This window comes from Cricetulus griseus, chromosome 4 (assembly GCF_003668045.3).
Source record: "Cricetulus griseus strain 17A/GY chromosome 4, alternate assembly CriGri-PICRH-1.0, whole genome shotgun sequence".
Taxonomy (NCBI): domain Eukaryota; kingdom Metazoa; phylum Chordata; class Mammalia; order Rodentia; family Cricetidae; genus Cricetulus; species Cricetulus griseus.
Genome location: NC_048597.1, coordinates 36,039,448 through 36,154,133, shown reverse-complemented (window position 1 = coordinate 36,154,133; position 114,686 = coordinate 36,039,448). Strand labels below are relative to the sequence as shown.

The 114,686-nt window shown below is 41.1% G+C and overlaps 5 protein-coding genes and 1 non-coding gene across 11 annotated transcripts; 2 read left to right on the top strand and 4 right to left on the bottom strand.

The window, feature by feature from the left end:
- Positions 1 to 3,067: 3,067 nt before the first annotated feature.
- Positions 3,068 to 29,781, bottom strand: Cep97 (centrosomal protein 97). 2 transcript variants are annotated; one of them, XM_027412509.2, is made up of 11 exons: positions 29,628 to 29,781; positions 25,895 to 26,037; positions 23,027 to 23,185; positions 22,490 to 22,591; positions 19,302 to 19,415; positions 18,260 to 18,426; positions 13,815 to 13,979; positions 12,923 to 13,047; positions 9,992 to 10,769; positions 6,065 to 6,140; positions 3,068 to 4,126 (listed from the first exon to the last, which is right to left on the bottom strand). In XM_027412509.2, exons 1-11 carry the CDS (start codon positions 29,668 to 29,670, stop codon positions 3,392 to 3,394), a joined length of 2,607 nt encoding a protein of 868 aa, XP_027268310.1. In that variant the 5' UTR covers positions 29,671 to 29,781; the 3' UTR covers positions 3,068 to 3,391. The 2 variants fall into 2 exon arrangements, with proteins under 2 accessions (XP_027268310.1, XP_027268311.1); XM_027412510.2 differs by lacking the exon at positions 29,628 to 29,781 and adding an exon at positions 28,693 to 29,570.
- A 13,539-nt stretch (positions 29,782 to 43,320) lies between these two features.
- Positions 43,321 to 48,653, top strand: Rpl24 (ribosomal protein L24). The gene is made up of 6 exons (XM_027412508.2): positions 43,321 to 43,451; positions 43,559 to 43,634; positions 44,104 to 44,214; positions 46,606 to 46,742; positions 47,180 to 47,243; positions 48,530 to 48,653. Exons 1-6 carry the CDS (start codon positions 43,447 to 43,449, stop codon positions 48,608 to 48,610), a joined length of 474 nt encoding a protein of 157 aa, XP_027268309.1. The 5' UTR covers positions 43,321 to 43,446; the 3' UTR covers positions 48,611 to 48,653.
- Positions 48,654 to 51,238: 2,585 nt separating this feature from the next.
- Zbtb11 (zinc finger and BTB domain containing 11) lies at positions 51,239 to 79,936 on the top strand. Of its 3 annotated transcripts, none has more exons than XR_003484815.2 (12): positions 51,239 to 51,743; positions 57,293 to 57,528; positions 59,599 to 59,830; positions 65,738 to 66,579; positions 67,142 to 67,318; positions 70,801 to 71,046; positions 71,817 to 71,961; positions 73,253 to 73,370; positions 76,890 to 77,048; positions 77,161 to 77,336; positions 77,422 to 77,517; positions 77,791 to 77,931. XR_003484815.2 is itself a non-coding variant. In XM_027412506.2 (12 exons), exons 1-12 carry the CDS (start codon positions 51,434 to 51,436, stop codon positions 79,041 to 79,043), a joined length of 3,237 nt encoding a protein of 1,078 aa, XP_027268307.1. In that variant the 5' UTR covers positions 51,239 to 51,433; the 3' UTR covers positions 79,044 to 79,936. The 3 variants fall into 3 exon arrangements, 2 of the variants coding, with proteins under 2 accessions (XP_027268307.1, XP_027268308.1); XM_027412506.2 differs by lacking the exon at positions 77,422 to 77,517 and adding an exon at positions 78,962 to 79,936 and having other exon boundaries at positions 77,791 to 78,304; XM_027412507.2 differs by lacking the exon at positions 77,422 to 77,517 and having other exon boundaries at positions 51,240 to 51,743; positions 77,791 to 79,936.
- A 5,981-nt stretch (positions 79,937 to 85,917) lies between these two features.
- Pcnp (PEST proteolytic signal containing nuclear protein) lies at positions 85,918 to 101,617 on the bottom strand. 3 transcript variants are annotated; one of them, XM_027412505.2, is made up of 6 exons: positions 101,463 to 101,592; positions 96,434 to 96,611; positions 96,196 to 96,358; positions 93,684 to 93,758; positions 88,846 to 88,901; positions 85,918 to 87,731 (listed from the first exon to the last, which is right to left on the bottom strand). In XM_027412505.2, exons 2-6 carry the CDS (start codon positions 96,487 to 96,489, stop codon positions 87,605 to 87,607), a joined length of 477 nt encoding a protein of 158 aa, XP_027268306.1. In that variant the 5' UTR covers positions 96,490 to 96,611; positions 101,463 to 101,592; the 3' UTR covers positions 85,918 to 87,604. The 3 variants fall into 3 exon arrangements, with proteins under 3 accessions (XP_027268306.1, XP_027268305.1, XP_027268304.1); XM_027412504.2 differs by lacking the exon at positions 96,434 to 96,611 and having other exon boundaries at positions 96,196 to 96,410; positions 101,463 to 101,617; XM_027412503.2 differs by lacking the exon at positions 96,434 to 96,611 and having other exon boundaries at positions 101,463 to 101,607.
- Positions 101,618 to 105,515: 3,898 nt separating this feature from the next.
- On the bottom strand, positions 105,516 to 110,033 carry Trmt10c (tRNA methyltransferase 10C, mitochondrial RNase P subunit). The gene is made up of 2 exons (XM_027412502.2): positions 109,849 to 110,033; positions 105,516 to 106,987 (listed from the first exon to the last, which is right to left on the bottom strand). The coding sequence occupies exon 2, from the start codon at positions 106,963 to 106,965 to the stop codon at positions 105,727 to 105,729; it is 1,239 nt and encodes a 412-aa protein (XP_027268303.1). The 5' UTR covers positions 106,966 to 106,987; positions 109,849 to 110,033; the 3' UTR covers positions 105,516 to 105,726.
- On the bottom strand, positions 107,455 to 107,589 carry LOC113835448. The gene has a single exon (XR_003484991.1). It is a non-coding gene; the product is annotated as a small nucleolar RNA SNORA70 (small nucleolar RNA).
- Positions 110,034 to 114,686: the final 4,653 nt, after the last annotated feature.

Below are 114,686 nucleotides of genomic sequence, written 5' to 3'. Positions count from 1 at the left end.
TAATCAAATACTCCATAATCAAAAGAATTTATATGATGCAAAATAGCACAACTGAACAAAACCTCTCCTGTCAAAAAAAGCCCAAATTTCAGCTCCCCCAACTTTACCTGGTCTGTTGCCTCTTCAGCCAATCTAATAAAGAATGCAGTCACATAATTACTATTTCTTAATTACATAAATTACTTTTAAATTATATAAATCAATAAAAATATATTAAGTCTATGCCTTAGTTTTCCTACATTCTGATTTACAGTATTTTCATCTACATTCAAGATACTCTACAACTCAAAGTAGGCTGCATAATATTCTCTTCTAAATTCTAATATAAATAAAAGGAAAAGCAGAATATTAATAATTATATTCTGCCAAGGTTTTCATAAAAATATGTTGAATACCATTTTTCAAACTAGAAAAACAAGCAAAAGATAAATAAATTCTGCTGACAATGCTGATCAGTTCAAATGGCTATACCTGCCATTACTTAGAGAAAGAAGGTAGAAGCTAACAGGAACATACTCAGGAAAACTGAACCATGGCATTTCAGCCATCTTTCTGAAAATTAATGTGTAGTGAAACAGTCTTGGTACCAGTGAAGTAAGATGGTTTTTCTTTTATTGTGGATAGCAAATGAGGCACTTAACTGCAAAAATAGAAAAATAAGAAAATTTCCTATCTCATATTTAAAAAGGAATGAAAGATCGGGCTGAAGAATGGCTCAGTAGTAGGTGCTTACTGCTCTATCAGAGAACTGGAGTGTGGATCCCAGCACCCACATGGACAGCTCCCAAACACCTGTGACTCCCATTCAAAGGAGCTGGCACCGATTTCTGGCCTCCTGCAGCAGGTGTGCGCACACATGCACACATACACACACACATACACTCCTTTCTCTCACACACATACAAATGCACACACACTCTTTCTCACAAACACACACTCTACACATACAAACACACTCTACCACACACACACACACACACACACACACATACACACACATACATACATACACACACACTGACACACACACACTTTCTCACACTCACAAATACTCTTTCACAGATATGAACAGACACACACAAATCAAATATTTTTAAAAGAAATGCAACATTATAAAAGGTAGTTACCATTCAGAGTTAAATTTTTCAGTTTTTATCCACCATACATTCAAATGTTACACACACTATATCAGAGAAAATATTTTAAGACAGGATTGTTGCTCTGTTCATTAAACACAGAAAACACATCCTTTCCGAGGGATTCTGGATTTCTAAGGATGAAATGCAAGGCTTTTCAACCTGAGTGCTATATAAACTAGGGAAGTACAGCCACCATGATGTAGAAATGTTCCTGTCAGCAAAGAATACCATGTAGTCCTCAACTTTATTTTAGAAGGAGCAGAGCTTTTGTTTTATATACTTCTAGAAGTATTGCCAGAATTTTAAACCATTGCTTGTACACAATTAGAAAAATCAGATCCGTGCTGTGCTATTTAATGATATCAGAACATTCTAAAAGATACAATGCCAAGCTCCCAAATGTCACCTTTGATTTACAGATGTATCTTCAACATTCAAACTCAATATTGTCATTCCTGAAGACACAGATATATTCTTTTTTAGGTTTATTCCTTCTTTCTTTCTTTTCGTTGTTGATGTTTTTATTGTTTTGAGACAGGGTCTCACATGTAGCCCTGGCTGACCTGGAACTCACTATGTAGACCAGGTTGTCCTTAAACTCATAGAGGCCTGCCTGCCTCTGCCTCCCAAGTGCTGGGATCAAAGGTGTACCTCACCAGGTCCAGCCTGGTTTATTTTTTTCTTCACCACAATTAAATTGTCTTTCAAATGTGGCACTTTTCAGTGAGTAGATAAAAAATCATTTTTAAAAATGCATTCCCAATCTATCAGTAGCAGGATTTTAAATGTTCTTCACTTTGGAACAAAAGTCAAGAGTGAAGTAAGAACTAAGATGCTCAGTGACACAGTACTTAACCAGCATGTACAGAGCCCTAGTTTTGGGCGCCTCCCCACCTCAGACACACACACACACACACACACACACACTGAAAAATGAATAGTTTTGGCCCTTCTAGTGGAATACATATAGAAATAAAATCAAGAGGGGCTGGAGAGATGGCTCAGAGGTTAAGAGCACTGACTGCTCTTCCAAAGGTCCTGAGTTCAATTCCCAGCAACCACATGGTGGCTAACAGCCATCTATAATGAGATCTGGTGCCCTCTTCTGACATGCAGACTGAACAGTGTATACATAATAAATAAATCTTTTTTAAAAAAAGAAATAAAAGCAAAGAACATAATGATGAATGCATATTGATTTCTTACAGTATATTTCTTCCCAAACTATTGGCACATAAATATCATAGGCTAAAAAAGCAGCATTATTTCAAGTGAATAAATCTCAGGTCTGCTTTCTCCATATCAAAAAGAAATATCCTTGCTGGGTGTTGGTGGCTCACGCCTTTAATCCCAGCACTCGGGAGGCAGAGGCAGGTGGATCTCTGTGAGTGCGTGCCAGGATAGGCTCCAAAACCACAGAGAAACCCTGTCTCAAAAACACAAAACAAACAAACAAACAAAAATCCTAGATAGAATAGCTAAAGTTTGTCATGAGGCAATTTAATCATTCCACTTAAAAATATTATAATCTAAGGGTTAAGTTGACAGTTGAGTGTCAGAACATATGCTTAGCATTCTCAAGGCTCTGGTTTAACTACCAGCACTCGCACACGAGAACACACACTCCTATAAAGCTATTCTCCCTAAATGTTCTTATATAAGAAGGCCTTCCTTAACTCAAAGGGGGGAAAAACATATTTTAAGTCCAAGGAGACTGTCCAGCCAATTTCAGTTGTTCATAATCCTCATATAGTCATGCCTCATATATTATATTCTTTACTATGTAGTTAAGAAGAACCAAATCCTTTAATCCCAGCACTCGGGAGGCAGAGGCAGGCAGATCTCTGTGAGTTCGAGACCAGCCTGGTCTACAAGAGCTAGTTCCAGGACAGCCTCCAAAGCCACAGAGAAACCCTGTCTGGAAAAAACAAAACAAAACAAAAAGAACCAAATCCTTCTATTAAATTGCCACAACTACTTCAAGAAACTGTTTTTTGAAAGGAAATATGTGAAAGAAACATTATTGGTGTAACTGTTAAGAAATAAAGTGCACATGCCTTTTAATATCAATATTCTTAGTACATTAGTACAATCAAAATGAAGACTTAGCTCAATATCTCAAACCTGAAAAATATGGGACAAGAATACAAATTTCATATAAACAATAACACAATGGGGACAGGATTGCTCCCTTGCAAAAGAAAAGAAGCAACTGAAAACATTAAGAAAATCCAAGTGAGTTTCCGTCACTGCTACACAGTGACACCCACATGTAACACCTGAAATGTAGCATCGCTTTCCTGGGGCTGCCCTTGAACGTCTGCACTTAACTCACAATTCTCTGGTGTCTGGCTAATCCCATCCTGTAAAGTGGGAGATTCTCTATGCGCCTCGCTGTGAGATGAGGCATCCAAGCCTTCTGGAGAACAGGCAACATGGCACGTACTATCTTCTGCCACATCGTCTGGAGAACAGGCTACGTGGCACATACTGTCTCCTGCCACATCGTCAGAGTCTGTCCTCTCTTCCGCATCGTCTAGCTGCTGGACCGAAGATAAATACTGCTCGAGCAGGGTGTTATCCTGCTCACTGTTTGAGCTTTCCTTGCTACAGTCACCGTGTTCCTCAGTCATGGCCTCTAAGTTGGGGTGTCTGCCGTGCATCACTGTGTCTGTGGAATTCCCCAACATGGAGCTTTCACTGCTTTCTATGGAACTTTTTTCAAAATCCAAAGAATCCTTCAAACAGTGAACTTGATCTGTTAGAGAGGAATGAAAACCAGAGTCTGGAAATTCCGGAACAGATTTCTCTTGAGGAGCTTCATCCTCAGCAAGGAACCAATCAGAACTCTGATCAGAAGAGGGGCCCTGATGTTGTGGGAATGGAGGTTTAGGTGACACCAGAGTACTTGACACAGAAGGCATGTCAGTTTGCCAGGAAATTAGACGCTGCTCCACTGTCTGCTGCCAAGCTTGTAGAGATCTTACCTGCAAACCAGAAGGCAGTTTTATTATAAATAATATAAAAATCTTCCCCTTTTGCCTGGCATTGGTGGCGCACAGCGTTAATCCCAGCACTCAGGAGGCAGGGGCATGTGGATCTCTCTGAGTTTGAGGCCAGCCTGATCTACAAAATAAGTTCTAGGACAGCCAGAGCTATTACACAGAGAAACCCTGTCTTAAGAAACAATTGAAAGAAAAAAAAAAAAAATGCAAGCAAGGGGTGGGAGAGATGACTCAGTGGTTAAGAACATTTGCTACTACTCTTCCAGAAGACCAGGGTTCAGTTCCCAGCACCCACACAGCAGATCACAACCATCTGTAACTCCGGGTCCTAGGGTTCTACTACCCACTTCGGGCCCCAAGGGCACTTTACACACATAGGGCACATACATACATTCAAGCAAAGCACCCAGACACATAAATCTTTTTTTTAATTGCAAGCAATATAGAGTAGCCCAGTTGGTAGAGGGCTTGCCGAGCATGCATGAGGCACTGGTTCCCAGCCCCAGAAGTACACCCATCATTTGTGATGATGCACATCAGTAGCCCCACCACTTGTGAGGTGCAGGCAGGAGGATCAGGAGTTCAAGGTCACCCTCAGCTATAGTGAGTGTATGACTAGTCTGGATCACATGAGAACTTATCTCAAAAATAAAATAGAATTTAGTTTCACTGTGACTACCAGGTTCTCACTACATAGCTCTAGGTCATCAAGTACTTTCTGATAGTAATTGAAAGTGTATCTTTTCAGGACTTTTTTTTAAGATTTTATTTATTATGTATACAGTCTTCTGCCCATATGCCAGCAGAGGGCACCCAGATCTCATTCAAGGTGGTAGTGAGCCACCATGTGGTTGTCGGGAATTGAACTCAGGACCTCTGGAAGAAGAGTCAGTGCTCTTAACCTCTGAGCCATCTCTCCAGCCTAGGACTTTTTCTATATAGTCTCACATACTTATAGTTTTAATATGTATTTTTAATTTTTTAAATTATTTTTTTAATTTATGGATGAGGGCACACACATGCTTGTGGAAGTCAGAGGACAACTTGCAAGAATTGGGTTCTTGCATTTCATCATGTGGTCCTAGAGACCAAACTCAGGTTGTCAATATTGATGACATGGACCTTCACCCAGTGAACTAGTTCACTGGCCCTCAGAGAGCTTTTAACACCAAGCAGATGCTAAGCACCATCTCTTACTGTTATTACTATTATTCTGGAGATCTTTCCAGGTCAGTCTACATTACTACTTTATCCTTTTTAATTGGCCCATAGTATTCTATAGAGTGCTGTTATTTTTTATAATATATTTAACCAGTTCCCTACTAATGATAAATAAAACATCTTAAAAATTAATTATCTTGACAGGGGATGGTGGCACACATATTTAATCCTAGTAGATGGGAGGCACAGGCAGGCAGATCTATGTCAGTTTGAGGCCAGCCTGATCTACAGAGCTAGTTCCAGGATTGCTAGGGCTGTTACACAGAGAAATCCTGTCTCAAAAAGCAAAAAAAAAAAAAAAAAAATTAATTACCTTAATATATAGGTTGCATATAGTTACAATAACCTTTTTCTTATGATATTTCTAAGAAAAAAAGATATTTCTAAAAAAAAGTTTAAATATTTCTAAGAAATTATCAGGAAATTTTTTATTACAGTATATTACTGTCATATTTTAAAGTTTTTCCATACAAGTAAAACCAAAGGCTTAAAATGATTTTAGGCTGGGCAGCAATCATGCATGCCTTTATCCCAGTACTCAAGAGGCAGAGGCAGGTGGATCTCTGAGTTTGAGGCCAGTCTGATCGACAGAGTGAGTTCCAAGACAGCCAAAGCTACACAAAGAAACAAAAAGATTTTGTCCTCACTAGTAATTTTCTGTGTTCACATAAACTAGAGAAATCAGCAGTAGGGGTTTACCTCATTCCAAAGGAATCGGACAGCCTCTTCTTGTACAAAAGTTTTCACACGTTCTTCATCTCTTTCTTTTCTTAGTCTACAATGATTCAAAAGATCGTGTTGACATAAGGAAGAATGCTTTGATTTAAACTTCCTGTTTCTAACAACTACTAAGCAAATGCATTAGAAAGAGATTAATGACCTAATAACCACTGCTTCCACTGTTAGAGTATCTAAGCTCTAACCTTATTTAAAACTATGCTACAAGACAGAAGCCAGATGAGATGTATCTGAAACTGAAATTCACATATTCATTCTACAAATATTACCAAAAGGGGAATGTTTGTATGAGTCTAAGTATGTGTACATATACTTACGTATTAAATACCTCTTTATCTGCCCTTCAGTCTCCCAGTCAAACACAAGATGGTAGTGGCCTAGAAAAGGCTGGTTATTCAAAGCTTCCAAAAGTTAGCAGTCACACTTATGTACTCAGGATCACAGACTGTTTTCTCCTAAGACATTAACTAAACCCATCAGACATCAATTTCCTGCTTGACCCATTCCTGATTCTCCCTGGTATCACAGACTCTCCCATCTATCACTTGCTCTCATCCCTCAGTTTAACCTCTGAGATTACCGATGCTGTCTTGATTCTTGGGCCTATACCAAAACAGAGCCTTCCTTAGTTGTCCATTACCACCTGGAATATCACCCCTACTTTGTCCTGTTTTTTTTTATGTTTGTTTTTCATCTTTCCAGTACAGAATAGAGAATCCAGGGCCTTGTACCCGCTAGACAAAGATTCTACCCCTGAGCTACACCTCATCCCTTTTCAGAACTTCCAACACATTTATCCACTTTCTCTAGACTCTCCAAGACATTCATTCTTCTGTGCCATGCGGCACTCCTGATTTTAAGCAGCAGACTCCCTTATACCTTTCTCTGAGCTTTTCATTAGCCAAAACAGACCCATTAGTGCAAGCATTGTAGCTCTCTCAATTAGAAGCCTTTTTCTTCTTTTATACAAAGTCATCAAACTGTTTCTCACTGCTATTTTCAAGTGATTCTTTATCTAACTCCTAGTCCTGACTGTGTTCTTCTGCAACTTGACACAAACCCAGAAACAACTAGGAAGAGAAATTTCAATTGAAAAAAAAAGAAATGCCTCCATAAGATTGGCCTACAGGCAAGTCTATGGGGCATTTTCTTGATTAATGATTAATACAGAAGAGCCCAGCCCACTGCAGGTGATGCAAAGCCTGGGCAGGTGGTCCTGAGTTGTATAAGAAAGTAGACTGATGCAAGATACACTGGTGCAACAGTCACACAAATGTTGAGGAAATAATCAACCATCTCATTAGATTGAAGGCCCACTCCATGAGATAGAGGAGATGAGAGAGGGGAAACCATTATCAGAACATATTATATGAAAAAAAAAAAAAAACATATTTTCAATAAAAAGAAAGAAAGGAAGACAGAAACAAAGAAAGATGGGAACAGAAGAAAGGAGGGAGGGAGGGACGGAGGGAGGGACGGAGGAAACAACAAGTAAGCTGAGGAAGATGAGCAAACCATGAGGAGCAAGCTAGAAAGCACTGTTCCTCCATGGTTCTACTTCAGTTCCAGCCTCAGGGTTCCTGCTTTGAGTTCCTGCACTTGTTTCCCTTCAGTGATGGAGTGTGACCAGTGTTATAAGCTGTAACAAATCTTTTCCTTCCGAGTTGCTTTTGGTCGTGGTGTTTTAGCAAAGCAACAGAAACCCTAAGACATTCTGCTAAGAAGGCCTGCTATCCTGATAAATTCTCCCACTCCCCACACTATTCACTGGTGTCTCAGCACCGGTCTTTCTCTCTGCCCATTCCTGTCACTTTTGTTTAGAAAGCTCAACATTCAAGTAGGTGTACTACCTAAAAATAACATACACCACGAATCTACTGTCATAATCTCACTCTATTCCCAAGCATTTTAACTACACCACTTTTAAAACGTTTTTCAAGGATTAGTGAAATGCCTTAGAGGGAAAGGGTATCTGCTGAAAAGCCTGAAGACATGAGTTCAATTTCTGGAAGCCACACATTCCCTACCAGCAACTACCTACACTCTTTTCCTCATTAAAATAACATCCCCCAAGAGCTGGTGACACTCATTCTTTAAGTTCTTTATTTATTTATTTTATCCATTATCCAATCCACTTCAAATTGGCTTTCATTCCCACACCTCTAAACCACTCTTAGGAAACTCACTGTGCAGTGAAACTCATCAGAACTGGGATGTGGGATGTTTGTGCTTTGCATGTTCCAAATACAGGACAGGAAGGAAGGCAACCTCCAAGCCCTTGAAATATCTACCTGAGCAAACTATCTTTGTTAACTCGAGGCATTGAGTTACACTAGAGTTTATGCTAACAATGTGATTCCTAGTGAAACTCCATTTTGTTCCCCTGGGACCTTCAGACACTGTACCAGTTTACCTCTAGGGAAGGAGAAATCTAAGAAAAGTCACTCACATGTGATGGGGAATGTACTTCTTTTTATATTTATCTTATTGATTATTGAATAAAATACTGTTTGGCCAATGAGATAGCAAGTTAGACAGGACTAGGAGTCAAAGAGGATTCTGGGAAATGTAGTAGAGAAGTGGTGATCCAGGCAGGAAGTGACATAGCAAGGAGACTCATATTTAAACAAAGTAAATAGGAAGTGTTCCCTTCTTTCCCCTTCACCTCTTCCAGCGGCAGGATGTGAGCCACTGGCAAGAGAGGGCGCAAGCAAAAGGCATCCCCTATAAGATAAGTCTTATAAAATATATAGGTTTATGATAATTAAGACTGAGCTAACAGATGAGAATCCTAGTCATTGGCCAAGCAGCATTGTACCTAATACAAGTCTCTCTGTGTATTCATTTGGGCCCTAACTCAGGCGGGCGGCTGGCGTAAAGTGCACACATGGCGGTGGGGCTCGGTGGCTTTTGGCAGAAAGATTTATCATAACACACATGAGCACTGAATGCCTAAATAACTGACCCCAATAAAAACCATGGCCCAAAATGCTCGGGAGAGCTTCCCTGGTTGGTACTACTTTATATGTGTCATCACACATTCCAGCAATGGGAAGTAAGTCCTGGACCTCTATGAGTTAACTGGGAGAAGACCTCTAGAAGCCTGCAACCTGATCTACCCTATGTGATTTTTCCCTGTTTTAATCTATGTACATCTGCTATAATAAGCAGCAGCCATGGACTGAACAATTCCTGAGGTCTGTAAGTCCATTTGGCAAATCATGGAACCTGAGGACAGTCTTGAGGGTCACCAATTACAATAATGGCTAAATCTACCATCACTTTCTCTACCCTTCACTCCTCCACCCTCTCTACTTTTCTCTACCCTCACACTTCTCCTGAAACATTTTGCCCCACTGGAACTGAATATAATATACTCTCTTGGCTGTTCCTTCTCAGGTTCCTGTGCTACTTTCTCCTAAGCCACCTATAATACTAATAAACAACATTAGTTCCAATATTAATGAACTCCTATTGTCATAGGTTGGCAACCTTGGAACTGAGGAATAATTCCTACCTTAGTCCCAGAATTTTAGTCCCTTTGTATAATCCCTGATATTTTTCTCTAGCTCTTATGTCACCTAATTGGTTCTACGTAACTTTCTCTTTCTCCTTATCCAGTTTTTCTACAGTATCTACTTCTTTGTTGAGCATCATAGATGCCTATGTAGTTCACATGCCACTCAACATCTTCTGTGATATAGGTACCAATTGCTATGCTGAGAATGGAGATGCATATGGCAATTTGTACTCTCAAGATGCTTCCAATATATCACTGGAGATGACTACACCAACAGTAGCCCCCTGGTGTCATGACCACAGTAGCAGAGTTCTAAAACATCCCAAGTTGGCATCCCAAGCCAACAGACAGCACAGTTTCCAACCTACCTCCTTACTTCATCTGTCAGGCAGACAATGTGCTCCTGCATTCTGCGCAGCCGGATTTCATAACGTACCCCTTTGGCTTGTGGATTGTAGTTCCTGGTATAAAAGCCCCGCCAACAGGCCTGAAGCTTAGTGGCAGCTGCATTCAGTTTCTGAAGAGTGACTTTATCTTGTCCCAAAGCAACATGTCTCTGAGTTAAAATCTTACAGGGAGATTTCTCTGAAGCGGTAGGAGATATGGTTTCTTCACCATTTGGGTCTATGTGGGATGCACTATGTCCAACTGCCTCCGGGAAAGATGTAAGACCATGGTTATCCTCTTTCAAGATAGCATTGATGAGCACTGACTTGGTACAAGGTAACAGCCCAGAATTCTCATTTACTTCCTTTCTCATCTTACTTTTCAACATTTGAACAGAACTCTCATTCGTATCCCATAAAGGCTTTTCCTTGTCCTTATCCAAGTCCTGGCTTTCCATCCTTTTCATGGATTCATCTGCAACATCATCATCATCTTCTAGGCCCAAGTTGATGCCCTGCAGCCTCAGCTCAACAGTGGGTGATACTGGAGACAGTCCTGATGCAACTGGCATAAAAGTGGACTCTGAAGAGAGCAGACTGCAGTTTAGCTTGTCCTCATCTGTCTGTATGTCTTCCAGGTGAAGGTCATTCCGAGAATATCTTGTAGGGTGTGCAGAGGCTGGGAAGTTACTCTTAACAGCATATAACTGACCATCATTACTGCTTATCCCAACCCAAGAATTGATTTGGAGAACAGGTTCTAGAAGAACCAAGAGAGCATCATTTAAATCACCGAGTATTTGAAGAGCTTTTTATTTTCTTGGGGGGGCGGGGGCATGGTTTTAGAGACTTGTTTTTTCTGTATATCTTTGGAGCCTGTCCTGGAACTCACTCTGTAGACCTGGCTGGCCTTGAACTAACAAAGACCTGCCTGCCTCAGTCTCCCAAATGCTGGCAGTAAAGGCGTGTGTCACCACTACCCTTCTTAATTGTATACATAAAACATTTTTTACATTTATTTATGTACTGTGTGTGTGTGTGTGTGTGTGTGTGTGTGTGTGTGTGTGTGTGTGTGTGTGCAAAATGCCACAGTTTGCATGCAGAGGTCAAAGAACAACTTGTAGCAGTCAGTTTTCTCCTTCCACCATGTGGGTTTGAGGGGTTGAACTCAAGTTGGACATCAAGCAAGTTTATCCACTGAACCATCTCCCTAATTCCTTAGTTGTTTACTTTTAACAAAATTTAATCCCTAAAATATGGTAAAGTACAATAAAATGATTGCCTCCAGCAGGACTAAAATGTCAAGCCAAACATTTTTAAGAAAACACATTTCTTAATGCTCAGTGATCAAGAGTACTGGCTGCTCTTATACAGGACCTGAGTTCGATTCCCAGAACCCATATGAAGGCTCACAATGTAATTCCAGTTCCAGGGGATCTGGCTCCTTCTAGCCTCTGCAAGCACAAGAGATGCTTGTAGATACAGGCATACAAACAGACAAAACACACATACACATAAAAAAATAAAACGGATTTTTTAAGTTTAAAAAAAAAGAATTTCAGATTTTAAAAAAAAGGAAAGTGATTTATTAAAATAGGAGTGGTGGCTCATGCCTAAAATCCTAGCACTTGAGAGGCTAAAGCACAAGAATTCCCATGAAGTCAAGGCCAACATTACTAAGTCTATACAAAGATAACTGTCCACAAGTGCTTGCTTTGTTTTTTTCTTTTACTGTGCATATGTCTATGTCCATGGATCCCAGAAGAGAGCATTGGATCCCTTATAACTAAAGTCAAACTTGGGTAAGTTGCCTCATGTGGTTGCTAGGAACTGAATTCTGGTCCTCTTGAAGACCAGTAGACAACCTTAACTACTGAGCTATATCTCTAGGCCCACAAGAATCTTTTTTGAAAATTAGAAATACGGGGCTGGAAGAGTGGAGAAATGGCTCGGTAGTTGAGAGCACTTGCTGCTCTAGCAGAGGGACTAGGCTTCAGTTCCCAACAGCCATAGTTGACAACTGTCTGTGACTGCAGTTCCAGGGGATCCAATGTCCTCTTCTGACTCCACAGACTCCCGTATGCGTATAGTACACATTCAAACACTCTCACACATGTTAGGAGACCCTGGAGATCAGAGGTTGCAGTCTACCATAGCCTGGCAGCTTTCTCTAAGCTTGGCAACATGGAGGACCCCACCCCCCACCCCCAAGGAGACTTCCTACTCTCTACCTGCCTTTATTTGGAGGATGTTTCTAGGCCCAGATGCCTGAATTTTCTCAAACATGACACTTGACATAGTTCCCTGCAAACACTTGTCCCCTGTGGATCACATGGTAATTAAGTAACATGCTCTAGCTATTTTCATAGGGCCATGCTGCCACAGACCCAGCCTTGTAATAGGAGCATGCCACTTAATGCAAACTAGGATCTGTCCCCAGGTTTCCCAATCCTACATATTCCCTATACTCTGGATTAAAGGTGAGCTGATTCACTAAAGTCATCTCTTAGAGGGCTGTCTCCGTCATACCCACAGCCATCCGAACCCTGTTCCCTGCTTCTGTTCCCTCCAACCTCAAGGACCAAAGCAACCAACAATCCTGAGGAAGAAGCAGAACAACATACACACACACACACACACACACACACACACACACACACACACACGCACGCACGCACGCACGCACAAAGTAAATATTAAAAAAAAGAAAAAGAGGAAGTGAGTCAGGAGGATTTGAAGCAAGTTCAAGTCAAGCCCAGCCTGGGAGCTACATAGTGAGTTTCTGACCAGTCAGAGCTACATAGAGAGACCCTGTCTGAAACAAACTGTTTTATGACCCAGTAGGTCAAATGAGTTGAAAAAAAGTAGTGGAGCAAGTGGTTCTTAGGCACTGGGTATAAATGACTTCCTTACCGCTTTCCTGGAAATCTTGAACAGGGCTTGAGCGCTCAGGTGTAAGGGGTACCCTTGTTTCAACAGAAGCAAGAGGAGACAACTCTTCATTTTGGCTTTGGTTCATTAGCTGCCTCTGGTGAAACCTAGAAACCAATAATACCTGCTGTCATCTCCACAAACTAAGAAGGAATGCTCTCCTGCCTCCTCGGTTAATATGCTAAGACAGAAACTTAACAAGTCTGAGGGGTGTCTTTAGCCACTGGCAAACTATAGTCTCCATTGAAAGCATTGTGTAAAAATAGTTAAGATTTTTTTTTTTAATTATTAGATAAAGATAGGGACGGCAGCACATGCCTATAAAGCCAGCATTGTGGAGGTAGAGGCAACAGAACCAGCAGTTCAAAGTTACCCTCTCCACACAATAAGTTGAAAGCCAATCTAGTTTACATGAGACCCTGTCTCAATCTATATAGTTAATTGTCCACATGACCTCATACAAACACAATTTCATATGCAAAAACACTGAAAGACAGGATCTCTGATAAGAGAGGATATTACTAAACACTCTAGCCATGCTAGAGTGTTAATATTAGCACATGCTATATGAGGCACCTATATTAAAAGGCCAAAAACTTTTCAAACCTAGGGCCTAACACATGCAAGGCAAATCTAGGACTGGGTTATAACTTTGGCATTGACAAATCTCCCGTTCTTCTGTTATATAGTTTGGCTCACCCTTCAAGAACTGATTAGCAAAGCAACTGCCATGGAAGAAGCCACACACACGGTGTAGCGCAGCTTCTCTGCAGTGACGAAAGGCCTGAGTGTCCATGTGTGCCCTCCAGCCACAGGGAAGTCTGAGGTACCTTCACCTCTAAATCCCTCAGCTGCCACATATAAATGGGCTTACCTCTGTTTACTCAGAATCTTCTCTAGTTTGGCATCCTCTGCAGTTTGAAGACCCAGGGCAGAAGTAAGAGGACAGACTGTAGCCAGGTACTGCACAAGCTGGATGTGCTGGCCAGGCCGGTACGCTCGTCCCTTGCCTTGACTATAGAGCCATTCAGCTTTCAAACTAGAAAATACGTAAGAGGTGATGGCACAGGTGCAGTCAAAACACATTGTTGAGTAACAGTGATCTTGCCTTATAATACCACTACATGATTTCATTTAAAAAAAATTACTTATGGACTGGAGGGATGGCTCAGGGGTTAAGAACACTGGATGTTCTTCCAGAGGACCCAGGTTCAATTCCCAGAACCCACATGGCAGTTCACAGCTGTCTGTAGCTCCAGTTCCAGGGGATCAGACATCCTCACACAGACATATATGCAGGAAAAACACCAATGCAAATAAATAAACAAATCTTTAAAAAATTATTCGTCTGATTTGCTTGTTTTTAGTTAATTTTGATGGATAGTGGTGGTGGTGATGGTTGTGGTGGTGGTGGTTGTGTGTGTGTGTGTGTGTGTGTGTGTGTGTGTGTGTGGTCTAAGTTCCTGAGTGTGCACATGTGTGTGAAAACTCATGAGCATGTGTAGTTGAGGCCAGAGAGGAGGTTGAGTATCTTCTTCTATTGCTTTCCACTTTAATTTTTGAGAAAGGGGCTCTCTCGGAGCTCACCTTTTGGCTAGGCTGGCTAGCTAACAAGCTCCAGCAACCTGTCCATCTTTACCTCATTGGCAGTAGAATTACAAACATGTGCTACAATCCCTAGTTTTCTATCTATATTCCTAACTCACTTCCCTTGGTCTTATATTTTAATTTGTATCATAATTAGAGGAACTGTTCATACTAATGAGTCCAATTTTTATTTTATTTATTTATTTATTTATTTTGGTTTTTTGAGACTGGGTTTCTTTGTGTAGCTTTGGAACCTATCCTGGCACTCGCTCTGGAGACCAGACTGGCCTCGAACTCACAGAGATCCTCCTACCTCTGCCTCTGCCTCCTGAGTGTTGGGATTAAAGGCATGCGCCACCAACACCCGGCTGAGTCCAAATATTTTTAAATTATTTCCAAAGAAGCAATGAGCATTCTCTCCATTTACTTTGTCAAACAGAAGCAATCTATAAGCTCTTTTTTTTTTTTTTTTTTTGGTTTTTCCAGACAGGGTTTCTCTGTATTGCTTTGGAGGTTGTCCTGGAACTCGCTCTGTAGGCAATCTATAAGCTCTTACTGGCAGTTTTTAAAAATACCTAACTGGATGTTTTTTTAAACTGGTAAATATGGGAATTAAATTTTGTTGTTGTTTTGTTTTTAAGAGTTTATTTATTATGTATACAATGTTCTGCCTGCATGTATGCCTGCAGACTGGAAGAGGGCACCAGATCTTATTATAGATAGTTGTGAGCTACCATGTGGTTACTGGGAATTGAACTCAGGATCTCTGGAAGAGCAGTCTTAACCTCTGAGCCATTCTCCAGCCTGGGAATTAAATATTGTTAATTCTTTATTTCCTATACAAAATTTGTCAATAAATACTTAGTTCACATAAGTAGTATAACTAATAAAAAATGACAGACTTTCACCATTTTGTAATCTTTAATGAATTAATGGTTTCAGGCATGGATCATTCATAGCTACCAATAACGAAATAGACATCCAGACATTGAGTATGATCCAATAGTATCTACATAGTAGTCCTCTCTTTAATACCTCAAAACTAGCTGGGCACAGTGGTGCACGTCTTTAATCCCAGTGCTTGGGAGACAGAGGCAGGCAGATCTCTGTGACCAGGACAGCCTAATCTATAGTGAGTTCCAGGACAGCCTGAGCTATGTAAAAAGATCACGTCTCAAACATAAATAAATAAAACCTCAAAACTGAATCTGATCATACTGCCATGCCAAATCACCAATTTTTAGGTGATACAGGAGAGAGGAAGATGCCAAACACACAGGAAATTATCAGGTCAGCATAGTCAATCTATGGAGTATGTAACTATAATAAACTGATGGTTTTATTTTTGTTGTTGCTTCTAGAGACAAGGTCTCAAGTAGCTGGGCCTGACCTTGAACTTGCTATTGCTAAAGCTAGTCTTACTGCCTCCATCTCCCAAGTGTTGTGATTACCAACTTGATATTTTAAGATACTAAAAAATTAGAGCAGGCTGAGGGTGTGGTTTGGATGGTAGAGTATTTGCCTAGCATGCGTGAATACTTGGATTCAATCCCAGAACCATATAAAGCCAGCATGGAAGCAGGCCTGGAAGCCCAGTTCTGAGGGAGGTGAAGACAGAGGGATCAGATTATCCCCTGGCTACACAGAGACCCCAAGAACAGCCTGGCTACATAAGACACCACTGTCTCAAAACAGACAGAAATTTACAATCATAACATAAGATATGCTTCCTGGAAACAATATTTTCTTTTTTTTCTTTTTAGTTTTTTGAGACTTGGGTTCTCTGTGTAGCCCTGGCTATCCTAGAACTAGCTGTGTAAACCAGGCTGGCCTTGAACTCACAGAGATCTGCCTGCCTCTGCCTCCCAAGTGCTTCGATGAAAGGCGTGTACCACCACCACCCGGCTCATATTTTCATTTTAAAATGCATTAATAGGGTCAGCAAGATGACTAAGCAGGTAAAAGCACTTTTTACTCAGAATTTTTTTTTTTTTTTTTTTTGGTTTTTCGAGATGGGGTTTCTCTGTGTAGCTTTGGAGCCTATCCTAGCACTCGCTCTGGAGACCAGGCTGCCCTCGAACTCACAGTTTACTCAGACTTAATGACCTAAGTTCAACCCCTGAAACCTACATTAAAAGCCAGATTCAGTGGTATACACCTGTTATCCCAGTATTCTACAGCAAGAGATAGAAACAGAAGTGCCAGAAGGTAGTGGGACACCAAGCCTGGAGTATGCAGCAGGAACAAAAACAGAAACCAAAGAGGTGGGGGAAAGAGAACCATCTCCCAAATGGATTTTTGGAAGTGAAGGCTAAAAGTGTGCTGAGTCCATGAATGCCTATTTTCTGAGGGCAGAAAAGGAAAGGAGGCATGTTAAAAAGAATAATCCATCATCCCTTCTATCTCCACAGCTCCAGTTTCCTGAAGGCTCCTATGATCATGCAACCATCTCTAAAAGATGCTCCAAGATGCAGAGACCATCAGTGATCTAAGGATGGTCACAGGCATCAGAAGGTGAGAAACAGTACAGTATGTCTGCTTCAAGTTCCAAATTAAAACACCATGTGCGTTTTCCTAGAGGCATCATAAAAGGCCACTGGGTTCTAATGTGTTATTAATAAGTACTCCTTTCACACATATGATAGATAGCTAACAAGCTTTTGTGGGATTAAGCCAAGATCTTATATCACATACATAATGTGGTTTCTAGGAATGAATGTTACCATTTCCAAGCAATCAACAAAAGAACTTTCAGGACATAGATTGTTGTAAGTTTGGCATTTAGACTTACTAGTTCCAACCTCTAGAGCTGATATTCACTTTTTTCATTAATTTTTTTTTTATTTTATGTGTGTGAGCATTTTTGCCTGCATGTATATCTATGTACCACACGCATTTGGAGAACATAAGGATATAGGATCACCAAGAACTAGAATTACAGCTAGTTGTAAGCCACCGTGTGGTGTAGGGAATAGAGCCCAGGAAGACCAGCCAGTGATCATATCAGCTGAGCCATCTCTCCCTCCCCTACCTCACCCTCTTTTTTCATATATAGTTGCCCTGTAGTTAAGTATGATTTGAATTTCTGATCCTTCTACTTCTATCTCTCCAGTGCTGGAATCACGGGCATGCACCACCATGGCCAGTTTTATGAGAAAACCAAGGCTTTGAAATAGTCTCCCAGTGAAATGGAAGCTTGCTCCTTGCTGACTAGTCAGCAATCCATCCATCTCTGCCACGGCTCCCCCATGCTGGGGTTACAGGTAAGAGAAGCTATACTTGGCTTTTTATGTGAGTTCTGGGATTCAAACTCAGGTCCTCATTCTTGCAGAGTGAGGGCTTCAAATATGGTAGGCAAGCACTCTACCAACTGAGCTGTATTCCCTGGCCCTAAGATTAGGTCTTATATAGCCCAGGGTGTTGTAGAACCAACAATGTGTCCCAGGATGACAATGACCACCTAATTCTTCTACCTGTGCTTCTCAAGTGTTGGCATTACTTGCATGTGCCACCACACCGGGCTCCCAGCCCTGATGTTTACCTTCTGTCTTTTCTAAGAAAGGAGGGATAATCCCAAATCACCAGCAAATGGTCTGAGCTATGATTACACCAGCAGTTTAAACTTGTAAACACACACTTTAAAAAATTCAACAATTAATCTGTAACAAACTAGAAATGATCTTTCCTAAAAGATTCCTTGATTGATACCACAGTTAGGCAGACCATGTTCACCTTTCCTTCTGAGAAATCACATATCCATCTAGGACTCTGAGATTTAAGCACCAGCTGACGATGTATGGCCGATAGTCAAACCCTGGAATGGACGGTGTTGCCATCACACAAGGATTGTTCATGACTGATAACTGCTCCAATTCACTTAAAGAGGCCAAAAACGAGATCTAAAACAAAAGACATCTTTGTTGAACAAAATGAATGCTCAGTGTCAAGCACAGGGTTTCCGCTGATTACATAATTTTGGCAGCATTTGAGATTGTCACAATTTCCCTCTTGTTCTAAAAAGCATCAAGCTATTTTCTAATATTAGCCACCAACTTCTAAAACTCTAAAAACCTGGCCATTTGTCCTTCCTGCACAATAGGAAGTATCAGCATTATTTTCTAGTTAAGAAAACCATATTTACTTTCTTTGAGGTAGGATCTCATTAAAACCCAGACTGATCTTTAGCTTTAATCCTCCTGTCTCCACTTACTAAGTGCTGATGTTACAGACATAAAGGACTTTACCTAGTTTGAAGAAAACAATATTTGAAAACATAATAGAAGCCAGGGAAAAGCTGCCTTACTGGCGGCTAGTATAAATTTCTCTCCTACCAATCACGAGTGATGAGAATTGTAGCATTACAACTGAAATTCAGCCTGATGACCTCCAGTGTTAAGAAAAAGGAGAAAAAAAAGTACTCTAGTGACAGGTGTTTCACCAGGGCAGCAATTCTCCCAAGATGGTCACAGTCTAAAAATGAGGTCAAGATGCCTGGCGGTGGTGACACACACCTTTAATCCCTCAGGAGGCTGAGGCAGGTAAATCTCTATAAGTTTGAGGCCAACCTGGTCTACAGAGCTAGTTCCAAGATACCTAGGGCTGTTATACAGAGAAACCCTGTCTTTACACCCCCACACACCCCACCCCACACCACCACAAAATGAGCTCAAGAACCTCTCCTGTCTCTCCTGGACTTTCCCTTCCTAGATCCCACAGAGTCTGGACTTTTTCCTTTCTGGATCCCAGAAGGAAAGATCTAAGAGTCAAATTTTACCTCATTTAAGTCTCGAATTTCATTTTCTGCCAGAGACAATATAGAAAGACTTCTAGGTAGATACGAAGGTGCCATTCTAAGAGAGGTGATGATGTTTCCATGTAAAAGCAAGGTCTTGAAAGAAAAAAATACAAATCAACAAATTAAATAAATTGACTTGACAATGCCAAAATGGTGCATGCAAGAATAAAAAGACCGGGCTGGAGAGATGGCTCAGCTGTTGAAGGTTAGGCTCACAACAACAAATTTGACCTATTTTGTTATACTTCTCATCACACATAATTCAAATATTAATACTGAGAAGGCTCCTAAGAGGGCTTTAGCCCAACAAGGATTTAAGACTTATACAAGAACACATAGTTGATGTAGTATCTAGCAATGCTAGCTATGATGTACTAGCAAGCTATACAATTTAATACACAAAGCAATTTCCAACATAGTTTTTCATTTCCTTTTAAAATATCAAAATAAAGATGGGCGTGGTGGCACATGCCTTTCCCAGGTCTGGGGAGGCAGAGGCAGGCTGATCTCTGAATTTGAGGTCAGCTGGGTCTACAGAGAGAATTCCAAGACAGCCAGGGCTGCACAGAGAAATCCTGTCTCCAAAAACCAAACAACAAAACAAACAAACAAACAAACAACAAAAATCCACATCAAAATAAAGGCTGGAGAGATAGCTTAGTGGATAAGAGTGTTTGCTGTACAACCATGAGGACCTGTTATCAAATCCCAAGCACCCAAGAAAAAATCTGGCCATGCTGGCTAATATCTGAGACACCAGAACTTGGGGCAGAAATCAGTGGATTGCTGGTCTGCCAGCCAACAGCTAAGAGTGAGCTTCCAGATGAACGGCAGACTGTTTCAAAGTAATAAGGTAGAGCGGGATAGAAGACGATAGCCAGCATCATGCTCTAGCCTCACCATGTGCACACACAGGTGTGTTCAGCTGCACTTATATCCATGCACCACACCCGCATCTACTGCACATACACTCACATACATGCGAATAAAATGAAACAATCATATAGAAAGCAAATTTGGCAAAAGAGACGGATAAGCCATAATTCATACTTTACAGCTACAGTTTTTACTTAGTTGAAGACAAAGAAAGGTGGAAATTATTGTTTGCAGACATAGCTGGCCCATATTAATTCAGCAATAATAAAGAGTAAGTCCAAGGGGTGGAGGGATGTTTCAGTGGCTTGGTCTCCCTACCAGTGGCTCACAACCCCGTGACTCCAACTCCAGGTTATCCAATGCCTTCTTCTGTCTTCCTGTGCACCACATGCACTATATACCAGACACCCCCACATACACACACATAAATAAAACAAATAAACCTTTGAAACAGTGTAAGTCTAAGATACTCTAAACATTCAGGATTCTGTTTAGCTATTCATATATCCATTCAAGAAAAAAAAAAGTTATAACAAAAAGAAAAAAATGCACAAAATATTCAATCATCTTTTAGTTCGAGTTTTTTTTTTTTTTTTTTAGCATTTATTGGGACAGTTGTAAATATCAAGTTGTTTAGGATTATTGTTGCTATAAAATTATTTCTGCTCAAAATGTAGGGAAAATAGAACTTCAGATTCCACTTCTAAAGCTTGAAGAGTCTATCTGGTGCTAATAATATTTAATTAAGTAAAAATACAGGAAAAAACTACATATGTATGGAGTAGTTTTACCTACTGTATGTCTGTGCACCATGTGTGTGCCTGGTGTCTATGGAGATCAGAAGGGAAATTTAGATTCCCAGGAACTAGGATTACAAATAGCTGTGGTTCCAGTGGACCTGGGAATCAAAGCGAGATTCTCTGGAACAGCAGTTCTTAACCATTGAACTATCTCTCCACCCTCTATGTTTATTAATTGAAATTAGCTTTGTTAGTTAAATTATATCCAGTATTGAAAACAGCATCCTTAGCCGGGCGTTGGTGGCGCACGCCTTTAATTCCAGCACTAAGGAGGCAGAGGCAGGTGGATCTCTGTGAGTTCGAGACCAGCCTAGTCTACAAGAGCTAGTTCCAGGACAGCCTCCAAAGCCACAGAGAAACTCTGTCTCGAAAAACCAAAAAGAAAGAAAGAAAGAAAGAAAGAAAGAAAGAAAGAAAGAAAGAAAGAAAGAAAGAAAGAAAACAGCATCTTTGAGAATAGGAAAACACAAAACCACACACATACATCAGACAAAGCCTTAGGCAAAATGGATCACTTGAGCCCAGGAGTTCAAGACCAACCCAGACAACATAATGATAGATCTTCTCATCTAAAAAACAATATAAAACTGGGCATGGTGGCACATGCCTTTAATCCTAGCACTCAGGAGGCAGAGAGACAGGTGGATCTCTGTGAGTTCAAGACCAGCCTGGTCTATATAGCCAGTTCCAGGATAGAAAGAGAGAGCTTTATAATAGAATCTATAAAAAAAAAAAAAAAAAGAAGGAAAAAAGAAAAAAAAACCCTCAACTTTAGGATGGATTGCTTCAAACTTTACCAGAATATTAGATATTGACTAAGGCTCCTAGAGTTAGCCAGCTTAAAATGAAGGGAACTCATCACATTCAGAGGATGAGAAATAAGAAGTAACTAACAAGTTGCTTTTGGGTTTTTTTTGGTTTTTTTGAGACAGGGTTTCTCTGTGTAGCTTTGGAGCCTATCCTGGCACTCGCTCTGGAGACCAGGCTGGCCTCGAACTCACAGAGATCCGCCTGCCTCTGCCTCCCGAGTGCTGGGATTAGAGGTGTGCACCACCAACGCCCGGCTTTTTGTTTTTTGTTTTTTGTGGGACTATTTTTACATAACATGAATAAATCACTTATAGGAACTAACAATCAATTTGGGAGGCATAAGCACTCTTATTCTCAAGATTACATAAGTAGTCTTGAGCTCAGGAGTTCCAGAAATAGCCAGGGCAATACAATGAGACTTTGTCTCCAAAAAAAAAAAAAAAAAAAAAAAAACAAGTTGGTAAGTTTTTACAATTGTAATTCCTGAATTCTGGAAAGAGGGAGAAAGATCATGATGACCCTGAAAGGTTAGCCTGGGCTTTACTGGGAGGCCCCTTCAAAAGGAGACAGACAGGTTCGTAATATACAGTATATGCAGGCTGAGTTTATGCCCAAGAGAACACATTTTTAGTAATATTTTTATTTGTGATAATTTGTAAGAAGTGCAGAAGACCCACTCACCTTTAAAGACATCAGCTTTGACAGATCGCCTATCTGGGGTATGTTATTGTCTGACAGATCAAGGTGTTGCAGAGCTGTGCAGCTGTTGATTTGCTCCATGGTCTAGCACAAGAAGAGCATCACATTATTCAGTGCACTTAAAATCAAAAAACAAAATCATTCCCTAATTCTTTGTAGCTGGGTCCCCTGCCTCCTCTTGTCACTAGAAGCACAGCAGCAGAGCTGAAGCAGGTGGATCTGTGTGAGTTCAAAGCCAGCCTGGTCTACAGAGCTAGTTCTAGGACAGCCAGGACTGTTAACACAGAGAAACCCTGTCTCAAAAAACAAAATAACGAACAAAAAAGAATACTATATTATACTATATGTTCAAAATGGAGGCTTTTTAAAGTTTGTTGACACAGATTGTAGAAGTAGACATTTTTATTTTTTAATCTTCTTATTTCTATACTTGCCAAGTTTCTTCTTCACAGAGAACAGATTTACTATGAAAAATAAATCTCAAAATTTAATTAGCAAGAAAAAAAAGAAGCCATTCACCTTCAGATTATTTCCTGCTAAATTCAGCCATTCCAAATGGACTAGGTCCTTCAGCCCTTCCATGCAGCCAATACTATTATGAGGTAAATTTAATACCCGGAGTTGAGTCAGTTTGGCCACGCCCATCATCCGAACCAGCCGATTATTAGCTACTGACAACTGTGAAAAGGGAACATTATTATTCCTAGAAACAAATACACAGGTCCACGCATATTACAAACATTCCCAAACCCAATTTATATTTTTTACACATATTATTTATATGTATTACCTACAATATAACTACTGGAGTTTGTTGTTCTAATCAAATCAAATACACACACACACAAAGAGAGAGAGAGAGAGAGAGAGAGAGAGAGAGAGAGAGAGAGAGAGAGAGAGAGAGAGAGAGAGAGAGAGAGCCTGCTATGGGGTAACCAACTGACGCCTGCTCCACAGGAAGGGATTCATGTGTGTTACTGTAAACCCAGCCAAAAACCCATGGCTGGGGATGACATAAGCCCTAGTGAAGAAGCTCCTGATGTTTTTTGCTAAATGGATACAATGTACCTATCAAATTGCCTTCTAAATAACTACACACCCCACAGAACAATGCTGCGGTCATCTCTATTCAGAGCAGTGTCCTTTGCAGTGATGAGTGGTGACTGCAAAGATTCAAAGTGCAGGAAACAAATAAATAGCTCCTAAGTGCCCAGTCCTAAGTGGGACATCTGTAACATCCCCTCCAAGGCTCCAGGAGTGAGGTGGGAGAAGGGGCAGAAAGAATGTAAGAGCAGGGGAGAGGGGGGAGGCATGGAATACTGACTTCTGGGGATGGCACTTTTTTTTTTTTTTCTGGAGGTGGGGTGGAGTTTGGAAGGCTTACCTATCCCTGAGGATTACTAGACAGCTGATGGTTGGTGGAGGAGGAAAAGACATTCTCTTCAGTGGCATAGTCACTGGTAGGGTGTCCACGCTACGGTAAATAGACTCTCATTCCTGCCCCTCAAGAAATTTACTGGATCACAAAAAGTGGGGGGGGGAGAAAGAGGAGGAGAAGACAAGGAAAAGCAGGAGAGGCCACTGGAGAGAAGAAAGAGGATTAGAGGGAATAGAAAGGAAACCAGAGAGGGCAAAGGCAATGTTTGTGATAGAAATACATTATATACACACTCAGAAAAGCAAAACCCAGTAGTACAAATAATTAACATTTGCTTACACAAAGTACAGACAAAGCTGAACGAGACTTCTGTCAATTACTAAAGATACCTGTGTGTGGATGGTGTATGTTGGAGGGAGTGTGTGTGTGTGTGTGTGTGTGTGTGTGTGTGTGTGTGTGTGTGTGGCATATGTTCACATGTTGCATATATGTGAGTACATGGGTGCACATGCCCATGTGTACACATGAAAACCTAGAGCAGGACTTTGGGTATCTCCCTCTAGCACTGTCCTGATTGCTTTAAGACAGGCTCTCACTGACCTGGAAGCTCACTGTTTCGACTAAGTTGGTTGGCCAGCTAGCTCTCAGCATCTGCCCATCTCACCCCTCCAACAACTGGGTTAAATGTAAACTACATGCTTCAGTCAAAACTAGGACAATGCTAGGTACACTGAGAGGGAGCAAATAAACACTTCTTTTTGTTTGATTGTTTTGGTACAGTACTGACAAACTTAGGGCTTTGAGTATGCTAAGCATGTACTCCTAGCACTCAAGTATATCCCAAGTGTTAGTATTCAGGCATCTGTACTGGCCTTGGGGTTCTGACAGGATACATCCTCAGCTGCAGCCACTAATAGCACCACTTGTGCCTATTCACTATGTTCCCTTTTAAAAGGGCCCTGTCTACCTCCCATCCTGCTCTCTCTCTCTCTCCCTCTCTCTGTCTGTCTGATCCCCCCTCTCTTTTCTCTCTCTCTTCTTCCTCCCCTTTCCCCTTTTTATGATCCTTTTCCCTTATGAAAAAACCCCTTGGCTTGAACCCTGTCTCATGGCATCTTTCTCTCCAGTGCTGCTTTTCTTAAATTACAATACCAACCCCAACATTCTTGGATGAATAAGCTCTTTGCCCACAATATGAAGGAAAGATTAGATTAACACAATATTTCATCAACATATAATGTTCTCTTTAAATATAAATATTTACAGGAGTAGAAAGATGGCTTGGCACTTAAGAGCACTTGCTGTCCTTCCAGAGGATCAGAGTTCAGTTCCTAGCACCCAAGTAAGGTAGTCACAACCACGGATATATAACTCCAGCTTCAGGAAAATCTGATACCCTCTCTTCTGGCCTCCAATTGTACTCATATATATATGGCACATATTATACAGATATACACAAATACACATAAATAAAAAGTAAAATAAACAAGAGCACTGGTCTATAGCGCAGTTACAGGGCAGGCTCCAAAGCTACACAGAAAGACTCTGTCTGGAAAAAAAAACAACAACAAAAACAAAAACAAAAAAAATTTAAATATTTACAGAGTGAGCACGTGTGTGTGTGTGTGTGTGTGTGTGTGTGTGTGTGTGTGTGTGTGTGTGTGTTCAAGAATCACACTTGCAGACACACTTGAGCAACAGTACACATGCAAATGTCACCAGCATACTCTCAGAAGTCCGTTCTCTCCTTCTGCTTGTGGCACACACAGATCAAACTCGGGTCTCCAGGCCTCTGCCCAAGCACTCCCACCTACTGAGCCACCTTGCTGGCCCTGTTCCCACTACTTAATGATGCTTCTTTCTCTAGATCACTGGAAATGTAATACATGTATTCATCTTCAAAAACTAGCATATAAAACTTTAAGGCAACATTTACTACTCTCAAAGCATGGAGAATAACTTTTTGGTTTCATTTAGTAATAAATTAGTCTTATATAACCCATACCCACCTGTATTAACTGTTTGCATTTCTCTAGATTTTCCAGTTTAATAATCTGGTTTTTATCCAGAATCAATGTGTGAACATCAGCATCACAGGGCAGGTTGGGCCCTAGTTTCTGTAGTCCCTGCCCTGACCAGTTCACCACTGAGCCTTGAGAAGAGAAGACAACTTATTAGAAAGCAAAAATGACAGCTGAGAAAAAAATATATATATACACCAGAGCACAGTAAGCAGCAAGAGTTTAAAACTATAGCAACTCAGAGCTGGGATGATACATTTTTTTCCTCAAAATTTAGCTCAGAGGCAGAGCCCTTACCTAGCATGCAAGGCCCTGAGGTTCCCTTATTTTGTATCTAATAATAGTATTTTTAAAATTGGGCTTAAGTTTCTTTTTATGTTTGATTGTTTGTTTAGTCTTTCGAGATAGGGTTTCTCTGTGTAGCTTTGGAAACTGTCCTGGAACTCGCTCTGTAGACCAGGCTGGTTTAGAACTCACAGAGATCTGCCTACCTCTGCCTCCTGAGTGCTGGGATCAAAGGCATGCACCACCACTGCCTGGCTGGTCTTAAGTTTCTTTTTTGAGTTTTGTCTTTTTTTTTTTTTCCCATGGATATTATTTCCCTTTTGTTATCCTTCAATTTTTTTCTTTTTTTTGGATTGTTTTTCTTTTGCTGTTGTTTTATTTTGTGTTGAGACAGAGTCTGAAGCTGACCAGGCTAGCATAAACTATGCGCCTGACGCTGGATTTGAACTCCTGATATTTCCTCCATCTCCCAAGTACCGGGACTATAGCTATCACCATACAAGGCCCTAGAACTGATTTTTTATAGAGATCAAACTGTTTGTGGCCTAACTACAAGTATATCAAGTGCCTAAAGTAGTGTGTATGGTGGGGTCACATCATGCATGCCCAGGGAGGCCTGAAGAAAAAAGGCTGGGTGTCCTGCTTTGTCCCTTTTTTCATTCTCTTCACGAACACTCTCTCAATGAACCTGGAAGCCTAGAGCTAGACTGGAAGTCAGCAAGCCTCCATGGCATTACAGGCACGCATTGGGAGCTTTTTGGAGGGACAATAGGGATTTCAACTCCTGCCCTAGTGCTTTCATAGCAAGTACTATAACCCACTGAGCCATCTCTGTGGCCCTCACTTTGAGGCAGGGTCTCTTGCTGGCCTGGAACTCATCAAATAGGGTAGGCTGGTTGGCCAGCAAGCCCCAAGGATCTGCCTGTATCCATCTTTTTCTCAGCACGGACTAAGATTACAAGCTCTTGCTGCCAAAAGTTCCCTTGGGTTTGGAGGATTGAACCTGGGTCCACACACTCGCACAGCAAGGACTACACCAACTAAACTATCTCCCCAGTCACTTCTGAATATTTTGAAGATCAAAGTATAGTTAACTAAACTATAGAATAAAATGATTCTCTGATTTCTCAAGGTTGGTGTGAAGCCAAACAATTCACACACAGCCTCAGACCTGGCAGGCAATGCTCAATAAAGCACAGCAGCATGAATTCCAACTATAGCTGTGGTTAACCACTATGGACAAGTTTCCTTCTCTTTTTCTCCTTCATTTTTTCAGTTGGAAAGCTCCCCAAATTAAGGTGTTGCCAAGTTTGGTAACTGAGACCCTTTCTCCTAGAGGCTGGCTACCTCCTCACTGTGTCCTCCAATGTCTTTCCTCTATAGGTGCAAATCGCTGAGTTAACTTTCCTACTCTATGAATTGTGGATGACAATTAACCAGCCATAGTGGTGCATGCCTTTAATTCAGCACTTGGGAAGCAGAGAAACCTGGTCTATATAGTGAGTTCCAGGACAGCCAGAGAGATCCTGTCTTGAAAAAAAAAAAAAAGAAAAAAGAAAAAAGTCATACAGTGGTGGCGCAGGGCTTTAATCTCAGCACTCCAAGAGGCAGAATCATCTCTGTGAGTTCGAAGCTAGTCTAGTCTACAGATCCAGTTCCAGGATAGTCAGGGACTACACAAAGAAATCGTCTCAAACATAAAAGGGGACAGGGGATGAGGCTGAGCCACTTGTGGTAATACACATCTTTAATTTTAGCACTGGGGAGGCAAAGGCAGGAGGATTTCTGTGAGTTTTAGGCCAGTCACAACTACATAATGAGATCCTGTCTTGAGGGAAAAAAATGTGAGAATACAATATAAATATTTTCTACATGAAAACTTGAGATAATATAAGAAAAGTGCTCAAAATATCATCTGGCTTTTAAAAAGTGGCTCTGTGATGAGCACAGGGGTCCAGACCAGGCTTGTGAAACCCACAGAAACAGCTGACCTGAACATCAGGGAGCTCTTGGTCCCCAGTCTGATAGCTGGGATAGTGGGTTTCAGTGAGGAGACCTCAGAAATCTACGGGACCTCCTGTAGTAGATCAGTACTTATCCCTAGCATAAGAATGGACTTTGGGAGCCCATTCCACATAGAGGGATACTCCCTGAGCCAAGACACACGGGGATGGGCCTAGGGCCCTAACCCAAAGGATATGATAGACTCTGGTGACACCCTATGGAAGGCCTCACCCTCCCTGGGGAGCAGAAAGGATATGTGATAGGTAGGGTTTCAGTTGGGGGAGGGGTGGTAGGGGAGGAGGGGAGGGAGAGGGAACTGGGATTGACATGTAAAACAATCTTGTTTCTAATTCAAATTTTTAAAAATGCTGTAAAAAAAAATTGCTCTGTAAATACTAGAGGCTGCTCTCGTCTGTTGTCTTGGAGGGCTAGAGAGTTTTAGGAAAGGCAGCGACCATAGTGGGCGGGGCCAGAGTAACTGCCAATTTCAAATTTACCATCAGACTAGGATACCCTGGGAAATAAATTTTTCGGAACTCTCTTCTAGAAGGTTTCAAAGTTTTTTTCAGTTTTCTTAGCACGGGAGATGTCGTGAGCCGCTTCTTGAAAGATGAAAACTATGCTGTCGCAGAAAAGCGCACCCAGCGTTTGCACACAGTTCCGAAAGGTCGACACATCTTTTAGCCGAACTCCTCCCCTCAAAAATTCAGGGTCCCCAGGTTATGAGCCCCGACTCTATCCCTGTCTGCCCCAATCCAGCCAGCGGCTACCACGCCTCAGAGTGTAACCAAAACAAAAGCTCAGGTCCGGCGCCCCACGGAGGCATCTTCCAGCCACAGGCGCACCCCTCGCCTGCGCTCTGCTAAACAAAGACCAAACTCGACCCCGGGACCCGGCCTGCAGAATGACGGGGGAGCAACGGGTGTCCCGGTCACCCCCAGATTCTACCACGGGTACTGGCCACTTCCAAGGAAGAGTTCAGGCAGACTGTGATGCGGTGGTATCAGATAAGATGCTTCCTGAACGTTCTCGGAACCGATGGGGGAGGGGACAGAGGAAAGAAAGAGACTCTGCCAATTTCCCGTGGGCACTCGGAACTCAAAGTAAACGTCCCAGAAAGGTCGCCGCAGTCCGGAGCCCACTGCCCAGTCAGACTAGGGAGAGCGCGGGACGGGGGCGCCGGGCACCGCGAAGGCTCCTGGGGGCTGAAGTCCCTCATCCAGCCGCCTTCACCGCATGCTGCCAAACCGGACCTGAGAGCGGGACTACAACTCCCAGTAGGTAATGCGCCTCCGCGCTGCCTACAGCCCCGTATCAAAAGAACTGGTCCAAAACTGCACCTCGAAACCCAGGCTTCCTCTTTACACTAAGCAACTATTTAATATGATTTAGTGAAGTAAACTTTGGAGTTCAGGGATGGGAATCGTCCTACCTTCTCCCGGAGCCAGAGCCCCGTCGGCTCGCGCTACCGCCATAGTTGCTGCTTGCTAATGACACCAGCAACCGTCCTCAGCCGTTCTGTAGACTATGTAGTCAGAGGTGGGAAACTGCAAACTACAACTCCCAGGATGCACAGCACTCAGTCGGCCCAATCGGCTGCCTGATGGGAATCACAGGCTAGAAAGTGAGTGTAGTTTAGAAAAAAAAAAAAAAGAGCTTAGGAGACCTTGATAGGTGAGCAAGCTGCATTGTTAGATGAATCTTTTCACTCCAGGGCCAGGTGTTTGAGAAATCTGACACTTTTACCACCTGGCACATTATAAGGATGTTATTTAAAGTAAACAATTTGAGAGCTCTTTGCTAGAAGTCTCTATGACAGCTACCCATTTTGGCAATTCTGAGTTAAGTTTAAAAGATTTGAGATTCGCTATAGGAATGACTAAATATTTTGAGACAGTCAAAATGGACACATTGTATTTGAAATTTCACCTAACTAAATGGTTTTAAAGCTTCAGAAACAGTTGTTACACATTCAACAGAGCTTTTGACTAAGGACTATATTTGATACGTAAGTGCACAGAACTTTTTCTTGAGTGTTCAAAAGTAGTCTAAAATAGCTTCCAAAGTTAAGAATACTTACTTTGCCCAGTTAGAAGGGCACAAGCTTATCCTGTTTTGATTTAACTATGAACTCAGTATGATAGGTAGTGGAAATTACAATATTTGGGAAAGTTAAGCTAGGATTTAAAAGGTAGCTCCGTAGCTCAAAGGGAGCTCTCCCTTTTTTCACCAGCTTGTCTACACACTGACTGCCAGGCTTGCCAAAAGGGCACTGTACAAAGTCTGGGCATTTCTGTTGAGGAAAATCCAGTAACTCAGGCTTCCAGCACTTCTGGTTCATGATTCTAAAAGCATTTTCTCTTCCCTGTATTCCTTTTTCGTTGACATCATTGCCCTTAAAGAACTTTTCTGTTTCCCATTGGTTCAGTCTAAAGATAATTTAATTCTGAAGAAAGAATAAGGATTCCCCTTCTTTTTAACCAAGAGACCCTTTTCTTGGAAAACAGTCTTATTACTTTACATGTATAAATACAAAGCAAGCCAGGCATGGTAGCCCAAACCTTTCATCCCAGCACTGGCAGGCGAGGGGGAGGGCGACAGGGGCAGGCAAATCTGTGAGTTGAAGGTCAGCTTGATCTACTTGGTGAGTTTCAGGGCAGCCAGAGCTACATGACAGAGAAACTCTAGCTCAAAAATGAATTGGCATCTCAGGCAGCTGTGAGCTACCTACCATGTGGGTGCTGGGAACCCAAACCCAATCCTCTTCAAGAGCAAGTAATCTTAATCACCAAGTCATCTCTCTATCCCTACAGATTTTCTTGTTTTTTAAGTAATTTATTTTTTTATGTGCATTGTTGTTTTGCCTACAGTTTTGTCTGATCTTGGAGTTACAGACAGTTGTGAGCTGCCATGTGGGTGCTGAGAGTTGAACTCGGGTCCTCTGGAAGAACAGTCAATGCTCTTAACTGCTGAGCCATCTCTCCAGCCCCAGATTTTCTTTTAATCTCTAGCAAAATCATGTGGCAGCTCTGACAGGACTTCCCAAAATTTCCAGTAACAGAAACAAGTCATCATTTTAGGGCAGGACACCAGCAAACACACACCCCAAAGTAACATTTCCTCTCTTGACCTTGGCCAGAGCCATGATGTTTTTGTTTCCTGTCCTGGATCAACAGTAGAGAAGCCAGGCCGGGAGGTGGCTAAACTCCGATCCTTAAACCCAGCACTCTGAGAGAGAGGCAGGCAGATCTCTGTGAGTTCGAGGCTAGCCTGGACTACAAAGTGAGTCCCATGACAGGCTCCAAAACTATACAGAGAAACCCTATCTCAAAATAAATAAATCTCACACACACACACACACACAAAAAAAAAAAAAAAAAAAAAAAAGTAGAGATGTCAGAAGAAAGTCCTGGTAGCTGGACTGGTTTCTTGTTCTCTCTTCCTTTAAATAAGCATATTCCTTCCTGACAGCATCCTACACCTAACAGTATGACCAAAGCTCCAGTTCAATTTATCCCTGCTGGTGAACGAGTCTGGAGTTGGACCTCTGGATTTGCATGGTGGGAATGGATGGGATCTATTCCCCGATTTCATCTCATCTCTTAAATTATTTTAGTATTGGGGGGGGTTGTTACAGTTGTCTTAGGAGACATCGAAGATGCCAGGGCTTTGTTGAGACCCTTTGGAAGAAAAACATTTCATTTTGGCAAAAAGAATGGAATACCTCTGCTCCTGATTGGAGATCTGGCACTCTACTCCAAAGAGTAGAACATTGCATACTGTTTATAGTTGCTTCCCTTCTTTCTTTCAAATGCTAATAAAATTGTCCTCAAACTTCCAATTCTGAGTAAAGAAGACCAAAACAAAGAACCCCCCACTAATATTATCAAGGAAACTTCCCTTCATAATCAACTAGCCCAGTTTACTTTTGAAAATACATTTTATTTATTTTGGTGTGGTGTGTGTGCGTGTGTGTGTGTGTGTGTGTGTGTGTGTGTGTGTGTGTCTGTCTGTCTGTCTGTCTGTCTGTGAAGGCCAGAAGAGGACATCCAATGTGGTTGTGAGCCACCAATATAGGTTGTGAGCCAAACTCGGGTCCTCTACAAGTGTTTTATTTTTGTCATTTTAGGGATCCCCACTTTACTTCTGACAACTCTGGGCTCTGAGGATTGTGGAGACTATAGTTCTAGGAGAGAGTAAAGAAAGGGCTCTGTATCTCTCCTATGGAACAAAGTCATTATTTAGAAAGGAGCCCCGGGAATGTTAGTGGGTGAAGGTACTTCGGGAGCACAGATTTTTTTTTCCAACTTTACAATAGTAGCTGGGAGACAGTTTTGTGTGATTCATCTGCCCATAGTTCCTCAGGAAAGGGCCCAAAGGTTAGATGATCAAGTAACCCAACAATTCTTCACAGTCCTGACACAGACATGCTTTTGTGTTTCAGGCACCAATTTAACATCTAAAATCAAACCGATAACCTTTTTAACTAAATTACCTGAATATTAAGCCCTGCAATTTCTGAATGAGTTGGAGAATTCTACTAATGAGACCTGCAAGCCTCTCAGAAAAGGTAGTGTGTCTTGGCAGTCCAGACCCTACTTTCACTTCTATCAGCACTGTGTATTCGATCCTCAGCTCTGCTCCCAATTTCATCTGCCAACTGTTAATGGAATGATCCAAGCAAAACAATGCTCTCTCTCTGTCCGTCATCCCCCCCCCCAGAAACACCCACTTGAAATTCAACTTTCCAAGGCCAAACATAAGCTGGCCTCGGTCGACTTTCACCATTCATTTTCATTTGCTGCTTTTCACTGAAGGACTGACACAAAGGAACTTGTGTTTAGAAAAGTTCAACTGCTCCTATAACAAGGATGAATTGAAAGGTAGCTCAGGAAGGAGACTTGTAATAGTGCATGGGAACTTCCAACAAGGTTCCATGGGAGGATCATAAACAAAGCTCAGATAATACAGTTAAGAGACCAAGTCAACACTGGACTGTGTGTGTTTGTGTGTTTGAGTTTTGAGAGAAGGATTTACTCTGAAGCCTAGGTTGGCCTCAAACTCACTAAAATAGTCCTGCCTCAGACTTCTGAGTGCGAGGATTACTGACATTGCCACCATGCCTGGGCACATTTGTGGTTACTGCAATCTACCATACAATGAAGGTGCTTTGGTAATTAGGATTGAGTTTATCATGTCTGAAAGAAAAAAGTCTAACTATGATGTTTGCAAGTTGTTAAGTAAGTTGTTGATGTGCCCATGTAGAGGTCAAAGAACTGTGTGGGAATTGGTTCTCTCCTACCCTGTGGGTGTAGGGGATGGAACTCAGTCTTGGCAACAAGTCTCATCATTAAATAAATAAATAGAGGGGCTGGAGAGATGGGTCAGCAGTTAAGAGCACTTGCTGCGGCCAGCCTGGTCCACAGAGCAAGTTCTAGGACAGACAGAACTACATAATGAGACCCTGTCTCAAGAAAAAAGAAAGTAAAAATTCACAGTGCCTCAGAACGTGCCAGTTACAAAGTCAGTGGGATCCAGAATCTGCCAGAGGTCAATGTCACTCTCCTATTGGAGAGCATTGGGAGATGAAGTGACCAAAACTGCATTGCAGGCTTGGAGGAACACTCCATGGGTATTGTACTGAATGAGGGAACAGTATGCAATGTGAGACCCTGTGACCTAAGGTAGGGGAACATGGCCCCATTTTCTGGTCTGCAAAGTGGAGCTGGTATCTTGGGTCATGTCTGCCTTACTTGGAATTTAAAACAAGTTTTCAAAATATAAAAAAACAAACAAACAAAACAATCAAACAAAAGAGCACTTGCTGCTCTTGCAGAGAACTGGAGTTTCAGTCCTCAGCATCCACATCCAGTGGCTTGTAACTCCACTTCCGGGATCTAACTCCTTGCCTCCATATGCATGCATGTGCACACACACACACTCACACAGATAAAATATAATTTTTTTAAAGATTTTATTTATTTATTATGTATACAACATTCTGCTTCCATGTATATCTGCAAACCAGAAGAGGGCACCAGATCTCATCATGGATGGTTATGAGCCACCATGTGGTTGCTGGGAATTGAATTTAGGACCTCTGGAAGAGTAGTCAGTGCTCTTAATCTCTGAGCCATCTCTCCAGCCCCCAAAATATAATTTTTTTTTTTAAGAATCGGGTGGGGGGATTGATAGCAGGCACAAACAAGCAGGCAGAACACTGTATATATAAAATAAATCTTAAAAAAAAAAAAAACAGGTGGGATGTGGTGGCACATACCTCTAACACCAGCACTCCAAAGGCAGAGTCAGGTGGATCTTGAGGCCAGCCTGATCTACAGAGTAAGTTCCAGGACACTCGGGGCTACACAGAGAAACCCTGTCTTGGGGGAAAAAAAAACAAAAGAATTTTATTTTACATAAAATGACCTGAAATTAAAATTTGGGGGGGGGGTATAGAAATGGCTTAACAGTTAAGAATACTGGCTGATTATCCAGAGGACCTACATTTGATTCCCAGCACCCACATAGTGGTCACAACCATCTGGAACTGCTGTCTGAGGAGATCCAACACCCTTTCTGGCCTCCCTTGGGCACCAGGCACACAAGTGGTACATAGACACACATGCAGCCAAAACATTCATACACATGAAATAAGAATTGTTTAAAGGTTAAACCAGGCATTGGTGGCGCATACCTTTAATCCCAGCACTCCAGAGGCAGAGGCAGGCAGATATCTATGAGTTCAAGGCCAGCCTGGTCTACAGAGCAAGTGCCAGAATAGATTCCAAAGCTACACAGAGAAAGCCTGTCTCAGAAAAAAACAATTGTTTAAAAGTTAAAATAAATAAATAAAAAGAATAAGCTGGGCCAGGCGTTGGTGGTGTATGCCTTTAATCCCAGCACTTGGGAGGCAGAGGCAGGCAGATCTCTGTGAGTTCAAGGCCAGCCTGGTCTACAGAGCGAGTGCCAGGATAGATTCCAAAGCTACACAGAGAAAGCCTGTCTCGAAAAACAAAACAACAACAACAACAAAAAAGAATAAGTTAGGCGTTGGTGGTGCATGACTTTAATCCCAGCACTTGGGAGGCAGAGGCAGGCGGTTTGAGGCCTACAGAGAAGTTCCAGGACAGCCTCCAAAACAATACAGAGAAACCCTGTCTCAAGGGAAAAAAAAAAAAAAAAAAAAAAAAAAAAAAAAAAGAATAACTAAAGAGACTAAGGATGGCTAGCAGGAATATGGTGGTTTGAATGAAAATGACCTTCATAGGATGCACTCTTGCCCTGGACACATGGGGAAGGGCCCAGGCCCAGCCCAGGATGATGTGCTGGACTTTGCGATACCCTGCCTGGGGAGTGGAGGGTGGATGGAGTGGGGAGTAGGTCAGGGGCGGGAGAGGAGGGATGGGGGTGAGGAGGAGAGAGAAGGGATTGACGTGTGAAACAGGCTTGTTCCTAATTTGAACTAATAAAAAAATTAAAAAAAGAAAATGACCTTCATAGGCTCATACATTTGAAGGCTAGGTGCCAGTTAGTAGCACTGTTTCTGAAGAATTAGGATGTGTGTCACTGGAAGTGGGCTTTGAGGTTTCAAAAGCCCACATCAGGCCCAGGCACAGTCATCAGGATGAAAAGTTCTCAGTACCGCTCCAGTACCTGCCTGCTTCCCACTATAATGGTCATGGACAAACTTTCTAAAACTGTAAGCATGCCCCCAAAATAAATGCTTTCTTTTATGTGAGTAGCCCTGGTCATGGTGCCTCTTCACAGCAATAGAACAGAAACTATGACAAAAATCAAAAGTTCAAGGTCATCCTCAGTTACAAAGTTTGGTAAGGCTGAGTTCAAGGCTGGTCTGAGATCATAGCTACGTAGATTTTATCTCCAAAAGAAAAAAATAGTTGTCTGTCAGCCTGTGCCTGGAGGGTAGGTGCTAGGTGGTGGCACCTACATGCACAGTGTACAATGCTGCCTTGCAGATACATTTGCACCCAAAATGGAGCTAATGCTGCTTGGAATATGGAGTCACCCAGAGCTAGCCATAGCCTTAAAACCACTGTTTTTACAAGGAATTCAGTAGCAAGTATGCTAGTTAATTTTTTGTCAACTTGACACAAACTAAAGTTACCTAAGATGAGGGAACCACAATGAGAAAATGCCTCCACAAGATTGGCCTGTCGCCAAGCCTGTATCACATTTTCTTAGTGATTAATGTCAGAGGTCTTAGCCCATTGTGGGTGGTGCCACCCCTGAGCAGGTAGTCTTAGGGAGTATATGAAAGTAGGCCGAAGGCTAGAAGTTGGCTTAATGGTTAAGAGTACGTGTTGTTTTTTCAGAGAACACAGGTTCGATTGCCAGCACCCATGTGGTAGCTCACAACCTCTGTAACTCCAGAATCTGGGGATCTAATGTTTTCTTCTGTTCTCGGAGAGCACTGGGAAGTCATGTGGTATACACATACATACATTCAGGCAAAATATACACAAAAATAGTAACATAAGTTTGTGTTTGTTTGGTGTGTGTGTGTGTGTGTGTGTGTGTGTGTGTGTTGAGACAGTTTCTTTGTATAGTTCTGGTTGTCCTGGAACTTGCTCTGTAGACCAGACTAGCCTCAAACTCAGAGATCTGACATGCCAGAATTAAAGGTATGGGCCACCAAGACCAATGTAAAATAAATCTAAAGGAAGGAAGGAAGGAAGAAAGGAACGAAGGAAGGAGGGAAGGAGGGAAGGAAGGAAGAAAGGAAAGCCCTGGACAGAAAGCCAGCAGGCAGCAGTCCCCCCGTGGTGCTGGCCTAGAGGTTCCTGCTTTGAGTTCCTGCCCTGACTGCTTTCAGTGATAGACTGTGATGTGCGAGTGGAAGCAAAATAAACCCTATGCTCCCCCAGTTGCTTTTGGTCATGGTATTTTATCTCAGCAGTAGAAACATTAAGACAACAGAGCACAACTTGATGTCAGCACTCAGCCTCTTCAGTACGGGAACCACAGGTGTGCACCATTATTGCTTTCAGCAGTGTTTTACAGACCTCCATTCAAAGTGCAAAGGAAATTTCTGTATTTTAGAATAAACTTAACTCTGTAACTGAACTTTCACCTGTTTCCAGTTGCAAATGATTACCATTAGGCAAAACCAAGAGAATAATATGAATTATTTCGGTGAAACTTGATATTTATTCGTTTCTGTTTGGTTCGGTTTTTTTTTAAGATTTTATTTATTTATTATGTATACAACATTCTGCTTCCATGTATATCTGCCCACCAGAAGAGGGCACCAGATCTCATCATGGATGGTTGTGGAATTGAACTCAGGACCTCTGGAAGAGCAGTCGGTGCTCTTAACCACTGAGCCATCTCTCCTGCCCCCTCAGTTTGGTTTTTCAAGACAGGGTTTCTCTGTGTAGCTTTGAAGCCTGTCCTGGAACTCACTTTGTAGACCAGGCATACCAGGATGACCTAGAACTCACAGAGATCCACCTGCCTCTACCTCCGAGTGTTGGGATTAAAGGTGTGTGCCACCAACGCCCAGCTGAAACTTGTTATTTCAATCATTACCCACTTGTGCCTTCTCTGAAATTATTTTAAGAGACCCTTCTCTTAATGTGGATGACCCTTCTCTCACATTATTTTAAGGCAAATTCTAGATTTTATGTTATATCATCTTTAAGTACTAAAATCTAAGGCTAAGGTAAAAAGTAAGAGTTTCATTACAATACGCCAAAATGTAAACTAACTCTGAAATCTAATAGTATTCTAATGTTCTTCTCAGCTTGTTTGTTCAGACCAAATTATATGTTTCTGTTACTGACTTCTACGTAATGATTCTCCCAGGGTGACTTCATTTCCTCCTAGTTTTAGCTAGCACAGCTTCCCAGCCCGCACTAACCACATCCTGTTGAGCAGAGCATCCTCACGAAGCTGTGCCTGCAGCCATGGGAGCACCACTGTTTTTACAACATCAGAAACTGTTTCAATCAACTGAACCAAGGCATTTGAAACATCTCCACCCTGGCCTGCCTCTGGCATGTCGTGATTGTGGGGTTTGGGCTTTATAAACCCTACCCTGATTTTCTATGGGCCGAGAGTTCTTTCCAACCAAAGCCTGCTCTTGACCTCCAGCAAATAGGGGACTCTTAACCTGACCCTCATTGAGTGGCATTCTCTTGTGTCTTAAGTGGGTACAACAATTAATATGCAAACTTGCATGCTCAGATTGTTATCAGTACTGTGTGGTGTCTATCTGCACACAAAGATGCTTTTCAAAGATAAACGTTGTTTTCTTTTTTAAATTGTTTTTTTCTAGAAAGTGTTTCTCTGAAGCTTTGGAGGCTGTCTTGGAACTCCCTCAGTAGACCAAGCTGGCCTCAAACTCACAGAGATTTTGCCTGCCTCTCCCTCCCGAGCGCTGGGATTAAAGGCATGCACCATCACTGGCCCACCAAAGATAAACTTTGTAAAATCACATTCCATATCATGGCTGATAAATGAACATTAATTAATTCAGTGGCAGGCAATAAACAACTTTGTTTTTGTTTTTTGTTTGTTTGTTTGTTTCGAGACAGGGTTTCTCTGTGTAGCTTTGGAGCCTATCCTGGCACTCGCTCTGGAGACCAGACTGGCGTCGAACTCAGAGAGATCCACCTGTCTCTGCCTCCCGAGTGCTGGGATTAAAGGCATGCTCCACCAACGCCCGGCTAAAACTTTAAAACATAAAAATATCATTCTGAAAAGAGAAAAGTAAGGAATTTAATTCTCATTAGTAGGCTTTACATTTTTTTTTTTGGTTTTACATTTTTGATCACATTTGTGTGTGTGTGTGTGTGTGTGTGTGTGTGTGTGTGTGTGTGTGTGTGTGTGGTCAGAGAGGAGGTGTGCACATATACCATGTCACATGTGTGGGGTCAGAGGACAAATTGCAAAATTAGTTCTCTCCTTCCACTGTGTGGGTCTTAGGGTTCCAACACAGGCTGGCAGGACTGGCAGTCTGAGATTTATCCAATGAGCCATTTCACAGGCTAGCAGACTTGCTTTTACAAAAAGCTGTACTGGGGCTGGAGAAATGGCTCAGCAGTCAAGAGAGCTGACTACTCTTGCAGAGGACCAGGGGTCGATTCCCAGCACTCAGTTGGCAGCTCATAACTGTAACTCCAGTCCCAGGGTATCTGACCTCTTCTTGTGGCCTCTGTGATCACTTCATGCACATGGTGCACAGACATACACATACCCTTATACATAACAAAAACAAAATAAAAGTTGAAATCTTTTTAAAAAGCTATATTCACTATATTAGAAATTGTGTCAGTAAGAATGTTGTGGAGCCAGGTGGTGATGGCACACACCTTTATTCCCACGACTGGGGAGGCAGAGGCAGGGGATCTCTGTGAGTTAGAAGCCAGCCTGATCTACAGAGTGAGTTCCCGGGCAGCTACAGCTACACAGAGAAACCCTGTCTCTAAAAACAAAAAACAAAGAATGTTGTGTGAACTTGTTTTTTTCTCTGGTCATATATGTACCAATATGATATCTTCAGCTTCTCTCAATCAATAAAGCTGAAAGTATTTGCTACTTGGCCTTTTACAGAAGACATTTGCTGTTCCCTATTCTAGAGAAAGTAAAATGGAAGTAAGAATTTAGCCAGTGAAAAGGGAAAAGTCTTTCTGAACAAAAAGGACAGGATGGGCACATGAGGATGAGCCAAAAGAGTTTATTAAAAAGAAGAAACAAGCATTGCATACCAGGCTCTGCAAAACAGATCCTTCCTTTTCCCAGGTTTGCCTTTCTGAGCCAAGCTGTAATACCAGATTCTTCCAGAAGAGGACTCCCTTTATTTAGTTTGTTGAAATACTGGAAAATTTGAAAGAACTTTACAGAACACATTTATGTATTTATCACTTTGATTTCATCACTATTTAATACTAGTTTTTATCCCATATCTACTCATCTATCAATAAATCATGTTTTCAACACACCTCTCTCTCTCTCTTTTTTTTTGTGGTTTTTTCGAGACAGGGTTTCTCTGTGACTTTGGAGGCTGTTCTGGAACTCGCTCTAGGCTAGCCTCCAACTCACAGAGATCCGCTTGCCTCTGCCTCCTGAGTGCTGCGATTAAAGGCATGCACCACCAAACCCGGGCTTTCAATACACCTCTCTTAAAATAGATCAACATGGGGGCTGGAGAGATGGCTCAGAGGTTAAGAGCACTGACTGTTTTTCCAAAGGTCCTGAGTTCAATTCCCAGCAACCACATGGTGGCTCACAACTGCCTTAAATGAGATTGGGTGCCCTTTGCTGGCATGCAGGCAAAAGAATATAATATATAAATAAATAAAAAAAATAGGTCAGCATGCATTGTATTACTAGTAATCCAAATTCTCTAGTTTTCTTTTTTTCTAAATGTTAATTATTTTTATTTTTGCAGTGCTGGGGCCTTAGGCATGCTAGGCAACTCCAATACCATTAGATTGTGTTCCTAGTTCTTTTGTTACTTAGAAGATGAGATTTGAGCAATAGAGCTAGGAGAAGGGATCCCAGGAGACCAACCATCAAAGCTCTGATCTTTTTGATGCCAACTTTCATGCTAAAACAACCTAAATTTAAAAAGTGAAAAACATTACAAAATGAACCAGGCGTGGTAGTGCAAGTCTTTAATCCCAGCACTCAGGAGGCAGAAATAGGCAGATGTCTGTGAGTTCCAGGACAGCCTAGTCTTCATAGTTCCAGAGCAGCCAGGGCTAGGTAAAGAGTCCTTGTAAAAAACAAACAAACAAACACAAAAACAAAAGAAAATGTTTTACTGACAGTTATGAGATCAATAAAGGTGGGGGGGAGGAAATCTTGGTTTGGTGGCCAACGCCGTTGATCCCAGCATTTAGAAGGCTGAGGCAGGCGGATCTCTGTGAGTTCAAGACCAGCCACGTCTACAAGAGCTAGTTCCAGGACAGCCTCCAAAGCCACAGAGAAACCCTGTCTCAAAACCACCCCCCCCCCGAAAAAACAATTAGATATAAGATAACCAAGAAAATCATAGCTGCATCATATTGCTATGGTCATGGTCAAGAGATTGTTCCTGCCACATAAGATACACATGTACACTGAGGAAGGATGTGTGTGCTTAGTCAATCACTGCTGCCATTCCCATTCCCCTTTCTTTCTTTCTTTCTTTCTTTCTTTCTTTCTTTCTTTTTCTTTTTGGTTTTTCGAGACAGGGTTTCTCTGTGTAGCTTTGGAGCCTATCCTGGCACTCGCTCTAGAGACCAGGCTGGCCTCGAACTCACAGGGATCCACCTGTCTCTGCCTCCCGAGTGCTGGGATTAAAGGCGTGCACCACCAACGCTCGGCTCCCGTGGGCATTTCTAGACGAACAGGGGAAGAGAAAAACCATAAAAGGGAGGTCTGGTCCTCCATGATTTGGGAGTGGGTAAAGTGTTACCGTAGCTTATGAATATGCCAGACACCTCATAAATATTCATAAACTGTCTTTCCACCTTCCAAGGCAAAGCTGACAGCGCTGAAAACTCCCCCACAGTCCCTCGGCTCTTGTGTCCTTAGCACCAATCTGTCTTTGGAGTGCTTGCTTTGCAAGGTTAAATAAACTTCTGTTTAAACTGGATCTCCCGACCGAATTCTTAGTTCCAGAAAAGAACTAGGAGACCCCTTATAATACTTAGAAGTAAATTAATATACAGTGAAGTGAACAGATTATAATGAACATTTCCCAAGTTCAGACAAACTGCATTTAATCCAGAACCCACCCAAATATAGAATGTTAACATTAACCTACAAAGTACCCTCCTTACCAACACTGACAACTAGCAGTAACCACTGTTCTTATACTCCACAATAGGCTATTTTTTTTTTTAACACAGGAAGGAAGTTCTATTGGGGAAGGGAGTAGGGGAGCGAAGGGAGGGGGGAAAGAAAAAGGGAGGAGAGAGGAGACAGAGAGAAGAAAGGGGAGAGACACAGACAGACAGACAGACAGACAGACAGACAGACAGACAGAGGGAAGAGAATAAGAGAAGAAACAGACAGAGATCCTTCTGCCTCCTCAGAGAGACGGTGGAAAAGACAATAAGCTAATTTTGACAGGTGTAAAATATTACCCACTCCTGGCCAACCAGTTCTTCACAGATGCCTCTACCTGTAAACCTCTCAAGTTGTTTTAAGGCAAATCCTAGCCTTCATGTTTGTTTAATTTTGTGGTTTTGCCTGTTTGTGGTTTTTCGAGACAGGGTTTCTCTGTTTAACAGGCCTGACTGTTCTGGAACTCTCTTTGTAGACCGGACTGACCTCGAACTTGCAGAGCTCTGTCTGCCTCTGCCTCCTGAGTGCTGGGGTTAAAGCGTGCACCACCACTGCTCAGCTTTGTCTTTAGTATTTGATACAGGCTCAATATGTAGCCTGGGCACTCTTGCTATGCAGACCAGCCTGCCGGGGGTGGGAGTGGGGCTCCCAGAGAGCTGGGATTAAAACCTTGCGCCACCTTGCCTGGCTCAAAGCACATTACATGTAAAAAATAAAATAAATAAATAAAAATTTCCCCACTGAAATTGAAGATTTAACTCAGGGTTCCGCGTACCACTCGCGCTATCTCTGGGCCATGCTGTCTGTCAGCCACTACGATTTAATTTTGTGCCAAAGGCAAAGGTATAACGTGACCTTCAGGTTTTACCTGAGAGATATTCGTCTGCGGTCTTCGTAAGAAAAAACTCCTTGGCTTGGTGTTGGTGGCGCATGCCTTTAATCCCAGCACTCGGTAGGCAGAGGCAGGAGGATCTCTGTGAGTTCGAGGTGAGCCTGGTCTCCAGAGCGAGTGCCAGGACAGGCTCCAAAGCTACACAGAGAAACCCTGTCTCGAAAAACTGAAAAGAAAAAAAAAAAGAAAAACAAAAAGCCGCCTGGAACACCCTTGTCTTTTCTCCATGTTCCCTGCAAAAGGCTGGCTCTAGATTCTAGAACACTTGCCTGCGGGAAATGGAATGAATGCCACAGAACCAAAGTCAAGCCTGTCTTTTCGACGTCCACCTCCTGGGGTCTACAGAACCTTTGGAGAGGACAGAATCTGTCAGCAATTTTGGAAGAAAGCTGTTGCTAGGAAACCGAGCCCCGGCTCCCGGAAGTGACATCATCACAGGGCGCCGGGGTCAGGAAAGGGAATTTAGGGAGGAGATTCTCGCCACGGCCCTATAAGGTGTTTCCCATGATTCCTTCTTTCTCTTCGCCATCTTCCCTCGGGCCGGGCGGCAAGTCTCACCATGAAGTAAGCCGGCTCCCCGTATCCCATCCGCCTCCATCCTGCGGCACAGCGCCCGGGGATGGCTTCTCCTTGCAGCGCACACCCTAACGGGCTTTGCGTTTTCCTTACAGGGTCGAGCTGTGCAGTTTCAGTGGGTACAAGATCTACCCGGGGCACGGGCGGCGCTACGCCAGGACCGACGGGAAGGTAAAGGGCCGGCTGGGCTGAGGGCGCGAAGGGCTGGTCTGCTGCTGGCCCGTGAAGTCCCCGGGAACCGCCGCGTGTGGGGCGGGAAACCTGCGTGAATACAGATGGAGTGCGAGCCAGGCCGGAAATGTGTGCTCGGTGTAACTAAGCCCCGGGAGAGGACTATGACCAGGACTTGGCGACTGGCTCCTATTGCGGGGCTTTTTAAAAGTCTGACACGGCTTAAAGGCAGATTTTATTTTTCCTCAATGTAACGCCATCCGACCCTTGGCGACGAGTGTAGAATCGCCTGGTCTTGAGAAAAGATGAAATGTGGAGGGAGAGCTTGATGCTGCCCAGTTACCTGTCGTTTGTGTCACAGAGAGCTGAGACGAAAGACTAGAGTAAAAGTTGTGTAAAGATTTTTCGATCTCGGCCTCTTATACTTGGTGTAAAAGGAGTGACTAATTTGCGGATTTGTTAACCCCAGGTTTTCCAGTTTCTTAATGCAAAATGCGAGTCCGCATTCCTTTCCAAAAGGAATCCTCGGCAGATAAACTGGACTGTCCTCTACAGAAGAAAACACAAAAAAGGACAGTCGGTAAGTGGAATACAGCTTCCTAGCCCTTAAGACTGAAATCACAGAACTAGTGTCACCTGGTATAGCACAGACGCAGGGCTGTGTGTTGAAGTTTGAAAGGGTCCCCCCTGCAGGTTTCATTTGGGTCGTAGAGGCCCTTAGGGTGTTGCAGTGGGTAGAGGCGTGCAGGTAGGACTACAGCTTAGGGAGTCATGTTGGGGTCTAGCTACGTGTTACATAACTAAATAGTACCACATGTGAAATACGTTTTGGACATGGTGGGCCATTCTTGGAATTCCATTGTCTGGGAGGTGGAAGCAAGAGGATCAATAGTTTAGGATAAACCCAAACAGACCGTGTTTCCCAGAGCAGAACTGGTAAATTAGTGGAAGGATTGATTTCTAATGTCATTTAATAGGTCTGTTTGGATGTCCCAGTGGGGATCTAATGGGTGTTGGTGAGGATGTAGTATATACTAAGCTGCTGTGGCAAACCTTTCGTTTAACTCAAAACGTCAATTTTGTTGTGCTTTGAGACCGGGTTTTTCTGTAGCCCTGTAAAAAAAAATTTTTTAAATATCTGGCAGTTACACTCCAAGTATGAAATAATAAAATTTAGTTCTGAGCTCTTTGAAGGCTGAGGCAGGAGAATTGACCAGCCAATGCTACAAAGTAAGAACCTGTCTCCAAAAAAGGTGGTGGTTAACTATAAGTTGAGCATTGGAAGCTAGGGTGTTTGGGGGGGGGGTTGGTTTAGATTTTTTTGAGACAGGCTTTTTTTTTCTCTTTCCCTGGCTGTCCTGGAACTCTGCCTCCCGAATACTGGGATCAAAGGCATTTGCCACCACTAGCTTTGGGATTCTTAAAAATAGTTGCATGTCTACAACTATTTCAGTGATGAAATTAGTTCTGTTTCTCTTCTAGCCTGAAAGTTTTTTTTTTAAAGCAGTGTTGCCAGACCTGCATTTTTATTTATTTATTTATTTTTTGCTTTGCTGGGATTAAAGGCGTGCACCACCACCACCTGGCTCAGACCTGTATTTTGTTAGCAATCAGTGGTTCTCAACCTTCCTAATGTTGTGGCCCTTTAATACAGGCTGGTCCTCTTGTGACTGCCAACCATAAACAATTTTCATTTTTCTTCATAACTTAAATTTTTTTGCTGCTTTTTGTTCAAGACCAGTTTCTCTGTGGCATTGGAGGCTGACCTGGAACTCTGAGGACCAGGCTGGTCTCGAACTCAGATCTGCCTGCCTCTGCTTCCCAAGTGCTGTGCTGGGGTTAAAGGCATGTGTCACCACTGTCCGGCATTTTTTGCTACTTTTGTGAATTGTAAATATCTGTTTCATGATCTTAGGTAGGCTAGGTTGAGAATCACTGAGCTGGGTTAGGCAAAAGGATAATTCCATGGTTTCACTTTTATAAGGTCCCTAGAATTGGGCAGATTACGGAATGGAGAATTTGTTTTAAGGAGTTGGGGTGAGAAACAAACTGGCTTTTTCTACTGTAAAATTTCAATCTTTTCGAAAAGAATTATTATTATTTTTTAACTATCGTTTCCCTGTGAAGCTCTGGCTGTCCTGTAACTCGCTGTCAAGTTTAGGATAGCCTCAGACTCAGATTAAAGGCATGTGCCACTAACACCAGGCTAAATTAGGAGCTCTTGTTTCTCAAAATAGTTATAGTTTAGACTTCCCAGTATAGAATCTACAGCAAACTTTGGGTTCCTGGGTACTAAATCTGGATAGATTTTTGTATTCTCTTCCTAAGTCCTTTTCAAGACAGGGTTTCTCTGTATAGCCTTGGCTGTCCTGGAATTCACAGAGACCCGCCTGCCTGTCTCCTAAGTGCTGGGATTAAAGGCATGCGCCACCACTGCTAGGCTGCTAAAATCATTTTTATAATAGCCTTTAGATTTTTATGTGTGATGTTTCCCTGGATGCCTATAAATGCATCATGTGTGCTTGGTGCCGTCAGTGTCAGGCCCCTGATACTGGAATTACAGGTGGTGGTGAGCCACCATGTGTGCTGAGAACTGAACCTTGGTCTGCTACCAGAGCAGCTAGTCTTAACTGATGATGAGCCAGTACTATCCAACTCCTGAAGTGAACCATTTTTCAAGGCTCTTTTTTTTCAGTAGCAAAAAAAGGGGTCATGATTTGTAATACAAGGCTAAATCAATTCATAACCTGGAAAGCCATAAATTAACTTGATTATGAAATTTAAGAGCTCTTTGATCTAAGGGGGCAGACATAGTGGAACACACCTAATCCTAACACTGGTTTGTAGCAGTACTTACTACACAGAGAAATCTGTCTCAACACATACACTGGAGGAAAAGGGTTATTTGACTTTAGTTTCCACTTCCAAAGTCATTGAGTAAGGTTGGCCACTCATAATATTTGCTTTGTAGGAAGAAATTCAAAAGAAAAGAACCCGCCGGGCAGTTAAATTCCAGCGTGCCATCACTGGTGCATCCCTTGCTGATATCATGGCCAAGAGGAATCAGAAACCAGAAGTCAGGAAAGCTCAGCGAGAGCAGGCTATCCGGTAAGTAGATGACTGCCCTACTGTAAAGGTTGCTGCTACCGTGAGGACTAGATGGCTTTTCTGGTATGGGAACCTGATCTCACGACTGCTAGGAGCATATGCTTTAAATAATTTGTTAAATCTCAATAGTCATGGTACCGTTTCATATGTTACGCTGACTTGAATAATGGGATTTATTGGTAACTCTTTGGATCTGGTTTTAGTGGGTTCTTTGCTAAGCTCTTCTATCGAAGTCCCTCTAATCTTTGGTTTATGATCTTCCTGCCACAGCCTCAAGGCTTATATAACTGGGTTGTACCATTGAGCCTGGATTTTGGATTCCATTCACAAATATAGGGAAGGGAATACATGATAATGTTTCTGCTTGTCCAAAACTAGCTCTTTGCCGTAAGTTAAAGAGTAAAGTCTTTGACTTAATGTTGCTTATGACACCACAGGGCTGCCAAGGAAGCAAAAAAGGCTAAGCAGGCATCCAAGAAGACAGCAATGGCTGCTGCCAAGGTAACTGGGATCTTGGGTTTCTTTTTTTTTTAAGATTTATTTATTACGTATAAAACATTATGCTTCCATATATATCTGCACACCAGAAGAGGGCACCAGATCTCCTAAGGGATGGTTGTGACCGACCATGTGGATGCTGGGAATTGAACTCAGGACCTCTGGAAGAGCAGTTGGTGCTCTTAATCTGAGCCATCTCTCCAGCCTGGAACTTGGGTTTCTTACAATAGGAAATTTTATCTTTAATACAAGGGCTTAGTAAATGATAGGTGCAAGGTTCTACTAGAAATGGTTGCACCTAATTTTCAGATGAATGGCTATATCTTAAGTTTCTAGTGAGTCTTAAAAATGGGAAAATAAAGATTTTTTTTTTTTTTTTTTTTTTTTTTTTGAGACAAACAAAGCTGGCTTAGAACTATGAACAAGATTTACCTCAATTTAAGGGCGAGTCCTGTTGCCAGATTATGGGCATGGTCCCTTGAATACAGCTTGGCTTTTGAGTTTTTAAGACTTTGTTTTGAAGTAATTTTACACTTTGAGTAACTGTACAACAGTACAATGAGTTTACCCAGTGTTTTCTAGTGGTTAAAAAATTTAAGTCCAGAAAAGTTAAGTTTTTCATTCTTGAGTGGGCAGATGGTTCTGCCAGTAAAGGCACTTGCTACCAACCCTAATTTAGCCTTGGACAAAGTGAAAGGAAAGAACCAATCTGTAATTTGTACTTTTGACTTTCACACGTGTCAAGTAAGACCCTCAAGTGTAATAAAAATGTTAAACAACAACAACAAAAAAAAAAGATCATTTTGGGTCAACAAGATGGTTCAGCAGGTAAAGGTACCTGTTGCAAAGCCTGGTGACCTGAGGACCCTATGCTTTTAGGAGAGCTAATTCCCACAAGTCGACTATGATCTCTACATGTGTGCTATGGTGTTTTCCATCCAAAATAAATTAAGAAATAAGTTATTCTTAAATGGCTGTGTAGTAAGTAGTGTGAGACTCCAGTCTGAGCACTTGTGAAGAACGGAGACATGAAGAGTTCAAAACCAGCCTGAATGTCCTTCAAAAAATACCCAACTTTGTTACTAACAATTCAGGGTTGGACATTATGTTTTACTGTCCAATCTGTAAGGTCTATAATTATGTGGTGGAAATGAACTTTAAACAATTTACTTTGAAGTTGGTAATAGTGCAGTTAAATAAGCAAGTGAAAGGTATATAAAGAATCTCAACCATAAGTGCAAAATGACAAAATTCCATGAAGTAATGTCCTGTTTTTGTTTTTTTAACAGGCCCCTACAAAAGCAGCCCCTAAACAAAAGATTGTGAAGCCTGTGAAGGTCTCTGCTCCCCGAGTTGGTGGAAAACGCTAACTTGGTAGATCAGAGTTTCAAATAAAGTTCTATCTAATGCTTAGGTGGTGTTGGATTTTTCTTTCATAAAACATGTTGTATTTGCAGTTTAGCCATAGACTGTATGTTTAGCTTGCCTGAGTTCCTACATTCAGTCTCCAGCTAAAAAAAGGTTCATTTCTTACTGGTCATGGTGTCTGTCTCACACTTATACCAGCACTCAGGAGGCAGAGGCAAGTTTGGATCTCTGTGAGTTCAAGAACTACATAGTGAGAACTCTGTCTGGGAAACTCATTTTTTCAGCAATAAATGCAACCTTAGTTGAAGAGCTAGGAAACTTAATATAATATGGGTGTGAACTGTGTTTGGAGCACAGCTATGATCTGAGCACTTGGAAGACATGAAAATCTCAAGGCCAGTGTCCTTGAAGCTCCCAACCCCCCCCTTTTTTTTTTTTTTTTTTTTTGCCTTTTCTCCAGACATGTTTTTCTGTAGCTTTCAAGGCTGTCCTAGAAATCTGCTCTATAGACCAGGCTGGCCTCGAACTCAGACCTTCTGCCCCCCCAGTGCTGGAGTCACTGCCTAGCTGGGTTTACCTTTTGACTCATGCCTCAGCTATCTTTGACTGTTTAAGACCACTATTCCTTCACCGTGACCTTTATTGGGGCGTTGGTGGCACACACTTTTAATCTCAGGAGGCAGAGGCAGGTGGATCTCTTGAGTTCAAAGCTGGCCTGGTTTACAGAGCAAGTTCCAGGACAGACTCTAAAGCTGTAGAGAGAAACTCTCAAAAAAACAAAAAAACAAACAAAACCAGCTGTTTTGTTGAGTCTCTTGTCACTGTGCTGTCCTGGAATTCCCAGAGATTAATCTACTTCTATCTCCTGGGTGCCACCATACCCAGCTGCTTTTTTTATTTTTAAAGAAAGGTAAGAGATGTCTTCTCTGGCCTTCAGTAATTTTCCTACTTAAGTGTTTGGATTACAGTTGGGTGCTACTTTTTTTTTGAAATAATTTCATTAGCTCTGACCTCAAGCCCGAAGATGGCTCTGCCTCCCAATTGTTAGCATTAAAAGTACATGCCACCAGGGTCCAGTTCAGTATTGGTTAAGTATGGTATATTGTACTTGTTTCCTGAACTACAGAATAAGAAAGCCATATTGGATTTAAATTTTCTCATAAGTTCAAGGTCACCTTGGCTATGTAATGGAGCCTGGAGTACATGAGATCCTCTCAAGTGACACCTCTCCAACTGAGCCCCCAAATTTGTCAGCTTAGATTGTGTGTCTGTATGCAAAACTGAAGCAGGTGTAGTCAGCTGCCTTTAATTTCAGCATTCAAGAATCTGAGTTAGGATCGGTAAGGTTTGAGACCAGCCAAGTACAAGACGTTTCCCCCAAATAGCCATTAATTTGCATAAAAAATGGTCTAACACATCGAATGCAGATCTTTGCAAGGACATAATTGAACAAGACAATGTTTTCGAAGAGCGGGTTAAAGTTTGACTTCCCTTAGGAAGAAAATTGGATCACACACACACTAACATTTCCTGTTACCTCCAAATGCTTATCAGGTGAGGATTTTTCAGAAAGTAAATTAATTGGGTCATAGTTGGATTTGCCACCTCATTTTCCCTGTAGTTTCAAAATTTTATTCAAAAATCTTGCTAAGGTTTTTAAAGTAGTATTAGAATCGTGATCATACCCCTACAGGTCAAATTCCCTGAAGGGTGCTCTCTTCATTTCCATTATAATAGGAGAAGCGCTAATTCCTTCCTCCTTTGCTGCTTCCTCACCTGAGATCCGATAAAGGTGTAAACCCCTCTTATATCTGTATCCTCCAGGCCGAAAAAATAGCATCTGCAGCCAAAGCCCATGGGCTGGGAAGCCTGGAACCTTCCAGTTCAGCAAAGCGCACCAAGTGTCCCGGCATTCCAAGAGCAGAGCAGATTGCGACCAGGAAAGATAATTCGGGTTGCACTCCGCGTTAATATAATTATCTAAACAATTTGGGGCTGCATATTCGTCACCATGGTGGTGATTCTAGAAAAATCTTATATTTTGGTTGTGAGCTTAGCCTTTAACGGCAGAGCCATCTCTCCATCCCAATTCTAGAAAAATCTTACCATTCCGTGGGTAGTTTGGAGATGGTTTTAAGAGGATAACTCATGACATTGAGACACTTAATGCTTGTTAATACTGCGACTATCTTCGGCCCAGAACCAAGACAGTGGCAAACGATTGCTACAGTTCCCAAACTGACGGAATCTAGTATATCGAGTCTCAAAAGTAGACCGAAAAACGGTCTCCCTCACCCTTTGGGGAAGGGTCTCAGTCGGGGCAACAAACACCGAACAGCTCAAACACGTGGCTTTTCAGGGACCGTGGGAAAAGGGAAGAGAAAAAAAAAAAAAGAAAAAAAAAAAACACCCTGCCAGCACTTAAGATGTCTGCGGAAGACCCTTGCATCTGCCAGAGAGAGCGTACCCTCTTCCAAAATGTCCTCCCGCAGTATTGACGTCACTCCGCCGGCTCCCTCAGAGCCAGCAATCGAGAGCGCTCCAATCAGGCCGCAGGCCACGCCTCGCCCGTGCGTCACTTCCGGTGGTGCAGCAGCCATTTTGTCAGTCGCCAGCGGATCCCGCGCGCTGCAGAAGTGCAGTTCCCCCTGGTTACCGAGTCGTCGGTTCTTCCTTGGCGCTGCGGGCGCCCTAGGAGAGCGCCCAGCCAAGGCGTAGGCGTTCCTCCCGAAAGTGTGGCCGCTGCTGTTGCATCTCTGCGGAGCCAGAGCGCTGTCTGCCTTTCCCCACCACTGACAGGCGCCCTAAGGGCGCTGCCATCGGCGATGTCAAGCGAGGAAAGCTATCGGGCCATCCTGCGCTATTTGACGAACGAACGTGAGCCTTATGCACCGGGCACCGAGGGCAATGTCAAGCGTAAAATCCGCAAGGCCGCCGCCTGCTACGTGGTGCGCGGCGGGACTCTGTACTACCAGCGGCGCCAGCGGCACCGCAAGACCTTTGCGGAGCTGGAAGTCGTGCTGCAGCCGGAGCGGCGCCAGGGCCTCATAGAGGCGGCACACCTGGGCCCCGGAGGCACTCACCACACCCGGCATCAGACCTGGCACGACCTGTCCAAGACGTACTGGTGGCGAGGTGAGCTCGGGCCCGGCCGAGGGGGGCGGCTCGGCGGCAGGCTTGAGGGGCACGGCCCCGCGCGCCACTAGGCCTGCGTGCGCACTCGCGAGCCCGAGGTCTCGGACGGCCGTCGCCCGCCCGCCCGGCCGGACGGCTGGCGTTCGGCTGCGCAGCGGCCGCGGGACCGAGGCGAGCGGGTAGGGGACGGGAAAGCAGCCGCACTTCCCCACAGGAAGGAGGCCCGGGAGGCTGGGGGCGGACCCGCGCCCGGGGTGGGGCTTAGGGGGCTTCCCCCGGGGCAGGGCCAGCCGAGGGAGGGTGTGGCGCGGCCACTCTGGGCCCGCCTCCTCAGGCCCCTGGGGAAGCGCCGCAGGTCCCGAGGCAGAGGCTCCGACCCTCTCCTCTCGGCCCCCAGAGGGCTGCTCTCGACCCCGGGCTCCTGTCTACAGTGGGTGCCGCTCGGGTTTGGCCAGTGGGCTTGGGAATCTCTGGATCCCCTTGCCCGCATTTCTCTGATCCTGGAACTGCGACATGAAAAAGGAACGCAGTTCCATAACGCAGTTACTGGAAATAACTATGAGCAGTCGTCTTGAGTCCCTCTTTTAGAGTATTAGGTAGCCGGTACGACTGTCAGATACTTCTTTTTCTTGGGGGAAGGGACAAGACACACCATCATAAGAGATTTTATTAGAAAGAAGTACGCCACTTTGGGCATTTTTTTTTCTTGTTTTGAGTATGGTAATCTCCCTGGCCTCACCAATCACGGTGATACCAGATCCTGAGACAGGGTTTCTCTGTTGCCTTGGCTGCCCTGAATCTCACTCTGTAGACCATGCTGGCCTTGAACTCACAGAAATCCACCTACCTCTGCCTCCTAAGTGCCCTGCTGGGATTAAAGGTGTAAATTACCAAGCCCGGCCTATTTTAATACTGTTCTAATTTTGTCAAAACAGCCCCGGGGTCTGAGGCGTGAAACACTATGTATGTTGAGAAAAGACAGCGTTACTGTGATTCACTGACTGATTATCTATCTACTTGAGGAAAGATTTCGCTGTTACTTAGGCTGGCCTTGAATGTCTCAGTAGCTGCGATTACAAACGTGTGCCACAGACCTGATTTATGTGATTATTTGGGGGCCAGAACAAATAGCCCTAACGTTTCTTGATCCCCTGGGAAGCACATGGGAGCACAAAAAGCTTGTTTTTCTTTTTAATTTTAAATATGGTTTTATGTATGTGAATATTTTTCCTTTATGTGTGTATGTGCACGATGTACGGAAGTCAGGGGAGAGCATTGGATTCCCTAGAACTGGGGTTACAGAAGGTTGTGAACAGCATGTGGTTGCTGAGTATTGAACCAGAGTCTTCTGTAAGAACAGCAAGTATTCTAGCCAGGTGTTGGTGGCCCACGCCTTTAACCCCAGCACTGGGTAGGCTGAGGCTGGTGGATCTCTGTGAATTAGAGGTCAGCCTGGTCTACAGAGAGAGTTCCAGGACATCCTCCAAAGCAATACAGAGAAACCCTGTAAGGAAAAATAAATAAATAAGAACAGCAAGTATTCTTAAGCAAAGATCGATCCTTTTTTTTTTTTTTTTTTTTTTTTGTGGAGTCTTCACTATAAGATCCTGGCTGGCATGGAACTCTAATGTATATCATGTCCTAAAATTCACAGCTTCTCCTGCCTCTGCTACCAGACTGCTAGGATTAAGGCATCCTTGACTTTTTAACATCTTTCCCTGAAGTTTAGTTTCTATATATTGACTCCTCACTTAAGACTAATGGTTTACTGGACAGACCATAAGAGATTTTATTAGGAAGAATTATGCCATTCTTAGTATAGTTTTGGAGATATTGATATGTGAATCATGACTTCACCTGGGAGCTTATAGTGTTAGTTTATATGTTTTTAAGCGTTTTCAAATTTATTTTATGTATATCAATCTTTTGCCTGCATGCATGTGTGTGCACTACATGAATGCCTGTTGGATTCCCTGTAACTGAGGTTATAGATGGTCATGTGTCACCATATGATTGGTCCTGGGAATCAAGCTGAGCACAAATACTCTTTAACTACTGAGCCATCTCTCCAGTCCCTCTAATTTTTGTTTTGTTTTGTTTTTCCTAGAAGGTTTGTGTAGCCCCTGGCTGTCCTGGAACTCTGTAGAACAGGTTGGCCTTGAACTCACAGAGATCTGCCAGCCTCTACTGCCCAAGTGCTTGGATCACAGGCACACACCACAACCACCTGGCCAAATTACTAAGGTTTTTTGTTTGTTTGTTTTTTGTTTTGTTTTTTCCAAGATAAATGTTTTAAATATGTGTGTATACATGCAGGCCACAGGCAGATCATATTTTTGTACCAGGCAGGATGAGTAGCAAGGGCCTTAGAGAATTCCTTTGTGCATAACAAACAGTCCAGACTTATCTTATTCTCATACAGTTTTTCTTTACATTTTTTTAAAGATTATTTTATGTGTATGTGCGTTTTGGTTGTATGTTTGTGTACCCACAGACATCAAAGGGTATTAGATTTCCTGGAACTGGAGTTCTGGATGGTTGTGAGCTACTGTGGGGGTGCTGGGGATCAAACTTTGGTTCCCTTCAAGAACAAGTGCTCTGAACTGCTAGCCATCTCCAGCCGTTGTTTTATTTTTTTAAAAAAAATACCCGAATTAATTGGCATGTGGTGGTGCCTGCCTTTAATCCCAGCATTTGGGAAGCAGAAGCGGGCAGATCTTTGAGTTTGATGCCATCTTGGTCTACAGAGAGTGTTTCAGGACAGCCAGGTCTACACAGAGAAACCCTGTCTCTAAAAACAAACAAACAAGTAAATAAATTAAATGAAAAACAATATCTGAATTAACCGAGGTCTATGATCCCAGCCAATCCCGTTGTTACAGAGGCAGAGGTCAGAGGATCACTGCAAAGTGGAGGCCAGCGTGATTTACATACTTAGTTTAGTGTCAGGACTACATAGGGAGAACTTGTCTCAACTGCATCTCCCAAGAAATCTGAATTAAGTTTCCAAGGAGATAGAGTTGTGAAGAGTAAAGCTAGAGTCACAGCTGCATTTTGTTCAGATTGGTTTGGGCAGATGTTATTGAACAAATACTAAAGGTTAGGTATGCTAAAAACATGCTAAAAGACAATTCTAAAGGTAACAGATCCTACCACTTGAGAGGCAGAGGCGTCTGGTTTATATAGTGAGTGTGAGGCTAGCCAGAGTTACCCAGTGAGACACTGTCTCCAAGACTACCAGTGTCTTACTTTACTAATTTCATGTACTGCTTGCTTCTGTTGTGTGAAGTTTGGCTTTTACCACCTAGGGTAGGAATATGTTAATATAACGTTTCTGTGCATTCATCGTGAATCAAATTCCTAGTCAGGTGAAAACTGGTAAACATCAGTGCACTACAAAGCTATGTTGTTTGATAGATTAGGTGAATTAATGATGTATTACACTTAAGGGTATTTTCAATTCACAATGAGATTATGGAGATTAATGCCATTATAAATTGAAGCATTTATATTACTAGAGTTCAAAAACCCTGACCAGGCATTAGTGGTGCACACCTTTAATATCAACACTTGGGAAGCAAAGACAGGTGGATCTCTGTGAATTCCAGGCCAGCCTGATCTACATAGTGAGTTCCAGGATAGACCCTGTCTCAAAAACAGACAAACAAAAACCCTGTTCTAGAACAAGAAACTGTTGATACTGTCTTGTTAGATGAGTACATACATCATACCTGACTGAAGTGCTTAGGAATAGTATTGTTTGTTGGTTTGATTGTTTGAGTCAATGGCCTCTCTTTGCCAGGCTGGACTATACGTTTTGTAATTCAGATGTTTTCAAGTTAGGACATGTTAATGTTTTCATTAACATACTTTGAGGATGCAGTTCTAGACTAAACAAAGGTCATGTATCTTTTATAATGTGTGTTATGCTTGTATATGTCCCTTAAGGTGTTTTTTTGTTTTGTTTTGTTTTGTTTTTAAGATTGATTTATTTATCATGTTTGCAGTGTTCTGTCTGTATGTTTTGCCTGCATGCCAGAAGAGGGCATCAGATCTTATTACCCATGTGGGTGCTGGAAATTGAACTCAGGACCTTTGGAAGAGCAGCCAGTGTTCTTAACCTCCTACCCATCTCTCCAGTCCCCTGTATGCAGCACTGTTAATAGCAATATCTTTAAGTAACTAGTGTCATTATAACAAGAGTAGGGTTCATTGACAGAGGAGTCAGCCTCTCTAGCTGCTTATTGCCACACAAAAGTGTTCTGTTGTTATGAAGTAGCAGGCCAGTCTTCATCAAATGTTGGCATTTAGTTTTGGTTTCCCAGCTTCAAGAACTGACCAAATAAAGTCTCATTATGAGTGACTCAATCTTTGATGCTCCCTTATAAAGCAGTACTAGACAGGTTAATACACACACACACACACACACACACACACACACACACACACACACACAAAAATAAATGTGTTAAAGTTTTGTATAACTATTCAAAAATATCTACAAAGGCATAGACTTAGAAATAACAATAACATGCTAGTATCTAAGAGGCTTAAAGTCAAAAACAATTTTTTTAAAAAATTTATGTATGCATTGTTCTGTCTGCTTGTATCCCTGCGGGCCAATAGAGGGCATGAGATCTTCATGTGGTTGCTGGGAATTGAACTCAGGACCTTTGGAAGAGTAGCTAATGTTCTTAACTACTGAGCCCTCTTTTTTTTTTTTTCTTTTTTTCTTTTTTTCTTTTTTTTTTTAAGAAAACCTAATTTTATTTGTGTATGTATGTATGTATGTGTGCTATGTGTGAAGGCCGGAAGAGGGTTCTGCTAAAGTTGTGAGCTGCCTGCCTGACCAGATGGGAACTAGACTTGGGTCCTCTGGAAGAACAATAAGCACTTAACTGCTGAGCTCTCTCTCCAGCCCAATAGATTTGTTTCTGCATGAGGTATATTGGCAATTTTTAAAATAATTTGGAAAAATTACTTCTTATTGTGGCTTGAGCCATTTTAACTATTTGTATAGGTCAAGACAGTTGGGTATTGGTTTTGTGTATTTAAAAACAGGGATATATTATAGATACTGAGGAATGTATTAGGTGATTTTGTGGTTTTGTAAACATAGAATGTATTTTTATGAATGTAGATTGTGTGAGCTATATTACAGTAGCATTGTCATATATTTGGTCCAGAGGTGACAGAAACATCATTGTACAAAATATAATAATTCTTTTGCATGAATGCCTTGTAATGCACAAAGAAATAGGCAGGGATATATAATCTCATGCTAGGGGAAACTGAATACTTGATAATAAGAAAAAAAATCTGTCTCAATGTAGAAACAACTCATAATTCATATACTTATATTTTTGAGATAATATATTTTACATTCTAAAAAATTTATTATGCATTCTTTATGTATGTGAGTGTGCTTGCATATATGCATCCTAACATAAATTATGCATACATAAAATGATAACATTCTTCAACTTTCAAGTAGGAACACTTAAATTTGATGTTAATTTTGTTGTTGGTTTTGTTTTGTTTCACTGAAGGTATACTAAAGCAAGTTAAAGACTATATAAAGCAGTGTAGCAAGTGCCAGGAGAAGCTTGATCGCTCCCGTCCCATATCAGATGCTTCAGAAATGTTGGAAGAATTGGGATTGGACCTTGAATCTGGAGAAGAAAGTAATGAATCAGAGGATGACCTGAGCAACTTCACTTCACCTCCAACCACAGCCTCCAAGTCTTCAAAAAAGAAGCCAGTGTCTAAACATGAACTTGTATTTGTAAGTGTGTTTTCTTTTCTTTTCTTTTTTTTTTTTAAAGAATTTATTTATTGTGTATACAATATTCTGCTTCCATGTATATCTGCACACCAGAAGAGGGCACCAGATCTCATCATGGATGGTTGTGAGCCACCTTGTGGTTGCTGGGAATTGAACTCAGGACCTCTGGAAGAGTAGTCAGTGCTCTTAACCTCTGAGCCATCTCTCCAGCCCCCCCCCCCTTTTTTTTTGTTGGTTTTTTTGAGGCAGGGTTTCTCTGTGTAGCTTTGGAGCCTATCCTGGCACTTGCTCTGAAGACCAGGGTGGCCTCGAACTCACAGAGATCTGCCTGCCTCTGCCTCCTGAGTGCTGGGATTAAAGGCGTGTGCCATCAACACCCAGTGTAGGTGTGTTTTCTATCTAACTTTAAGCCTTAAAAGGTTTCTTGTGGTTCAATGGTTCCAACATTGTTTGACTATGAGTGCTGAAGGGGATGTATTTGTCTAAAGCAGCAATTCTCAACCTTCAAATGTTGCAACCCTTTAATACACTTCTTCATATCGTGGTGACCCCCCAACATAAAATTGTTTCTGTTGCTACTCCATAAGTATAATTTTACTATTGTTATGAGTTGTTTTATAAGTATTGGATCTGCAGGATATCCGGTGATGCAACCCCTGTGAAAGGGTTTTTTGACTCCCAAAGGGGTTGAGACCCACTGGTCTAAAATAAAGCTTATTTAAGACATGTTAATTGCCTACTATGTTATATGAACTAAGTGTACCTAGCGGTTACTCTTCGTTGGACCTAATTCTTCACAATTAATGTGGTATCCTATTTGTTCTTAATTGGTATCCTGGTTGTAACTCTTTTTGTAATGATACACTGGCACATGTTTATGGAATAGTTTTATGAATTAAGCTGTGGGTTGCATAGCAAATTACTCTAAGATTTCTGCTTGTTTGGTATTTTTGAGACAAAGTCTCTTGTAGTCAAGGCTGGCCTTGAAATAGTTACATAGGTAAGGATGATCTTGAAGTTGTGATACTCCTGCCTTCAGTGTTGGCATTTCAGACATGTTCCACAGATTGTGGTTTATGGGGTGCAGGGATCAAATCTAGGCCTTCATACATGTTGGGAACTACTCTACCAACTGAGCTACATCTCTGTCTTCCTTGCTAGTTTTTTTTTTTGGAGACAGGGTCTCTTTGTTGTATCCCTGGTAGTACTCGAACTTTCTGTGTAAAGTAGGATGGCCCAGAACTCACAGAAATCCTCCTGCCACTATGCCTTAATTTGTGGCTAGATTTTTGGCTGTGTTTGCTTACTTGTTCATTTGTTTTGTTTTAGGCTAAATCAGTTTCATACATCATCACTCCCCCCCCCCCCCCCCCCCCCCCCCCGTTTCTCTGTAGCTTTGGAGCCTGTCCTAGACTAACTAGCTCTGTAGACCAGACTGGCCTGAAACTGAAGAGATCCACCTTCCTCTGCCTCTTGAGTGCTGGGATTAAAGGCATGTGAAACTACTGCCGGGTACATCATCACATTTTTTATCAGAAAGAAGAGGCAACAAAAAGTAGGATAGATTCTTGCTAGCATCAAGTAAAACAGTGTAGTTGGGTGTGGCGGTACATGCCTTTAATCCCAGCACTTGGAAGGCAGAAGCTGGAAGAGGAGCTCTGTGAGTTTAGGCCAACTTGGTCTATATAGTGCATTCTAAGTTAGCCAAAACTACATAGAGACACCCTGTCTTCTAAAAAGGTAGAAAATAGTAATATATTTTATCTAAGTATATAGATAACAAATTGTTTTCCTGTTAAAAAGTAATGGATTTTTGAGGTTGGAGAGATGGCTCAGAGGTTAAGAGCACCAACTGCTCTTCCAGAAGTCCTGAGTTCAATTCCCAGCAACCACATGGTGGCTCACAACCAATGAGATCTAGTGTCCTCTTCTGGTGTGCAGATGTACATGGAAGCAGAATGTTGTATACATAATAAATAAAATCTTTGAAAAAAAAAGTAATGGATTTTTGTTAAGGGTATATATAGGTAATGTATAATACACCTCTTAATCTCAAACATGTTTTGACAGGTTGACACCAAAGGAGTGGTTAAACGTTCTTCTCCAAAACATTGCCAGGCAGTTTTGAAACAGCTAAATGAACAGAGACTTTCCAACCAGTTCTGTGACGTTACCTTGTTAATTGAAGGAGAAGAGTACAAAGCTCATAAGTCTGTCCTGTCAGCAAACAGTGAATATTTTCGAGATCTTTTTATTGAGAAGGGAGCTGTTTCTAGTCATGAAGCAGTCGTGGATCTTTCTGGTAAGATTTTTCTAATACCCTTTGCTGTTTATTAATAAGTATATACTAGAAGGCAAATATATATGTGTCTTCCACACAAACAGAATGTATGTCAAAGTGTAGGTCTGATTTCTCAGTGGAAAAGATCCTTTTAAAGCAAGGCTTTAAATTGTGGATTATTGTGGAAAGGCTGTTATTTTTTGTTTTTATGGGGTTGTGTCATTAACCCCCACCCCCAGGTTTTTCTATGTAGTCCTGGCTGTCCTCAAACTCACTCTGTATACCAGGCTGGCCTCCAAACTAAGAAATCTGTCTCCCTTTGCCTCCCAAGCACTGACATTCAAGGTGTGCACAACCATGCTTGGCAGAAAGACTGTCATGTCCCTTCCCCTTCCCTCCCTTTCTTTCCTTTTTTTTTTTTTTTTTTGTTAGTTTTTGGTTTTTCAAGATAAGAGTTTCTCTGTGTATCCCTGGCTGTCCTAGAACTCACTCTGTAGACCAGGCTGGCCTTGAGATCCACCTCCTTCTGCCTACCGAGTGCTGGGTTTGAAGGTGTGCAGCATCATTGCCTAGCTAGGCTATGATTTCTTTTCTTTTCTTTTCTTTCTTTTTTTTTTTTTTTCAAGACAGGGTTTCTCTGTGGCTTTGGAGGCTGTCCTGGGACTAGCTCTTGTAGACCAGGCTGGTTTCAAACTCACAGAGATCCGCATGCCTCTGCCTCCCGAGTGCTGGGATTAAAGGCATGCACCACCACTGGAGTGATTTCTTAGCATTGCCTCTTAAGTCTGGGCATTGTAGTAGAGTTATTTCTGGGATTGGAATGAAACAGAAATCTGCAACTTAGTAGTGAGTAAAAAACAATACTTTAAAATTGCCTACTTAATATCTTGTATTGTGGAATATGGGATTTTATGTATTATACTTGTATGTGATTATAATTTTGTGTGTGTGGTGAATGTACTTGTTAGTGTATATAAGTGTATAGTGGTCTGCATTAGGTGTCTTTTCTCTATATCTTTCCACCTTTATTTTTTGAGGCCAAGTCTCACAGTCTGTCACTAAACCTGAAGCTCATCATTTGGACCAGGTTGGTGTATTTCGGGGATCTGCCTGTTCCCATACTCCCCCAAACCCCCAACTCTACCAAACAGCATTGAGGTTGCAAGAGTCTGTTTTTATGCCAGAACCTTGCTTTTTTGTTATTGTTTTTTGTTATATATAACATTTTAGATCAGGTTTTATGATACCTGTAGCATTGTTCTTCCTGCTTAGTATACCTTTGGTTATTATGAGGTGTTGTGTGTTTCTGTATGCATTTAGGATGTCTTTCTAGTTCTATAAAGAATGTCATTGTGATTGTGTCAAATCTTGTACTGCTTTTGGTTAACAACTATTTTTACAGTATTAGTTCTGCCAGGCTATGAACAGGAACAGGATAGAACCTTTCTGTTAATAGTGTCTTCAGTTTTTTCCCCCTTCACTGTCTTGAAGTTTTAATTGTAGAGGTCTAGTTTTTGTTTTTGTTTTGCTTGGAAAATGTTGATTAGAGAGGTTTTTCCTTCTAATTTCTTGGCAGATTTGTCATTGGTATATAGAAACCCACTGACTTTAGTGTGTCTGTCCATCAGTCCTGCTGCTTTTCTGAAAGTGCTTATTCTAAGAGTCTCCAGTGTTTTTAGAGTTTTCTTTTTTCTTTTTTTTTTATGTGCATTGGTGTTTGCCTCCTGTATGACTGGGTGAGAGTGTTGGGTCCTCTGGAACTAGAGTTATAAACAGCTATGAGCCAATATGTGGTTGTTGGGAACTGAACCCAGGTCCTCTGGAAGAGCAGTCAGTGCCCTTAGCCACTGAGTCATGTCTTCAGGCCCTGCAGTCTTTTAATATAGAATTCTGTCATTTGCAAATGAGGATAGTTCTCCCCCCCCCTTTTTAAATTTTTTAATTCATTTCTTTTTCCTCCCCTTTCTAATTTTTATTTTTTCCCTTCTTGCTTTATTGTTTGTTCTAAGATTTCAAGCAGTATTCAGAAAGAATGGGAGTGGACACCAGTCTCTAGTCTCCTTCTAGATAGTCTCCCTTTTGTATGATGTTGGCTGTAAGTTTGTTGTAGATAGATAACCTTTATTATGTTGAGGTATGTTGCTTTCATTCCTAGTTTATTCGAGGCTTTTATCATGAAGGTATGTTGAACTTTGTTGAAGATACTCCTGCTGTCAACTGAGATTATAATGTGCTTGGTTAATTTCTTCCTTCCTTCTTTCCTTCCTTCCTTCCTTCCTTCCTTCCTTCCTTCCTTTCTTTCTTTCTTACCTTCTTTCTTTCTCAGACAAGGTATGCCTGTAAAGCTCTTTGGTCTGAAACTTGCTTTGCTGACCTTACTGACCTTAATTCACAGAGATTCACATTCATTGTGCACTAGGATTAAGGGCACAGGCTACTATGCCCTGCTCTCAAGTTGCTTCTATTCTTAGGTCTATGTGAAGTATTATGCTTTATTTTTTTGCATCTGATGAATCAGTCTTGAGTCCCTAGAATGAAACCAGTGGCTCATGAGGTATTAATGTGTGCTTTGTCTGGGGTGGGGGTGGAATGGGGGGGGCAGTGTCTTACTGTGTAGTTCTGGCTGTCCTGGAACTTACTGTGTAGCCCAAGCTAGCCTCAGATTCATAGAGATTTGCTTGCCTCTGCCTCCTGAATGCTGGGATCAAAGATATATTTGTCTACACTTGGTCCCTTAATGTGTTCAGTTTACAACATAATGTTGAGAATTTTTTTCCCTCTTTTTTGGTTTTTGTTTTGTTTTGTAGGCATGGTCTTACTGTGTAGCTCTGCCCATCCTGGAACTCACTATGTAGACCAGGCTGACATTGAACCCATAGAGATCTGCCTGTCTCTCTTTGATCTCAGGATTCCTGTGAGGCAAAGGCAGGTGGATCTCTCTCTCTGAGTTCCAGGCCAGCCTGGTCTACAGAGTGAATTCTAGCCAAGGCTACATGGAGAAACCCTGTTCGAAAAACAAAACAAAATAAAAAAATAGGTTCTCTGTCAAGGTGGTGCCCAGCTGCTGCCTTCTGAGTAATTCACAGTGACGTGGAATAATTCTTTTCTCTGTTGCTGCTGACTCTGCTGGAGTGTGTCCTGAGATCAGGCTGCCCATCTCTTAACTAGCTTACCTTTTGAAAAGTGCCCCTCACCCCACTCCTCCAGGGAGCTGCAAGGCTGAATTTTGTTTATTTTGTGGATTTAGAAGTCCTCACTACCTTTGTATTTGAGTTGTTTTGTTTTTTGATACAGGGTTTTTCTGTAACAGCTCTGGCTGTCCTGGAACTCACTCTGTAGACCAAGCTAGCCTCAAACTCACCCCCCCCCCCAACCCAGTGCTTTCTGGGATTATAGGCAGTTGCCACCATCAGACTCTCCACCCATCCCATCCCCCAACTAGGTTGCTTCTGGCCTGCTAACTGGCCCTAATAGTTCTATTTGATTTTGATTAAAATGTTCTGTAGGTGTAAATATGTGTGTGTAAACAAGCTAAAGGTAAAAACCTCTTAAGAGAAGGAATCTGAGTGGATTTACTTTCTTTTTGTTTTTGTTTGAAACAGGGTTTCTCTGTATCCCTGTATGTCCTGGAACTCACTATGTAGACAGACTAAACTGGCCTTGAACTCACTGCTCACTGAGTGAGACACTGCCTTTGTCTCCCAAGTGCTGGGGATTAAAGGCGTGTGCCATCATCACCCCTTAATTTCTTACTTTCTTTAGCATACCTTAAACACATCACTTATTTAGATACTTAGTCATTTGGAATTTCTTCCGTGGGAAATTTTTATGACTAAATTACCCCCTTCCCTTTTAGATCTTTGAACTTAGAAATTAAAAGACATTTGGTAGAAGATCAAAATACATTATTGTTAGTATATGATTTATTGACTTGTCTGTCCTCTGTCCATGTATATAAAAGCCCCATATTTTATATACTTTGGGTAAAAACATTTTCTTTGTCTCCATGTATCTGTCTTATCAGTTTATCTCCATAAGGTATCTATGTTTTCAGAGGATATGCTGTTGTACAAAAAGAGAAAAATGTAGACATGCTAGAAAACACTTGGTGTTTTTGTTTGTTTGTTTGTTTTTAATAATTTATTTAACCTTTATTTATGTGCATTGGGGTGAAGAGATCAGATCCTCTGGAACTAGAGTAACAGACAGCTGTGAGCTGTCATGAGTGCTCGGAATTGAACCTGGAAGAACAGTCAGTGCTCTTTACTGCTGAGCCATTTCTCTAGCCCTATTTTTTTGTTTGTTTGTTTTTATTTTTAGAGGCAGGGTTTCTCTGTTTAGCTTTGTAGACCAGGCTGGCCTTGAATTCACAGAGATCCTTTCTCTTGAATGCTGGGACTAAAGGAGTAAGATGTTATTTTTTGAATTAGGTTTTATGTATCCCAGGATGGCCTTGAACCTTCTATAACCCAAGAGATGACCTTGAACTTTGATCTACTTCAATTTCTGAATGCTAGGATTACAGGGATACACCACAGCTGGTTTTATGTGTTAAGGAGATCAAACCCACCGTTTCCTGTTAGTCAAAAATTCTAGCAATTGAGCTATATCTACATCCATGAGCTCAAAATTTAAGGGTTTTTTGGGGGGTGGGGTTTCGAGGCAGGGTTTCTCTGTGGCTTTGGAGGCTGTCCTGGAACTAGTTCTTGTAGACCAGGCTGGTCTTGAACTCACAGAGATCCGCCTGCCTCTGCCTCCCAAGTGCTGGGATTAAAGGCATGCTGCACCACCACCACCACCACCACCACCACCACCAGGCCCAAAATTTAGTTGTTTTTTGTTGTTGTTGTTTTGTTTTGTTTTGTTTTTTTAAACATTTATGGCTGGGCGCACACCTATAATCCCAGCACTCGGGAGGCAGAGGCAGGCAGATCTCTGTGAGTTCGAGGCCAGCCTGGTCCCCAGAGCGAGTGCCAGGATGTGCTCCAAAGCTACACAGAAACCCTGTCTCAAAAAACAAAAAAAAACAAAAAAAACTCAAAAACATGTATTTATTATGTAGTGTTCTGCCTGCATATGTCCTTGCACACCAGAAGAGGGCTCCAGATCTCATTACAAATGGTTGTGAGCCACCATGCTGTTGCTGGGAATTGAACTCAGGTCCTTTGAAAGAGCAGCCAATGCTCTTAACCTCTCAGCCATCTCTCCAGCTCCCCAAATTTAGGTTTTTAATACATTTATTTAGTATGGTGTTGATGTGTGGGCATAGGTGTTCGGACACTTGTGTGCCAGGCAAGGCACAGTTGGATAGATCTGGAGACAACTTGTAGAAATTGGTTCTCTCTTTCACCATGTGGGTTCTAGGGATTGACCTCAAGTTACCAAGTTCCTTTGCCGCTGAATCATCTCACTGGCTCCAAATCTTTGTTTTTAATGTGCACATGTAGAATACTTTGTTCAATTAAATTTTTATATGGACTACTATTATTAGAAAATATAGCTATCTATAATAAGTGAAGAGAGGTAAGGGGACAGGTTGGTTGGTCCCTGTCTATTCACTTTCCTACCCCCTCCCCTTTTTTACCCTCTATTCTCCAGCAACTGTTTCTTGAAGGGAATTGAGGAACCCCCAGGGTTCTAAGGAGTACAGTTTGAAAATGGCTGCCTTATAACAACTCTTGAGGTAGTAAGTCTGTTATCATTTTCTTCTTTATAGTGGTTTAGAGACTCAGCTCATGGATGTGTTAGTCAAGGTTGTGTAATAACAACCAGAACTTAGAGAAAATCCAATGGTAACTAATTGTAGAATAATGGTAACAGTTGGCTTTTCACTATATTCTTCTCTTGTCACAAATCTATATTATTCTTAGAAAGTAGTTTTGTGGTGATTGAATTTTTTTGTTCCTTGCTTTTTCTTGTTTCACACAGGCTTTTGTAAATCAAGCTTCCTTCCTTTGCTGGAATTTGCCTATACCTCTGTACTAAGTTTTGACTTTTGTAGCATGGCTGATGTAGCTGTCTTAGCTCGCCATCTTTTTATGTCAGAAGTTTTAGAAATCTGTGAAAGTGTACATAAACTAATGGAAGAAAAGCAACTCACAGTGTATAAGAAAGGTGAAGTACAAACGGTCGCAGCTACTCAGGACTTACCAGCACACAATGGAACTACAGAACCAACAGTGACTAGGAATGAAGCAACCACAACTTTGTCAAGTGAGCTTGGGCATTGTGAAATTGTACTGCTGGTGAATGGAGAATTGCCAGAAACAGAACAGAATGGGGAGCCAGCACAGCAACCTGTGGCTCCAGTTTCTCCAGAGGCTGAAGCTAGTGTGTCCCCTGTAGAGTGTATAACTGATCCCCATTCTGAAATGGAAACTGCTAGCTTAGCAACAAATACCAATCAAACAGAGATAGAGACTGCAATCATCGGAGAAGATGGCCCAGTTGCTAATGTTCATCCTAATATTTCAAAAGAGAATGTAATCAGTATTTCTCAAGAGGACAGTGATATGGGAAATAACACATTGCCTGAGGACATCGGTGCCAAAGACTTCCCAGATCATAGTCAGAGCCCTGACCAACCTTTAAAAGAGCAGGAAACTCTAATTGAAGCCACAGAAAAGACAGACTCAGGCCCAGAAGATGATACTTACAGAAGTAGGCTTAGGCAGCGATCTGTTAATGAAGGTGGCTACATTAGACTACACAAAGGCATGGAGAAAAAGTTACAGAAGCGGAAAGCCATTTCTAAGTCGGCAGTTCAACAGGTATGATATTAAATAGGTTGCTTTGTCATTTTAGCTTGAGGGTATTCTAGTAATGAACTCATACCTACAATAACAATTACAGGAGGGGGGATGTGCAGGGAGGGGGTGTGCGGGGAAGCAGTTTACTGCTTAAAGTATTGCATTACAAATATATAACATGATCCATGACTTTAAAAATTATGCTGGGGCTGGAGAGATGGCTCAGAGGTTAAGAGCACTGGCTGCTCTTCCAGAGGTCCTGAGTTCAATTCACAGCAACCACATGGTGGCTTAGAACCATCCGTTATGAGATCTGGTGCCCTCTTCTGGTGTGCAGATATACATGGAAGCAGAATGTTGTATACATAATACATAAATAAAATCTTCTAAAAATAAATAAATAATAAAAATTATACTGAAGTTGGACATGGTGTTACATGTGAGGCAAGAGGATTACTGTGAGTTTGAGGCAAATCTAGGCTACATGATACCTGCCATCCTGGGATTACAAGTAAAACTATATGTCTCAAAAAAGAGAAGATAATGAGTGATTTTCTTAGACTGTGTTTTGTGTCTCTTTTAGGTGGCCCAGAAATTAGTTCAAAGGGGGAAAAAGATGAAACAACCCAAAAGGGATGCTAAGGAGAACCCTGAAGAAACATCTCATAAATGTGGGGAGTGTGGAATGATTTTTCAAAGACGGTATGCCTTTATAATGCATACATTGAAACATGAAAGAGCTAGAGATTACAAATGTCCGGTGAGTACCTGGAAAGCTGACTGAAAATGACCCTACATTCATAAATGGGATCCATCTTACTGACTACTCTGTTATTCCTACATTTTTTTTTTTTTTTTTTTTTTTTTTGTTATTAGATGAACTCTTCCATTGCAGCCCAGGCTAGCCACCAATTTGAGGCAATCCTCCTAACTTGGGCTTTCAAGTACTATGATAACAGGCATGCTGACCACACCCCCAACCCCTTCTTACATTGCTAAACGATTCTGATTTTTGTTGTTTATTTGCCCCACCTAAATATTCAGGAAGAGGACATTGAAAAGATTTGTTCTTACAAACAGTAAGCCTGGGACCAGAGAGATGGCTTAACAGTTAAAAACATTTGTTATTCTTGTGGTTCCTAGCACCCTCATGGTGGCTCACAACCATCCATAGGTACATGTTTAATGCATATATATACATGCAGACAAAAACACTCACATAAAGATTAATCTAAAAACAAAACAAAAACCATAGAGAGGTAAGGTAGCAGAAGAGGAGACCTAGGCAACTAAATTCTGTCTGCTAATAAATGTATAAAGTGATTTTGAACCAGATTTCCAATAGAGAAAACAGAATAAATCACATTTGTCTTAAAGAACCAACAAGTCCCAAGAATTGATGTTACTGATTATTTTGAGATTAGGATTAATTACATAACTATCCTTTGGCCAGGAATCTCCCTTCCATTTCATATATATATATATATGCATGCATGCCCTGGAGAGGACACGTACAGTGATGGTAGATGTCTATCCCAAACCATAAAAAGGAAAAGTTTACTTATGAATATTGAAATCTTTCAAGTTCTTTCTTTACTCAAGTCCCATGATGTTAGGTCTCAAACCCTTAATGTTAAAACAAAATGTTTTTCTGCAAACAGAGAAATCTGAAGGTCAATAACAAAAGACCTAATGATATTGCTAGCCAGAACCTCAGACTAGCAATTTTAGTACCAACTAAAATTTCCTCCTCCACTTGAGTGTGTCTTCCTCTCCCTTGTTGACTGGCATCCAGGGCCTGGAACATGCTAGGTGTATACTACACACTGGCAGGTGGTTTTTGTTTTGTTTTCTATCTAATTAGTTTTTTTAATGTCATACTCTGAAATACAAAGAAGTATCATAGATCTTAGGGCAAAAGATTCCAACAAAGGTTGAGGAATCGAAAACTTCTCACAAGCAAGGAGTGGTGTTGTACTCTTGTAATCATGTCATATAGGAGGCTGAGGTAGGAAGATTGTGAGTTCAAAAGAAAACCTTGATTATATATAAATGAGATCCTTTCTCAAAAAAGAAACAAAGTCCACCAAATATGATTTATATAACATTTATGTAACAACCAGATACAATCAAGCCCTCCATATTGATAGACCCACAGAGTCAACCAGTGCATGTTAAAAATATTTACAGGGGCAAGAGAGAGGGTTCAGCCCTCAAGAAATTTGTTGCTCTTACAGATGACTCAGGTTTGGTTCCCATCACTCACATGGTAGCTAATAACCATTCATAACTACAGCTCCAGGGGATCTGACTCTCTTCTAACTTCTTCAGGCACTAGGCATGCATGTGCTATTCATACATACATATAGACACTCCTCACATAAATATAAAAATTTTAAAAAATGTTCACACTTTTCTCCTATACTAAACATGTCCTTTACTAAAAATAGAGCAAAAGGATAAATTAGAAAATAGGAGGGAAAATTAGATTTTGTTTTTTTTCAAGACAGGGTTTCTCTGTATAGCGGTGGAGCCTGTCATGGCTGGCAATTACTCTGTAGACCAGGCTGGCTCAAACTCACAGAGATTTGCCTGTTTCTGCCTCCCAAGTGCTGGTATTAAAGGCATGCACCACCACTGCCCGGCTTGTTTTGAAATTTCTAAATACTATTTCTAGAGCATGGATAGAAAGGGCAGGGTGGGGAGAGAGCCAGATGTTTTTATCTTAAAAAGTTAAATCTAGAGCAGCATCATTCAGAAACAGCAGCAGATGGGTTTTTGTGAATTTGAGGAAAGCCAGGGTTACACAGAGAGACCTTGTCTCAAACACACACACACACACACACACACACACACACACACACACACACACACACACACACACACACACACACACACACCAAAAAGGTTGTGCTTAGAACATATTGGATAAGAAGAAACTATAAAGAGACATAAGCAAAACAGAAAATAAAAAGTAAAAGGATCAGGGTAATCATGTAGCCCATGTTTGATAGCATTGATAACCATTACCCAAGTATAGTGGCTCTATAATTCCAGCATTCAGAGTCTGAGGCAGGAGGAGAGTCAGGAGTTTTAAGGCCAACCTAGACTTCAAGGTAAGTTCTAGCAGAATGAGCTACAGAGAGAGAACCTGACTCAAACAAAACAAAACTGCTCTTCTATGAACTAGGTATATCTACTATGATATATTATGTTATTAAAATAAGATGATGGAAATCAGTAATGGAGAGGATGAAGTTGTATATGTATTCTACTTGGTGTTAGAAAATAAAAATCAAGAGTTAATTCTGGAGGCCAATACAGGAGACTTTTTAAATAAAAATTTTAATATGGTAGGCATATATATCCTCAGTTTATGAGCACATAAGCACTTTCCTGAACCCTAGCAATTATAACATAAAATCTGAAAACTGTTATAGTTTTAACTTTTCTACTTTTTCCAGTTCCATTTCATTTCCACCTAAACTGTTGGTAATAATATATTGATAATACTTTTTAATGTGTGTTCTGGTGTAATCTCTTGGTGGTTGTGCCAGGAATCAAACCTAGGACCTAACACAGATTAGGCAAGCCCTCTATCTTAAGGAATAACTCTACTATTCCTTCAAGACCCAACTCAAGCCTACTCTGATTATGCCCTCTTAAAGACTTAATTTTCTCCAGAGTCATACCCTTTTCATTTTATAATCTGGTACCTAGTGCTTTTTATTTTTTATTTTTATTTAATTTTTTAAGACAGAGTCTTGGGGCTGGAGAGATGGCTCAGAGGTTAAGAGAACTGGCTGCTCTTCCAGTGGTCCTGAGTTCAATTCCCAGCAACCACATGGTGGCTCACAATCATGTGTTATGAGATCTGGTGCCCTCTTCTGGTGTGCATACATACATACATGCAGGCAGGACATTATATATATATATATATATTATATATATATATATATATATATATATATATAAATCTTAAAAAAATTAAAAGCAAAAAGACAGAGTCTCATGGCCTAAGGCTGTCTTTTGTATGTGTGCGTGTGTAGGTGACTGTGTTCCACACAACATCAGACTTGTGGCAAGTGCTTAACCCTCTGAGAAATCTCCCCAGTTCCATGTGTATTAACTTTTAAACTGTACATTTATTTATTTATACAATTATAACCAGAATTGAAAAATTGAAATGTAAATTTTCACTTAATATTTTATATAGGAAGAACTTTCATTTTTCTTTTTTAGCTATGTAAAAAACAGTTTCAGTATAGTGCCTCATTACGAGCACACCTTATTCGACATACGAGAAAAGATGCACCCACTTCATCTTCATCCAATTCCACATCTAATGAGGCATCAGGAGCATCATCTGAGAAGGGAAGAACCAAAAGAGAATTTATATGCTCTATATGTGGAAGGACATTACCTAAATTATACTCTCTCCGAATACATATGCTAAAGCACACAGGTGTAAAGCCACATGCCTGCCAGGTAAAGACCTGTTTATTTCACTATTTATAGAAGGCCAGAAATTAGCTGTAGTGTGATATGGGTTGATATGTATTCTCTGAAATCATCTTTACTCTTGTAAGCTGTTAGGGAAGTTTATCTTTGATTTGTTGCCTGCATTAAATGTTGAGTCTCTGTTGTAGTCTTTAATTTGAAGTTATAATTTGAAATATTTTGGTGTCCAGTGTACCTACTGCATGGGAATAGCTGTTTATCACCCTAATCATCCCTTAGCCTTTAGTAGAAATTACCTTTTTAGTGAAAAAGAATGCATGCCATAAGCAAATATTGGTTAGAAAAATTCCTTCCTAAGCTATCTTTTTGCTGTTGCTGAGGATTGAGGGTAAGTAAAAACCAAAGCTCTGCCTGGTGTTGGTGGCTCATGCCTTTAATCCCAGCACTTGGGAGGCAGAGGCAGGCAGATCTCTGTGAGTTCGAGGCCAGCCTGGTCTCCAGAGTAAGTGCCAGGATAGGCTCCAAAGCTACACAGAGAAACTTTGTCTCAAAAAACCAGAAAGGAAGGAAGGAAGGAAGGAAGGAAGGAAGAAAAGAAAGAAAGGGAGGGAGTCAACTAGCTAAGATCTTTGGTATTTGTGGCTTCATTTTTGAGATTGTCATTTTGCTAACTTTAACTTAATAAATTATAGCTTAATTATTTAAAATTTCTACTTACAGTAATACTAGAGTTTTTTTGGTAATACAACCTAAAAAAAAATTTTTTTTTTTTGTTGCCTTAAACATTTCTGTGTTAGGTCTGTGGAAAAACTTTCATCTATAAGCATGGTCTAAAATTGCATCAAAGTCTCCATCAATCACAAAAGCAGTTCCAGTGTGAACTGTGTGTCAAGTCATTTGTTACCAAACGGAGTCTTCAGGAACATATGAGTATTCACACAGGTAATTTTATATAAAAACTATTGACATGGTTATAATTTATCTTTTTAACTTAGTATTATGTTGATTGGTTATACTTTAATTGTATCAGAACATTGTATTCTCAGCACTTGGGACCATGAGGCAGGAGAATGATGAATTCATTGCCATGTTGGGCTTCATAAAATTTCTAGGCTAGTCTGATCTACATAGTTGGACCTTGTCTCAAATTTCTCAAAACCCCCAAGTAGAAGTAATCATGTTAAGATGCTCATAAGTTAATGTGTGCAATCTTTTAGTTAGTAGTAGAATTTTAAAGTTTCCTGAAATATAATTTCTGATTTGTTTATTTTTATAGAAATGTTCTTTAAAATTTTATTTATTTTGTGTGTGTTCATGTATGGGTAGGTGTGTGTGGGTCAGAGGACAACTTTGAGGAGTCAGTTCACTTCCTCCATCATGTGGGTATCAGGAATTGAAGTTGAAAGGTTGGCAACAAGCCTCACATACTTATTTGCTATAAAGCAAGAGCATAGAAATGGCCAGTGTTGCTGAACTTAAATTTAACCCAATTACTATTACAGTTCATAAATTATTCAGACATAGTACATTCTTACACAGTAGCTTTTATTAGCATAGTCATTCATCATCCTAGCTGTCCTGGAACTCAAGCTATAGATCAGCTTGGCCTAGAACTCAGAGATCCTCCTGTCTCTGCCTCTCAAGTTCTTGGATTAAAGGCATGTGCCACCATGCCTACCAAAACTTATAAACCACATTGTCAGGTACTCATGGTAGTGACCCTATTTTCTTGGTCAAAACCAATTTTGTTTCCATCAACCTATTCATAACGGTGACAGATAATCTGTGTCAGGGAGAGCCAAGCTGACATAACTCTGGGATTCCCATTCTGTATGGGACAGGAAGGACAGGAGGCTGGGCATAGATGAAGGGCACAGAAATAGCTTGATAGGGTTGCATGTCCCCTCACCTAGAGGTTTCCCTCTACACCTCCTTTGACTGTCCACCTCTTCTCCACGGAGAGCCACTGTCCCCTCTCCTATGAACTTTTCCAATGCTATGACTCAGCTCTCACCTGCAAAGGTGTTTGTGTCAGTGACAGAATACTATCACAGTCTGTTAAGTATCTTGATAGTGAGATCCTTCTGAAGGGATATAGAAAGTTTAATGAATTTTTCCCAGGTTTTTGTGTTCTCTTGTCTTGATAAAATTTTAACTTCTGAAATATAACCAATTATGTTGAAAAGAGAGCTTGCTTACTGGATTTATAATATGGCTTTTCATTTTCTCACAGGAGAGTCCAAGTACTTTTGCTCAGTTTGTGGAAAGTCTTTTCACAGGGGCTCCGGACTTAGCAAGCACCTTAAGAAGCACCAGCCAAAGCCTGAAGTTCGAGGCTATCATTGTACACAGTAAGTATTTACTATGTGAAGTTAATTTCACTTAGCTTTTTGTTTGTTTTTTGAGACAGGGTTTCTCTGTGTAGTTTTGTAGACCAGGCTGGCCTTGAACTCACTGAGATCCACCTGTTTTGGCCTCCCGAGTGCTGGGATCAAAGGTATGCACCACCACTGCCCAGTTCAATTTCACTTACTTTACCTGACTTACTTGAATATTACTTTTTTTATAAGAAAATATTCAAAGCTAACATTAAACTGTAATTTCAGTTTACTGAGTAATCAGTCTGCCTAGCTCTTATTGTTTGCTTTGTTTTTTTTTTGTTTTTTGGTTTTTTTTTTAGATTTTATTTATTATGTATACAACATTCTGCTTCCATGTATATCTGCACACCAGAAGAGGGCACCAGATCTCATAACAGATGGTTGTGAGTCACCATGTGGCTGCTGGGAATTGAACTCAGGACCTCTGGAAGAACAGTCAGTGCTCTTAAGCTCTGAGCCATCTCTCCAGCCCTATTGTTTGCTTGTTGTTTAAGAGTTTTGTTTTGTTTTGTTTTTTTAAAGAGTTTAAAAAAGTGATTGAAACAGACTTTCCTAGGTCCTACCTAGGGGAAAGAGGTCTACAACCAGCCAGGCTCCTTTGTAGGGTTCCTTGTAACTGTTTTTTCTTTCCCTATGACTCTTCTCTATTTACTTTCCAAAATTATCTAACTTTTTAAAATTGAAGTTAAATTCATAACTTGAAAAAGTGATCACCTTATGTCTTGTTGAGTAGGCTCCAGCTGCACCTGCCAGCTGCCCCGGCCTCCCTTGTTCATCTGGGGGTCATGGGTTTGTAGATTCTCAGATGGCTGGCAAGGAGCAAGCACTACTATGTTTTCAGTTCACAGTGACATTAAATCTACATTTGACCCACCTTCAAAAAAAAAAAAAATCACCTTAAAGGGAATTTTTTTTTTTTTAATACATACATAGTTTTTTACAAGTAGAATGACTAATTCTAGGGTCCTTCCAGCACTCAACTGTCTTAGTGTTCACCAGCAGGTTGTGCAGGTTCAGGTCAGCCAGTGCAGCACAGGGTCTTTGCAGGTGGTATCACAGCATGTTTTCAGTCTTCAGCATCTATGCATCTTGATTCCCAGAAAAAGATAAAGAATTTTAAAGTTCTTACTCCCCAAAGCATCTCATTCTCATGCTTTTGATATTTGGGTTTCTATAAAATGTATTCCTTGCCCCCATGAGACATTGGCTAATGTATTTGGTTTTAAATGTTCTTAACAAACAACTCTACTCCAATCACTCAGTTATGGGAGGGTTGCAATATAAATAAAATCAAAGATGAGCTCCTTTAGCGAGCTAGCCAATAGTTTTAAACAGTCAAAGTTCCTAGGCCAGGCCTGGTGGTATATGCCTTTAGTCTCAACACTCAGGGGGCAGAATTAGGCAGATCTCTGTGAGTTCAAGTCCAGACTGCAGGTCTATATAGTGAGTTTTAGGACAGCCAGAACTACATAGCGACACCCTGACTCCAAAAGACAAAACAGTCATAGTTCTTTATCTGTAGTTCCTTGTAGTACCACGAACCCTTATGGAATGCAGGCTGTTGTCTTCAAGGTTGCTGCTAAGCTCTAGAACAAAATATGGGTCAGGGTAAATTTAAAATGTCATAAAAGCTTAAGTATTCAGTAAGTGTTTTTCCAAAAGATTTATTTTTATCTTATGAGTGTGGGTGTTTGCCTGCATGTTTGTATGTGCATCATGACTGCCTGGTTCATGCAGAGGCCGGAAGAAGATGTTGGCTCTTCTGAACTGGAGTTACAGATGCTTTGAGCTACTTTGTGGTTGTTGAGGATCGAATCTCTGAGTCCTCTGCAAGAGCAAGTAGTCTTAACTGCTGAGCTGTCTCTGCAGCCCCGGTCATTGCTCTTCTTGATTAATCATTTGCTGGACAATAGGTCTTCTCTTTTTTTTTTTTTTTTTTTTTTTTTTGAGATAGGGTCTCTCTATTTAGTCCTGGCTGTTGGAGTCATTGTTTGGGGGATGGGATTTTCCTGTGTAAGCTCTGGCTTGCTTGAAATTCCTTTGGATAACTCCTTGGCTGGCCTGGAACTCAAAAGAGATCTGCTTGCCTCCAGGATGCTGGGATTAAAGGCATATGCTACCACACCCAGATTCACTATATAGTTTTCCTAGACTCTCCAATGAAGTTAGCCAGTTGTTCTAAATCTTTTATGGATAAACACTTTTTTACTATTTCCTACTCTGCTGTATTTGCCAGCTTCATTACAGTTAGTCTAAGTTTAAAGTAAAGATAAGAGTTGGCCTTGGTGGCACTTGCCTGTATCCTGGTACTTGAGCTGAGGCAGGAAAATTGCAAGTTTGAGACATGTTTGGAGTGAAACTCTGTCTCAAAACAAATGCCCCAAATTAATAATAATAATAATAATAGTAATAATAATTTTTAAAAAGTTAAAAAAATACCAACAAATGTAAGGTGGGCTTTTTGTTTGTGGTTTTTCGAGACAGGTATTCTCTGTGTAACCTGGCTGTCTTGGAACTTGCTTTGTAGACCAGACTGGCCTTGAACTCACAGAGGTCTGCCTGCCTTTGCCCCTGAAATGCTGGGACTAAGCATGCACCACCAGTACCTGGCCCCAGGTACAGTTTTTTATCAGTGCTTTTTTGTTATCTGAAAGAAAATCCAACCTAACTGGCTTGAATGAAAAGTCAAGCCTGAGGCAGGTGGATCTCTATGAGTTCAAGGCCAGTCTGGTCTACAGAGCGAGTTCCAGGACAACCTGCAAAGCAATACAGAGAAACCCTATCTTGAAAAACCAAACAAAAAGAAAAGAAAAGTCAAGTCTGGAGGTCTGAGTGGCTGGTCTAAGTTGGATTCAGATTCATTAGTATCTGGTTTCTCTCAGGCTCCATATGGACAAAGTCTGGCAGTGGTTTCAACTTCTCATCCTCTCAACTTCCAAATTGTCAAGATTCTTTTCTGGTAGTTCCTGTAAAAGTCCCGAGTTTCACTCTGATTGGATCAAGTTAAGTCATTTGGCATCCCTAAGCTGATTGCTACTACCAAGGGAATGCTGTTATTGTCATTGATTAGGCCTGAATCATTGCTTCATTCCTAGTGTCAATGATGAAGCCTACCTTCCTAACATGACCAAGAGGAAGGGGATGAAGGGGATGCAAAAAGGGAGCAGAAGAAAGGGAGAAGGAGAGGTGGACAGTAAATTCACTATGGGAACTTTTGGAAATCGGCATGATGCCTTGTCAAAGCATTTTGAGTATTCTAAAAAGAATGTAAACCTTGCATCCTTGATGCAAGAGTGAAACACTGCCTCTTGCGATCTCTCTCTCTCTCTCTCTCTCTCTCTCTCTCTCTCTCATTCTCTCGCTCGCTCACTCTCTCTGATGTTTTAAATTTGGAATAATTTTGCGAAGCTTCAAAGATGTAATATAATGTAGTGAATTCTTGGAGCATAGTTTTAAAGATGACCCAAATGTGGGTAAACTTTATTACAGATGTGAAAAGAGTTTCTTTGAAGCTAGAGACCTTCGCCAGCATATGAATAAACATCTTGGTGTGAAGCCATTTCAGTGCCAATTTTGTGACAAGTGCTACAGTTGGAAGAAAGATTGGTATTCCCATGTGAAGTCCCACTCGGTCACGGAGCCATACAGGTAAGCCTTACACTCTGAGAAGTATCTAAACCCATTGAGAAATAGACCCACTTTCAGTTGATTCTTATGCCCATTACTTGGAGAAAAATGTTTTGGGCCTTTTCTATTATAGGTGTAATATATGCGGCAAAGAATTTTATGAAAAAGCTTTATTCAGAAGACATGTAAAGAAAGCCACCCATGGGAAGAAAGGAAGAGCAAAGCAAAACCTGGAACGGGTGTGCGATCAGTGTGGAAGAAAATTCACTCAGCTGAGAGAATATAGGAGACACATGAACAACCATGAAGGTAACGGATATTTATCCTATTAGAAGAGAGCCAAGTGCATTCATATTTTGTCAGCTCTTTTACCTGTTATCTTCTCTCTTGGTAGATTAATCCTGTATCTTGAAAGATTTATTTAAGTGGTACTGAGTCTGAAACTTATTTGGAGACTCTTATCCTAGGAGTATAAGATTGCAGTTAAAGGGTAAGATCATGGCAAACTCACAGTTGTTCATAAGTAACTTCTATTATGAGAGAACACCTTTAGAGAAATTATAGTTCAAAACCTTGGTTAGTCCATTGAAAACTATTAGATGCTAACTAAAAGATGATAGTAATAAAAGTGAAATGTCTGTGGACTTCTGTATTTTAAAAACATTTGTAAGACAATTTTTATATTAGAATTTGGAACCTTACCTAACACACCCTCTGTTTTTTCTTTTCTTTTCTTTCCTTTTTTTTTTTTTTTTTTTAATAGGAGTTAAGCCCTTCGAATGCTTAACATGTGGAGTAGCTTGGGCTGATGCCAGATCACTAAAACGGCATGTCAGAACACATACTGGTGAACGGCCCTATGTGTGTCCTGTGTGTAGTGAAGCTTACATAGATGCTCGAACACTTCGTAAGCATATGACTAAATTCCACAGAGACTATGTGCCTTGCAAAATCATGCTGGAGAAAGACACTCTGCAGTTTCATAACCAAGGAACTCAAGTGGAACATGCTGTCAGCATCTTAACTGCAGACATGCAAGAACAAGAAAGCACTGGGCCTCAAGAGCTTGAGACTGTGGTGGTGACAGGAGAAACCATGGAAGTTCTTGAAGCGGTCGCAGCTACTGAAGAGTGTCCATCAGTATCTACGCTCTCTGACCAAAGTATTATGCAAGTGGTTAACTATGTGCTGGCACAGCAGCAAGGGCAGAAGCTGTCTGAGGTTGCAGAAGCCATTCAGACTGTTGAAGTCGAAGTGGCACATATGCCGGAAGCAGAGTGAGTACTGCAGCCACAAAGACGCCTGCCATTGAGCTCACAGAGCACGCGTTTACAGCTTATGTCACCACCCATGTAGACTTCATATGTGAAACAGGGCTGTTGGTGACATTACTAAATTTCTTTTCTGGCCAATGAGTTCTGTAGGAAAGTCACTTTCTGTAAAGAAATTGAAAACAATCTGTTGGATCGAAGTAGTTGATCATGGTATGCCTTTTATGAATTAATGTTTATAAATGTACAAAATTTAAAGATGTGCAGTTTCATTTATATTTTGACATTATTTTGTTACATATTTTGAATTTAAAAGGCTGCACGGTTGGCTTTCCTTCTGTTTTATTCTCAAAATACAGAGGTTCTGTGACTATTTGCTGTTTGTGGATTTAAAAAATTCTAATATAAAGTATATCTGTAAGATGCATAAGTATATTACATTTTAAAAATGCTTTAGATCTATGATACTTGACTTATTTATTTTAACTGCTTCTAAGTCAGGAATCTAGTCTGTCTTGAAGCACTTAATGAGTTCTGTGTTGTAATCAAGTTTGCATAATTTATTTATCTGTATGGGAGACCCACAAATGCAAAGCTAATTTTAAAATACCATTTAAAATGCATGAGATGTGTATTAAAGCCTTACTATACTATCTCTTCAAGGCAAGTAATTGGCCATGAGAAAAGAGTACTGTTATTAAACACTGTTGATGGGAAGTTTCTGCTTGATAACATTGGACTATAAATGGAAAAAAAATCAAAACTGATTCTTTTGCTGAAGAATGAACAAGTTAACGAAGAAGTTAAGTTTGGTATGTTTTAGCTTTTATATCATGTTTGTTTAAATTTGTTGAAAACTACATCTATAGTGGTAATATGGATGCTATATAACTGTTAGATAATTTCAGAATGTTGAAAATTTAATGCAGCCCTCATTATACTGTGTTACATAAAAATTGATTATGGTAATATCAAATTTCTGTAAGTATTTGAAAAGTTACCTTAAATCTAAATTATATTCATTCATGTGTTTGATTTTTTTTTTTTTAAATTTCTCACCTTTCTGAGTTGTCAGATCCAGATATTTGAAAATAACTATGGAGATATGCCACATTTCTCTCTAGAAAACTATTGTTCAAGCTATAATTGTTAAAATTAAGCTTTTAGGTATTAGAAGCTTTCTTCAAGTGTAAAATTAAGATATAAAGAGATTATATGTAAATCATTCCTAAAGCACAAGAAGTGAATGTGCCTTGATGTACATACATGATACTAAGATGCTTATTCCACTTTACTTCAAGTGGCTGTAAGGTTAAGGAGTAAATGTGATAGCCCTGCATGCATCTTCTTGCATATGTAATGTGTGCATTTGCAAATTTGTTGTTGCTTTAATAGCTGTGTGGCTTTCAGTTTTAAAAGTGAATCTATAGACAGCCCACAACTTCATATGGGCTATTCACTGGTCATGTCCAACAGTTAACGAAAAAGTATTTCAATGTAATTAACATTTGAAATTGTCTTTTATGTTCCATTTTCACCATTGTTAAATTTAGTTAAATGTATAAGATCATAAATGTATGTCAGAAATATGTAAATAAAAGATGTTCAGTCTTATTAAAAGCAAAACTTTGGAGTTGACCTCGACATCATTTTCAATCTATACCAGATAATATTATTTAACATGTTGTTACAAAGGGTGAGGGAATTCTTTTTGTGGGTATGGTCTATGTATAGGCACTTAAACCTATTTGTGCAGGTGTGAAAGTCAGGGGTCAACCTTATCTGGTGTCTTCCTTTACTGTTCTCTACTTATTTGTTATGATTTTTAGGTACACTTTTAAATGTTTGTGTGTTTGTGTGGTTGCATGTCTATATGTGAGTGGGCACATACATGCCAATGCGTATGTGTGGAGAGGTGAGGGAGTGGGTTCTTTTCCTCACCATATGGGTCCCAAAATTTGAACTCAACCATTAGTCTCAGTGGCAGGCACCTTTACATAGAGTCATCTTGTAGGCCTTCCGCCTTATTTTCTTTCTTTTTTTAATTTGTTTAAATTTATTATGTATACAATGCTCTGCCTCTTTGTATGCCTGCATGACAGATCAGGGCAGCAGATCTCAACCATGTGCTTGCTGGGAATTGAATTTAGGACCTCTGGAAGAACAGTCAGTGCTCTTAACCTCTGAGCCAGCTCTCCAGCCCCACCTTATTTTCTTGAAAGTGTTTCACAAAAAAAAAAAAAAAAAAAAAAAAAAAAAAAAAAAAAAAAAACCTATCCCAGCACTAGGAACACAGAGGCAGGCAGATCTCTGTGAGTTCCAGGCCAGGCTGGTCTACAGAGCAAGTTCCAGAACAGCCAGGCCTGTTACACAGAGAAACCCTGCCTCAAAAAACAAAACAACAACAACAAAAAAAATGGTGGGTAGGGGGAAAGAGTACAACTAGGGACTGGCGATATGGCCCATCAGATAAAAGCTCATACCACTCTTTGGAAGGACCTGAGTGGCAATTGTCTACATCAGGCAGTTCATGATCTGTAACTACAGTTCCCAAGGAGTCCCACCACTGGTCTCCTGGTGCCCACGCACAAACCCATATAAACATACAAACATAAAAGAAAACAATAGATCTTGTTCAGGTGTATAAATTGCACATAGAAACAAATTTAAAAGCTTCCAAAACAGAGTTTGTTTTGTGGCTTTGTGTATTTTCTATTTTTAATGTGTATGTATGTGCCTGTAGGAGCCAGAAGATGTTGTTGGATCCCCTGTAATTAGGTAGTTATGATCTGCCCAACATGGGTTCTGGGAACCAAGCTCCCAAAGTATTCTTGAGCACTAAACCATCACTTTGATCCATGTTTTGTTTTTGAGACAGGTGTCACAAAGTAGCCTCCACTGGCCTGGAACTGGCTATGCAGAGTAGGCAGACCAGTGTGGAACTTGTAGCAATTGTCCTGACTTTTTCTCTTGAGTACTGGGATTACAGGTGTGTGCCAACATAACCTGCCCAGTACAGTTGTAATGATACCATATGTAAAATGTTGTATTTTATCTATAGTGATTCTGTTTAGAAGCATACATTGTTTTGTTGTCAGATGAATTGTCTCCTGACCAAATCTGAGAACTTGCAGAAATACCTTTAGTTTTTGTTTTTGAGGCAGGGTCTCCTGTATATAACCCAGAGTGGTCTTGAACTCAATGTGGAGTTAAGGATGAGCTTGAACTTGAGATGTTCCTACCTCCACATCACAGTACTGGGATACTGGGATTACAGACCCCATAATACATCCAGTTGATGTGGTGCTGGGGACCCTTATACATACAAGGCAGTTGTACCAACTGAGCTACATACCCTAGCCTGTACTGCTCCCATTATTACAGCGATTTGGTCAGTGAAGTAATGTTTCTATTGTTAGTAGAAATTAATCCTCTAACATGTTGTATGTGTGTGCATGCATGTGTGTGTTTGTAACTTGTGTGTAGTTTTGTAGACTATGCTGGTCTTGTGTTCCAATTTTTTTTGTTTTTGCTTTTTCAAGACAGTATTTCTCTGCACTTTGGAGGCTGTTCTGGAACTCGCTCTTGTAGACCAGGCTGGTCTCAAACTCACAGAGATCTGCCTGCCTCTTCCTCCCACTTGTTTTTATAAACTTCCTATACATGTAAGTTCTCCTGCTCATAATTCTGTCAAACCTTGGAATTTCTTAACAGGTCTTCTATTTTACATATAAAGTTGGCCCTGTGTGGTAGAATATTATTTTCAGGTGTGTGACTTTTGTTTATGCTGCACTTTGCCTAAAACACCTGGTCTTCATAAAGAGCTGAACGGGCCAATAGCAAGGCAGGAGCAATGATAGATAGGTGGGGTTAGCAGGTGGAGAGTATAGATAGGAGAAAGTTGAAAAAGTAAGAGAGGCGGACAGGACATCAGGAGCCAGACACCACGGAGTAAGGAAAATAAGATATACAGAAGTAAGAAAGGTAAAAGCCCAGAGGAAAAAGGTAGACAGGTTTAGAAAAGAAAAGCTGGCTAGCAACAAGCAGCTAGCATTCCTAAGTAATAAGCCTCCCTGTAAGAATTATTTGGGAGCTGGGTGGTGGACCCACCAAAAAAAGCAAAAACTTCCCACCATAGCCCTCAACTTTGCTGAAAAATAGATTAGAATTTTTTTTGGGGGGGGTGAGGGAGGGTACCTAAATAGTTATAACGTGCCATGTTTTTATGTGTGTTATTTTCTCAACTTTTGTAGTTTGTTGCTACTTTTGTTGGACCTTTCCCGGTGGGTATGATCTCTTCTCCATCAGGGTCTGCTCTGTTTTCAGTATTTACTGATCAAGATTCAGCATTCATAAATGCTGAATTTTGATTAGGAAAGCAACACTAAAGTTGTAGCCTTGATGCTGAAGAAATGGTTCAGCTGTGAAGAGCACTGCCTGCTCCTGCAAATGACCAGGGTTCAGTTCCAAGCAACCACAAGGCACCTTATGGCCATCTGTAGCATCAGTTCCAGAGGATCTAGTGTCGTCTAGAGGTTCTGTGGGTATCAGGTGCACAGACATATATGGAGGCAAAACACCCATACATGAGAAGAAAATAAAAATAAAAAGTAGTAGCCTTTGGAAGGTGATCATTAGGTCTTGAAGGCTCCAACTCCAAGAAGTGAATTAGTGCTGTAACAGGTCTAGGTGTTTTGGGCTCTTTTCTGCCTTCAGCTAAGTAATGCAGCAAATGCCAAGTGCCATCTCAATGTAGAGGCCAAAGTTCCTAGATCTTGGACGTCTGCCTCCAGATCTGGGAGAGAATGATTTATATTCTTATTACAGTATCTACAAGTTACATTCTGGTATTTTGTTCAAGCAGCACAAGGCCTCCCTTACCTACAGGAGCCTGTTAACTGATGTCCAGGATTGGTCTTTCTTGGTGAGTTTACGGGTTTCTGCTGGATTGCTCAAGGGAGTATTTTTTTTTTTTTTAAGATTTTATTATGCATACAACATTCTGCTTCCATGTATATCTGTACACCAGAAGAGGGCACCAGATCTTATAAGGGATGGTTGTGAGCCACCATGTGGTTGCTGGGAATTGAACTCAGGACCTCTGGAAGAGCAGTCAGTGCTCTTAACCTCTGAGCTCCAGCCCCTCAAGGGAGTATTTCATCAACTCTGCAGCATGTGACCTCCCAACTGAGCAACTGCAACCTGAATTCTTCAGAAATGAGGATAAGTCCACTGTCATTTTAACGTCGGTGAATGCTTTAGCTGGTTTACACTTTTGAGTGTGAAAGTGTGCTATTCACTGGCTTCTGTGAGCACAAATCATCTCTTCACAATTTGTTAAAAACCCTTAAGACCAATCTCAGCCCGGCTTAGTGGTGCAAGCCTTTAGTCCCCCTCACTGGGAGGTAGAGACAGGGAGATCTCCCGTGATTTCAAGGCCAGTTTGATCTACATAGTTCTCAGATAACCAGGGCTTGCTGATTCCAAGTACTGTTTTGTTGTTGTTTGGTTTTTTCAAGACAGGATTTCACTGTGAAGCCCTACTGTCCTGGAACTCAGCTGTAGACCAGGCTGACCTCGACCTGAGATCCACTTGCCTCTATTAAAAGTGTGCACCACTATTAACCCTGGCTTGTTTCTTTAAAATTTAATTTTGTGTGTGTATGCCACAGCTATAGATAGGCTTTTACTGAACTTATTCATCTTGCTCTTCTTCCATTGCCAATCATCAACAATAGTCTTAGTTTTTTAATTTTGGTATCTGTTAGAATAAGTCCTGCTTTTTGGGGGCAGGGGGCAGTGAAGCTTTAGATACTATGTAACCCTCCCTGGCTGGTCTGGAACTCATAAAGATCTGCCTGCCTCTACTTCCTGAGTACTAGGATTAAAGGTGTATACCACCAGGCCTAGCAAAATAGAATTTTTAATTTCCTGAACCTGCTAACATATCTTCATTTATCTGGACTATCTTTAATTCCTCTCAGAAGTTATTTTTACAAATAATGTGTTTCATGGATATTGTAAATAAAATGTACCCAGCTGGGCAATCATGATGCACATCTTTAATCCCAGGAATCAGGAAGCAGAGGCAGGAGGATCTCTGTGCGTTCAATGCCGGCCTGATCTACAGCTCAAGTTCCAGCTGCAGCAGTTACACAGAGAAACCCTGGCTTGAGAAAGAAGAAAAAAGAAAAAATACAAAACCAAAAGTCTCCAAAGTGGACATGACCTCTGAAACACAGAAAAGCAAGATTTTGAATGATAGCACATTAGTGTTGGCATAAGAAATGTATATAGGGCAGGGCAGTGCTAGTGCAAACCTTTAATCCCAGCATTCGGGAGACAGAGGCAGATGGATCTCTGTGAGTTTGAGGCCAGCCTAGTCTACAGAGCAAGTGCCAGGATAGACCCCAAAGCTACACAGAGAAACCCTGTCTCGAAAAACCAAAAACAATAAACACACACAGCGTCAGTGGTATCACCCAAAGCACACTATGTGATTTTAATAAGGAAGTATTATGCACTCCCCTAATTGAGGGATCTGTTGCTAATAAATGGCCAACACTTTCCACAAGATCATAGAAGAGAAATATTAACCTGCCTCTTGATAGGCTGAGGCAAATTTGAGTCTAGTCAGAATAAAACTGAAAACATAAAGAACATTTTTGTATGTTCTATTTAAGAATCTAGAGAAGCCAGGCAGTGGTGGCCTTTAACCCGTTGGCAGCACTTAGGAGGCAGAGGCAGGAGGATCTCTGAAAGTTCAAGGCCAGCCTGGTATACAGAGTGAACTCCAAGACAGCCAAGGCTACAGAGGAAACTCTGTCTCTGAAAAGAAAGAAAAACCAAAATCTAGGGGCTGGCAAGAGCAGGAAAAGGTGCTGGCAGCTAAGCCTGATGACCCAAGTATTGACTTGAAATCCACAGGATAGAAGAACAGATTCCTGCAAGTTGTCCTCTGACCTTTGACGTGTACAATGACACATGGGCATCTGTTCTGTGACATTTTGAGTGTGTTCTGACAAAGTTTGCTTGGAATTAGAGGGCTGAGCTTAGGCACTAGCTGATCAAAATTAACCATAGAGGTTTGGAGGACTGCAGACAGGAGACAGGAAGTAATAAGGTGGGACTGAGAGAGGATCTCAGCCCTTTTTGGAGGAAGAATAGGAAGGAAGTTCCTGGCAGCTGCTCTCTTGCTTCTCTGACCCTTCAGGTCCTTACCCCAGTATCTGACTCCTGGCTTTTTTTTTTTTTTTTAAATAAAGAATAATTAATTAAGGCTTTAGGCACCCAAATGGGTATACGTGGAAAAGATGAGTAAACAGAGGCAACTCATGAATTGACAATGAAGTGGCTCGTGGACTGGGGGTAGAATAGTGTAACAGTAAATGGCATGTGAAGCTCTGTAGAACAGTGTAAGGTGCAGGAACAGACAATGCTGACATTTATTCTCATCACTGTCTAATGAGTAGTATATAATTGGTTCTGGAAACATGCTTCTAAAGGTGTTTTCATTCCCCCAATCATGCCAGCATGCCATGCATACAAAATACTTTTAAAAGATGATTCTCAAAGACACAGTTAAAAACTGTTAAATAAAATAAAAAATAAGACCACTACCAAGTTTGACAAAATTTATTGTAATCTTAGTAAAGACATTCAGCTCAGTCGTCTCTCTCCTCATCTTGACCTCAAGTTAATATGTCATTTGAGTCAAGTAAAGAATATGTAGGAGAGATGTTATTTCAACAAACAGTAAAATGGACAAATGAACAGTTTGCCTACATAAAAGTTAAATTTCTGTATCTTGATATACTTAAATCATGTAAGAACTAACAGTGCTATGTACATTTCCATTGTTTTACTTGGGGCTTATTAGTAAACCTAAATGTAGTGAACAAAGTGTTAGGAATATCCAAAGGCTGCTTCTTGGAAGTTATTATGTTAAAAATGCCTAGTGAATAATTACCACCAATGAAACTCACCAAAGCTGCCTCCAAATTTAACATTGTAATTTTCAAGGAAATCTTATTTCTTTTATCTGTGACTATTAAAGATGCATTAACTGTCACATTAAAAAAGCCCATATACAATACAAAAATACAAAACAAACACCCTGCAATACACAAATCTAAGAGTATATGTGGTGAGACTTCATAATGAAAATGTGTTTGAAGAAGCATTTTCTGCCATTAAAGTGTGCTTTTGAAATCACTGGTCAGCATGTATATATTTAAAATAAGCATGGAGTTGTACAAATAAATCTGTGAGTTCAATTCAAATCTGATCTAATACGTTAGTAACTTAAATGCTTCAAAAGTCACAGAGTGCACTGCCTTATCTGTCTTCATACAATGTTAGGCTTTTCTTCTTTTTTTTTTTTTTGGCATTTAAACCTTTTAAAAATAAAAACCAGCCAAATAAGTAAAGCAGTCTGTACATTTATATTTTTGGTGGGGGGTTTTATTTTAAAAGAAACAGCTTCCTTATGATCTGCCTCAAGTTGTGGTGGAAATGCTTATAGGAACTAGAAAAAAACCAAGAGAAGCACATTCAAAATACTGATTTACTTTGGTAGCAAATAGTGTTCTTTGAAGACTCCTGAATGGAGACAACCTCCATTAAAGTGAAGTGGGCTATTTTTAATAATAATTCACACAAGAACTTTGACAAAAAAAAATTGTTTTCAAAGAGCAAAGCGTCTGTACCCACTGATAGCAATGCAACACTAGTATATGATAACCTAAAACAAAATGAAATGCCCATAGGAAAAAGTTTATTTTAATTTTATCTAAATTTACTTTCAGTCGATAGTCCAGTAACATTGTCTTCTCAATCCAATACTCCCTCTGTACAAGGCTGCTTGTGCAAACCAGGCAGTTCAGGTAACAAGGGAGTGGAGTCAGGAGAGGAACTGCTCACAGTTTTAAGTAGACAGTAACTTTTGGCTTCCCTCTTAATGTGCTAATAGTTGTCTAAAAAAATATGCAATTCTTAGAAAGGTACCACTTCTGATTTCTTTATTATCTGTAACCTTTGGAAACTAATCACATGAAACTACAAAATTAGCAAATGTCTTGAAATCTGTATATAAAACATAAATTACCTCTAATTTCAAACTCTCATTTATTAGTGTACCACTCAATCTTAAAAAAAAAAAAAGGAAAGAAAAACAGAAAAAGAAAAAAAAGGAAAAAAAACAGAAAAAAAAAAAAAGGCTCCAAAGCTAGTCTTGCACCATTCTTTACAAAAGGAGACTGTTCCTTCTAACTGCACCCACCCATACCCAATCTCAAAACACTTCATTTAATTGTCTTGGTCATGTACATTTCCAAGATGAGATTTTATATTTCGCTCCCACAGCTTCTGATTATCGGAAAAGCCATGCTTTCCTTTATTAAAGGAGTTTGGTCCAGCTGATGTTGGTGTGTCCCTGTGTTAAAAGAAATGCAAGTCATTCAAATTGTTTTGGTCTGTTTTAGACATATATATATTTGCTTAGCATTCATTATAAATACAGACTATCAGCAGCCCCTGCAGATTTTTAAAATGTCCTTTCTCTAAAGGGTTAAGATTTCCCATTCAATATGCCTGCAGTGAGCAGGAGTAGAAAGGGGAACCTGATGTTTTATATTCCCTTGACTTTTCAAGACAGTTTCTGCTAGCTCAGGCTGTCCTGGAATTCAGAGATTCACTGGTTCTCTTCTGAGTACACCTCTAGGCCCACCCTGATATTTTTTCCCTTTTATGGTATTGAGAAAAGCTTAGGGACTAGTGCGCCTTGGCCAAGAGTTCTACCACTAAGCTACATTCCACACCAAATGTATAGTTTTCAACACACATTTCAGGTCATGCTAATACACAGTTAACAGTCGACAGCACTGCAGCTCTAAAACTCTGCCTGAGAGCTGAAGGGTAGGTATAAACTCAGTTGTAGGGACTTATCCAGATTACCAGACTCTGGGTTCAATTCTCAACACTGCAGCAGACAACAAACAAATCTATAGCAAAGTAAGTGACCTAAAACCCACAAATAAGGTTAAAAAGTTAATTTGATGGCTTATCACCAGCATTTGTAAAAATGAAACAAAAATCCAAAGATGTGTGAAACATAGAAATGTGCAGTGTGTCATGTTTTCTGTGAACTCCTGTTTCAGTTTCACATTTAAACCATGTGTATGGTGGGTGTTGTGGCACACACCGTTAATCCCAGCACTCTGTAGGCAGAGGCAGATGGGTCTCTGTGAGCTGACGTCCAGCCTGGTCTATATATTAAGCTAAAAAAAAAAAAAAGGTAACAGTAAAAAACTATGTCCTTTGTTTGGACCTGGTAACAAAATCAGCTATATTTCTTACTTTAAGTTCTACTAAGATGACAGGCTGTCAACCACTGGAACCGCTTCTATTTATGTCATACACTTAAAGCTCATGGATAGGTTTAAATTCTTCGTAGGCTCAGATGGGATAGGTTCATGTAAAAGGTGTGCAATTTACTCTTTCCCTTGATTTCCCCATAACTCTGTAATAACTACGAAGAACTATGGTACCTTCCAATATTCTTCATCCTCATCTTAGCTTCTGGAGGCATTTCTTCTGGTTCACTCTGCACAACAAGTAAATTGAGATGAATACATTACAATTACTAATTCACTTGATCTAATTGAATCATCAAATTCCAGACCAACAAGGCCCCGTCTCAAAACACACACCCACACCCACCCACACCCACACCCACACACTCACACACACACACACACACACACACACACACACACACACACACACACACACACACACACGGAGACTAATTGAAGACACCCAATACTGAACTTTGATCTTCACAAATATGAGCATCGCTGTGTTGAGCCTTTTTTTTTTTTTCTTTTTTCTTCTTCTTTTTTTTTTCAGTTTTTTTCTAGACAGAGTTTCAGGATTTCTTTGTGTAGCTTTGGAGCCTATCCTGGCACTGTGTTCACCACCAACGCTTGGCTGAGCCTTTTTTCTTTTATTTGCTGTTTTCTTATTTCTTTTATTTTTTCTTTTATTTGCTGTTTGTTTTATTCTCCAGTGAAGGAAGCTGGAGAGATCATGCAAAGGTTAAGAGCAGGTTTTGCTCTTCCAGAGGACCTGAATTCTGTTCCAGCACCCATGTCTCGAAGCTTCCAACACCTGTACCTGTGGCTGCAGGGGGACCTGCTGCCTCTGGCCTCTCAGGGCACCCACACCCCTGCATGAACATATACATACACACATACATAAAATTTACATCTCTTAGAACTATTTTCACAAAAACAAATATTAGAAAGAATGAGAGAGGTAACTCTCATAACAAGGATGTACATTATTTGTACAGCCAAAATACAATACAAAAGTTGCTCAAAAACCTACAAATAGAACTAAGGAAAGAAAACAAGTCTGTCAAAGAGACACATGAACTCCATGCTTTCTGCTGTACTTTCCCCATTGGCAATGACACGGAACCTGCCTAGGTCCTAAGCAAATGTCAAGTATATATTCACAACAAAATTTGAAAACTGATTCTTTTGGGTGGGAGATGGGGAATGTAGGTACCCTGAAAGGACAGAGGCAGCAGGTCCCCTGTTAGAACAGAACTCAGGTCCTCTGGAAGAGCAGGAGTTGTCTTAGCCTTTGCACGATCTCTCCAGCTTCCTTCACTGAAGTATTTGAGCCATAACAAGGAACAAAACAAACAGCAAATAAAAGCAAAAAGGCTCAGGCACAGTGATGCACACCTCAAATGCCAGCACTCAGGAGGAAGGGGCAGAGGCTGGAGGATTTCTGCAAGTTCCAGGCCAACCTGGCTCTACATACCAAGTTCTAGGCCAGCTATGAATAGAGTGGACTCTGTCTTAAGAAATAAAACAAGCTCCCAAATTTCTTTAAAATTAAGAAAGACAGTTATGGTATATAACTTTGAGCAACAAAGCCATGGCCTAAGGTTGTTTTTACTTAGGTACACGCCTCCATTTGCAAAAATAAATACACACTGCAAAGGAGCACATGGAGAATAAGCATATAAAGAGACACACGGTTAAACATTCCACATAAAGCACTGATGCAATATAGGTAAAACCTGTTCTCATTTCTTTTTTTTTTTTTAAAGAGATTTTATTCCTTTCCTCTTTAAGAATTTCTTTTAAGATTTTATTTATTTTTATTATGTATACAACATTCTGCTTCCATGTATATCTGCACACCAGAAGAGGGCACCAGATCTTATAACGGATGGTTGTGAGCCACCATGTGGTTGCTGGGAATTGAATTCAGGACCTCTGGAAGAGCAGTCAGTGCTCTTAACCTCTGAGCCATCTCTCCAGCCCCCGACCACCTCTTACCATTTCTATACTTTCCACGTTATCTTTTCCTTCTGGACATGTACACATCAGCTGAGTATGGTAGAGGGGTAAAAAGATCAGGAGTTCAAGGGTACCCTCAACAACCTAGTGAGTTCAGGGACTAGCCTTAGCTATAAGAGTTCATACCTCAAAGCCAAAACAGTCAAGTGCCTTTAATCCCAGCTTGTCTAGTTTGCACAGGGCTCTAGCCAGGTTTGATCCTCCACACAACAAAAGATGTGTATGGTGTGTATGAGTATGATGGTACATTTCTGGAATCGCAAGACATGAAAGGTGGAGGCAAGAGGAGCTGAAATGCAAAGTTCCTTGCCAGTCAGCCTGAAATAGGTGTAACCATGTTTTTAACAAAGGAAAAGAAGAAAAAGAAAACCCCACTAAAATTCTTGGGTATAGTAGGATGTCAACACTATAAGGAGACTAGAGAACTGGGACAGACAGAAGAGCAGACAGATAGACACCTCCAGCTCACTTGGGAACACACTAATTAAGAGGAAGTTCTGGTGGGATCACCTGCACTGTTATCCCTGCTAGAAATGCACCATGCAGCAAGACACAGCTACTCTTTGGGACCTGGGAGCACAAGTGACATCATCGAAGGCAGCAGCATGGAGGACAGGCACCAGAAGGCTGGAGAGAGCTCAGTGGGTGAAGGTGCTTGCCACCAAGCCAGACAACCTATACTTAATCCCTAGGACACACACGGCCAAAGAACTAACTCAAGTTTTCTGACCTCTACACATTTGAATGACTGTATTCCTAGTATGTATTATTTATACTAGTAATAAATATTATAAATTTATCCTTGATTCCTAAGCTTCTTGCCTAAAAATTAGCAATATTTATAAAACTACCTGCTGGGAGCCGTTGCTGGCGGTGGACAGGTCCAGCAGAGGATATAGGAGTAGGCAAGGGAAGGAGGCCATGATGGTTGGAGAATGTTGCAGCCTGACTGACTAGCAGCCAGAATGCTTCTTTATTTATACAGGGATACATTCATGTCCTTCCAAAACATAGGGCATATCATTTTTGTTTCTGGACATGTGTTTCACTTCCTCTTGCTCATCTTTTAGTCATCATTAATAAACTATGTCAGAACAGAGTTACCATTTCCAATCATTTTCCCTCAAGTTTTCACATCGATAGTTATTTTTCATAACCATTTTACTCATCAATCCCATAACCCAATTTCTAAGAATCAAGAGACATTAAGACAGCCTATTTTCAGGCAGGTAGCTTTTGCAGGTAAAGACATTAGACCAAAACAATCTTCAGGCCATCCCAGGCATACTGCCATGTCCCAAGCAATGTATCTAAATTATTAACTCTTAATGGTCAGAGTGCCCAAGAAATATCCTCCCAAAGCTGCTGCAGTAATTATTCAAACTCTGGAATAATACAATGTTCACATTTTGTATCTTTTAGGACACTTTTATCATCTTTCTACATCATTCTTTGTCCATCAGTATAAGTCTCTGCGTAGGACAGAGGTAACTCAGCTAATCTAACTTTGTTGCTACATATGCCACATAGTCCTGAGTGTAGTGGGAAGAGGCTTGCAATCTGAACTGTAGCCAACTCCTCTAGCCCACAAATCTTATTGACCTTTTTGAGTTTACTTTGTTTCGAATATCTTGTTTCTGTGTCAGTACAGGGGCAGATGTTTAAAGAGTGTCTCAGAGCTTTATAAAGAGACCTCTGGCTTCTTTATGTGTGTCACAACCTCCAAGGTCTAAAGAAGACCTTCAAGTAGATAAGGCTATCTCCTTAAAAGTGGGAGTAGTAGTATGTTCATGACTTTCCGGTCAAATCGTGGAAGCAGTACTCCTGGGAGAAGGCATAAATGATTCATAAGAAATTTTCCACCAATCCAATATCCCTAAGTTGTACAAATATTAAAAGTCTTCAAGTATGCAAAGGTGGAGATGAAAACCAAAGGCACAGTGGCCATCATACTGCTCAACTTTGTCTTTGTCAAGTGCTGGCTTTCTGACTTTTGCTGTTCCTATCAGATAATGGCTGTGCCACAGACCCATCCAATTTTTAGTTTCAGGTATGTACTTCAGTGGCAGAGCAGCTGCCTGGCATGCACAAGGCCGTACTTTACACCACACACAAAAAAGAAATACCCCATTTTCTTAGGCATTACAAAGAAATTTTACTGAAACAAAAAAAAAAAAAAAGAAAAAAAGAAAAAGAAATTTTACTGATATGAATTTAACTACCATTAGTACAATTTTTCACTACTATTTTTCTCTTTTTAAAAAGGTTTGTTATTTTTAATTTTTTTTTTTCGAGACAGGGTTTCTCTGTATTGTTTTGGAGGCTGTCCTGAAACTCGCTCTGGAGACCAGGCTGGCCTGGAACTCACAGAGATCTGCCTGCCTCTGCCTCCCGAGTGCCTGGCTATTTTTAAATTCTGTGTTTTCTGTGTTGTATGGACAGATGCATGTGAGTGCAGGTGCTTGTGCAAGCCAAAGGAACTGGATCCCTTGGCGTTGGAGTTAAGGCATTAGTGAGCCAGCTCTCAGGAACTGAACTCTAGTCCTCTTAACAGGCATGCTCTTAACCACCGAGTCATCTCTCCAGCCCCCATTATCATCTTCTTTTTTGTTTTTTTTAAAACAGGTTTCTCTGTGTAGCTTTGTAGACCAGGCTGGCCTCAAACTCACAGAGATCCACCAGCCTCTGCCTCCCAAATGCTGGGATTAAAGGCGTGTACCACCACCACCTGGCCCCGCATTATCTTCTTAGAGGGGCTAGTTAAAGTAAAAATAAGGGCTAGCAGGATGGCTCAGGAGGTAAAAAAGCTTGTCATGCAAGTCTGACAGCCCTGATACATTCCCGGGATCCTACAACAGAAGGAAAGAACTGGTCCTCAAGGATTGTCCCTAACTTCCACATGCACACTATGGCACACATGCTTTTCATACACACACACACACACACACACACACACACACACACACACACACACACACACCTTTAAAATAAAGCAAGTATTAACTTACGTCTTCATCTTCATTGAAAGCTGCTGCTACTGAAAGGGTTTTTGGAGCAAGGGTTGGAACTGTTTCCTTAGGCTTCTGAAGAATAAACATTTAACAGAATATCACATATAAAATTTATATAGGCTTGTTTAATCAAAATAATTACTCTTAGAGGCTCAACTTTTTCATAAGTTTATACAGTAAGAAACTCAGTATTTTGAGCAAACCCATTATATCTTTGAACACAAGGGTTATGAGCAGGTAAGTTTTACTTTATTAATTTTGTGTATCCATTAGTTTTCTCTCCTATAAAAACTTCACTCATGGGTCTGGAGAAATGGCTCAGCAGTTAAGAGAACTGGCTGCTCCTCCAGAGATGCTGAATTCAATTCCCAGCAACCAACCACATGGTGGCTCAAAACCATCTGCAATGAGATCTGGTGCCCTCTTCTAGCATTCTGGCATACACGCAGACAGAGCATTGTATACAAAAAAAAAAAAAAAAAAAAAAAAAAAACCACAACTAAGGGATATACACAGAAGAAATGACTTTCTTTTAATGCTGTCTGACTCACAATAACCTTAACATGACTACACAGTTCCTTCAGAAGACAAGGGGCATCAAACTGTGTTTCTCTACCAGTTACTTTCTACCTTTGGCCTGCAATCATGCTCATCTACACTGCTTCTTTCTAGTCAATCTAAATTCTTCTCACCACACATTTCATCTCCATTCCATTGCAAAAAGCTCCCAGGGCCACCAAACTCTTTGCCGGCTTTTGGGATAGCACTTTTAATAAAGACTATGCCAGGTCTCAGACCTTCTGCTGGGTGTGTCTCCCTTGACTGATTCCCCCTTCTCTGTACTACTTTGGTTAATTGCAGTCATTCCCATGAAATTTTAACTGTAAAATTCTTTGAATATTCCCAAAAGGCTGTCATGTGTCCACTGGACAGCTCTACTTAAGACCTCCCATGAATAGTTCAGTTTCATAGTGTTGCATGAGAACCTTTCCTTCATCTTATAGGGACCTTTTGATCAGATCCGTATTGCACACTCTTAATTTTCCCCCTTTGTCCACAATACTACCACACTACCTTCCAATCTCCGTCCCTTAGCACCACTCAACTGGACAACTATTAAAAACAGCATATGCCAGGATTAGGGCTATCTCAGCATATGTGAGTCCTCAGGTTCAGTCCCCAACACTAAAGGGAAGAGGATACTATCCATTCATACCTTTTCCAAACTAATGGTGTTCCTAAGATGCAAATGGGCTTAAGCCTTGAGATTCCTTATTACAATATGCAGGCCCTTTATGTTTGGGCCTCAAGGCCTCTCTCTGATTTTTGTTTTCCAAACTTAAACTTTATTGAATAGGCTTTCCTGAACATAACTCTACCATTTAATTATTAAATGTTAAAAATTATTAAATTCCATCAATTATTTAGAGAAGGAACTGAACTCAGAATATGCCCAAGCAGATTAGAATTAAATAAGTACATGTTTAATGTAAAAAAGTTAAATCTATGATCAAGATAGATTAACATATACTGTATGTTTAAACTGTTAAAAATCAAGTATTTATGCAGTTAGGTCTATGTGATTTTTGTTTTAAATTACACAAAAAGAACCAGAGGAAACAGAGAAAATGTTAATGAAGTTAAATGTCATAATCTTTTTGTTCAGACTGAAATTTTCTTTTTTTTTTTTTAAGAGTTATTTTATTGTGAATACAGTGTTCTGTCTACACGTAGACCTGCAAGTCAGAGAGGGCACCAGATCTCATTACAGATGGTTGTGAGCCACCATTTGGTTAATGGGAATTGAACTCAGGACCTCTGGAAGAGCAGGCAGTGCTCTTATCCTCTGAGCCATCTCTCCAGTCCTGAAATTTTCTTTTTAAGGAGAGAAAACAAAACAAAACAAAACAAAAAAAAACAGCAAAAAAAGGAATACAAATGGGATTTGGGGGTTCTGAAAAATGGTCTTTTAATTCAGAAAGATGACTCAAACACACTTTAGTAAGAAAATGATCAAAAACTTAAAATTTTCATTAAAAAAATCTCTAAAACGAACATTAATGGCATAAATAAAGCCCTATGTATCCAACATTTAAAAATTAATAAGCAAAAACAGCCGGGCGTTGGTGGTACACACCTTTAATCCCAGCACTCAGAAGGCAGAGGCAGGCAGATCTCTGTGAGTTCGAAGCCAGCCTGGTCTCCAGAGTGAGTACACAGAGAAACCCTGTCTCGAAAAACCAAAAAAAAAAAAAAAAAAAAAAATCATTCTCTACAATATGCCTTTTTCTTCAACTGCTTTGAGATGGAATTCACAGGCCATTCTTGAAGTGCTCATTGCTTCTTGACTACTTACACATAAATACAAAGTCAGCTAAAGCAGTTAACGTTTGGAACTCTTGCTTAACTACACACACACACACACACACACACACACACACACACACAGAGCAGACTGATGAAACAAATCTTTAAGGGCTATTACAACACCACACATAAAATAACTCACACTTGATCCAAGTTTGATGGATATGGCTGATGCTTTCTTTGTCGTCTGACTACCTATGGCAAATCCAAACTTGGAGATCTTTGTAGGCTTTGTGGGGAGGTCCGCAGCTTCTTCGTCAGCTGATCGCTTTTCAGCGCTGCGACTGGAACTTTCCCCTCCATTACTGGAAGAAACAGTCTTAGTTTTCACAGGTTTTTCTGCTTCTTCTTCAGGTCCTGGTGAAGTCGAAACAACTTACCAAGATGAGCTATTTTTACTGAGCAGAGTGATGGGAGCAGCAACCTCAAAAAGCATCTTTACAAGGAAGATACCTCTGCAGTTGTCACCTACTGACCCAACAGTCTCTTCCACTGTTTGTTAGAGTATACAGCAGGAACTGAGATTGTGTGGCAGTACAAGAGGCTCCCATGAATTAACTAGCATAAAATACAGAGCAATTTAAAATTATAAACACAGAGTTCACAAAAAGTAAATACCCTTCAGCTAAACATTACTCTATTAGGTGTACATTAATTTTGGTTCCATTTACAGAATTTTGATGTTTAGAAATTAAGATCAATAAATTCTTTTATACAAACTAACTTGTAACTGATCAATCATGTGGCAAGATAAAACATCTGGCTAATAAATTATAATATTTTCAGTAATGCAGTCCTAATCACACAAAACATCTAAACATGCACATTGACCACTGTTAACTTAAACTTCACTGCACCCTCAGTCTACAGCTTTTTTCCTTCCTTTACCATACTGAACCCAGGGCTTTGCATTCACAGGGCACTCTACATTGAGCTATATCCCCAGCTAGTCAGGTTCTTAAGTGATGTGTTATTCAAGATACACCTTACATAACCCCTGGGGTTGAAAAAGAACTTCAAGGTCATCTGAAGCCTTCACCCTACTCCAAAAGCTGGTCAAGCACCCATGTTAAGCTACCTCTAAAAGCTATTCAAAGTCAGACTTTGGCTTACATACTATTTCCCATGAATGAAAGCGGAGCTGATCTTCATTTCAAGAAAGTGCACATATATGCAGATGTAGATAGCAAGATGGCTTTCAATAATTGTTCTGTGTGTGTATTAAGCCAACAATGACTTTATATCTTGAGCATCTTAAATTTGATACAGAAGACTATTTAAGAACACATGGGAAAACCATAAAAGACTGCTCGATCTTACTATTTTTCTCTGCAGTTCTACCCTACAGGATACATTCTGTGACAATGAGTCAAACTTACTGGTAGAGAAACGGAAGATACTCTATGTGACTGCCCTGGCAAGCTGGATAAGAAAATGGGGCAAAGCTACAATGGGAGTTCAGGGTGGGGGGTGTCAAACACAGTAACAGACAAGTAAAAAAAGAAAAAAGAAAAAATCAAAGACTCAAAACTACAAATCTAGATCATCCCATTTGGGAATAATTCGTCTTTAGATAAATTAATACTCTGCAGCATCAAGGATTGAATGCCAGGCCTCCTACATGCTATGCAAGTGCTGTACCACTGACCTACATGCTCAAATAGTTTTCTCTATTTCAGACAGGGTCCTGCTATGTTGTCCATTCCTGTCTGTAACTGGCACTCTTCCTGCTTCATTTCCAAGATAGCTGGGATGAGCTTTTATCAACATGCTAATTCAACAACAAGCACTTTTAATAGAACACCTGATTTTGTACAAATTATAAAACATATACTACTTTCTTTGGACTAGAGTTCAGTTTGGGGATTTCCAAGAGGCAAAGGTAGCACTGAATAGTTTCCTGGTGTACCAATCATTTGTTCATACATAAAAAAGTACCTGATTTGTAAAAAATGAAAGACTACTCTTCAGAAACTGGAACCCCAATTAAAACTTTTTTTAAACAAGTAGAGGGCTTACACTTGTAATCTCAGCACTCAAATGAGTGAGTCAGGAGCAGGGTAAGTCTGAGGCCACTCTGGACTATGGAGGGCATTCCAGGCAGCTTGGACTACAAGAGCCTCTGACTCTGTCCAGTGCATTTTACTTGCAACTGTAATCAAGTATATTTAAGCAATTAACTGCCATCAACCCAATTGTATTTTGTGTTCCTACCTGAAGACATAAAGAAATTCTATCAGCAGATGGTTCAGCAGTTAAGAGAGCTTACTCATCTTCCAAAGGACCTAGTTAAGAGTCCCAGCACCCACAGTGGGCAGCTCACAATCCCTGTTAACTCCAGCTCCAGACGATCCAAGTCTTATGGCCTTTCCAGGCACCTGTCTGTATTCATGTGCACACACCTACACAGAGCTCTTATTTCTTATTCTTAGCATAAGCAGGTTCAATGCGGCACATGGGTTGGTTATTTTCTCTTTATATAATTCTTTTAGCAATTATGTAGCAAAATGTATAATGCATTTAGAAAAGAAGCAAATAAAACAATGATCTAAAATGGGAAAACAGCAGACAAATATATTACTAATGATTGATATTAGAATATTTATAATTCCAAATATGGATCATTAGAAAATTATTTGAAACAAATGTGAGCTTTGAAATCTATCACTGAATATTAATATTAATTCATAAGTTTTGAATATTTTTCTAAGCATGTACTAGTTCAGCATTTGAACTTTTAATTAAGGATCTCCACTTTCAATTTACTGAGACATTTTGTTTGTTTTTGTTTTGTGAGACTGAGTATCACTATGCAGTCCTGGCTGGTCTGGAATCCATTATGCAGATCAGGAGTACTTCAAACTCCTACTCTGAATTTCTGGGAGTTACTCCTGCCTTTGCATCCCAGCAAAGGACTCAGTACTTAGCTTATTAAGACATTTTGTATTTTAAATCTGTAGGGGAAAAATGTTGAATGACTACCAATTAATACTGTAAATATCTTTAATAAATTTTAATGAATAAATGAACAATCATTTTTAAATAAGAAAAGCATTTGCTAATCTCTAAGTCATAATTATACAAACTGCTAGATTTTAAATGGAAAAATATCTTAATTAAGGCAGATATCTCCTTTATATTCATTCTAAGCAAACAAAAAGTGTAGGTTAATATCAAACGATACATAATAATAGAATTTTTTTTCTTTTTCACTGAATAGCTGAGACAGGTTTGGGCTTTAGAGGACATAGGTATTTTACTTTGAAAAAAAAAAAAAAAAAAGATACCTAGTAAGAAAATGTAATTCTACAAAGGTACCATTCATGAGTCATGTGCACACTGGAAGCTTCCTTATCTGGAAAAAAAAGAAAAAGAAAAAAAGAAAAGAAAAAGGAGAACCTGATAGCTGGTCCTCCATGAGCTTCCTTTAGCACAGGAAATGTACACATCATTGCAGTAGCTCTTGGCATAACCCTTGATAGCTTGAGATGGCTATGATTATGTATTAAGTTGCTAGTCTCTACATTCCCACTTCAGTTAAAGAATTGCATAAGGTTAACCCCCCCCAAAAAAAAAAATCTTAAAAAAAAAGGCTTCCAAGGTAGACTGAAGTGAAAAGTAGTTCAAATTGCCTCTATAGTAGAAACATATTAACTTTATGGAAATATTCTGTTCACTGAAATAGAACGGAAGCAATAAAGTTCATCCTTAGCATAAGTGAAGCCTCGGGTTCAACCTCCAGCATCAACAACATAGTAACAAGAATGATTAGGAAAAATACTTGTATCTCCAACACTGTGGGCTGTGCAACCGGGAAAAAAAAAAAAGTCCAAGTCTACAAAAAGTTTTCCAAAAGAGCAGAATGCTTGCTACAAACTCATCAATTCAGTGGTATCTATGGGGTCCTCTGCAAAATTTCATTATGTCCGAGGCGAATGACCTATATGACGTTACACAAATTACATAGAAATGGGCTGTTATGTTACCAACAAAAACCATAATTTTTTGATAATGACTAGCAAAGAAATCTATACAACCCCCTAAACACTGTTTATCTTAAAACAATTCTCTCAGTCAAGTTAAAACGATCTGAAGTTCAGAGCCACCTAAGATACCTTACGCTACAGTTTCCCTTTAAATTAAACAACAGTGGAGGAGGTCTAAAGTTAACTAAGAAGTAAAATACTTTCATTAGCTATTTTACTAGTTTTTTTTTTTTTTTTTTTTTTTTTTTTTTTTGGAGTTAGAGATTAGACAAAGTGGCCATGGGCCTGCAATTTCAGTACGGGAAGCCTGATCCAATCTCAAACAAACAAAGGGGAGAAGAAGGGCTTTGGCTCAACTAAAAGCACTGCGCATATTTTTAAAGAAGCAAATTCTGAGTCCAAAGTAACATCCCATTTATCTTCTCAGGTTTTATTTTTTGTTTGTTTGTTTTTATAGCCACGACAGTTAACAACCTTGGTAGGCCCTACCATTTGCGATACTGAGTGTATATATTCTCACGTTTAAGTCTTTCGGGGGTAAGATCGAAGGGAGCTAGAATAGTGAAATATTAAAACATTCCAAACAAGACATTATGATCTGCTCACACGTGTTACTTATTGGTACGACAAAAGGGCGTAGGGGGTAGGAGACTACGTGTTTCTTGTCCTTTATGCACACGATCAAAAATTACGGGGGTAGGAGGAACGAGGGGAGAGCTGTAATCTGAGTTCAGTTTCGTGACAAATTACTGGAAGATCACACCTGCCTACTATGCCAACTAAATATCCGGCCCAGACTCCGTTGATAGCAGCCTAACACGGATACTGTAAAGACAGCTAATCAAACCCTAATTTCAAGCTCTGGCTGCTCGAACCGCATTCCTTTCTCCCTGCATCGCCTCCGCTTTTCCCACCGCAGGGTTTATAAATGCTGTATCTGAAAATACAGCAAAGAGTGGGCTGGGGTGGGGGGGGTCTTCCACCTCCTCGGTGAAAAGGGGAGCACCAGACGTAATTAACTACGTGTAACCGAGAGGCCGGCGCCCTCGGAGAGCCGGCTTGGGGCCAGTGCCCGCGGAAGCGGCTCGGCGCTCGCACCGGCGCCCGAGTGCGCAGCGGGGCCCTGAGCTCGCTGCTGTTTGGCTCCCACCCCAAGCTCGGTCATCCACCTCCCTCCTCGGGGCCGGGTGGTAACCGGCGGCCTCTCCTCCGAGGCGGCTACGTGGGCCTGGATCCCCGCGGGCCACACCGGGCGTGCCCGGCGCTCATCGGGGCCCAGCCCCTAACCGGGCGAGCGCCGGGTCCGTCCGCGCTTGAAATGCCGTGAGGCCCCCCCTACACCCCCGCCCCCACACACACCCCGGGAAGCCCCAAGAAAGGCCGGAGTAGCCCCCGCAGCCCGCGACGCTGGGGTTGTGTTCACCTCCGGCGGCTCCGGCTCGCTGCGGCTTCTCCGGCTTCTCCTCTCCCGCCTTCCCGTCCGCCATCTTCCCCGCCGCGGCCTCCCCCTGCAGCCCGGGCAAGGACGTCACGGCCCCGCCCAGCAACCATAAAGCTTCGGGCGGGCCAGCGAGGCCGCAGCCTAGAGCGGTCCCGGAACGGACGATCCAAGCGGATGCGATGTCACCGGCTGGCCGCGGCAGGAAGTGGGTGGGTGTGAGATGATGGCTGGGCTGTCAGATGGCAGGTCCGGATGAGTATGGGCTTCCTGACCTCGGAACGGTTGGTGGAATCCTAGGTTTTTGCATGCTCAAGGGTGATGGTAGCTGGTCCTTCCTTTTAGTTATTGGATCATTACGGGATAGGGCTGTATCCTTACGGAGAAAATTCGTCAGTTACCGAACACCGGCCAGTGTTGACACCTTTCATACACTACCATTTAATACCCAGGACAGTCCAATGTGAAATTATCCTTTTAATTTGTGTACTGACACCGGAAATCAACTTATGGAAGACCACGTAGTAAAGTCTTATGGAAATAGTTGTGGAAATTTTTCCTCGGTTTTTGCACTCGGGAAAATTTCAGTGTAGAGTTGTAGCAAGCAAGCAAACATTGTTGGCGGTTAAGGGCGCCTGCTGCTCTTCCAGAAGACTGCAGTTCAATTCCCAGTACCCAAGTTGGGTGGTTCACAACTGCTTGTAACTCCAGCTCCTGGGAATCCAACAACCTCTTGAACTCTGCAAGTACCCACACTCGCTTGCATATACTCACGCACACACTCGTAAGTAAAAATACATTTTCAAAACGATTCACTTGCTAAGGCAGGAGCTGACATCCCTAGGGAAAGGGGAAGTGTGATCTACCGGGGTTTGAGGATCTCAGCCTCGTATCTGTCCTATTCCCCTCTCTAAGTAGGTTTAAAATGTGCCCCAGCCCAGCCCCAGTGTTCAGAATTGGATTGAACTACACGTTATTTACTTCTTGATATTTTTTCAAGGTTAAAGTATCCTTCTGTAAGAATTTTAACATAAAAGCTAGTGCCAGAGTCTTGTCTCTTAATGTGTACAGGCACAAAGAACAAGAAATGTCTTGTACACTCCCCTGCCCCTTTGCTAGCTCTAGTGTTTGTCTTTTACTTAACAATAACCATTGCAAGCCGCTTCTCTACCAAGTTGAGGACTCCTCTTAACTCCTGCCTCTCCTAGAAACTTTTAGTAGATTCATTTAGTGTTGAATGTAGTCTGTGCATTAAGTGTGGCTACAGCCTCACTTATTCTTTTTTCTCTACACTTACTTAGCCCTCTGCCCAAATTTGGCTAATTACTAGCCTGCAATATACAATGTTAGGGAATATAATTTATTTTTAAAGTCTTGATCTGTCCTCTAAGCAACATTTTGAGTTGCTGACCACAGACCTGCTTTTACTTCTCTGTAAAATAGCAGTGGGCTGTGGGTATACCTCGATTGACAGAGTGCCTGCCTAACATGCAAAAAAACAAAACAAAAACAAAAAAACACAGTGAGTTTCATCTCCCACATTTGTAAACAAAGTGGTGGTACAGGCATATAATTCCAGCACTTGGAGACAGAGCAGCCTGGGGTGAATGAGGCCAAGTATCTAAATAAACAATACTAGTACCTCTTCAACAGGTGACTGTGGAATAAAGATATCACCCTACACAGCCAGTTCAAACCCAACCTGAGCTACACCAGATCCTGCTCCAAAACTAAAAAAAACAGAGCAGAATAAAATAGATGTTGGCAAAGTGCTTGCTATATAGAATCATCCTGTTGTCTCAAGACCACATAAAAAGCAGGGACACCTCTAATCCTAGTGCTGGGGAGGCTGAGACAGGAGGATCCCTGGAGTTTGCTGACCAGCCAGTCCAGCCAAATCAGCCATCTCAAAAAAACAAAAACAAAAACAAAAAAACCCAAAAAGTGGCACCAGGCACAGTGGTAGCACATACCTTTAATCCTACACCAACAAGACAGAGGCAAGCTGATCTCAAAGCCAGCCGGTCTACATAGCAAGATGTATCTCAAAAATAAATGAACTAGGACAGCCCATCTGCACATACATGCATACATCAACACATACAAAAAATTAAAACAAGCAGCCACTTTTCATAGCAGCTTGTGTAGGGGTTTTCCTATGTGAAAGCTACTTGGTATTTGTGAATGAGTAACTCAAGCTTCATGTACAGAGTTCTCATTTCTCTATTTAGCACACAATTATGTGCAAGTGACCAGGAAACTATAATATAGCAGTATTTAATTCCTATTTGTTTCACCATTTCTCCTGTATGGGTCTGCAAGATACTACTTAAGATTCTAACATTTCTTGTGCCATTAATTCTGACACTTGGGAGGCAGAGGCAGGTGGATTTCAGTGAGTTTAAAAACCCCAACCCTCCCTAGATTGCTTTTGTTGAGTATCTTGTGTAGCTTTGGCTGGCCTCTAACTTGCTGTAAAGCTGAGGCTTTGAAGCCCAGCAAAACCTAAAACGCCAAACTATGTGGTTGGGACCAGAAACATGGCTCAGCTCTCAGAATCCAAGTTTAATTCCCAACATCCATGTTGGGCATCTCATAACTACCTGTAAGTACAGCAAGGGATATGTCTTCTTCTGGTGGATATGCCTATGTCAAAAATTCACACAAATACACATTAAGTAAATAGTATAACTTAAGAAATGTTAAAAACCATGTGGCTAGAGAAACAGTATTTCCTAGAAATGCTATCCACACACTAAGTACTCTACATAATTTAACCAAACATTTTTTGCTTCTCCAGCTTTTGTATTCATTATGTATATGCATGAGATATGTGTGCCACATTTGGTAAGGGTGCCCTTAGAGGCCAGAGGGTGTCAGATCCAGTGGAACTGGAGTTACAGATGGTTGTAGGCTACCTAATATGGTGCTGAACTCAAGTTCTCTGCAAGAGCCCTCTGAACCATCTTCTAATCCAAACACATTTTTTTCTCTTAAGAAATTGGCTTTATCTTCAAACTCATTTTCCATAATATAAGGAAATCATTTAACATACCAGGAAAAACAAGTTTCTGGAAAAACCAAGATTGTGTTAAGCTATATGCCAAGCATTGTATACAGGCTTTAATTTCCTAACTATTTAAAATTTGGAAAGCTCTAATCAGTCTTCTCATCAAAGAATAGTTTCTGACATAGATAAATATGTATAATGGAACCAGACATGGCGGTACATGCCTGCCTGTGTTCGAAGTCATTTGGCAGGTGGATGCTGAGAATCAGGAGTTGAAGATCATTCTCAGCATATTGTTTGAGGCTGGTGTAGGCTACCTGATTTGCCCACCAAACAAACCCACAAAAAAATCCAACTAAAAAGAACAAGGAAGTCTGATACTCGAAGAATCCATTAAATAAAAAGCTATGCCACAAAATATTAATTGAAGATGTGTTACATTTGTTTAACTCTGAAGCTGTGCTACTTTTCCTGTCTAAAACACTAAGAGCTGAACAGCCAATAGCAAAGCAGGAGGAAGGATAGATGAAGCTGGCAGGCAGAGAGAATAGGAGAAATTTAGGCTCTAGAAAAAAGGAAAAGTAGAGGGACGAATGAGAAAAAAATGAGAGGACACCAGGGGCCAGACACACAGCAAGCCGAGGAGTAAGAAGTAAAGAAAGTTATATAGGATATAGATAAAAGCCCAGAGGCAAAAGGTAGATGAGATTTAAGAAAAGCTGGCTAGAAACAAGCCAAGCTAAAGCCAAGCATTCATAAGAAAGAGTAAGACAGCTGGGCAGTGGTGGCGCACGCCTTTAGTCCCAGCACTCGGGAGGCAGAGGCAAGTGGATTTCTATGAGTTCAAGATCAGCCAGGTCTACAGATGAAGTTTCAGGACAGGCTTCAAAGCTATACAGAGAAACCCTGTCTCAAAAAAAAAAAAAAACCAAAAAACCAAAAAAGAAAAAAAAAAAAAAAAAACTGTGTATTTATTTGGGAGCTGGCTGGCAGGCCCCCAAAAGAGTTAAAGAGTAAAAAACAACCAGTTACAACAATAACTTTTATTGTGTTCAATTCTAGATTAATCCATAATTTCTGATTGTTTCTACAACAAATAAAACATACTTTGAAAGTTTTCCAGTTAGAAAGACAAAACTCTACAGTTTGTCTAAAAAGACTACTTTTAAGATATGCATTATTTTAACTATTTCCAGTCTATTTGCTTCTTACATTATTACATTTTCTCATTTAGGTCAGTCACCTTTTCCGTGTTCGTGCATTTAAGGAGCCTTTTGGAAATGAACTTGTCGTAGTCTTCTGTTTACTAAAAATCTCCTTAGAATGCTGAGAAATCTCTAGATAGCCAATATGTTTTCTCTTGGGAACAAACTTCAAAGCTTCTTCCCACCTGCCTGTGTTTTTCATGCAGAGCAAAATACGGAACACTTGATCTAAGGTGAGATTTTTGCTACCAAGGTCCCACTGTAAATACTTATCTAGTGGAAGGCGTTCTGTTGCTATATGTTGCCGTTTTGCCTTGGCTAGGGATGTGCCCGTCTGAATATTTTTATCAACAAATGATCCAATTATATAAATTTTATCGTGCTTGAAGGTAGTCATAATATTGGGAGAATCTGCAGTTAAGTATATAATATTGTCCTTTGGAAATAAATCAACGGGAGACTTTTCTGTTGCTGTTAAGAGCAATTTGTCCCACTTTCCTCCGTAACGTTTAACTAACTCTCTATGATAAGCACTATCTATTTTAAGATTGCAGAAATAAATGTGGAAAGGATCAATATCTCTTCTGTTCCATCCTTCACTTTCTAAAAGTTGAGAAACAGCATTCCGAATTTCAAATGGTTTCATATAATTTTCGTAATCCATGTCAAAAACCAAAGGCTGTCCAAACTGCATAGCCTGGACACCCTTCCAACCCATCACAAAATTCATTTGCCGGTCCCAGAGTCGAAGAAACATAAAGTCCTGTTGTTTTTCATCTGTGGTGGTTTCTACCAACCTGGCCTTTTTTGCTTCTTCTCTGGCCTCTACTTTCTTTTCCTTCTTTGCTTGGTCAGCTTTTTTCATTTTTTCCTTGGTGAACAAATACTTTAAATATTTTCTTTGGGCTGATTTAGAAGGACATTCCGATATGATTTTGAGTTGTTCTTCAGTGATATGTTCTGGTACTTCTTTGCCAAGCAATCTCCGCATCTCAATCATTTCTCTGGTGGCAGCTAGAACATCTTCATCTTTGTCTGAGACCACTGAAGAAACACCATCTTCTTGAATGCTAGATTTCATTGTAGTTTTCCACCCATCTAGTTCTAGCTGTTTAGAAGGAGAGGTACTGTCCTTATGACAGGGCAAAGAAGGTACTTTGGAAGACATATATCTCTGTAGAGTTGTTGAATATAAATTCCTTTTCTTCCCATGAGGGGTAAATGGCACCATTAATCTGGCAAAAGGTCTTAAGAATCGGACAGTAACATTCATTTTGAAGAAATATGAGGAGCTCCTATAAAAGAAAAATGAAATTAAGTTAAAGATTTTAAAACTTCCTAACTGTGAGTCTGGTTTCTTTCTCTCTCAGGCAGACTAGATGAGATTTACTAGTAAACATGACTGGTGGGGTGGACTAAGTACAGTGGAAGACATTCGGAAAGTTGGGTCTGGCACTTCCCCCAGGGGATCACAGTCATGGACAAGCCACCTGTCAGCAACCATGACTTTAAATTCATCTGCATTAAACCTGAAGCACTACTTCTCTAAGATGTGATCTTCCAGCTGTCAGAAAAACTGAAGTTGGCTCAACACAGAACCTCACACATTCCTTATTCTGCAGTTTGGTGTGAATGGACATGATGGTCTGACCAATGTAAACTCTGGCCACTGGGCCTAGGACATCTCAGAGAAACCTCCAAGTACTTGTCTAGAGCCTAGGGTGGAAATAGCATTGAGATAACACATGATTATCCACCTGAAAACTGTCTCCAAGGTCCCTTTGGGCAGCCTGCGCATTCAATAAGCTGCATATGCCACCAAGGAGGATAGTGTTTGCAACTATTGCACACTAGACCCCCATGGGGAAAGGAACCTGGTTGGCTTCATTGGCTGCAGAAGCAACTGATTTCTGAAGCACAAAGGGAAACCTCTGAACAACTTAGATGTTGCACATCACTAACTTAATTCTCTCACATATTACATCCCAACTGCAGTTTCCATTGCCCCTTCTCCTCCCAGCCCCTCTCCACTAATTTAACTCCTATGGTCCAAAACTTGTTGTGATCACTTACTGGTCAATTTTTAACTTTTTTATTTTTGTGAGACAAGGGTCTTTTATGTTGAACAGGCTAATTTTAAACACATCACCTTGAGTGGTCTGTCTCAGCCTCTGAAATAACTGGCACTACAGCTATGTATCACCACATGTTTTTATTTTACATATGAATTTCAACATATTTTTAAACAAAAGTTGACTCAAATATCCTTTTTAGATTTGTTATAGAAACAGGCCTAGAGGATCAATGTAACTAGATAGGAAAGTTATAAGACAATTGTAACTACAAGATACTGTAGTCTCCTTCACATACATATCCAATCTCAAGATCCTTCATGAATACAAAAAAGGAGGAAGACAAAATAAACAGGGAAGTTACATAAGATGACACCTAATAAAAGATAAAGAGATGCCACAGATGTTTTTGTGCTTCCAAAACAGAAATATAGAGCAGCTGATTAAAACAAATGTTTCAGCTCAGACTTCATAGCAAATATTGTAAGATAAAATGTTCAAAATTGGTGTGTGTGTATGTGTGTGTGTGTGTGTGTGTGTGTGTGTGTGTGTGTATCTCCATAATTTTATCTTAAGTACCTATATGTTCCTTCCACAAGACAATGAAGATGCTTAGTTTGTTAACTGATGCAAAATGTGAGGGGAAAGAGAAAATTACTGAAAAAATCCCAACCTTTAGCTTCCTTGCACACTCCTAAATGTCCTTGCTGTCTCTGGCCTGTGCAGATGCCCAGATACACTCCTCCCACCCCCAAATAATCATAATTTTATGTCCCGATAAGTACCAAGTTCATTAATGTGGCTTATAAGCAGGTTTTCATAATAGCATTCCTTTGCCTTTTCAGCTGTACATCTCTTTACCATTTCACACTTTCAACAGTCCTATTAGTTTTCACAGCACCCTGTGTCTATGACCATGCTTGCAACACTCTAATATTTGTTTTCCCCACGAGAAGCTAAAGACTATATTCCATTACAATAAGGATTATGTTAAACGTTCATTCTCACAGTTAAAAAATGTTCAGAGCCAGGCTTGGTGGCACACACCTTTAATCCCAACACTCCAGAGACAGAGGCTGATGAATCTCTAAGTTTGTGGCCAGCCAGGGATACAGTAAGACCCTGTCTCAAAACACAAAAACCAAGCCAGGCGGTGTGCTCGCCTTTAGTCCCAGCACTCAGGAGGTAGAGGCAGGTGGATATCTGTGAGTCTGGTCTACAAGACCTAGTTCCAGGTCAGCCTCCAAAGCCACAGAGAAACCTGGTCTGGAAAAACCAAAAAAAAAAAAAAAAAACCAAAACCAAAACCCAGCCCAGGTGGTGGTCTCCCACACCTTCAGACCTAGCAACTGGGAGGTGGATGTCAGTGTGTTCAAGACCAGCCTGTTCCAGGACAGCTAGGACTGTTACAGAGAAATCCTGTCTTGAGAAACCATTTTAAAAAAAACATTCAAACCTTAAAGATTTAAAAAACAAACAAACAAACAAGAAACTGACACCGAACTTTGAGAAATATTTAGCTTAGGATCTTCAGGACCTGAATTTGACAAAGGGATTTCAAAAACATTATCTTGGGCCAGGTGTGGTGGCATAGGCCTCTAATCCCATGAGATCCTGCCTCAAAAAAAAAAAAAATTATAAAAACAAAATAGTTGAATTTTGCCTTTGCAGTGTAGAAAGATTTTGTAATAGTACAGAAATTAAAGCCTAAAAAAAAAAGAAAAATAATTTTTGCAGATTCTCCACTCTTTAGCGCAAGCTGGCCTCAAACTCCAGACAGATCTCCTGCCTCAGGCTCCACTGGCCACACTTATTACGGAAACCTACTTAATTTTTCTTTTTAAAGAGGTGTGTGTGTGTGTGTGTAATTATGTACGCGGGCACGAGGTCACCTGGCCAGGGTTACAGACACAGTTGTGAACTTACAAAGTGGGTGCTGAAAACCATGCTCAAGCCTCTGCAGGAGCACTAAACGTCTCAAACGCTGACCGGGTCTCTCCAGCCCCGCATAACTTACATTTTAAAGCAAATAGCGGAGACAATTTTGGTAAGCCCGGCTTTGCTTCAGGCAGTGTATTACTTACAAAATCACAGCTTAACACACACGCTCCACAACCTGCATCCGGGAAAACCACGCAGGCCGAGGACACCGGCTGCGGGAAGCCCGTGGGCCAGGAATGCGGCCGAACGCGGGGACTCGCGAACTGGGCGAGGGCGCCTCCCCTGCACGCCTTACCGTGCGCCGCACATGCCGAAGCGGAGCCGGGGGTTTCCGCTGCGGCCGCCGGAAATCCGGCACCGCCGGAAGTCCCGCCTCGTCCTCTCGGCGCTGCCTCTGACGTTTGTCCCTGCCAGCGGTTTCCCAGCTTGAAGTCGGTCCGCGGTCTGCCAGTGAGCCCTTGTGAAAATGACCAAGGCCGGCGCTGGTCATCGGCGCCCCGTCACCCTACTTACTAATTAGTTGTTAGAACTCGAATCCCCTTAACCGGTCCTCAGCTCGGCTGCTGTGTTTGTATGTATGTCCTAACAAAGCGACCTGAGCGCAGATCCTGCAGTTCTACTTTAAAATTTAATTCTAGCCAAGTTTATCTTTAATCTCAGCACCAGGGAGGCAGAGGGATCGCTTAAGTTTGAGGCCAGCCTGATGTACACAGCTAGTTCCAGGACAGCCAGGGCTACACAGGGAGACCCTGTCTCAGTAAACCCCCCCAAAAAAAAAACAAAAACAAACAAAAAGATTGTTCAATAGCGTTTGAGACAAGAAGGAGACCCCACACACACACACACACACAGCGGGGGACTGCTTTCCAACACAGGCAGAAAACCAGCAAATGACCTTTGCTGGTGTAATCTTTACGAAGAGAGGAAAAAAAAAAAAAAAAGCCTGGCTTTGGTGGCAGCACTTGGGAGGCAGAGGCAGGTGGATCGCTGTGAGTTCAAGACCAGCCTGCTCTACAGAGTTCTAGGACAGGCTCCAAAGCTACACAGAGAAAAGCCTTGTCTCGAAAAAAATGAAAATCAAAACGAGAGAGAGAGAGAGAGAGAGAGAGAGAGAGATCCACCTGTCTTTGCCTCCGGAGTGCTGGGATGAAAGGCGTGGTCCACCAACGCCGGGCCAAAGGGGGTTTTGATTGCTGGACTTTAATACTTCCATAGCTGGACCTTGGTATTCAGCCTCAGGGGGAGGAAGTGGCCAGACAAGGAAATAGAGCTTGATGGCTATCTTTAGGAAGGTAATCTAATGGTTTTTTAGCAAGGCAGAGGGGATGGGAGAGAAGGGTAAGGCCTGCCAGAGCCATCCATGCTCACCATGCTCCATCTAGCCAGAGTCCCTTCCATATCAGTAACCACTGAAAGTAAAAATCAATAATTCATTGCTAGAGGAAAGGCAACATTTTCAGCTCATCAAGTTCTTTCTGTGGTAAACCATGCTAAATTAAGGGCTTCATAATGATATTATTTTTCTCCTCTAAGGTAAAGACTTCAGTTCAAAGTAATTGTGAATGATGTACAGTACAGTAGCGACAGACTAAATATTTGAAAGGACAATCAAAAGGCATGATGGCACATACCTTTAATCCCAGCATTCAGGAAGTAGAGCAGCAGTTCTCATCCTGTGGGTGGAGACCCCTTTGGGTGTCAAACAAGCCTTTCACAGGGATCACCTAAGACCATTGGAAAACACTGCTATTTATAATACAATTCATAACCATAGCAAATTACAGTTATGAAGTAGCAACAAAAATAATTCTATTGGGGGGGTCACCACAATTTTAGGAACTATATTAAAGGGTCAGAGCATTAGGAAGGTTGAGTGAGGTGGAGGCAGTATGATCTTTGAGTTTGAGGCTAGCCTAGTTTTCATACTGAGTTCCAGGCTGGCCAAGGTTACATAGTGAGACTCTATTGAAGAAGGAGGAAGAGGAGGAGGGATGGGAGGAGGAGGAGGAATGGGAAAAGGAGGAAGAGAAGAGGATGATGAGGAGGAGGAGGAAGAGGAGGAGGAGGAAGAGGAGGATGAACATATACAAATATGGATAAAACTCTTCTACAGCCTGCCCAGGTAACCAACTCTTATCTGAAATAAACAGCCCAGAAAATTATCCTGGCATGAGATAGACATATAGGAAGCCTTATTTCTTTCTTCCTTCCTTCCTTTCTTTCCCTTCCTTCCTTCCTTCCCTCCTTCCTTCCTTCCTTCCTTTCTTTTTGGTTTATTTATTTAGATTGGAAATGAACATGCTGATACAATATCTCTTTTCTTTTTTAAATTTAGTTTTTACATTCTAATCCCAGTCACCCGCCATCCTCTCTTCCCACTCCCCACCCCCACCACTTTCTTCCCACCTCCTATCTGCTCCTCAGAGAGGGTAAGGCCTCCCCTAGGAAGTCTCCTAAGTCTGGCCCATCATCTCATTGAGGCAGGACCAAGGCACCTCTCCACCCCCACGCCCCTGTGTCTAAGCAAGGTATCTCTCCATATAGAATGGGCTCCACTAAGTCAGTTTGTTCATTAGAGTTAGATCTTGGACCCACTGCCAGTGGCCTCGTATATTACCCCAGCCACACCATTGTCCCCTATATTAAGGGAGTCGAGTTCAGTTTTATGCAGGTTCCCCATTTGTCAGACCTCAGTCAGTGATCTCTCACTAGCTCAGGTCGGCTGATTCTGTGGGTTTCCCCATCATGGTCTTGACTCCTTTGTTCATATTATTGCTCCTCCTTCACTTCAGTTGTACTCCAGGAGCTCGGCCCAATGGTTAGTTGTGGATTTCTGCATCTGCTTCCATTTGTTTCTGGAAGGGAAGCCATCTTTCTATCTCATGTGACAGTCCAGGAAGTGAACTAATACATTCTGTTTTAGCCAGTGCCAAATGGTCAGGGCAGATATTAGTAATTGATGGCTTTACTGATTTTTAAAAACCATCTCTGTGTGTATGTGATGCATATAAATGTGAGTGTGAGCATTAGGCACACATATGTGGAATTCTGAGTACAACCTCAGGTATTGATCCTTATATTCCAATTGTTTGAGGTATGGTTTCTTTGTTGCTGGATGCTACATATACCAGATTTGATGGCCCGTGAGCTTCTGGAGATTTCTTTGTCTTTACCATCCATCATCCAGTAGGAGCGTTGTGATTATAGATGTGCACACTAATGTGCTCTGTCTACTGAGCCATCTCACCAGCCCAGCTTCAGTCATTTGTGTCCTTGTTGATAATCTAAGATGATAGAGAAGGGAAAATATGTACTCCTGCCCAAACCCTTAGGATGCCGCACTTCTAGTAAGGTCAGCGAGAGGACATGCCAAAAGCCTCCACCCAGGCACTCCTGCTCTTCTAGCCTTGCAAGCAATCCTATACAACCCAATTGGTGATATCAGGTTTATCCTTACAATAGCCTGACTAGCCTAAACACCTTTGAATTTCTTCCCAAACACTGATGGTGGCCAACTCCTCAGTTTAGAAAGCTCAGAATGAATGAGGTTTGGTTTTCTCATTTTGTTGCTCTTCATTTATTTCCACAGCAGGTATTTAATAAATGTCTTAAGGTTACTATTATTATGATGAAACACCACGAACAAAAGCAAGCTCCTGAAGAAATGGTTTACTTGGTTCACTTGTCTGTCATTGAAGGAGGTCAGGATAGGAACTCAAGCAGGGCTAGTACCTAGAGCAGATGCAGAGGCCTTGGAGAGGTGCTGCTTACTCCCCATGGCTTGCTCAACCTTCTTTCTTCTAAAACCTAAACCTACAACTGGGGATGGCTCCACCCACAGTAGACTACCAATCACTAATTAAGAAAATGACTCACAGCTGGATTTTTTTTTTTTTTGAGACAGGGTTTCTCTGTGTAGCTTTGGTTCCTGTCCTGGAACTCACTCTGTAGATCAGGCTGGCCTTGAACTCACAAAGATCTGCTCCTACAGCTGGTTCTTCTGGAGGCATTTTCTCAACTGAGGTTCCCTTTTCTCCAGTGACTAGCTTGTGCCAAATTGATATGACTAGACAGCACAATCCATTTTGCTGGTCACAGTATTGCAGTTGGCAGGTTACAGTAGTGGGAATGTGTTATGAACACAAAGGTCCTTGCTGGCACAGATAAGCACTAGGGAAATGAGGAACGTTAAAAACAGGATTGTCTCTTCAAAATGAGGGAGATGTAGCACCTATTTTTCCACTCAGAAGTCTGGGAATGGAGGTGGCAACAACCTGGTGATCTGTGCTATCTGTATAGTCAGGCCACACCAAGCTCCCACAAGCAGGACAGGAGGTGGCTAATGTGCCAAATGACAACTGTTTGACAGACTGCACCAGATCCTCCCCCAGGCCCTTAAATTAACACAAAATCCTCTCTCTAAAACACATTTTTCATGGAAGAAGTGACATATACTTTGAGAAGAGTTTTGATGCCTTTTTGTGCACAGGGGATTGTGTTACACCAGGAAATGTTTTCCAAGTTGTGCTGTACTTAAATATGTGGAAAATAAACTGCCCAGTGTCAGACTATATAAGTTTGAACCGACTCTGGCTACTTGAGTGGTGGTGAGTAGGACTTCCTCCTTGCTTTGGGTGGATCATTGCTTTCCTGATCCTGATAGTCTCAGAGACCCTCACAGGAATGAACCGTGAATCAGGCTGTGTAAGCTATAATCGGTATCTGACCTCACTGCAAATAGTTATTCTGATGTCTGAAAAAGTAAAATAGGCTATCTCGTTTGGGGGGGCTATCTCTTAATTTAATTAAATTTAATGTATATTGGTGTTTTGCCTTCATGTCCAAAGTCTAGAAGGGGGGTATTGGATGTAATGGAACTGGAGTTACAGGTAGTTCAAAAGTGACATGTTAGTGCTAAGATTTGAACCTGGGTCCTCTGGAAGAACAGCCAATGTTCATAAACACCGAGCCATCTCTGTAG

Coding starts and splice junctions, on each gene's coding strand:
- Pcnp (XM_027412503.2), bottom strand. CDS start 101,590: ATGGTTGCTGGGCGGGGCCGTGACGTCCTTGCCCGGGCTGCAGGGGGA. Junction 93,759..96,195: donor CCATCAAACTTGGATCAAGT/GTGAGTTATTTT, acceptor TTTATTCTTCAG/AAGCCTAAGGAAACAGTTCC. Junction 88,902..93,683: donor CTTTCAATGAAGATGAAGAC/GTAAGTTAATAC, acceptor CTTGTTGTGCAG/AGTGAACCAGAAGAAATGCC.
- Rpl24 (XM_027412508.2), top strand. Junction 43,635..44,103: donor ACGCCAGGACCGACGGGAAG/GTAAAGGGCCGG, acceptor TGTTAACCCCAG/GTTTTCCAGTTTCTTAATGC. Junction 46,743..47,179: donor CAGCGAGAGCAGGCTATCCG/GTAAGTAGATGA, acceptor ATGACACCACAG/GGCTGCCAAGGAAGCAAAAA.
- Cep97 (XM_027412509.2), bottom strand. CDS start 29,670: ATGGCGGTAGCGCGAGCCGACGGGGCTCTGGCTCCGGGAGAAG. Junction 26,038..29,627: donor GGCTCTGGCTCCGGGAGAAG/GTAGGACGATTC, acceptor TCTCTTCTCAAG/GCTCAGTGGTGAACTGGTCA. Junction 13,048..13,814: donor AAGATTCTGAGTAAACAGAG/GTAAGCCCATTT, acceptor ATTGGTTTCTAG/GTTTCACCAGAGGCAGCTAA.
- Trmt10c (XM_027412502.2), bottom strand. CDS start 106,965: ATGAATGTTACTGTCCGATTCTTAAGACCTTTTGCCAGATTAATGGTG.
- Zbtb11 (XM_027412506.2), top strand. CDS start 51,434: ATGTCAAGCGAGGAAAGCTATCGGGCCATCCTGCGCTATTTGACGAAC. Junction 57,529..59,598: donor CTAAACATGAACTTGTATTT/GTAAGTGTGTTT, acceptor ATGTTTTGACAG/GTTGACACCAAAGGAGTGGT. Junction 71,962..73,252: donor ACATATGAGTATTCACACAG/GTAATTTTATAT, acceptor ATTTTCTCACAG/GAGAGTCCAAGTACTTTTGC.